General features: G+C 39.5%; 2 long non-coding RNA genes across 2 annotated transcripts; both read right to left on the minus strand.

Moving 5' to 3' along the window:
- Positions 1–7,976: 7,976 nt before the first annotated feature.
- LOC130684595 (uncharacterized) lies at positions 7,977–41,507 on the minus strand. The gene is made up of 3 exons (XR_008998928.1): positions 41,191–41,507; positions 13,453–13,612; positions 7,977–9,062 (listed from the first exon to the last, which is right to left on the minus strand). It is a non-coding gene; the product is annotated as an uncharacterized LOC130684595 (long non-coding RNA).
- Positions 41,508–111,605: 70,098 nt separating this feature from the next.
- Positions 111,606–115,894, minus strand: LOC130684596 (uncharacterized). Its single transcript, XR_008998929.1, has 3 exons — positions 115,682–115,894; positions 114,000–114,197; positions 111,606–111,711 (listed from the first exon to the last, which is right to left on the minus strand). It is a non-coding gene; the product is annotated as an uncharacterized LOC130684596 (long non-coding RNA).
- Positions 115,895–137,862: the final 21,968 nt, after the last annotated feature.

Here is a 137,862-nt window from a genome sequence, read left to right on the forward strand (position 1 = left end):
ATCTTGTGAGAAGTAGTCTATATTCGTTCTCTCCATTTGGTCTCCCATCATTAATGTGATTTGTTACAGATATTTGTGAATCGGGTCCTTCAGTTCTTGCTCTGGTTCTCCGATGGTCTGGGCTCCTGCTTCTGATTCTTCTTCTTTGCTGACCTCTGGTACGTGGGACTTGCATTAATCCTTCATTTGTGCTTCCTTCCGATCTCGATGGTGTTGCAAATGATGACTCAGGTGGTGGACTTTCCACTTGCCATGGACTATTTCCCAAAATTTCCTGGGAGAATCTTGTGAGAAGTAGTCTATATTCGTTCTCTCCATTTGGTCTCCCATCATTAATGTGATTTGTTACAGTTATTTGTAAATCGGGTACCAAATGGTTCCTGGTGGGAATAATCTGGCTCACGCCTCCCCACGGCTGGTTTCCTCTGGGCCCACTTCCCACATTCTCAGTTTGTTCTGGAGAGAGAAGACATTCCATTACAGAGTCATCACTCCTCTCAACATTGGAGGACTCTGTGTCTTTGTTTTCGCCTGAGTGCTGCGGTGGGCTTTCTTTCATGAACTGAGGTCTCTCCGGCACTTCTTCGTCCGTACTTTCGCCTGGAGAGCCCAGCAAGTTGTTATCCCTCGGAAGTCTGTAATCTTCCGCACTCAGGTTACTTACAAACTCATAGACATCTTCCTCCCGAACCAGTGGGCCCATCTGAGGTTTCTGCTGGTCCACAGAATCTTGTTCATTGTTGGGACCTGAATTTTCCATCTTGATGAACAACTGGAAAACTACTCGCCTCTTACAACAGAGTGTAAATGGAATTTAGAGCTTTTCTCTCTCTGCTTCAGTTGGGTATCAGGATGCGCCTCAGTCGGATCCTTTCCACCTCTCCTTCCACAGTGCCGCAGCTTCTCATGGGTCTGTGGTTGAGACCCACCTCCAGCCCAGGGCCTGTAGGTTCTGTTGCCTAGGTGCTCATTATTACCCAATAGTTTCTGGATTCCAGGTCAGAGGGTGTTATGTTATGCTCAGTGACAAATACCATATAATTGCACCCATCTGAGGGATATAAAAACAAGGCAAAATAGAAGGAACAAAACAGCAGCAAACTCACACACTGAGAAGTGACTTATGGCTACCAAGGGGGTGGGGCTGAGATGGGTGGGTGGGGATCGTGAAGGGGATGAAGAGGCACTAATTCGCAATCACGATAGGAGTTGGTCCCAGGGACGGCAGTACAGCGTGGAGAATATAGTCAGTGACACCATAACATCTTTCCACATCGATAGATAGTAACCGCAGAAGAGGGGGTGAAGATTTAATAATGTGGGTATCTGCTGAACCACTCTCTTGTATATTTGAAACCAACATAAGATTGTGTATCAATGATAGTTCAATTAAACGCCCCCCCACCAATAAAAACAGCAAATATTGCCAAGGCTTGTGTACCAAGCATTTCACCTCCTTTTACCCACATGAGCCTATTCTCAGGCTTTCAGGACGCTTCTCTGTCTCTGATATGCTCTAGTTATTACTATGTCAAATTACACACGACTGCCTTTTTTAAATGCCATGTCAAAGTCATGCTACTTAAGTGAAACAATTCTCTTTTTCAGACACCCAGGGAGGTCTAGCTTCTCTCCTCGTGAGTTCCTCAAATTGTGGACACTCACTAAGAAAGGCAGCAGTTGTTGATAGTTCTCCGGGACCAAAGCTGAATCTCTTTAGTTGGATCCTCTCCTTTTAGCCCCTAATGGCTTCATCATGCATTATACAAACCCTCAAGCTTCTGTTAAAAAAACAGAAAAAGAAACAAACAAACAAACAAAGCTCTGGCAGTTTTTTCTGTTCACCCGAAGAATTCTACTTTTCTCTTCTTGGAAAAAGGAAATCTCCTCTGAAACAGGAACATATGCAGCATTAAAACTCAAAGTTAATGGACTGTCATTCAGCACAGAAGTTTTGCATGTCCCAAGTGTAAAAATAACAATAACATGATTACATTTGTAGCGCTTAAAGTTTATAAAGAAGCTTTATGAAAGTGATCTTCTGTCCAAATTGGATGTTTTTCATGCTCCTATAGGACCTCTTCTTCATATTGTTATTACTCTTTTTTATTTTGGTTCCATTAATGTACAATTACATGAGCAACATTATGGTTACTAGACTCCCCCCATTATCAAGACCCCACAACATACCCCATTACAGTCACTGTCCATCAGCATAGTAAGGTGCTATAGAATCACTACTTGACTTCTCTGTGCTATATACTGCCTTCCCCATGCTATCCCCTACATTACACGTGCTAATCGCTATGTCCCCTTTGCCCCCCTTTTCCCTCCCTTCCCACCCATCCTCCCCAATCCCTTTCCCTTTGGTAACTACGAGTCCATTCTCGGGTTCTGTGAGTCTGCTGCTGTTTTGTTCCTACAGTTCTTCCTTTGTTCTCATACTCCACAGATGAGTGAAATCATTTGATACTTGTCTTTCTCTGCCTGGCTTATTTCACTCAGCAAAATTCTCTTTAGCTCCATCCATGTTGTTCTAAGTGTTACGAATTGTTTTCTTCTTATGGCTAAATAATATTCTATTGTGTATGTGTACCACATCTTCTTTATCCATTCATCTACTGATGGACACTTAGGTAGCTTCCATTTCTTGGCTATTGTAAATAGTGCTGCAATAAACATAGGGGTGCATATGTCTTTTTCAAACTGGGCTGCTGCATTCTTAGGGTGAATTCCTAGGAGTGGAATTCCTGGGTCAAGTGGTATTTCTATTTTTGGTTTTTTGAGGGGCCTCCATACTGCTTTCCACAATGGTTGAGCTAATTTGCATTCCCACCAGCAGTGTAGGAGGGTTCCCCTTTCTCCACATCCTCACCGACATTTGCTGTTGTTTGTCCTTTGGATGGCGGCCATCCTACGTGGTGGGAGGTGATATGTCACTGTGGTTTTAATTTGCATTTCTCTGATGATTAGCGATGTGGAGCATCCTTTCATATACCTGCTGGCCATCTGAATTTCTTCTTTGGAGAAGTGTCTGTTCAGGACTCTGCCCATTTTCTAATTGGGTTATTTGCCTCTTGTTTGTTGAGGTGCATGAGCTCTTTATATATTTTGGTTGCCAACCCTTTATTGGATATGTCATTTATGAATATATTCTCCCATACTGTTGGATGCCTTTTTGTTCTATTGATGGTGTTCTTTGCTGTACAGAACCTTTTCCGCTTGATACAGTCCCACCTGTTCATTTTTGCTTTTGTTTGCCTTGCCCGGGGAGATATGTTCATGAAGAAGTTGCTCATGTTTATGTCCAAGAGACTTTTGTCCATGACTTTCTCTAAGAATTTCATGGTTTCATGACTTACATTCAGGTCTTTGATCCATTTTGAATTTACTTTTGTGTATGGCGTTGGACAATGATCCAGTTTCACTCTGTTACATGCAGCTGTGCAGTTTTGCCAACACCAGCTGTTGAAGAGGCTGTCATTTCCCCCTTGTATATCCATGGCTCCTTTATCGTATATTAATTGACCATATGTGTTTGGGTTAATATCTGGACTCTATTCTGTTCCACTGGTCTGTGCATCTGCTCTTGTGCCAGTACCAAAATGTCTTGATTACTGTGGCCTTGTAGTAGAGCTTGAAGTTGGGAATCAAGATACCCCCGCTTTATTCTTCTTTCTCAGGATTGCTTTGGCTATTCGGGGTGTTTTGCCGCTCCATATGAACTTTACAACTATTGGTTCCAGTTTGTTGGAGAATGCTGTTGGTGTTTTGATAGGGATTGCATTGAATCCGTAGATTGCTTTAGGCAGGATGGCCATTCTAACAATATTGATTCTTCATAGCCAAGAGCATGGGATGAGTTTCCATTTGTTAGTGTCCTCTTTATATTCTCGTAGCACTGTCTTGGAGTTTTCTGGGTAGAGATCTTTCACTTCCTTGGTTAGATCTATTCCCAGGTATCTTATTCTTTTGGATGCTACTGTGAATGGAATTGTTATCCTGATTTCTCTTTCTGCTAGTTCGTCGTTAGTGTATAGGAAAGCAACAGATGCCTGTGTATTAATTTTGTACCCTTCAACTTTGTTGAATTCAGATGTTAGTTTTGGTCATTTTGGTGTGGAGTCTTTAGGGTTTTTTATGTACAATATCATGTCATCTGCAAATAGTGACAGTTTGACTTCTTCTTTACCAATCTGGATGCCTTGTATTTCTTTGTTTTGTCTGATTGTCATCGCCAGGACCTCCAGAACTGTGCTGAATTAACAGTGGGGAGAGTGGGCATCCCTGTCTTGTTCCCAATCTTAGGTGGAAAGCTTGTGGCTTCTCGCTGTTTAGTATGATGTTGGTTGTGGGTTTGTCATATATGGTCTTTATTATGTTGAGGTACTTGCCCTCTATACCCATTTTGTTGAGTTTTTATCATAAAGGGATGTTGAATTTCGTCGAATCCTTTTTCAGCATCTATGGACATGATCATGTGGTTTTTGTTCTTTTTGTTCATGTGGTGGATAATGATGATGGATTTTCGAATGTTCTACTATCCTTGCTTCCCCTGAGATGAATCCCACTTGATCATGGTGCATGATCCTCTTGATGTATTTTTGAATTTGGCTTGCTAATATTTTGTGGAGTATTTTTACATCTATGCTCATCAGGGATACTGGTCTGTAATTTTCTTTTTGGTGGGGTCTTTGCCTGCTTTTGGTATTAGAGCGATGCTGGCATCGTAAAATGTGTTTGGAATTATGCCCTCCTCTTCTATTTTTTGGAAAACTTTACGGAGAATGGGCATCATGTCTTCTCTACATGTCTGATGATAAAATTCAGCGGTGAATCCATTTGGTCCAGACGTTTTGTTCTTGGGTAGTTTGGGATTACCGATTCAATTTTGTTGTTGCTATTTGGTCTGTTTAGATTTTCTGTTTCTTCCTTGGTCACTTGTATTTTCATAGAAAGTTGTCCATTTCTTCTAGGTTATCCTGTACGTCACCATATAGATTTTCATAGTATTCTCTAATAATTCTTTGTACTTCTGCGGTGTCCGTACTGATTTTTCCTTTCTCATTTCTGGTTCTGTTTATGTGTACAGATTCTCTGTCCCTCTTAATGAGTCTGGCTTGGGGTTTATCTATTTTCTTTATTTTCTGAAAGACTCAGCTCTTGGTTTCATTGATTTGTTCTAGTGTTTTATTCTCAATTTTATTTATTTCTTCTCTGATCTTTATTATGTCCCTCCTTCTGCTGACTCTGGGCGTCAGTTCTTCTTCTTTTTCAGGTTTCAATTATAGTGACTTTAGACCATTCATTTGGGATTGTTCTTCCTTCTTTAGACCTGGATTGCTATATACATTCCTCTTAGAACTGCTTTTGCTGCATCCCACAGAAGTTGGGGCATTTGCTGTTGCTTTCATTTGTCTCCGTATATTGCTCGATGTCTGTTTTAATTTGGTTGTTAATCCATTGATTATTTAGGAGCATGTTGTTAAGCTCCATGTGTTTGTGAGGCTTTTGGTTTTCTTTGTACAATTTATTTCTAGTTTTATACCTTTATGATCTGAGATGTTGGCTGGTAGAGTTTCAATCTTTTTGAATTTACTGAGGCTCTTTTCGTGGCCTAGTACGTGGTCTGTTCTGTAAAATGTTCCATGTGTATTTGAGAACAATGTGTATCCTGCTACTTTCGGGTGTAGAGTTTTGGAGATGCACCATTGGGTCTAGCCTTTTCTTAATGCTTCGGGGACACTGATGCATATGAGATTGTCTCACAGTAATCCATCTCTGTTGGGAAATAATCAAGTTATTTCTCCCTTTTCTCCTTTTTGTTTATCCTTTACTTTCACGCTGACAGATGCCATCTATTGTTTACCCAGTTCTCCACCTTTGTGTTCTCCACTGCCTCCCTTTTGGTTTGCTCTCTCTAGTATGAACAACAAACCAACTCAGGAAGTACAACTGTATCAGAAAAAGATTAGTGACAATTTTATTAAAAAGAAATGACAACCATGTATTTGTATGTTTATGTCTAAAGGAAACACATCTAGATGTTAGCAGTTTTCTCTGCATTGTTGACTTGTTCATTTTCTCTCCTTTGTAGTATTATTGCCAAATTTCCGCCATGACCATGTGTTTATTTTATAATAAAAAAATCGTTTTATTTAATGTTTCACTATAGTTCATTGGTTTTGAGTCGTTGCTGTGCCATTACAGCATGGATGTCATCTTGCTTATATCAACCACCAGATGACCTTGGTTAAAACACCTCACTGAGCATCAATTTCTCCGTTTGTTAAATGCCTCCTGCACAGAACTGGGAGAATTAAATGAAATGCACTAAGTAGAGTGTCTGGCATGCAGAGAGTGACTTAAAAGTATCACTCCCGGGGAAAAAGATGGCAGCATGAGAAGTGAGGCAGAACCCTCATTCCAAAACCACATGTAACACAAATATACAGCAAATACAACTAATCCTGAAAGAGCGACCTGAAGACTGCAGAACAGAGCCTACATTTGGGGAATAGAGAAGAACTCATAGAAAACAGTAAAGGAGCAAAGCTGTTGTGTGGTGGGACCCAAGCCCTCCCCAACCCCAGCTCACTGGCGGGAGGAAGAGAAACGGAGCAGGCAGGGAGTAGAAGCCCAGGACTGCTGAACACCCAGCCCTGGAGATATGCTCTGGGAGCACAAACCCACAGTACACAGACAAGTGGGGCTGGAAATCAAAGACAGACACAATACTTGGAGAGACTGAAATTCCAGCTCCTTGTGGAGAACAGGTATGCACAACCGGCAGCTGTGGGACAAAAGAAAGGTGGGCACTTTGAAGGACTTCACTTCAGTGAGAGGGGTGCAATAGAGGCAAAGATTTACAAAGGGCTTGCTGCTCATGACAAAGGGCAGGTGGACAAAATAGTCCTGGCACACTCAGCCCGACCGGCTGGAAACTTTCAGGAGCTTCAAAAGCTTCATCCCTCTGGCTGGCAGCAAAGCCCGGAGGACCCCCACTGTGAAACAAAGCCTTCTGCTCCTTCCTCCCAGCAGGCATTAGCCCACACACCTGCTGGCTCAGCCAACATGCAACCCAGCTGGAGGCTGGCCCTGCCTATGGCAGCTACAGGCGCATAGTGCAGAGGCTTGTCCCTGTGCACTCAGCCCACTGGATCCGTCAGTGCAGGCAGGCACTGCAGCTGGGAAGTTGGAAACAGATCGCTCCTCACAGCGGGCACTGGTGCCATACGCTTCTAAACCCCGCCATTGCTCCAGGTGCTCAGCAGCTCAAGAGAGTAGAGCTTCTGGGCACCAGAGGATGCCGCCTACACAGAGTTATTTTTCCATAGGAATCACCAGAAAAGTGAAACAGCAAACAAATTTTGTACAAACAAAAATTCTGATGCCAGAAAGAGGGCTAAGTGAAACTGAAATCACCAATCTTCTTGATAAGGATTTCCAAATAAAAATCATAAACATGATCATGGAGCTACAGAAAAGTATTCAAGATCTCAGGGAGGACTTCAAGAAAGAGACAGAAAATTTGAAAAATAAAGTATCTGAAATGAAACAAACAGGGGAGGGGTTTAAAACTAGATTAGATGAGGTAGAGGAAAGGGTCAATGAAATAGAAATTACATAACAAGAAAAGAAAAGGAGCTGAGGCACAGAGAGAAAAAAGGATCTCTAGGGCTGGAAGAATCACAAGAGAACTGTGTGTGACAAATCCAAACAGAGCAATGTTTGTATTACAGGGGTACCAGAGGAAGGAGAGAAAGAGAGTTAGAAAGTCTCTTTGAGGAACTAATTGCTGAAAACTTCCCCAATCTTGAAATAAAATTATAGAGATGAAAAACAGATTAGTGATTTCTAGAGACTAGGGATGTTGGAAGGGAAAGGTGGGTTTAACTATACAGAAGCATGAGGGACATCTCTGTGGTGATGGAATAGTTCTGTATTTTTATTCCCCCAGTTTTACTGTGATACAATTGACATGTAACATTGTATGAGTTTAAGGTATACAACATAATGATTTGATACATGTATATATTGTAAAATGATTACCACAATGAGTTTAGTTAATATCCATCATCTCACATAGTTTCAATTATTTTTCCTTGTGATGAGAACTTTTAAGGTTTACTCTCCTAGCAATTTTCAAATACATGACATAATTATTAGCTGTAGTCACCATGCTGTAGGTTACAGCCTTAGAATATATTTAACTTATAACTGGGAGTTTGTACCTCTCTACTACTTTCACACATTTTGCACAACCCTTGCCCCCATTTTTGATAACCACCAATCTGTTCGTTCTAAGTTCAGGTTTTCTTATTAGATTCCGCACATAAGTGAGATCATACATAAATCTCTTTCTTTGTCTGACTTATTTCACTTGGCAGAAAACCTTCAAGGTCCATGAATGTTTCCACAAACAACACGATTTCCTTCTTTCTTATGTTTGAATATTCCATTATACATACATACACATACACACACACAAGTATACACAGGATACATACACATACAGCATTTTCTTGTCGATCTGTTGATAGACACTTAGGTTGTTTCCATGCCTTGGCTTTTGTAAATAATGCCGAATGACGTGGGAGTGAAGATAAGTCTCTGAGAGAGTAATTTCATTTCCTTCAGATACATACCTGGAAGTAGAATTGCTGGATCATGTGCTACTTTTAAGTTTTGGAGGAATCTCCATACTGTTTTCCGTAGCGGCTGTACCAACTTATATTCCCACAGTGCATAGGGGATCCCTTTTCTCCACTTCCTTGCCAGCAATTGATAACTCTTGTCATTTTCATAACAGCAATCCTAGTTGGTGTGAGGTCATATCTCATTGTGGTTTTGATTTGCATTTCCCTGATGGTTAGTGTTGTTGAGACCCTTTTCACGTACCTGTTGGCTGTTGGAATATCTTCTTCAGAAAAATATCTATTTAGGTCCTTTGCCCATTCTTTAACTAGATTATTTGGTTTTTTTTGCTGTTGAGGTATGTGACTTCCTTACATATGCTAGATATCAATATGTATCTTGATTGTAGTGGTGCTTGCATGAATCTACACATGGAATAAAATGACACAGAACTATATACATTTTGTACCAAGGTCAAATTCCTGGATTTAATATTGTACTACAACTATATAAGATGTAACCATTGGGTAAAACTGCAAGAGCCCACTTTTTAGTGTTCTGATCATCAATTTAGGAGTGTGTGTGTGTGTGTTTGTCTGTGTGTTGGGGGAATCCTTGCACCAACAAGCAATTCTCAGACACAAGCTAGGGATCCTAAAACTCAATTCAATTCTGAAACAATCTATCTGGGTTATTACAGATTCCACAGGTTAGGTTTCAGTCCTCTGAGACTACCCCCTCCATTTCAGAAGACAGCCACAAGAACAGGTTATTGCCTGTGCTTCTGAACAACCAGCCAGAGACTGGATGTTTCAACAACATCCCACCTCCTTGGACTTCAGATGCCACTCCAAAGTCCAGATTGCCACCTGTACTTTTGACCAAGTGGGTATAAATCAGAGGTCTTGGGGAGACCCCAAGATTCCCTCCTCAAATTGAATTAATGTGATAGTGTGGCTCATGGAAATCAGAGAAACATTTTTCTAGCTAGATTACTAGATTTTTTGATGAAACTTTATAACTTGGAAACAGCCACGGAAGAGACGCATAAGGCAACATATGCAGAAAGGGCACAGAGCTTCCATGCCCTCTCCAGGCACACCACTCTTCCTGAAGCTACGTGCATTCACCAACTGGAGGTTCTCTGAACCCAGACGTTTTGGGTTTTTACGGTGGCTTCATTATATAAGCACGATGAACGAACTCACTGGTCATTGGCAGTTGATTCAACCTGCAGCCCCTCTCCCCTCTCTGGCAGTCTGGGGAGTGACTGAAAGTTCCAAGTCTCTAATTGCACAGTTGGTTCCTCTTGCAACCAGTCCCCATCCTTTGGCTACCCAAGGACTATCCAAAACCTACTTCATTAACACAGCAAAACACACCTTTATTCTTTCATCACTCAGGAAATTCCGAGGGTTTTAGGAGTCCTGTGCCAGAAACAGGAACAAAGACCAAACATATATTTCTTATTATAAATCACATTATCACAGCTACATGGCAAGAAGTAGAAGCTATTCTGTCTGGAGGATGTACGAAAGCTGTGGCCTAGGGATCTGGGAAATCAGTATTCTTGTTCCATGCACACCACCAAACAGCTATAGGACTCTCAAAAAGTCCTTTAACAGTCCCAAGTCTCCGTTGACTCATGCATAAAATAGAGAGAGTAAAAATGTTTGCCATATCTATCTTGAAAGTGTTTTTGTGGAGACAAAATAAGAAATGTGAAATCCTTAGGAACTATAAAGCAGGGTTTGGTGAACTTCTCTGTAAAGGGCCACACTAAGCAGTTCAGGCTTTGTGGGCCGCTATGGTCTCTACTCAGTGATGTCAATGTGGCACAAAGCAGCCACAGATAACATGTAAAAGAATGGTTTGCTGCAATTAAACTTTCCTTACAAAAACACGCAGACCAAATTTGACCTACAGGCTACAGTTTGCTAACCCCTGCTACGAAGGCCTATACAAACCTTATTTTTATGTTTAGATCCTTTATCTCATGTGGATAGTAAAGCAGAACAAAATTTAACTTAGGAGAGCTGGCTTCCAGTTCTGTCCATGACACTAATGGCTGTGTTGTTTTGGCAAATTTGTTCATCTCACTGGCCTCCTGTGGGGGGAGTTAGGGGGCGAAGGCAGTGTTCCCAGCCCAGGGTGATTAACTGGTGAGACTGAAATGAGTCTAAGGAAAGGCTAGGTCGGGAGAAACCTGTTTATTGCACATGAAGAATACCGGCTCTGTTCTCCCCTCTGGCGGCCGCTCTCACTCCCCATCTCCCTGCAGTCCCCGCACAAGCTTGCCTCCCTAACCGCCCCTTCTGGGAGAAACTCCAGGGGCAGATCCCCAGGAAATGACAGGTGCCAGAACAATTATGCTACAGAGGGGAGGAGAGAACAGTCTCTCTCCATCCCTTGTCCCAGAAGCTGAGGGAGGAAACAACTATTGATATGTAAATGGCTAAGACCTGGTGAGAGATTCTGGAAATTAACAATTTTACCCCACACCTCCTTTTATTATAATCAGGAAAAGGTGAGCACTATCTCTTCCAAGGTCTGAAGTGTTTAAACCTATCCCCAGTTGCTTTGATAATTCTCATGAAATGTGCTTTCTCAGGTTATGAAACCTCAAAACCACTTCATCATTACAAACTCTTTATGAAAGGTTATGTTTATCACATAGATCATGGGCATGGATCTCTGGTCAATGAATATGAATATGTCTACTTTACTGGAGAAAAAGTCGATGCTGAAAGGAAACCTAGTTGAAAGAACATTAATGGTGCAGCAAATTTATTTTTGGCATTTCATAGTTTGTCGAGCTCCCACGTCAGGTTTCTTAAAAAATGAAATTTAACCAAGTAAATCTGAAGATTGTATTGGCTTTTTAAAATGATTCATGACTCAGGGAGCATCCCATCTAGCAAGTAGAGGGAGCTGCTTTGAGTTGCAGAACAGCAAAGGTTTGCAAAGGCAGAGAAGGAAGGAGTGGAAAAAGGAAATTATTAGCAAAGAATTCGTTGTTTTCAGCAAGTTGGCCCTCCTAGGATTGACTGGGAAATTCCATATCGACTGCTTAACGGTTACAGTCCCGGAGGGGGTTGAAACTGCAGTTACGTATTGTGCAGTGGGAGGCTTTAACATCAGCGACTCCATTTTGGGCCCATGGTTTTCTTTTTTAACAGGGTGCATAGTTTAACTGGAAAGTACTCGATTCCTTTAAAATGCAGTGCTTCGGTGCTTCTGAATTTCTTCAAGTTTCATTGAAATATGTCTTTTATTAATACGGCATGATTATTTGAAAGACATTCCAGTTAACATAAGCTATTATTTCAAAAAAGGGATTAAAATGTATTGAAAATTAATATATAATTTGCTAGAAAATCAAAAGACCTGTCATCAACTGTAAATTGCTTTAGATACATTAGTGGTGGTTACATGCTTACATGCTTAAAAATAGAAGAGACGATAAAATACATTAATTATAAATGTATTTGAATTTTTAATATGTATTTCATAAAATTCATGATCATTAAAATTTTGGGAATTTTTCTTGAAGACAAGAAGAATCTGGAATAGTGTGCTTCCTATCACTGCCAAAACTCAATAAACAGCTGATTAATGTTAAACATAATATTAAGAAAATGTGTATAAAGTAAGCCCAAAGTCAGCAGAAGCAAGGAAATAACAATCATTAGAGCAGAAATAAACAAAATAGAGAGTACAAAAAAAGACAAAACGGAATCTATCTTTTGAAAAGACAAACAAAATTGACAAACTCTTGGCTAAACTAAGACTCAAATAAAATCAGAAATGAAAGAGAACACATTACAAGTGATGCCACACAAATAAAAAGAATTTTGTAACTCCAGAGGGAAAATCCCGGCGTAAAATACCTTGAAATCGAAATCAGTCAAAGGGAGAAATAAAGTGGGAGAAACCCATTTATTCCTTTCAAGCAGTCATCCACTTCTGCTCTGCCATGTCTCTCATGACCCAGCTACAGAAAAAGAAAGAGCTCCACCCAACCTCTCCAGTCCAGATAAGCCCTCACTTGCCCCTGTAATTACCTATTGATACGGAGATGAACAACTTCTCTCTACCCCTTGGAACCATACTGATAATGGAGATGCACTGAGGCTAGGCAAGAGATTCTGGAAATGTTGTAATTTTGCCCACAGACTGTAAGACATTATTATGAAGAATTATATGCCAACAAACTGGTTAACCTAGAGGAAAAGAAACATACCACCTATCAAGACGGAATAATGAGGAACTACAAACCTTAACGGACCAATAATGAACAGAGACACTGAATCAAGAATCCAAAATCTCCCAGCAAAGAAATATCCAGGGCCAGGTGGTTTCATTACCAAATTGTACCAAACGTTTAAAGAGAAATTCATGCTAATACACCTCAAATTTTCAAACAATTAAAGAGGGAACAATTACAAACTCATTTTATAAGGTTTGCATTACCTGGATACCAAAGCCAGACAGAGACACTGTAAGCAAGGAAAACTACAAGCCTTATCCCAGATGAACATAAATGCAAAAGTCCTCAAGAAAACACTGGCAAACTCAACAGAGCAGCACATGAAAAGGATCATAAGGAAACGTACGCATTTGCATGAGGGTTTAGAATCACCAAATGTGAAGATAACTTCCAGCTTTATGAGTTTATAAAGCCAAGAACTGGACATACTACTTCTTGAACATATTAACTCCAAGGATTTTTTTAATGTTCTTTGTAGGCAGAGTACAGTAGAGAACACTGAACATATGCTAAGACATGAATGAAAAAAATAAAATGATACAGACCTTTTAATAGAGAACGAAGTTTTTTAGCAGGTTTTCAGAGATGAGGAAACTCGCAGGGCCAGAGTCCTGACTCAACTGTATTATTAAGCTGGTTAGCGGCACAGCTGAAACTCGAGGCTGGGATGCTTCATTTTATTCTAAGTTTCTTTCCACCTTGAACCTACATAAAGAGAGAAAAGTAACATAAGAACACTAAAAACAATATAGATAATACCTGAATGTGGAACTATAAGCAGGGCTTTCTTTAAAAACGCACAGACGTAGTCAACGGATGCTGCCTCAAAGAGGTGAAGAGAAAGGAAGTGAAGGACGGGAGATGCACATCATACTAGGTACTGGAAGGAAGAAATTTCCTCTACCCCTCGAGGTTCTTCTAGCCAGTCTAAGAACCAAACTGACATGAGACAGGGTAACAGGACAAAAAAAAAAAAAAACCACACAGAGTTTACTTACATATGTTCAGGGAAGCCAGAGACATGGATCCCAAAGACAATCAGGGACCATGAGGCATATATGTCCTGTCATCCTGAACCAAGGAGAAGGGGGTACTATGGGTCTGAGATTGCAAAGGAAGCGGGAAGTAATTCACAGGAATATGAAAAGAGTAAATGTTTGTAAAGAGAATACTTGATGGGCCACAGAGAGAAATGTTAACAGGCTTTGTCACACTCCTTCCTGTCTATCACCCCTCGTTCACAATATGATATAGCCATCTGTGGTGACGGCGCTCCTCCCAGAGCACTACCTCCATCTCAACACTTCTTAAGCAGTTGTTGTGGGGATATACAAGTATCTTCCTGAGTCTCCTGGGCCTTGATAGTTTTCAGCTCAGAATAATCTGCACGCCCAAGGGCCACAACTTGGGGTGGGTGGTCTGCCTTTGGTCCCTACGCAGGCACAGGGAATGCCTGGCAGCAGTCCTTTCAAAACAACAGGAATTAACTGTGGAAGAGTTTTATATCCTCTCTTGACTTGGGAACAAACTAAAAATTGTCTTGTCCATTCACATATTCATTCATTCAGCAAATGTTTCTTAGCACCTACCGAGCACAATTTCCAGTGCTGAGTCTTGTAAACATGATAAACAAGAAAGGCGTGCCTCTGGCCCTCCAGGAGCATAGGAGCCAATAAAGGAGGCAGATGTTTAGCTTAGCGACAGCAAAACTACAAGAGCTATTTTACAGAAAGTAGTGTGTGGGGAGAAACTTGCCTAGTCAAGGAGACTGGCTGAGAAAAGACGACTTGCCGAGAAGAGGGGCATTCATGTGACTCCGAGGGATTACTCAGAGCTACCATGCAAAGGAGGAGAAAAGAGAGTCCCAGATGAGGAATTCCTTCTCAGTTCCCGTCTCTCGACTTCTCTGCGTACTCAACAGAATTGGCACATCTTCCTGCTTGGACCTCATGACATCACCAGGCACCCTTTTCAGTCTTCTATGCAGGCTTAGCCTCTATTCAACATCTTGATGTTGCTCAGCCCTGCATCCTCTCCTATATCTACTTTCTCACATTTGGTGATTCTATCCAGATCACTAGTTTTGATCTCCAGGCCCGTCCTTAACCACTGACCTACCGACTAATGCATCCAACCACGTATTTCAACTTTCTGCCTGTAGATTTTTAGACATTTCAACATAACGTGGCTTGCCTGCGGTAGCCGTCCACCTCTCTTCCATCCTGTGTGTTGAGCATAGAAGCTCTCTTGGAACACACTACCGTCAGCAAGAGCAGCCAAGGTTGCGAAGGAGAGAAAAGAGCTATTTAACCTAAGTGACTATGGTTGAGTAAGTACTATTCAGCTTGGAGTACGCGTTAAAGGAGAAAAACAATATTCCAAACCAATGACGATCTTCTTGATTTTTCACCTTATTTGTTCTCTTAGTAATAATGATCTCTCTAAATCTTAGGTGGTTTTTATTTTATTCTTTATTCTTTCATGATCAGTTCAAATTTTTATAAAATGTAAACGATATCCAAACTCAACCATGAGTCATCTTTAATCATACGTACTCTTCATCAAGTTAGAGACTAGACTTGGTCTTGCACGGCTCCTCCACCCCACCTAGGTGGACATGTATAGCCAGTGATATCTTGCGGCGATCTGAATGAGTCATTATGAAAGCAAAAGACAACAAAAACGGTTTCTAACTTTTTTGAATCCCTAAGTATATGGCCTCTCCCTTCACTGAAAAGAATCCATTCTGAACCAAACCACATCCTTCTCTGACAGTTTTTTGTTGCAAATATGAAATACAGTAATGAAAGGTATGACTGGCTCAACTCTCAGACTGATTTATGATGACAGTTCTCTGATACAAGGTAAATGAAGAACTGAGTGGATTCTGTGAAGTGAAAATTCCCTATTATGTTCTTCCCCTGTGTTGATTAAGCACGTGTTAGGTAGTTTGCAGACTAGGACCTTTGAGACCTGTGTTGTGCAGAATGACTTATGGCTGTTAAATGTTATGCTTTTCTCAATGAAAGCCCTGATATAAATCCTGATTGAGAATCTTTGAGGTACAAAGGAAAATACCTCTTGGGCTCCCGGGAGGAGTCACGGACTAATCCTGAGGCACCTCTTAGATTTTACCAAAATTTTCGTTAAGAAAAATAATCTGCATTGGAGGTCTTCCAAAATTTATTAAATATGCTACAGACAATACTAGTCTCTTTAAACAGCCTAGCCCATTACACTACCACCCTACTCTATTATTCCCCCAAAAAGATATTTTCACTGAGTCCTATACATCGAAAAGAAACGGTCCACATTTGTAGCCTAATATTTAAGGTCTCTTGGAAACTGGATCATCTCATCCATGTCCATGGCTTAAACTAATACAAGTGCATGACTTCAAAACCTACAGCTTTTGACAAAACTTCACTTCTGATCTCTCTAATCAAAGAAACTACTCAATTTTATTTCTTAGTTACCTTGCAGGTGACTCAAAATCAACATGCCTAAAACACAACTTTTTTCCTTCAATAAAGTCATTCTTCCATTTATATCCTCTGCTTCTCTGAGTGAACACATGGTATCTCAGACCAGAATCCAAGAAGTTATCCTGGAGTTATTCTTTTCCCTTCCCTGTCATATTCAGTCCATCACTAAGTTCTTTGAGTTCTTCTCCCTGAACATGTTTACAGTCACTCCTACCTCCCCACTACCAACCCTGCTGCCCTACTGCAGGCCTCCATCATATCCCATCTGCACAATTTATAACAGCTTCATTACTAGTTGCTTTTCTTCTGGACATGTCCTCCCTTCCCCATCAGACAGTCATACGACTATGGGAACATGTGTCATGGGATTTATCTTTCTCATTCATAAATCTGATCACATCACTACCATTTTCAAGTTCTTTAATGGTTCCCTATCACTCCACATTACCTAAACTCCTTTGCACGGCTTACAAGACACTCTGCGATCTAGCAACCTGCCTCTTCTCCCGCCAGTCTTAACCTCTTTCCAAATGCTTTCTTTTTTATGTCCCTAAACATTTATTTTCCATTTCTCAGAAAATCCCTTCTCGCAGTCATATATCCAGCCTGTGCCCACTTGGGTTGCTCTGCACATGGAATCGTGACCCCTTCTTGCCCATGCATCAAAATCTAATTTATAATTCAAGTCTAAAGTCAGTAATATCTGCTATATAAACTATCCTTATAAGACTCCTGAGATTTTAGAATCTCTTGTCCCTCTACACAGTGAATATATTTAAAATATAATGACTGTCTCTCCTAATGAAATTTTTTCTCATATGCCTGTCTCCTACTCGCTTATACCTTCTTCAAAGTTATTTGTCTATAAATCTTTGTCCTTCTATCACTTAGGAGAGTGCCTGACACAGTCAGATGCAGTATTTTTAAGAAATTGACTTAGATGCGTTTCCATGATGTTGAGCATCTTCTCATGTGTCTGTTGGACATCTGTATGTCTTGTTTGGAAAAATGTCTATTCAGACCCTCTACCCATTTTTTAAGCAGATTGTTTTTCTGGTGTTGAATTGTACGAATTCTTTATACATCTTGGATATTAGCCCTTTATTGGACATATCATTTGTGAACATCTTCCCCCATTCAGTAGGTTGCCTTTTTGTTTTGTTGATGGTTTCCTTCACTGTGCAGGAGCTTTTTAGTTTGATGGAGTCCCACTTGTTTATTTTTACATTGGTTTCTTTTGCCTGAGAGATGTATCCGGAAAAAAATTGCTAAGGTTGATGTCCCAGATTTTACTGTCTGTGTTTTCTTTGAGAAGTTTGATGATTTCAGGTCCAATGTTTAGGTCTTTGATACATTTTGAGTTTATGGAATAAATAAGCCACAGCAATGAAAGGTACAGCCTAAGGAATATAGTCAGTACTATTGTAATAACTTGGTAGGGTGACAGATAGTAACTACACTTATTCCATGGTAAGCATTTTCTAATGTACATAAATGTTGAATCACTATGCTATCCACCGAAACTAATACTATGCCATCTACAAAAAAAAAAAAAAATTCAGTGAACAAACGAATGTATGAAAATATGCACAGGGTTAACGTGAAAAAATAAGGAATTACTGTTGCTTCATTAGCTTTCCAACGCTACCACCTATTAGTCCAAAAGCCGAAGATGATTTATAAATTGGACATCTGAATCCTACCACTCAGTTGAATTACTTGAAGCCATTTTACCACATTTCTTATAGAGGGGCAGGGACACAATGGGAAGAACAGACTGGGGATGCAAAGATGGGTTTGCCTTGATCAGCTCCAAAGCCCCTGTCAGTTCTGTCCTATGTGCGTCTCTGCCCACGACCGAGGCAAATGTGTGCTATTATTAAGGAATTACTTCATGTCCTTTATCAGGGAGACCAGAAGACCGAATTTCATAAGTGCTAAGAAAGCAAGAACTGAGTGAGGAAAATTACATTAAGCAAATCTGCATCCTTCTGTGAAAGAAAGAACCAACCGGGTTTGCAATGCTTCAGCTTCACAAAACCGGAATGCCCTTCTTTCTGACCTTATAGCGGAAACCTGCCCACTGCAGGACCTTGTTCAGTGCTGGAAGACAGGACAGTGCCAAAGGCCTGGGAGTAGGGCATATGCACAATACAGGCTTCCAAACTCACATAAGCAAGAGCAAAATGGGAATATGACATGAAATAAAGTCAACGGCAAAGTGACCCATACTCTTTGCTTCAACAGACTAGAAAGTCTCTATTACACAAGCTACTATTTTGTTAATATATTCATTCAACCTCCTAAAATTTTTCCTCAGATGTCACGCATAGAAGCAGATGCTGTTAAGAGTTACAAATGGCCTGAGACACCATCTCGTTGATGCTTCTCCTATCGTGATCCCTGCAACCCTGGGTTCTGATGTGACGCCTCTGGGACTAGCCAAGAAACAGAAGAATTCTATTTAAAAGCTAAACATAATCTGATCTAGTCTAACTCCCTTGATTTAGAGATGAGACATCTGAGGCACAGAAAAGCTAAGTGATTCATCAAGTTCATGGCAGATGTCTACGACCTGCCCAGCTCTTACAATGCCCATTAAAATGGGGACATTATACTTGGACATGTTTTAGAGCCCAACTGCCTCAATTCAAACCCTGCTGCTCTTATATGACTTTGAGCAATTCATTTACCCTTTCTGGGTATCTGAAAAGCAGGGTTCATACTGGTATATGCCTCATAGTATTGTTTTGAAGAATAAGTGGGTAATACATAGGTAGAGCCGAGCACATAGCAAGCACTCAAAGTACTACCTATTGTTACAGTTACTCTTTTTCAGTTTTATCAAACTCAAACCTTCAGGGCTAGGCACTGTATTAATTTCCTATGTTTGCTACAGCAGGTGACCATAAATTTCGTGTCGTAAAACAATACAAATTCATTATCTTAAAGTTATCAGGAACAAATGTCCAAAATGGGATTCCCTGAGCTAAAATCAAGGCGTCAGCAGGGCTGATATCTTTCTGGAGCTTATAGGGGAGCACCTTTCCTTTGACTTCTCCAGCTTCCAGAGGATCCCCATATTCCTTGGCCTGTGTCCCCTTCCTCCACCTTCAAAGCTGGCAGTGCAGCTTTATCCAACCTCTAATTCTGACTCTCTACCCTCTATCTTTTACCTCTCTCACTTAAAAAGGACCCTTGTGATTACAGTGGACTCACTCAGATCATTCAGGAGAATCTCCCCATCTCAAGAGCCTTACCTTAATCACACATGCAAAGGCCTCTTTCCATGTAAGGTGGTATATTCACAGGGTCTCGGGATTTCAACACGGACATCTTTGAAGGACTATTATTCTATGTGTCATAGCTAGATCATATATTTAATGCACAAAACAGCTGTGTGTAAGAGAGGAAGGAATGGTGTATGCTTTTAAATATTAGACTAAACAAACGGATACATCCCAGACCTGACTTGGTATGAGGCCACCGGCTTCGGATCCCTGCCCCATAGCATTGCATTGCTTGGTTAGACCAGGTCTCTGTGAAGCAAAGAAGCAAGGTGGTGACTGCCTGAGTCTATGCTACTTAAGAACCCTAGATAATTCAAGATAGTTATCTCATAATGAAATAAAATGGTAAGATTCCTCCCAAATTCACCCAGTCTGCTCCCTACATGTTTTAAATACCTGACATGGAAATGACCAGACTTTTTAGCTCCCTCTGTTGACTATTTCAAATTAAATTCTTTCACAGCCGGTAACAACAGGGAGTCATAACAACAGGTGCTTCGGTGTACACTCCTATTTGCCTTCTCTTTTTTAGCCATTACACCTGGTGAACTTGGAGATCCTGCAGGGATGGCATCTGTTGTCACCATCTCCCACGAAATGCAGGCCCACAGTTGTTGATCTGCAAGTGTCAGTGAAAACCCGAACCGTACTTGGCTCTGTTGTCTCATGGCTTTGCCACCACATGCTGAATCAAATCACAATTCACAGTTAGTAGCTGAAAGAAACAGAGAAATGGTCAATGCAAAGACATCTTCCTTGGCACTACTGGGAGGCAAATTACGAAACCTACCTAACTACCTCCTCTATTTCGTCTGATGGTTTCCATTGCCAACGTGGAAAGGGGAGTTTTAAAAGGAGCCCTAATGGATACTTCTGAGACCACAGCCCCGTCGCTAAAATGTAGATTTGTCTTCATAGGCAGGAGTGAGGTGCAAGTATGAAAAGAACACAGCGTGCTTGAAGCCATGACACAGAAGGAAGGATGAGCAAGAAGTAACAAGTTGGCAGGACAGAGAGAGAAAACAGAGGATGAAGTTATCGTCGATGCCCGTACAGTGAGTGTGTGGGAAAACGACTCGGGAATGAGGGTCAGAAGTTGTAGATGAAATAAGGAAAGGTCAGTCTTGGTCCACTTCTGGCTGCCAACTAGATGAAAGATGCTAATGGCAAGAGTCTAAAGCCCATCGAGTCATTACATTATCGAACTTTATGAGCCACTGCTTGTTCAACACATGGAAGAAACAACTACTGCCACATGTCGTATTTCTACAAACGAAGCCGACTCCTACCCATTGAGTCTCTTCCCTCTGAACCAGTTCTCATCCCACTAAAACTACATTGGTATGGTCAATAAAACCAAGTGGGTGGAGAAGATGCTGGTAGAAATGGGTGTTAAGGCAACTGTTTTTAACTCTCACACAGTGTATTCATTTCCTGTTATGGCGGTGATAAATCACCACTAACCGAGTGGTTTAAAGGAACACAATGTCACTATCTTACAGCTCTGGGGCCAGAAGTCTGAAGTGGGCCTGATGATGCTAGGATCCAAGTGTGGGTCAGGCTGCATTCCTCCTGGAGGCTCCAGAGGAGAACCTGTTTTCCTGCCCTCCTATTTCCCCGAGACCACCTGCGTTCTCTGACTTCTGGCCGCGTCTCTGCCTTCGGGACTCCAAAGCGCGTGACTGCAGCCTCTGCTTCTGTTGCCACACTTCCTTTGCCTAACTCACACTCCTGTGTCCCTCCATAAGGAACCTTGTGGGGACACGGGGCCCACCCTGAATCCAAGATAATCACCCCATCGCCAACTCCTCAATGTAATCACATCTGCAAAGCCCATTTTTCCAGGGAAGGTGGCATGTTCACGGGTTCTCAAGATTGGGAGGTGGATATCCTAGGGGACCATTATTCTGTGTAGCACAGAGTTGTCAAGGAAGACTTGATTCCAGAAGCTACAAACCCAAACATCCACAGAAGACAGGTGGGCAATATACATGAACAAAAGAGACCACAGGATGGTGGAAAGGAAGGTAAACAGAGAGTTTCCAAGGCCTTCAAATTTTAAAAACTGTATGTAATTAACATGTAGGCAAAACAAAAGATGTCTAATTCATGCTTACCTCTTTTCAACCGTTCTTTGAAACCAGGTATTTGCTCTGTTCTCAAAGAGCCTCTTTTACCAGAACAAAGGGAGGTGCTGTCTGCTAAATGGCCAGTGCACTCTGCTGCCAATTCCACACTGACATGAATATATAAAGGCTAAAAAGAAGAATGAGGTTTAGAGGCCTGTCTTAGCTGAGACACTCACCAAGGACTAATTGGAAGAAATCGGCCAGGAAGGAAGATGACATTTCAGGAAACACGGCATAAATAAAAAAACACAGGGACCTTCTTCCCAGCAGACTCACAAAGAATTCCCTGGCTTGGAGCTGGATGACATCTGTCTGAATAGTCTGTAAGGACTGATGGCCCATAAATTTTTGAAAATAGTAACTGTGACATTCTAGCAACAGGTTCCCAGGACACAGGCAAAGAGCATAGCAATACTATGTTTCTGTTAGACTTCATCTAAGAGGGTTTGGGGTGGGTGAATAAGTGAGAGCGGGTAGAGCACAACTTTGTGAAGGCATGCTGAGCATTTGGCCACAGGAAGCAGTGAATTCATCATCGTTTATGGAATTCCAGCTTTACCAACACTGAGGCCGGCATCAAAATCAGAATACACAGATTTTAGAGAGCTTTAGAGCAAGGGCTGTCAAGAAATGATCCCAGGAGATCAACAGCCCATGTTCACATATGCAGTCTTTAGTAGATGTGCAGCAGGGAGAACAAAAACGATGTCGTCAGAGGAAGACACCAGGGGCAACTCCTGTGTGAGGGGAGCGGCGGAATTCAATTATTTCACACGGGGAGGGGGACATGCCCTTCTATTTAAAAATCAAAGTAAACAGACACGTTCATGGACTTTTGGTAATGAAAGGGAAGTTCCTAAGCCTGTCTCCAAGTTGAGATAAAGAAAGATGAATTTACTTGCACAGAAAACATAACAGAAATACAAATGTGTGTGTGTGTGTGTGTGTGTGTGTGTGAGAGAGAGAGAGAGAGAGAGAGAGAGGAAGAAAGAGGGAAAAAAAGAAGACAGAATAACAGAGAAAGACAAAGAAAGAGAAACTACTTTGGTGAATGAATTTTACTCAGTAGCAGTGAAATTATAAATTACTTTTTCTGTTGTTCTGTGCCACTGACTTCCAACAAGTTTTGTCAATCATTTTCTTGCCTCTGCATGAAATCTCAAAAATGTAAAAAAGCTTTCCCATCATTCACACATGTAAGTGAATAGTCTCTTTTAATAAAAAATGCCCAGTTCAGTGGCTCTAATATCAATGCCTTAGTCTTCTGTAAATGTCAAACCTACCTCCCTGTCATCTTGCTCCTTGCGCTGACATAGCCGTGAGAGCTGCATTAGGGGAGGGGAGCTTGATCCACTTCTGGACTTTGTTCCCGCTCTTTTCTTTTCACTGGGCTGTCTCTGGTCTTTCAGGGCTCAAGATGAGGCAGAGAGGAGAGAGACATGGCAGAAACAATTTTACTTGACTGCTATGGTTGCCCCTGACAGTGGTGGCCACTGAAAGAACCCTGCCCTCTCACAGTCTTTCATGGGCACTTAAGTGGGGTCTTCAGAAATGCCTACTCCCGTGCATTTCCCACCTGACTGTTCCCTGGGGAGACAGCACCTCTGCCATCTCCAACAGGTTGCTCACGACTCGCCCATCAGCCCAAGCATCCAGCAGTCTATCCACACATATTCTCACTCACGGGGTCACCATGCCCTCCTGGAGATCCTCTGGGGCAGGATCTTTCCAGATGGCCCAGGACCAACGTACGTCTGGTCCACACCTACAAGAGCAGACCATTTTGACTGCAGCCCTGTGTTTTTGGTGTGCTGCCACACACCGCTCCCTTTAAATTCTTTCCTTTATAATTTCCAGATATAAATCAAGTTCTTAACTATTAGTAATTGCTGGTCAGGCTCTCTAGATGATTTCCTAAAACACTGTTCAGGAGATATGAGGTCAGAGTTACACAGCCGTCTGCTATACCCTTCTCTGCTTACCTATAATCTTGCATTCTCTGTACAGATGGTCTGGTAGATACTGTACTCAGTCTTTGGGATCCTGCCAAGAACTCCTGAGTAGAGGGAAAAGCCCCAGTTAATAACTTGTTGGATGATGATAGATGATAGATAGATGATACGTGATTGATAGATAGATAGATAGATAGACAGATAGATAGATAGATAGATGATAGATAGATAGATAGATAGATAGATAGATAGATAGATAGATAGACAGATAGATAAACAGACACATTCCAAGGACCTAAGTGCCTGGAATAATCTAATAATCCAACCAGGCACTATGCATCTACTAGCACTAATCTTGTGTATCTCATTTACAGTGAGGGAGTTTGGACGACTGCACGGACAATTGTCCTTCCTACCTCTTTTGAGCCTCCAAGATTTTAGTGTTTCTTCTTGGACCTCCCACTTCCACTGCCTCTAAATTCCCGATCCCTTATTCGAGCATATGCTTCCAGTGTCACTTTGAGGCTGAGAAAAGGATTATGACGGGACTAAAGCAGAAGACAGGAATATAACTGGTTTTCTCAGGACCCCAGCAGTTCCTGGCGCAGGTCTTGCTATGAGCTGTGCAGGGCAGTGTGCACGCCCGATTCTGGTCCTAGACAAGATGCCATGCATTGCATGGTAGGGCCAGCCGTGCTAGGCTGAGCTTCAGTTTCCTCTCTGCAAACTAAGATTTTATACCTTCCGATATTCCAGGACCTTGTAGGTTGACTCATTAAAGCTGCAGGAGAGTCACTCACACCACTCAGGCTCACCCAAGGCTCATTTGTACCCCAGAAAATCCACTTGCTAATTGACAGTGATTCAGATTCAGGTACATTTATTTCAAGCAAGCTACATGTCAGACATTGAGCTTGAGGACTTCTCACCCATCCTCTCATTTAGTCCTCCTGCCAATGGTCACAGGATGTCCCCAGAGGGAAGCCTATTTAGAAAAACGAATAAGGTTTAAAGAGTTTCTTGGAAATGTTGAGTCAAGGCAAAGAGAAAGAGATGATCTGGGAAGATGCTCTTGAATCTCTGCTCTGGAAGCTGATCTCAGTGAGGACACACAGAGTCTTCCCCATTAGCAGCACTGGACACTCATTGGCCAAACCCTTCTACTCACTTAGTATTGTATGCGGACACTTTGTGCCTCCCCAAAACAACTTGCCCTCTCACTTATAACCACGATGCCTCTGTAGAAGGAATCTAGGCACACAATATTTTCCTCAATATAAAATGTCCCCATCTCCTAAATAGATGTATACTCTTCCTTAAATCTGATGTAACTCACTTTCCACAATAGCAAACTCAGTAACTTGACCCCAGAGGAAATCCCTGGAGACTTTCTCCACCTATGCTGAGCATGTAGAAGGTAATCTATGTCCTTTCTGTGCCTCTAGATATGAAAATGTGGGAGGAGGAAAGAAGGGTATAGATGGAAGAGATTCAAACTTTAAAATCTGCAATCATGCCAAAGAACTGCCCCATAGCTGTATGTTTAGTATTTGTCATTTTCTAAAGCATTTCTGCAGTGCCACGCACTTGGTGTTTAGATGTGAATGTCACTGTATTCTCAAAGCACTCATTGTCCAGTGGGGGGCACAAACATATAGGGAAATAATTTCAATGCAGTGAACTAATGGTTGCTTAACATTTAAATGTGGTACCATCAGAGGACTGAGATTCGGAACACTGTGTCTCCATGGTCGGGGAAAGTCTCATAGCTCAGGCAACAAATGAGCAGTTATACATTAAGAACAGAAATTCATTGGACAGGAAAAGGAGGGGCAGTGGAGGAAGGAGTGAGGAGGAATGCTTAGGGGAGGACATTCCAAGCAGAAAGAACGGAGGCCGAAGACAGCATAGGAGTTTGAAGGAAATAGGAGATACTTGGTATGCTATCCTGATTTTCGTGAGTGGAAATGAGGCTGAGAGTCAGCATCAAGTCAAGACTGACACCTATTGCTAAGATGAGAAGTTTGAATGGCATTCAGTAACCAGTAGGTACAGAATTAAAGCAATGTAATATCATGAACATATATGTGTTTCTAAAAGACAGTTTTAATAGTATTATGATTTGTGGAAGCTAAGTTGTTTTGTAACTGCTAAGTAAAATTTATGAATGATAATATTTATTTTAAGGAAGCACATTCTTCTACCATAATATGTTTAAAATAGTTGTTCTGCAACATACTTTCCTTCTTTGCTCTGGTCTTTCCGGATATACCAACAACTCAATACATAGTACATAGCTCTGGTTTAGTGGGAAGATGGCTAAACCTAGAGACAGAAAACTTGGTTCTGAATCCCTATTCTTTCTCGTTCTAGCTCTGTGACCTTGTGTCAGTCATTTAACTTCTCTGAGATTCAATTTCCTCAACAGGGAAACAGCGACATTGATATCCACCTTCTGGTTTGTAGTGAGGGTTAAATTAAGGAATGAGGGAGGTAGCCCTTGGACCTACAAAGTCCTCCAGGACTCACCCCTAGGGATTCCAACTCATGAAATTTAGGATACAGCTAAATGATATTTAGCAGATCCCGCTGGTCCCGCACTGTCCAATCCCCTTTCCTTTCTGAATGAGAGAACTAGCGGTGGAGCTGGAAAGAAAGTCTAGATCCTAGAACTATGCACTTTTGTCATTCAAAACTGTTCCTCTGGAATGGCTTCAGATGGCCAAGACCTCACTCAAACTTAAAACTTACATGGAAGTCTGCTAATACGTATGCAATGAGATCCTGATTCCTTGATCTAAATGTGATTGGTTTGCCCTTAATAGGTTCATTTTCTCTTAATGAAAAAAAAAATCAGATTTCTTCTTTACTCACCACAAACTTTAGTTGACCCTGAAACACGACAGGGAATAAGGGCACTGACGTGAGATGCAGTAAAAAATCCTCATATAACTTTGACTCCCCCAAAACTGAACTACTAACCGCCTACTCTTGACCAGAAGCCTTACAACATAAACAGTCAACTCACACATATTTTGTAGTTCTCCTTCTATATTATATTCTTAAAATACATTAAAGAGAAGTTGGGAGACGATGTTGGTGTGAGTGGAACAGCGGAAATCTCCTCCCAAAACCACATATATCTATGAAAATATAACAAAGACAACCCTTCCTAGAATAAAGACCAGAGGACACAGGACAATATCCAGGCCACATCCGCACCTGAGAGAACCCAGCGCCTCGCGAAGGGGGTAAGGTAAGATACAAGCCCAGGCCCGGCGGGAGCCGAGCGCCCATCCCCCCAACTCCTGGCGGGAGAAGAATAGGCAGAGCGGGAGGGAGACGGAGCACAAGACTGCCAAACACCCAGCTCCAGCCATCTGGGCCAGAGTGCAGGGCCCTGGATACTAGGAAAACAGGGCAGCAAGAACAGTGAGTGGGCACCGGAGGCCGGACGCCGGAGGACATAAGAAAAGCGAGCGACCAATTTATTTTATTTTTTTGCTGTTTTGTTTTCACGAGCGCTTTTTGGAAGTCTTAAAGGGATAGGGCCCCCAATAGTAGGGAAACAGGGCAGCAAGAACTGTGAGCGGGCATCGGTGGCCTGGCACCAGAGGACACCAGAAAAGTGAGCGACCATTTTTTTTTTGTTTTTTTTTTTTGCTGTCTTGATTTGGCGAGCACTTTTTGGAAGTCTTAAAGGGATAGGGACCCCAATACTAGGGAAACAGGGCAGCAAAACCGGTGAGCAGATGGCTGAGGGTGGCGCCGGACAATAAAGAAAAACGAGTGGCCACCTTTTTTTTTTTAATTAAAAAAATTTTTTTCATTTTTTTTGTGGTCGTTGTTTTGTTTTGGCAGGTCTTTTTGGAAGTCTTAAAGGGGCACAGCGGGACACTTAATCCAGAGGTAGGGAATCCGGGATCTCTGGGCACCCTAAACCCTGGGCTGCAGGGAGCAGGGAGGCCCCTTACGGACATAAATAGCCTCCAGGCCGCTCCCCCTCCAACGCGACTCCACCACTTTGGAGCAGAGGCCCGAACCAGGCCACGCCCACAGCAACAGCGGAGATAAACTCCATAGCAGCCGGGCAGGAAGCAGAAACCCTGTCTGCGCGCAGCTGCCCAGCAAAAGCCACTAGAGGTCGCTGTTCTCCCAGGAGAGGAGAGCCACAAACCAACAAGAAGGGAAGTTCTTCCAGCTGTCACTCGTCCCAGCTCTGCAAACTGTTCCTATCATCATGAAAAGACAAAGCTACAGGCAGACAAAGATCACAGAGACAACACCAGAGAAGGAGACAGACCTAACCAGTCTTCCTGACAAAGAATTCAAAATAAGAATCATGAACATGCTGACGGAGATGCAGAGAAATACACAAGAGAAATGGGATGAAGTCCGGAGGGTGATCACAGATGCCAGAAAGGAGATCGCAGAAATGAAACAAACTCTGGAAGGGTTTATAAGCAGAATGGATAGGATGCAAGAGGCCATTGATGGAAGTGAAACCAGAGAAGAGGAACGCATAGAAGCTGACAGAGAGAGAGATAAAAGAATCTCGAGGAATGAAACAATGTTAAGAGAACTGTGTGACCAATTCAAAAGGAACAATATCCGTATCATAGGGGTTCCAGAAGAAGAAGAGAGAGGAAAAGAGATGGAAAGTATCTTGGAAGAAATAATTGCTGAAAACTTCCCCAAACTTGGAGAGGAAATAATCAAACAGACCACGGAAATACACAGAACCCCCAACAGAAAGGATCCAAGGAGGACAACACCAAGACACATAATAATTAAAATGGCAAAGATCAAGGACAAGGAAAGAGTTATAAAGGCAGCTAGAGAGAAAAAGGTCACCTATAAAGGAAAACCCATCAGGCTAACATCAGACTTCTTGACAGAAAACCTACAGGCCAGAGGAGAATGGCATGATATATTTAATACAATGAAACAGAAGGGCCTTGAACCAAGAATACTGTATCCAGCATGACAATCATTCAAATATGATGGTGGGATTAAACAATTCCCAGACAAACAAAAGCTGAGGGAATTTGCTTCCCACAAACCACCTCTACAGAACATCTTACAGGGACTGCTCTAGATGGGAGCACTCCTAGAAAGAGCACAGCACAAAACACCCAACATATGAAGAATCGAGGAGGAGGAATAAGAAGGGAGAGAAGAAAAGAATCTCCAGACAGTGTATATAACAGCTCAATAAGCGAGCTAAGTTAGGCAGTAAGATACTAAAGAGGCAACCTTGAACCTTTCATAACCATGAATTTAAAGCCTGCAATGGCAATAAGTACATATCTTTCAATAGTCACCCTAAATGTTAATGTGCTGAATGCACCAATCAAAAGACAAAGAGTAATAGAATGGATAAAAAAGCAAGACCCATCTATATGCTGCTTACAAGAGACTCACCTCAAACCTAAAGACATGTACAGACTAAAAGTCAAGGGATGGAAAAACATATTTCAGGCAAACAACAGCGAGAAGAAAGCAGGGGTTGCAGTACTAATATCAGACAAAATAGACTTCAAAACAAAGAAAGTAACAAGAGATAAAGAAGGACACTACATAATGATAAAGGGCTCAGTCCAACAAGAGGATATAACCATTCTAAATATATATGCACCCAACACAGGAGCACCAGCATATGTGAAACAAATACTAACAGAACTAAAGGGGGATATAGACTTCAATGCATTCATTCTAGGAGACTTCAACACACCACTCACCCCAAAGGATACATCCACCGGGCAGAAAATAAGTAAGGACACGGAAACTCTGAAAAACACAGTAGAGCAGATGGACCTAACAGACATCTATAGAACTCTACATCCAAAAGCAACAGGATATACATTCTTCTAAAGTGCACATGGAACATTCTCCAGAATAGACCACATACTAAGCCACAAAAAGAGCCTCAGAAAATTCCAAAAGATTGAAATCCTACCAACCAACTTTTCAGACCACAAAGGCATTAAACTAGAAATGAACTGTTCAAAGAAAGCAAAGAGGCTCACAAACACATGAAGGCTTAACAACACGCTCCTAAATAATCAATGGATCAATGACCAAATCAAAATGGAGATCCAGCAATATATGGAAACAAATGACAACAACAACACTAAGCCCCAACTTCTGTGGGACACAGCAAAAGCAGTCTTAAGAGGAAAGTATATAGCAATCCAAGCATATTTAAAAAAGGAAGAGCAATCCCAAATGAATGGTCTAATGTCACAATTATCGAAATTGGAAAAAGAAGAACAGATGAGGCCTAAGGTCAGCAGAAGGAGGGACATAATAAAGATCAGAGAAGAAATAAATAAAATTGAGAAGAATAAAACAATAGCAAAAATCAATGAAACCAAGAGTTGGTTCTTCGAGAAAATAAACAAAATAGATAAGCCTCTAGCCAGACTTATTAAGAAGAAAAGAGAGTCAACACAAATCAACAGTATCAGAAACGAGAAAGGAAAAATCAAGACGGACCCCACAGAAATACAAAGAATTATTAGAGAATACTATGAAAACCAATATGCTAACAAGCTGGGAAACCTAGGAGAAATGGACAACTTCCTAGAAAAATACAACCTTCCAAGACTGACCCAGAAAGAAACAGAAAATCTAAACAGACCAATTACCAGCAACGAAATTGAAGCGTTAATCAAAAAACTACCAAAGAACAAAACCCCTGGGCCAGATGGATTTACCTTGGAATATTATCAGACATACAGGGAAGACATAATACCCATTCTCCTTAAAGTTTTCCAAAAAATAGAGTAGGAGGGGATACTCCCAAACTCATTCTATGAAGCTAACATCACCCTAATACCAAAACCAGGCAAAGACCCCACCAAAAAAGAAAACTACAGACCAATATCCCTGATGAATGTAGATGCAAAAATACTCAACAAAATATTAGCAAACCAAATTCAAAAATACATCAAAAGGATCATACACCATGACCAAGCGGGATTCATCCCAGGGATGCAAGGATGGTACAACATTCGAAAGTCCATCAACATCATCTACCACATCAACAAAAAGAAAGACAAAAACCACATGATCATCTCCATAGATGCTGAAAAAGCATTTGACAAAGTTCAACATCCATTCATGATAAAAACTCTCAGCAAAATGGGAATAGAGGGCAAGTACCTCAACATAATAAAGGCCATCTATGATAAACCCACAGCCAACATTATATTGAACAGCAAGAAACTGAAAGCATTTCCTCTGAGATCGGGAACAAGACAGGGATGCCCACTCTCTCCTCTGTTATTTAACATAGTACTGGAAGTCCTAGCCATGGCAATCAGACAAAACAAAGAAATATAAGGAATCCAGATTGGTAAAGAAGAAGTTGAACTGTCACTATTTGCAGATGACATTATACTGTACATAAAAAACCGTAAAGACTCCACCCCAAAACTACTAGAACTGATATCGGAATACAGCAAAGTTGCAGGATATAAAATCAACACACAAAAATCTCTGGCTTTCCTATACAGTAACAATGAACCAACAGAAAGAGAAATCAGGAAAAGAACTCCATTCAAAATTGCATCAAAAAAAATAAAATACCTAGGAAGAAACCTAACCAAAGAAGTGAAAGACTTATACTCTGAAAACTACAAGGCACTCTTAAGAGAAATTAAAGGGGACACTAACAGATGGAAACTCATCCCGTGCTCGTGGCTAGGAATAATTAATATCGTCAAAATGGCCATCCTGCCCAAAGCAATATACAGATTTGATGCAATCCCTATGAAACTACCAGCAACATTCTTCAATGAACTGGAACAAATAATTCAAAAATTCATATGGAAACACCAAAGACCCCGAATAGCCAAAGCAATCCTGAGAAAGAAGAATAAAGTAGGGGAGATCTCACTCCCCAACTTCAAGCTCTACTATAAAGCCATAGTAATCAAGACAATTTGGTACTGGCACAAGAGCAGAGCCACAGACCAATGGAACAGACTACAGAATCCAGACATTAACCCAGACATATATGGTCAATTAATATTTGATAAAGGAGCCATGGACATACAATGGCGAAATGACAGTCTCTTCAACAGATGGTGCTGGCAAAACTGGACAGCCACATGTAGGAGAATGAAACTGGACCATTGTCTAACCCCATACACAAAAGTAACCTCAAAATGGATCATAGACCTGAATGTAAGTCATGAAACCATTAAACTCTTGGAAGAAAACATAGGCAAAAACCTCTTAGACATAAACATGAGAGACCTCTTCTTGAACATATCTCCCCGGGCAAGGAAAACAACAGCAAAAATGAATAAGTGGGACTATATTAAGCTAAAAAGCTTCTTTACAGCAAAAGACACCATCAATAGAACAAAAAGGAATCCTACAGTATGGGAGAATATATTTGAGAATGACACATCCGATAAAGGCTTGACGTCCAGAATATATAAAGAGCTCACATGCCTCAACAAACAAAAAACAAATAACCCAATTAAAAAATGGGCAGAGGAACTGAACAGACAGTTCTCCAAAAAAGAAATACAGATGGCCATCAGACACACAAAAAGATGCTCCACATCACTAATTATCAGAGAAATGTAAATTAAAACTACAATGAGGTATCACCTCACACCAGTAAGGATGGCTGCCATCCAAAAGACAAACAACAACAAACGCCGGCAAGGCTGTGGAGAAAGGGGAAGCCTCCTACACTGCTGGTGGGAATGTAAGTTAGTTCAACCATTGTGGAAAGCAGTATGGAGGTACAACAAAATGCTCAAAACAGACCTACCATTTGACCCAGGAATTGCACTCCTAGGAATTTACCCTAAGAATGCAGCAATCAAGTATGAGAAAGATCAGTGCTCCCCTATGTTTATCGCAGCACTATTTACAATAGCCAAGAATTGGAAGCAACCTAAATGTCCATCGATAGATGAATGGATAAAGAAGATGTGGTACATATACACAATGGAATACTACTCAGCCATAACAAAAGGGAAATCCAACCATTTGCACAACATGAATGGAGCTGGAGGGTATTATGTTCAGTGAAACAAGCCAAGTGGAGAAAGAGAAATACCAAATGACTTCACTTATCTGTGGAATATAAGAACAAAGGAAAAACTGAAGGAACAAAACAGCAGCAGAATCACAGAAATCAAGAATGGACTAACAGGTACCAAAGGGAAAGGGACTGGGGAGGATGGGTGGGTAGGGAGGGATAAGGGAGGGGGGAGAAGTAGGGGGTATTAAGATTAGCATGTATGGGGGGGTAGGAGAAAAGGGAGGGCTGTGCAACACAGAGAAGGCAAGTAGTGATTCTACAATATTTTGCTATGCTGATGGACAGTGATTGTAAAGGGGTTTATAGGGGGGACCTGGTATAGGGGAGAGCCTAGTAAACATAATATTCGTCATGTAAGTGTAGATTAGTGATACCAAAAAAAGAAAGGGCAGTTCCTGTGTGGTAACCTCCAATGAGTTCTACACAAGGGTATAAAGGGCATATAAAAGTGTAGGCAAAGGGTCTGTTTGTGTTTATACAGAGGATCAAAGCCTAATTGGGCTACCGCGAAAATGAACTAAGATACAATATGAAAAAGAACTTCCAAAATCAGCACTCTCTGGAAGACTCATGCCAGAAGATGATCATCAAAAAACCCCAACAAAGATCCACGCACTGCTACAGCTGTAGATGCACTCATCCCACCAGTTCCTGGACTTGCCATGGGTATGAAGAAGGAGATATCTAATCTGGCCTGTGCATACAGTAAAACAACAAATTTGACTGGATCTATACTGTTGGAACTCGATCAAGAATTAGGAGAAGTGCAAATTGTAGAGCTCCAAAATCTTACAACTACAGACTATTTACTGTTAAAAGAACATAAGGGATGTGAACATTCCCCAGGAATGGGTTGTTTTAACTTGTCTGATTTCTCTCAGACTGTTCAAGTTCAGTTGGACAATATCTACCATATCATAGAAAGTTTTCACAAATACCTAAGGTGCCTAACTGGTTTTCTCGGTTTCACTGGAGATGGCTGGTAATTACAGGTATGCTTTGGTTATGTAACTATACTCCTATTATGTTAATGTGTTTGCGCAATTTAAGTAGTAGCTTAAAACCTATACATGCTGAAGTTACTCTACAAGAAGATATGTCAAAGAAATAATCAATCTTCCCATGTTTTCTGCCGCCTACTACTTCTATAGCTTTTCTTCTTCCTTCCTAATTACAACCCTTAAATAGAATTCATGCCTCATATCAAATTTACCGAGTATCATAATTCTTCCAAGTGGTAAAGATACCTCAAGACAAATGCTGGGCATAGAAGCTACAGGGCATAAATATGCAAAGAAATAAAAAGCTAACCTTTTCAAACAATAAGGCTTCTCTCTCACTTACCAACTTTACATTTCCCTGTATGGCCCCGGAAGATGACTGGTTAGCCAGAGATGGGTAAGATTCCTCAAGGGAAGAACAACCTAAGACAGGCACAGTTGCAAGGGGGTCATCAGGTGAGAAATTGGGGATCAACAGAGGTGAGGCTTAGAACTCACCCCCCCTGTTCTGAGAGAAATCTTCTGCATACGTGGATGTTTTATTGCCCTTGTCTAGCTTGGATTAACACATAGTCTACAGGCACACACCTGATCATCTACATTCGCTCTCTTACAACACTAAACTATGTTTTCTACCTTTATCTTGTATCTACCTACCACTTCAGCATTTTATTAAAAATAATAATAATAAAGAGAGAAATGTGGTATCCACATATAAATCAAGTATAAAAATCAAATGAGTATTCATATTTGAACTGACTGTTTATAGTTCATAATGCATGAGCAAAACCATAGGTTTCTGAGATGGCTGCCCTTGTACTGTTCACCATGTAAGAACTTATTCACTATGTAAGTATTTGTTCTCCATGTAAGAACTTGTTTGTTATGCCTCAGAAGATTGGAGACCGACGAAAATTAGGCTTGGGGTGGATTAATGATTGTGCATTGAGCATTGACTCCCCTATACAGAATTTTATTGTTCTTAACAACCATTTGATCAATAAATATGAGAGATGCCCTCACAAACAAACAAACAAAAAAAAAGTACACACTTGCAATGGTAAAATAATAAGTAACCGGGATGTAATGAATATAGTCAAGATATTGTAACAGCTTGGTATGGTGATAGCTGGTACCTAGAATTGTCATGTATATAAATGTTGATTCACTATGTTGTACACCTGAAACTAATGTAATGTAATACTGTGTGTCAACTACCCTTCAATAAAAAATAATTATCTACAAAAAAAAAAATACATTAAAGAAACATTTTCGAACTGTTACAAAACCCCCAAATTTTTGTGATACCTTGATTGAAAAAAATCTGCATATTAAATGGAACCACACAGTTCAAACCTGTGTCGTTCAAGGGCCAAATTTGTACTATCAGTGGATAAACAGTTCCACTGCCACCCACCGATTAAAGATTGATACACTAAAAATCAAGAAAAACTAATGATTTAATTATAATTCCACTAAAGAAAATATGTGGATTTATGTCTTAACCATATGTACTTTGTTATGGAGTTTTGAGTAGTAAGAGTAGACAAATCTGTCAGATATAATTAGAAAAAAAAATTTTTCTTAAATGAAGTTTCATATATTAAAAACAGACTTTGTACTTTTCATTTAAGATTCCAAAACAGAATTACATAGAATCAACGAATTTAAGTAAGACCATTCAGGCAGCAAAGAGGAAATTTGTTAGAACTGTAATAAAAATACAGAATAAGAGGTTCCATTTCAGAGAAAAATGATCCCAGAGTAGAACTGTCCTCAAGGACCTGGTGGAATTGAAAAATGGATCATCTGGAGTTGATTCTCCATACTAAGCCTCAGATATTCATTATTAATAAATACCTTCAATAACAAAGAGTAAATTAAAGTTGAGGATACACAGAAACTTTGCACATAAAGCAAACATCAAAAGACAACAGAAACAAATCCACAAAGACTTCTGGTATTGATATTAAATGAGATTATAAATCAACTGTACTTTAAATGTTGAAATAATAAAGACAAACTTGAAAGTAGGTCAATCATGGGAAAATATAGAAAGTAACCTAATATATTTGAAAAAGAACGAAATAGAATGTCTAGAAATTTTGAACATAATAACCATAAAGGGAAATTCAGTGATGGTGCTTGACAGCAGATTAGACAGAGCTTGTGAGAGAATTGCTGAAAAGGAGAATTCCTTATGAGAATGAGAAAGAATGAAGCTCAGAAGGACATAAAATTGAAAAGATAGGAAAGCAAGTTCAAAAAACAGGGAGAACTGAGTGAGGATGTCTAATATATATTTAATCACAGCTGTAGAAGGTAAGCAAAGAGTATGGGGGCAAAAGCAATATTTGAAGAAACTGCTGAGAACTTTCCAAAACGAATGAAAGACCCAACCTACAGATTCAAGTCCGAGAAATCCAGGGGAAGACAGACGAAAGGAAATCCACTTTACGGTAAAACTACAGAAGCCTGAGAACAATCCTAAGATGTTAAAAAGCCGGAGAAAAGAAGAGATACCTTTCAAAGAGGCAATAGTTAACCTGTGAGAAAACTTCTTAACAGTAGCAACAGAATTTACAAGACAATGTAAGAATATCTAAAAGTGGCTGAAAGGAAATGGTTAACCTAGAATTCTAAACTCAGAAAAACACATTTCAAGATTGATGACAAAATGCATTTTCAGGCAAACAAAACAAGTATTTATCCCCTCATGTAAAAGATACATAAAGCATGCATGTCAAATAGTAGGAAGTGTCTCAGATAAAAGGAGTAAAGAATATAGAGTGGTAATTATGCAAGTTTTTCTCATTTCCCTGCCCTCTGCCTTCTATTATTACTGTTAAGAAATTGCTCTTAGTTTGAAGTCAACTGTCTTTGTTCTCTGCATGAATTTAAGAAGTCTCTATCCATTACTCTACAGTTTCTTCATAATGTTACCGAGTAAGGGTTTCTGTTTATTCTATTTACTCTACATCTCGCTTCTTGAATTTGTGGATTAGTGTGTTTGAGTCATTTCCAAGCAAACATCTTCTTGAATATTTCCTCTGAAAATATTCAGAACACACTGCTATGTGTTCCATCATCAGAAAAAGTAAATGAATCTAGAATATATGAAGACCTCTTAAAATTGCATAATAAGAAAAATAACCCAATAAGAAAATGACAAATAATTTGAATAGCCCCTTCACCAGTGAAGGTGTATGAATAGTCAGTATGTACATGAAAAGATCATCAATAGTCATTAGGGAAATCAAAATTAAAATGTCAAACAAATACCACTACCCATTCATCAAAATGGCTAAAATTAAAAAGACTAGCCATATAAAGTGTTGGTAAGACTACAGAGCAACTAGAACTCTCACAGCTGGTGTGAATGTAAAATCTTACTTTTTGGAAACATCAGAAAACACTTTGGAAAACAGCTTGAGAGTTTCTTTCAAATTAAAAATAAACCTACCAGATGATACAGGCATTTCACTTCTTGATATGTATCTAAAATAAATAGAAGTGTATATCTATATAAACTTGTGTGAATATTTGAGCAGCTTTATTTAGAACACCCAAAACAAATCAATCCAAATGCCCAGAATAGGTAATGAATGAACAAAATATGGCATGCTCATACAATAGAATATAACTCAGTAATATCAGAAAAAAAATACTTATACACATAACAATGTGGATAAATCTCAAAACTATTATGTAGAATGTAATAAGTCAAATGAAAAAAAGTATAAAATACTATATGATTGCATTTCTAAATAATTCTAGAAAATGTAAGTTAATCAATAGAGACAGAAATCAGATTAGTGGTTGCCTGGAAATGGAGGTGGAGGAAGAGATGGATTACAAAGGGGTGTGAGGATGCTCCTTGGGGTGATAGCAATATCTAACATCTTCATTGTAATGATGGCTTTATGGGTATGCATATGTGTCAAAATACATCATTAACATATTACGTTTATTTACCTCAAAGATTTTTTTATAAACTGTTATCAAAGATAAAGGGATTGGGACGAACAAATGATGGAATGACTTGGTCACCCTATGTTACTCATCCCTGGAAACTTTAAATTTTACAAAGTACGCATGAAAGTATTTCAGGCATTTTGGAAACACCTACTTTCTGAAGACTGAACTGATTGACATCTCTTTTCCTTTCACCTCTGTGATTTGGCATCTTTGGCTTTTACTATTTCAGATGACCCACTTCTGTATAGTAAATAGAGTACTCCCATGAATGGTCATTTTTTAAAAGACCAGCTACTTTATGATTCCATTGTGCCTCCTAGTTATACAATTGTGAGTGACAATACCAGTCTTTTTTTAAAGCAAAGACAATGGGTTAGCTGCTTAGACATTCACAATTATTTCTTTTTGTCGTTGTTTTTTACATATTACTACTCTAATAAAATGGAAAAAAACAATTGTGATGCTTGTTAATGTAGCGGATCAATAAACTGGAAAGGCCACTTATATATTCAAGTAAATAAGCTTGTATTTGTTTTCTCTTTTTAATAAAAAGAATGTGTTAATTTGGAAAAGGAGTCATGTAAAACAGTTTTGGTGCTTCTTTTGAGTGTCTTCATTTTAGTAAGACAATAAACATAATTAAATGTCTTAAATATTAAAGTTTGTAGTTATTTTATTAAATGTTCATTTGCTCATATACATAATATTCAAAAACCAGTTGTAGCCTTTGTTTAAATGTGTAATACTGTCATATAGTAGTGATGTGTTATACTGTAAATTTTAAAAAGAAATCAGATTGTAATGTTCTTAAAGCATATGTGCACAAATTACACGGTTCAAATGTCTTCACAATGGCAGAGAAATTGTAAATAAACATACCATAAATGTAAATGCAAAAATAAAATCTGAACGCCTTATTCTCTCTTTCAGCACCTTTTGGAACTCCAAATACATGTTAGAACTTCCCATTCTTTCTTCCATGCCTCTTAATCTCTTCTCCATATTCTCCATCTTTTTGTCCCTATGTGTTGGCATTCCTAGTAATTTCTCCTCAGCTATCTTCCAGTTTACTAATCCTTTCTTAGATTTTTGTCTAATTTACTTCTATATCTACTCTTTGAGTCTTCATTTTGGTCAATGCCATTTTAATTTACAGAATTTCTCATTGGTTGTTTGACATCAGTTAGGTCACTCTTTATGGTTTCCTTTTTGCTGAAGGTACTTTCAAGCCTTCCTTTCATTTATGGAAGCATAAGAACATAAGTGTTTTATAGTGTCTACTAATTTTATATTTAAATTTTGCAGATCTGTATATTTTTATTTCTAGGTGTTCACTCATGGTGACTTATATATTCAGGGTGTGCTCTATCTTTGACTAGCACTGCTCAATGTTCTTGAAAACATACTTGTCATAATTTGAAGCCTAGAATGAAGTTCTCTTTCTCCATAAGTTTGCAGTTGTGTCTGCAACAATAAATACTTATCAGTCTTAAGTAACTTAATTCACAGCTAGCAATAACTTTGTTTTCACCTTGAGGATTTCAGAACTAATCAGGCAATATGAAACTGGCCTGAAAATATATGCAAAGGCAGGTCTGAGGCCACTAGTTTTCAGAAAATATCCCACATGCTCTGCTCAGTTACAAGGTGAGCCTTAGGACTTAAGAGTTAGGTGAAGCTTGGCTTACTTCAAAGTCACTCTTATTCTGTTTATATAGCTAATTGGGACTAGTTTCATGTAGGGTGAGTCTTCTATTAGACTCCGTATCTGGGTTCTAGAATTTGATTTCTGTTACTTCTACCCTTTGGTAATGTCTACACCAAAATTCAAGTTGGCAAGTTCCCTCCAGGCAAAAACAGCTTTGGTTAAGTACATCTTTGTGGGTTTTCAGTGTTCCTTCCGGTTTAACCAGGTAACTTTTTGTTATCTCATCAACTTTTTGATGATTTTAATTATATTTTCATAAAATAATTTCTCCAGCAATTTTTCTCATGGTGTGAGTATGTAATATGCATGCAATGCAGTGGAGGGGAGGGACCTAGGATGAAAAACTAGCCCATCACTATAGGAAACTTAAGTCTGCACATTGAACAAATTTAAAAAAACATAACACACACACACACACACATAGAATTTATATTGGTTGGATCATTTTGGGTATAGATCAAGTCATCTGTATAATTTTGTATATGATTTATCATGAAGACTCTTATAAAAACTGGAATAACCATTTGATCTTTTTTTTTTTTTGTCAAGCATACAACATTTGACCATTTATGGACTAAGAGTGAAACTGCAGAAAAGAAACATCCAAGCAAATTAATTCCTTATACAGTCATCTACAAATCCTATCCCCATAGTAAACAAGTCCTCCCCTGCATTTCTTCCTTTGCAGTTCATTTTTCCCCTGGTCACGAATTTTCAAAGCAATACCTTAGGCATTTATTTTGCAGTTAAATCAATTGCTTCATTATTAACCCAACTTTCACTCTCTGTACATTCGGAGAATTTTTAAAACACACTGATGAACAGAAAAATAAATCATAGTTGCAGAGTTATTTACAATAAAACAGACTGCTTCTGAAATGTCAATAATGTAATGTACAAACAAGCATGTTTTAAATTCTTAGCTTTGATAAAATGATCACAAATCATTACCAGTAGTAACAACAATGCTATTTTTAACTTATTTTCCTGAGTCAAACTAAAGAACAAACTCAAAATTAAATCAGTTCTCTTTGGCCAATAGCCACATTATATAACAAATATTGCCAATGACTAGAATTGAATATTTAAAAAATTCTCACATATACATACAAGTATAGCGTTGGTTGCTATAACTGAATTGGTAAGTCATATCACCTCAAGTCACATAAAATTTCTTGTTTACCTTTCTTACTAGTCTCTACTACCCTCTCTCTCTAACCATGGTTATGAAAAACAATAAAAGGATAAATAATTCTCTTTCATGTTCCCTTGTAGCTAAATATTTTGATTTATGCTGGATTTCTCCAAGTGGTCCTAAGAAAGCTCAAAGTGATATGAGGTATTGCTAAAATTATACGTAATCGGCGAATTCAAGTTGGCAGCATGAGAGGTGAGACAGAGAAGTCCTCCCAAAACCACAAATAGTACAAAAATATCGTTAATTAATACAACTAACCCTAAAACAGCAAAAAGAAACAAGGCTGAACCAGACTGCCTACAGACCTCACGAAACAGGGTAATATACAAAAGCCTTGGTCCTGCGGGACCCGAGCCCTTCCCCCACCCCAGCTCAGCTGCGTGAGGAAGAGATACCGTACGGGTGAGGGGGTGGAGGCCTGGGACTGCGGAACTCCCGGCCCCGGAGACCTGCTTTGCGAGCAGAAACCTACCTTGTGTGGTGCTCTGGAGGATGGGGAGCTCAGACAGGCGGAGTGCTTGAGAGACTGACATTCCGGCCGTTTGTGGAGGACGGGATCCTCGTCCAGCCGCTCTGTGATGGAGGAAAGGCAGGCGGTCTGAGAGGCTTCCGAGCAGCAGCGAGAGGACTGCTGAAGGGGCGGGGCTTACACGGAGCTTGGTGCGCGGGGGAGGGGAGAGCTGGACAAGGCTGGCTGAGCGAGCTCTGCCAGGCAGATTGGGAACTTTGAGGCGCTTCAGGCGCTCCATCCCCCTGGCTGGCTGCTCAGCCCCGAGGCCCCCACTGTGACATGCAGCCTATGGAGCCTTCCTCCTGCCCTGCCAGCACCAGTTCACAAACGGTTCACAAACCGGCTGTCACTGCGCTGCCATCAGGCCAGCCAGAGGAAGGCCCCACCTACAACACCTAGAGCCAAAAAGCACAGAGGATAACACCTGTGTGCTTGGCCCACTGGCCCTGAAACTGGAGACAGGCGCCGCAGACGGGAATCAGAAAACAGATCTTTCCTCCCCCCAGGCACCAGCTCTGCTCCCCTGCGTCCCCCAACCTCACTCTATGGCCTGAGCAACACCCGAGCTTGGAGCTTCTGGGCATTAGTGGGCACCACACAGAAATATGAAATGTCACAAGGACATGGTTCAGACCAAAATCTCAGAAAACCCAAAAAAAGGACCAAATGAACCTGAACTCACCAATCTACCTGAAAGAGAGTTCAAAAGAAAAATCATAAACAAGCTCATGGAGGTACAGAAAAATATTCAAGAACTCAGAAACGAATTTAAGTCGGAGAGTCAATCATTAAGAAATTCCGTATTTGAAATGAAACATACAATGGAGGGATTTAAATGCAGATTAGACGCAGAAGAGACAGTAAATGGAATAGAAAGTAGAGAAGAGGAATACAAAGAAGCTGAGGCACAGAGAGAAAGAAAGAATCTCTAAGAATGAAAGAATATTGAGAGAACTGTGTGACCAGTCCAAACAGAACAATATTCGCATTATAGATAGTGTCATTGAGGAGGCAATTGCTGAAAACTTCCCCAGTCTGGGAAAGGAGACAGTGTCTCAAGCCATGGAGGTGCACAGATCTCCCAACACAAGGGACCCAAGGAAGACAACATCAAGACATGTAATAATTAAAATGGCAAAAATCAAGGATAAAGACAGACTGTTAAAATCAGCTAGAGAAAAAAGATCTCATACAAAGGAAAAGCCATCAGGCTATCATCAGACTTCTCAACAGAAACCTTAAAGGCCAGAAGGGACTGGCATGATATCTTTAATGCAATGAAGCTGAGAAGGGCCTCGAACCAAGAATATTCTACCCAGCAAGGTTATCATTTAAATCTGAAGGAGGGATTAAACAATTTTCAGATAAGAAAAAGTTGAAAGAATTTTCCTAATACAAACCACTTCTACGGTGCATTTTGGAAGGACTCCTATAGATGGAAGTATTCCTAAGGCTAAATAGATGTCACCCAAGGGATAGACATAGAGTACAGAATATGATTCATAACATACAAAGAATGGAGGAGAAAGAAAAAGGAGGAAAAAAACCCTCTAGGTTATGTTTGTAATAGCACACACAGTGAGTTAAATTAGACTGTCAGATAGGTAGGGAATTACTCTTCAACATTGGGTAACCACAAATCTAAAGCCTGCAGGGGCGATAAGTACATATCTTTCAATAATCACCCTAAATGTAAATGGCCTGAATGCACCAATCAAAAGACACAGAGTAATAGAATGGATAAAAAAGCAAGACCCATCTATATGCTGCTTACAAGAGACTCACCTCAAACCCAAAGACATGCACAGATTAAAAGTCAAGGGATGGAGAAAGATATTTCATGCAAACAACAGAGAGAAAAAAGCAGGCGTTGCAATACTAGTATCAGACAAAATAGACTTCAAAATAAAGAAAGTAACAAGAGATAAAGAAGGACATTACTTAATGATAAAGGGCTCAGTCCAACAAGAGGATATAACCATTATAAATATATATGCAACCAATACAGGAGCACCAATATATGTGAAACAAATACTAACAGAACTAAAGGAGGAAATAGAGTGCAATGCATTCATTCTGGGAGACTTTAACACACCACTCACTCCAAAGGACAGATCCACCAGACAGAAAATAAGTAAGGACACAGAGGAACTGAACAACACACTAGAACAGATGGACCTAATAGACATCTATAGAGCTCTACACCCAAAAGCAACAGGATACACATTCTTCTCATGTGCACATGGAACATTCTCCAGAATAGACCGCACACTAGGCCACAAAAAGAACCTCAGTAAATTCCAAAAGTTTGAAATCCTACCAACCAACTTTTCAGACAACACAGGTATAAAACTAGAAATAAACTGAACAAAGAAAGCAAAGAGGCTCACAAACACATGGAGGCTTAACAACATGCTCCTAAATAATCAATGGATCAATGACCAAATTAAAATGGAGATCCAGCAATATATGGAAACAAATGACAACAACAATACAAAGCCCCAACTTCTGTGGGACGCCGCAAAAGCAGTCTTAAGAGGAAAGTATATAGCAATCCAGGCATATTTAAAGAAGGAAGAACAATCCCAAATGAATAGTGTAATGTCACAATTATTGAAATTGGAAAAAGAAGAACAAATGAGGCCTAAGGTCAGCAGACAGCGGGACATAATAAAGATCAGAGAAGAAATAAATAAAATTGAGAAGAATAAAACAATAGAAAAAATCAATGAAACCAAGAGCTGCTTCTTCGAGAAAATAAACAAAATAGATAAGCCTCTAGCCAGACTTATTAAGAGAAAAAGAGAGTCAACACACATCAACAGAATCAGAAACGAGAAAGGAAAAATCACGACGGACCCCACAGAAATACAAAGAATTATTAGAGAATACTATGAAAACCTATATGCTAACAAGCTGGAAAACCTAGGAGAAATGGACAACTTCCTAGAAAAACACAACCTTCCAAGACTGACACAGAAAGAAACAGAAAATCTAAACAGACCAATTACCAGCAACGATATTGAATCGGTAATCAAAAACTACCCAAGAACAATACCCCCGGGCGAGATGGATTTTCCTGGGAATTTTATCAGACATACAGAAAAGACATAACACCTATTCTCCTTAAAGGTTTCCAGAAAATAGAAGAGGAGGGAATACTCCCAAACTCATTCTATGAAGCCAACATCACCCTAATACCAAAACCAGGCAAAGACCCCACCAAAAAAGAAAACTACAGTCCAATATCCCTGATGAACGTAGATGCAAAAATACTCAACAAAATATTAGCAAACTGAATTCAAAAATACATCAAGAGGATCATACACCATGACCAAGTGGGATTCACCCCAGGGATGCAAGGATGGTACAACATTCGAAAATCCATCAACATCATCCACCACATCAACAAAAAGAAGGACAAAAACCACATGATCATCTCCATAGACGCTGAAAAAGCATTCGATGAAATTCAACATCCCTTTATGATAAAAACTCTCAGCAAAATGGGAATAGAGGGCAAGTACCTCAACATAATAAAGGCCATATAAGATAAACCCACAGTTAACATCATACTGAACTGCAAGAGACTGAAAGCTTTTCCTCTGAGATCGGGAACAAGACAGGGATGCCCACTCTCCCCACTGTTATTCAACATAGTACTGGAGGTCCTAGCCACCGCAATCAGACTAAACAAAGAAATACAAGGAATCCAGATTGGTAAAGAAGAAGTCAAACTGTCACTATTTGCAGATGACATAATATTGTACATAAGAAACCCTAAAGACTCCACTGCAAAACTACTAGAACTAATATCGGAATACAGCAAAGTTGCAGGATACAAAATTAACACACAGAAATCTGTAGCTTTCCTATACACTAACAATGAACGAATAGAAAGAGAAATCAGGAAAACAATTCCATTCACAATAGCATCAAAAAGAATAAAATACCTAGGAATAAACCTAACCAAGGAAGTGAAAGACCTATACCCTGAAAACTACAAGACACTCTTAAGAGAAATTAAAGAGGTCACTAACAAATGGAAACTCATCCCATGCTCCTGGCTAGGAAGAATTAATATTGTCAAAATGGCCATCCTGCCCAAAGCAATATACAGATTCGATGCAATCCCTATCAAATTACCAACAGCATTCTTCAATGAACTGGAACAAATAGTTCAAAAATTCATATGGGACTGCCAAAGCCCCCGAATAGCCAAAGCAATCCCGAGAAGGAAGAATAACGTGGGGGGGGGGTCTCGCTCCCTAACTTCAAGCTCTACTACAAAGCCACATTAATCAAGCCAATTTGGTACTGGCACAAGAACAGACCCACAGACCAGTGGAACAGAGTAGAGACTCCAGAAATTAACCCAAACATATATGGCCAATTAATATATGATAAAGGAGCCATGGACATGCAATGGGGAAATGACAGTCTCTTCAACAGATGGTGCTGGCAAAACTGGACAGCTACATGTAAAAGAATGAAACTGGATCACTGTCTAACCCCATAAACAAAAGTAAACTCCAAATGGATCAAAGACCTGAATGTAAGTCATGAAACCATAAAACTCTTAGAAAAAAACATAGGCAAAAATCTCATGGACATAAACATGAGTGACTTCTTCACGAACATATCTCCCCAGGCAAGGGCAACAAAAGCAAAAATGAACAAGTGGGACTATATCAAGCTAAAAAGCTTCTGTACAGCAAAGGACACCATCAATAGACATAAAGATATCCTACAGTTTGGGAGAACATATTCATAAATGGCAGATCCGATAAAGGATTGACATCCAAAATATATAAAGAGCTCACATGCCTCAATGAACAAAAAGCAAATAATCCAATTTTAAAAATGGGCAGAGGAGCTGAATAGGCAGTTCTCTGAAGAAGAAGTCCAGATGGCCAACAGGCACATGAAAAGATGCGCCACATCGCTAATCATCAGAGAAATGCCAATGAAAACCACAATGAGGTATCACCTCACACCAGTAAGGATCGCCATCATCGAAAAGACAAACAGCAAGAAACGTTGGCAAGGTTGTGGAGAAAGGGGAACCCTCCTACAGTGTGCAACCATTGTGGAAAGCAGTATGGAGGTTCCTCAGAATGCTCAAAATAGAAATACCATTTGACCCACTTCTAGGAATTTACCCTAAGAATGCAGCAGCCCAGTTTGAAAAAGACAGATGCACCCCTATGTTTATCGCAACACTATTTACAATAGCCAAGATATGGAAGCAACCTAAGTGTCCATCAGTAGATGAATGGATAAAGAAGATGTGGTACATATACACAATGGAATATTACTCAGCCATAAGAAAAAAAGCAGATCCTACCATTCCCAACAACATGGATGGAGCTAGAGGGTATTATGCTCAGTGAAATAAGCCAGGCGGAGAAAGACAAGTACCAAGTGATTTCACTCACATGTGGAGTATAAGAACAAAAGAAAACTGAAGGAACAAAACAGCAGCAGAATCACAGAAAGAACCCAAGAATGGACAAATATTTACCAAAGGGAAAGGGACAGGGGAGGATGGGTGGGAAGGGAGGGATAAGGGTGGGAGAAAAGAAAGAGGGCATTACGATTACCATGTATAGTGCATGGGGGGCACGGGGGGGGCTGTGCAACACAGAGAGGACAAGTAGTGATTTTACAGCATCTTACTACCCAGATGAACAGTGACTGTGAAGGGGTAGGTGGGGGGGACGTGGTGAAGGGGGGACCCTAGTAAACATAATGTTCATCATGTAATTGTAGATTAATGATACCAAAATTAAATAAATTAAAATAAATTAAATAAATAAATAAAAAAGACAGAGTCACTGATTGGATAAAAAAACAAGACCCGTCTATTGCCTTTCTGAACAGGATTCTCCACTCTGCCAAATTCAGTTTCTCCAGGGTGCTGAGCTGGGCTAGCCTGTTCACAGATTGTGGGCCACCTTCATGCAAATGTGCTTTCATTCCATTATTGTTCACAGAGGTACCGTGTCACCCCTCTATGAGGAAAAGTGCCTCTCTGATAATGTTTTCTTGCAGGGGCTCTTCAAGCTGCATACCTTTCTCAAGGGGGTGATGTGATGATTAAATGAAGTGGCATCCACATGAAACAGTCCATCAGGGAGCAGTCATTTAAAACTGCCACTGTGCTGACCTGGGTTTGTTCACCAGCTACACAGGCAGGGCCAAACACAGTACCCTCTTTAAGGAGACAGCATGCACATGAGCAGACGTTCAGAGTGATCTGCACACACTCACTGCTCAGTTCAAGTTTAAGCCATTTTCACTGCCCTTGTTGAGAAACTGTGCAGGGAAAGGTCCTTCTCATACTTTTTAACAAAGTTCAGCTTTAACAGTCTTGGTATTTGCAATTCTACATATGTACTGAGTTTAATTTTTGTGTGTGTGTATAATATGGGGCAATTGGTTTATAGGAGCGTTCAGCCACTAACAAGACAATAAAGAGATCTGGACTCTAGTTCTGACTCTGTATCTAAACTAGCTGCATGACTTTAGCAAGTCGCTTAATTTCTCTGAGCCTGTTTCCAAAAAGGAATAAGATGAAGTTCCTTTTAGGGCTCATAGTCCGTGGTTTGCTGCTCTTTGAATAAATCTGAGTAAAGAAGAAAAGTATGTGGTCCTATGCTATAACATTTCCAACTCGAGTGTGTTGAAGTACAGAAAGTCTCTCTTGAGAAACTGTTCTAAGAATGATCACTAGGCAAAATGTTCCTCTGAGTCATGCTGAGGAGGCCAGGGAAAACCGTCAGTCAAGTCCAGAGCACTGCTCACCTCCGTGAGCGTGGAGAAGTGATAGAAACAGGCATGGGATAGCCAGGGAAGAGCTGCTGGCCCTGCCCTTAGCCTGGGATAAATATTGGCTGCCGCCAGCCTCTCCCTTGGCTGAGTAAGAAGTGTTGCCACCATCACTCAGCAGTTTTGCAAAGATGGAGAACCATATGGTTCTGTCTCTCAGGAAAGGCAACACCTTCCTGTAACTCAGGAAGGTCTCCCTGGAGAAGTTTAAATTTCACTGTAGTATAGCTTTGTGTGTGTCATCTTGGCCCACTTTTAAGGCCCTGCTAGAGGCCAGCCAGTTCCCCTCCTTGTATAGTGGGGTTCACACCTCCAATCACCTCCCATATGGGGCTCTTATACTCCAGGCCACTCTACAACCACCCGCATCACTCCAGGACCAGGTACCACACAACTAGGGGCAGCCCATATGCCACGAGAGCCCACTGAACTTCTCAAATTAGCCAATGTTACCCTGCCTCGTCCATTCTTTCCCACAGAAGCCATAATAAAGGTACTTATCTGTGGTTCCCCTCCCCCCCTCATGACAAACCCCAGGACTTCCCTGCATGGCCCCACATGGTATTCTGTGTGCTCCCCAGGGAACTGTGAGTATAACAAAACTGTAAAACTCTTCCCAGTTCCTCCCTCTAACCTCACCATTCTTTCCCCAGGTGACATGATTAAAGCAATCATATCTGCTTAAACATGAAAGAGAATAGGTTTTCTGAAGCTTGGATAGTTGTCCAATGACTAACACATAGGGGTATATTTGGTCAGCCCCTGGCCTCAAGATGGGACTAATTCTGTACCAGAATTTGTGCTCTAGAACTTCCGTGAGGGGTTATATTGGGGATAGTCTCACATCCAGGCTAGAAGGAGAGGAGGGGCCAGGGATAGGGGGATGGGCGGCAAGGAGGAGATGAGGAGGGACCAAGAATCGCCCAGGGAAAGCTGGAACCACAGCGGGCTTGCCTTGCAAAAGCTGGACTCCTTGCCGGACATTTCTGATGCAGGAGGCAGGCACTACGCAAGACAGAGGCAGAGAGAGATGCCCCAGCTTCTCCCTTTTCCCCCACCTCCATCTCCATCTCCATCTCCCGCCGATGCCTCCCACTGGCAGGACCTAGGCAAGCACAGGCACATGAGAGTCAGAACCACAGCCTGTACAAGTTGTGCCCACGATTCAGAGCAGAGAAGGGCAGGGGAGTGGAGGAACAGACTGGAGGGCAAAAAGGCTAGGCTGTTGGGCAGCCTCTTGAAAAGAATCAGTTTGCAACAGGAACCCTGTAACCATGACAACAACCGAGCAGCAGCTGTGTCCTCAGCCTAGGTACATACATCTTCCTCACTTTGTACCTCCATGTGTGCCAGGCCTGCTTCTCCCATTCGTAACCTGCCTGGACTATACAGTCCCGTGGCATGAGCCTGGGAATCACAGAACCCTGGCAGTCTGTTGGGGACTGCACAGACCGTGTAGTCCGGTCTCCCATGTTAGAGAGGAGAAAAGGGAAGCCTAGAGGGGGGCCAGACTGACCCAAGCTGCTGAGGGGCAGAGCCCAGCGGCTTTTCCAGTCTGGTGTTCTTTCCTCTACACACTGATCTGCGGAAGGGATTTAAAAGTCTTTCTCTAATCACACAGGCAGTGCCCTGGGGAATGAGTATATTTTAAAACGCAAAACAACAATCCAGACTTTTGAAGAACAAAATGGTTGGTTTAAATCAGGTGGAAAAGCCATTTACCAAATGGGTGTAATAAAAAAAGTCCAAGTCTAACCTAAAGGGTTTTTGTCTTCCCAATCATTTGGGTTCACTAACTCTAAACTTCTAAAGAAGGGTTACCAGAATTTTAACAAAAGAATATTAACAGGGTCAACAGAATTATTCTGTGGTAAAATAAAAGAAGTGATTCTGCTTGAACAGGAAAAAAAATGTTTTTTTCTTGTCTCCCCAATACAGGTTTCCTCCACTCACTGAAAGTTCAATTTCTACCACTTTGCTTTTAATGAAAAACCTACAGTAGTACCTGCTTTTGCTAATGAAAGAAATCCAAAGAGGACTTTCACTTTTACAAAACGGTAATTGCTTCTTGCCTTTGTTACATTATTTCAGCTTACAAAAGGTTTCATAGGAACACTCTACTTTGGGGTAGCAAGAAAACCTGTATGTTTCTTTTTCCGAGCTTGAGCTCACTGGTTCTCATGGAAGGTTATTAGCCTCAATCTTTTTCATAATCTCACTGTTCTTTTTCAGACACTAGTAGCAAACTGAAGATCACTTTGAAAGATAATTGACTTTTGCATAGTAATGTGGTCATATTTTGAGGAGTGTCTTGCCTGAGGGTTTCAGCCCTGGGCAAGTTCACTGCGGATTCAGTGAGACCATTCCGAGAAATGACAATGGGACTTCTTGGGGTAAAAGTGTTATACCTGGCTTTAGTGTCCCGGTGGTAGGTCAGGCACTAGAATCATGTCTGCATCCAGCCATCTGCAGGTCCGTAATCCACCTCCATCTCTGCCTCAGCCGGGAGCACTGGGCAGAGCTCTTTATATAGTGACTCAGTAAATAGTAGCTTATTGCCCACGGCTGTGCAAGCAGTAGCCTAGCAGCAGACCAATTACATCATCAAGTAGTTTAGGTTCAGATAAGGAGGATCTGGCCATAGGAACTTCCATTTTCCCCACAAGGGTCATTAAAAGAAAAACCTGCACACCACCAAACACTAGAGTCTTGTGATCCTAGTGGCCAGATTATCAACACTTCCAAGCCTCTCTCTTCCTCAAGGAGCTTCTTATTCCCCACCAAACCAAAACCAGAAATCTCAGACTGCTGAATAACAGACCTTATTTGTCATTATTCCCAGCCTAGCTGCTGCTCCTTAAAATAAGGAGAGTGGTGTAGTATGTACCAGCATCTGTTTTCATCAGATATGGTAAGACACACAGACATGGAAATGATTTCCATGGAGAAGTTTACACTCACAGATCCTTAGAAACAGGAGGCATGGCATAGCACAGAGTGGGGGCCACACCGGGAAGCACCAGGGTCAGTAGGGAAGCAGAGGAAACAGGGAGAAAACATACGTAATGTAATGCAGGATAAGCAGATTTAGGATTGGCTAGTTGGAGTAATTCCAGCAGCCTCTGGACTGTAGAAATGGACTACAAGCCTATGGACTTGTCTCATACCTGGCCCTGGTGTGATCAGGGCAGGTGGATAGTGGCTCAGAGTATAAAAGCTCTCATAAAAGAGCAGTTGGGGGTATGGTCTCTGCTTTGATTGGTTTATATTGCTTGCAGACAAGACATTTACTCTCTCTAGGAACTGGCTAGCCCTGGAAAGGACAGTCTCTCCAGGCCAGCAAGGAGCCAGATATCAAAGCATCAGAATAAAAAGACACGTTTAACACAGATAATCTCAACCCTTCTCCTCAGAAGGTGATTCCCTTCTCTCTCCTCGCACCAAGTGCTTAGCCAGTCTCCTTGCCTTTACTGTGCAATCCCTCATAGTGGAATGCTGTTTCCTTTCCCTCCCACCTACTTTAATCCTACTCACCTTCAATTCTATTCTTTAAGAGATATTCCAGGACCACTCTTGTCCTCACTGATCTCTTCCACATCTGAATCCCTGCAATCCACACTTAAGCAGACAAGTTCGTTGGGAATAGCTATTGGTAAGGTGACAACTTTGACCAGAATACTTGTGAGAAAACAGAAAAGAAAAGCAGATTGCTGACCAAACATACATAAATCTCTGAAGGGGAACCAATATCCAGCACTGTCTTTTTTCTGAATAGCACCCCAATTTTGTTTGGAGGCACCAATTGCCTAGCCCCTGAGGATTAGTTGTAGTTGGCTGTATCAACAACAGTAATCCTGTTTCTCACTTGCCCCGCCTCCTTGCAATTAGACATGGACATGTGACATAATTCTGCTGTAGGAGATATACGTGAAAGTGGACTGATAGAGGAGCATAGATATCTAATCCTTCCCTCATTTTCATGATGGATGGACCTTCTGCAGCCATCTTGCAACCATGAGGCAACAAATAGGAGCATGACAACCAATTTGCTAAGAATGTCAGCACAGAAAGATAGAAAGTCCCTGGATCCCTGATGGCATAATTGAGAGGGGAAGCCCCCATCAGTAGCCACCTACCCCTGGAGTGCCAGCTATAAATAAATAAATAAACTGTGTTGCTTTAAAGCTACTAATGGCATTCCTAACTACTATCACTTCATTTTTCCAGTAAAACACCAGAAATTTTGTCTGTGAAATTATTCTTCTGTTCACTCAAATGTGAATAAAAGAAAGAAGACAAATTTTTTGTCCTTATTCCTATATTATCAAAACAAAACACACAGGATTGAAACTTTTTCATCAGTTTAACAATTTTTTGATGAGGTTATTTGCCATTATGATAGAAAAATCTAGTAGCTGCCTCCAAACTGATTATTTGTAACATGAGTCGTTATTTGGGTGAGCATATTTTGTTTTCCAACTGCATTTTGTTTAATAAGTAGGATAGCCATTTACATAAATACTGCTATTGTAAAGTATTTTGATGATTAAAAATCTAGGTTCCTTGACTTATCACACATAATCCATTATAGTATATAATTTGGATGGACTGGGGTGATAATAAAAGTCTCTTTTTGTGTCAGATCAAGACAAAAAAAAAACAAAAACAAAAAAGTCAACAGATTACAGAACAAAAATTTAGTCTGTCTGACTTAATCTTAAACTCCAGGTAATTCTTCTTTACCCACCTCAAACAAATAAATCAGGAGTGAGTAGGAAATAATTAGATCATTGTGTCATATGAAATAGTTGCTTCACAGAGTTAACGGCTCAAAATAATATAACTGATTTCTCAAGGTATTGTTTACAGTATTTGAAGTTTCAGCAAACAAGCTGAGTACAAGCTGATTCCAAACCTAACCATCCATACTTTATATTCTGTAATATACATGCTCAAGTATCCAAATAGACTAATGAAACCCAAAAGAATAATAAACACTGTATGATTATTTCACAGTCTGCTCAGGTTTTCATATAATCTTTAACTGAATCAATCACAAAGTTGTTGATAAAATAAACTAACCAATTCAAGCATTCAGCTTCACAGTTTCTTTTCATTGCAGTGACAAGTCACTAAAGTATTTCTCCAATATAAAGTGCTTCCTCTATAGAATGACCCAATAGGAGCCATAGAGAAAGGCTAAGTAGGTGGCAGTGCATAGACTTCGGGAGAGACAGACCAGGGTCTGGTCCATTCTTTCCCACTATCCACTGTGGATCCTTGAGCAAGTCATTTAGCATTACTAAACTCCCATTTCCTCTATTGTTGAATGAGGATAACACCTACCATTCAAGATTGTTGTGAGGATTATTTTGTAAACAGACTGGTTGTCCATTCAATTTACCAGTAAAGTAAGTACATTAAAAAAAAAAATGACTGTTTTTATCATAAACAATTGCAGCCCATGCTGGATGAATTGCCCTAACTGGCACAGAGCAACATTGACTCTGGACTTCAGCATGAAGTGATTGTTCTGGTGTATGTGTTCTTCACAATTCCCACTGATAAAAGCAGTTAGCTTTTTTCTGAGGACAGCATTGTATGTTCACAGTCTTGCCCCAGGTGAGTCACCTCTGCTCTCACTCAAATAGAGTCCACAGGTCCTTGAGCATCGTTACTTTCTAGAGAGCATCATGCTGACCCACTATACTGATGACATCCTATTAATTGGCCCTGACTAGTGACAGTTAACTAAGAGACAGAAGACCTCTAGCACTGAAGTCAGAACTGTTGTTAAATGCCCTCTGCTTCTACTAGAGAAAGAGCTTCGTGACGTTAGACCATTTTCTTAAACTCACAGAGTTTCAACTTTCTTTTTTCTAAAATAGGAGGAATAGTAACTACCTGAAATAATTACTAAGAGAATGAAAGGAGATAATATCTATGAATATACTTAGTTAAAAGCCTACCACATAGTAGATACAAAAAACTACTTAAGTAAATGGAAGCTACTTATACTGATTTTTATTTTAAAGCTTTGAAGAGTCTTAACAGATCTATTCCAGTGTGTGTGTGTGTGTGTGTGTGTTTTACTTCTAAAGGTTTTCTGTATTTTAACTTCATATTTTCCTCCCAGGTTTTACTAAGTTAAAAGCAAAACTTGTTTAAGAACTTCAAACTGATGACAAACATGGGCCCAATTATAACCTTCAGGCATTGTTCAATGTTAATCTTAAATCATTTTTATGTAAATTGAAACTTCTTTGAATATCCAATCAGGTTACATCCATAGAAGACAAACCAATGTTTTTAAATAGATTTTGAATGTCAAAGAGATTTCGCTGCCTAGGGCACCAGCTACATAAAATTAACAAACCCTCCTCTGACATGTTGAAGAAGAATGATTTTAAACTCTCAATAATTCCTTCATGCACTTGCAAAATTTTCAGAATATCGGAAAATTAGTTTTGTAGTTCAAATATAAACTTTCACATTTAAAAACAAAAGATATTCTGTTTTCCAGGACCAATATTCTAAAGTCACATGATTTCTGCAAAGATAGACCTCTAATCACTATTTCAAAGGTTAATGAAAGCAGGTTGTTTACTCTCCAGGCCCAGCCTAGGTGGCATCAAGGCACGACAAGATATATAAATAACTTATGCCAAATTAACACCTCTGTATAAGAACCTCTTCCTAGGATTTTCTTAATCATTTTTTTATTTCTACAACACAAGGGGGAAAAAAAAGAACAAAGTCAGTATTTTAATGAATTTGTACATGCTTAAAGGAAACCTACACTGGGTGTTTCTGGAGGCAGGAAACAGTAGTATTCAATTTAAATCAATTATTTGCTTGTGACAGTTGAGCATGTAGAGAAAAAAAAAATTATCTCCATTTCAATAATGGCTTCAGGGTGTGGGGATATTTGAAAAAATAATATTAAACATATTTAAGTGGAACAAAATGATACTATCAGTTCCCTGGATGAGGAGGCAATATGCTCCTTTGGTTTGGTAATTTTGAGTTATGACTTGTGAAATGCATATTTAAACAGTGGTGTTGAAAACTTTTTTCATTCCACAAACCTAAGGACACACTCCCAAAACTTGAAAGCTATCAGAATATTCAGAATGACAGAGTTCTTCCTGCAATTCTGATGAGCACCCTGTTTAAGATGGCCTATTTTCCCACCCTAATCACCACTGGGAATCACCAATCAAAATCCCCAAAATATAATGCACACATTAAAAAAATCTGCCGCAAGAATTACAGATTTTAAAAAATCTTGCAATCATGTCTTCAGATATACAAAGTGCCAGATGGGAAAGTTCAGAGACCTGGCCCCTGGTTGCAGAGCTCTAATTGTTCAATGTTCTTCTATTTAATAGAACCAGAATCTTCCTGGTTCCATCCTTCCAGTAGAGTATCTCGGTTTACACATTATTCTGCATTAAGGAGTCTCCAATTCTTGAATATAACACACTTTTAGGAGAAGGAATGTGGGTTCTAGAGCCAAAGAGCTCAAGATTCATATTTCAATTATTAGGTCTGTTAGCTTGGGCATGTGACTGAATTTGAAATTCAGTTATCTAATATGTATAATTGGGATTATAATTACCTACTCTGCAAGACTGTGTAGGGGAGAAAAAAAAATTCTCCCTCTATTCTTCTGAGTTATTAGCTAAGTTCCTGTGGATAAAGTAGAGGTTCCTATGGCCAGGATCCTCACCTGAACCTAAACTACTTTATGATGTAACTGGCCTGCTGCTAGGCTACTGCTTCCACACCCATGGGCAATAAGCTATTATTGACTGAGTCACTATATAAAGAGTTCTGCCCAGTGCTCTGGATGGAGGCAGAGACTAAGGAGGATTACTGACCTGCAGACTGTTGGAAGCAGACGCAATTCTAGTGCTCAACCTATTGCCAGGAGAACAAGCCAGGTAATAAAACCTTTCACCCCAGGAATGTTCCATTGCCATTTCTTTTGGTCTCATTGAATCCATAGTGAACTTGTATGGGGCTGAAACCCATTGGCAAGACAGTCCCCTATAATAAAAGATTAATAGAAGAAAAACAACAAGTTTAATGCTGATGGACAATGACTGTTATGGGGTATGTGGTGGGGACTTGATAATAATGTAGTAACCACAATGTTGCTCATGTGAAACCTGAGCGTAAGATTGTATATCAATGATACTTCAAAAAAAAAAAACAAGTTTATTGACATTTATATTCCTCATATATACATGGGAGATACCCAGGGAAAAATGAGTAACTCTCCTATTTGGCTTAGAACTCCAGCTTGAATACCATCTTCATCAAAAGATAAAAGAAAGAAAAGTGTGGAAGAGGAGGCCAGTTGTGGGAAGGTGGCCAGGAAAATCAGAGTAAGCAAGAGTAAAGTTTGTTATGCAAATTTAAGAGAGTCCATACTTCATAAGCCATCTCCATAGTGATCAGTTTCCAGAGATATAGAGTCATCCCTCTTTTCTTGATAGAGACACCCATGCAAGTAGAGATTTTCTTTATAAATTTAAATGTCCCATACAAAATGATAACTTCTCTGTATTCAAAGCTTCTCCTGTATCTGCTCTTTCTCAAAATAATCCTTATACCAAACCAGCATATTTTGGGGTGGTATATTCTGCTACCCTTCATTTGCAAAGAGTTAGATGAGATAATATCTAGGAAACATATAGCACAAACAACTTTGACTATTCTCTATCTGCTATAATTTCTATGTTGCTCATTCCCTTTCCCCAACCCAATGCTCTGATTGGGCCACTCTTATCTTCTGGCATGTCTGAGTTATAATACACTTCACAAGTTCAACAGTATACAAAGAGTGCCTATGGCTTATGAAGACCTTTACGCCAGGACCTTTTCATCCTAGACACAGAAGTTGGCAATCTTCTCCTGTCAAGTCAGATATATTTTAAGTGTTGGGGGCAACAGTCTCTGTTGCATATATTTTTTTATTTTTAATTACCCTGTGGCAAAGATAAAACTTACCAGATAATTGATATGTTATTCAGGCTGTTGGAATAGGGCCAACATTTGTTAATCAGGAATGTCTCAGAGAAGGGAAGGAGACGTAAGGTATCTGGGGGAGTCATTCATGAGTTTGATGAAATTCTTCAGGAAGGATACCATAGGGAAAATGAAAGTTCCTATGGCCAGGATCCTCACCTGACCCTAAACTACTTATGTAATTGGTCTACCACTAAGCTAATGCTTACACACCCGTTGGCAGTGAGCCGTTATTGGCAGTGTTACTATATAAAGACTTCCGCCCAGTGTTCTGCCCAGAGGCAGAAATGGAGACAGATTGCAAATGCCCCAGAGGCAGACATGAATCCAGCATTCGACCTGCCACCATGAGAACAAAGTTTGATATAAAGGGAGGCAATCCCCCGCAGGCAAGACAAATGTAGATAAGTCTACCTCAGAATATGCCAGGATAGAGTGATCATCTGCAATTAGCCTCAGAAAGCAAAAGATGGAGAGTATTTTTAACAGTTGATCTTTCAGGAGCACAGGACTCAGGTGAATTTCCTTCATCATTAACACCTTAAAAATGTAAAAACCATTCCTAGATAGTGGGGCTTGCCACTGACCTTTGAAGAAGTCAGCAGAGTCTGGAAGGAGGGCCTTATGTGCTCTAAAAGGGACTTACACCAAGTCCTGTTGCAACATGGGACAATAGTAAGGGGGCCGATAACCTTTGTCAGGTGTCAGATAGACTATATTGGGCCTTTGCCCATGTCAGAAGGCTGTCGGTATGCCATGACTTGTTTAGACACAACTACTGGCCTATTGGTTGCTTTTCCTGCATTGTCATGCAGATCAGCAAACCACCAAAAGGGGCTTAGAGCATCTCTTTGCAGCCTATGACTGGCCACAAGGGATTGAGAATGATCAAGGCACCCACTTTACTGGACATGTGTTACAAGAATGGGTGCAGCAATTAGGAATAAAGTGGAAGTTTCATGCACCATATATCCCTACTGGGGCAGGAATGCTGGAGAGGTACAATGGTTTGTTGAAATCTGACCTAAAGTCAGACACCAATAGTGTACAGGGCTGGTCAGTTCGCTTATGAACAGTGCTATGGTGTTTGAATGAGAAGTCCCAAAAAAGGAGCCTCAAGCCCTGTGGACATGCTAACACACATTGCTGCCTCTCCTATACAACTGTATGTGCAAACCAAAGAGGAGTTATTGAACCAGGCTATGGCCAGCAGAGCAGCATCCTGCTGCCAGCCCCAACTGCATTAAAACCTGGAGACTCTGTTCAGTGGATGTAGCCCTGGACATTTCAACACATAGACCAGTGATGGCTGGCCCTTCTGGCACCTTGGGGACAAGGCCTGGAAGCTGACTTCCTGTGTGTTCCTTGAGTAACAGTAAAGTGGCCCCCAAAGATCACAGTACTGTACCCAAAACATCTTGGATGTATAGCACCTTAGAGGGAAGTTCTGTTTTATCTTTATGGCCAGCGCATGTTCTTCCCATAGCCCTATATACTGACCCATCTATACCTCCCACAGGGAGAGGGGTGAAGGTCTGGTATACAAGACCAGAACAAGATCTCATTCCTGCCACTGTCCTACCACAGGAACACTCTCTTGCTTGCATGCTACCTGATGGACAAGATTTGCCTATGCTGGTGTCATTACAACATGTACCTTATCACCCTTACGTTCATTTTCTTCTACAGTCCCTATGGCCTGGACCCACCCCCTGGCTGCAGCTGCTGCATGATGATTGTTCTGAACTCCCTACCCATTCAGCTACTTACTGCGTGTGGAATGGGCAAGCTATGGAGTTAATCTGCCTAGGACTTTGAACCTAGCTGAATCGTCCACCTTGAGGACTATCATGATTTTATTGCTGTTGCTATTGTAAGTCATTAGTCTGGTTACAATGTTCCAGTTGTCTCACACAGGGGCAATTGTGGAAGATGGGGAACAAGTAGGTTGTAAGGAGAGATTTGTGGAGGGGTGGGCTGTGGATAAAATTACAATATTTCCAAAATCTCTCACCTGGCTTTACTGCATTTCCATATCAATAGGTGTTTCCAACCTGGAGTGAGAAACTATCTATCTCTATATCAATAAGTAATTACAAGGGCCAGTTAGGGCATATCTGTACTGGAGAGGTTGCATGGGATCCCTTTTTGTAGCTGGGTTGTGAGAGACATGGGCAAGCAGAAGTGGACAACTGCTTGTACGTAATAAATGGGTTTCTCCCACTTTATTTCTCCCTTTGACTGATTTCAGCTTCAAAGGTAATTTGCCCCAGGCTGGGAACATATCCCTCACCCTTTCCACCCCTGGAGTTAAAACCATCTCACTTCATCTTCACAAAATCTTCTGAGGTAAGTACCATTTCAATCCCCATTTTATAGAAAAGAAGCCTTGATATACTCAAGGTAACAAAATGTGCTCAAGATCACCTGACTAGGAAAAGAGCAGGGCTGGGCTTCAACTCAGGTGTCTTTAATTCCAATACTTATCTCTTAACCACTAAGTAGTTATGTCCCCTTCTAAATTATTATCATCATGATTTGGCCAGCCAATTGTCTTTATTCCCTGGCATTCTTTTGCTATGTAGACTTAGCCCAAACATGACTGGGTTGCTTTTGGGGAATCTTTTTTTTCCCCAATGTAACAGCTGCAAACCTTAAATTTGAAAACAGAGTTCTCTATTTCTTTAAACAAGCAAGAATTTCATACATAACACATTCACTCAGTTACTAAATTCAGAGAGCAGCATGTGAGAAAGTCCCAAAATGCTCTGTAATTTGTGTCAAAATATCTTGGATTCAGAGCTAGATTTAAGAAAGTTTAAGATATTTATGAGTATTGTATATAGAAAAACATTGCCCTCAACAGGTTATAAAATGTTATCAGTGTTTCTGATTCTAATCATAAGTTTCTTAGAAGAACTGAATCCATCAGAGCTGAGCTGCTATGCTTGGCACAGTACCAATCAAAGCAGTCTTGGCTAAGGAAGAACTGGATGCAATTATTTCTGAGCTTTTTTCTGATATCTACCAAGGAAGGGGGCTGCCCTGTGAGTAATGGCCAAAGCATAGCTGTGCAGAGCCTCCAGGGAGCTAAGTGAGCATCTCCTCTGTAAAGCTTCTATGTAAAATGGCACACCCAAGCTGAACACAAGAAGAGAACTACATGCAGGGGAGGTACAAACAAAAAGGCAATGTTAAGACATATTTTTTGCCAGGAATCTAGTGTGTTCAGCACACCACCAGCCCTGGCCTGCCCCGACCTCAGACCACTGACCCCAGGCCCTGGGCAGGTGAGGCTGGCACTGCTCTGGGTCTGCATGGGGTCTGGCCTCCTTCCACCCCGAGCCCGCTACCCCCCCTCCTTCCCCAGGGCTGAGCATTTCTCCACAAGCCTCTGTGAAGACTGTTAATCTGAAGGAATGGGGAGGCATAGGAGTTTCACAGAGAATTGACATAAGCCAACTCCCTGTGCGAGATAAAGTGTTTCGGGGAACAAGAGCAGCAGCAGGCAGACTCCAGGAAATACTGCCATAATCCCGGTGAATGGTGATGGTGGCCTGGACCAGGGTCATGAAAGCAAAGATGGGAAGAGGAGTGTGTCCCTGCGGCTGGCAGCAATCAGCCGGCCTGCCTTCTGACGGACCCCAGCAGGGCTCTCTCTGCCTCCCAGGGGCAGGACGGCCTTTCATCCTCTCCTACCAGACCCATTCTGTGAGCTAATATCAGAAGATTCAAGCAGAAGGCCAAAGTGAGTAATATAAGATGCAAGTTAGTAAGTACTGAGCTAACGGAGACACGGCACAGAGGAAGAGAAGGCTGCCAGTTCAAGGGTCTTAGTTGCAAGCAGCAGAAATAAATCCAGGTTGATTTTGACCAGAAAGAAATTTATGATATTGGGAAGATCACAAATCCACAGTATGGATGGAGAGCCAGGTTATGAAACACAACATCAATGCCCACTACCACAGGGCACAACTCATCAGAGTGGGCATTCCCACCATCACCAGCTTGCACCACCACCCCCTCTAATACGGCACCCTGCACCCCACCCCAGCCCTGCTGCCTCTACTGCTCTAGGGCTCAGTCTAGTGGGGGCTTCCAGTCCCTACGTCTCTGAGCCTCTGACATTCCCAGTCAGTGTGAGTCACCTGACCAGGCCCCACTGCAGGGGAATCTAGGAAAGCAAGAGTTTGTGGTGTTTTCATCTCTCATTAGGTGAGACAACCTCTGCATCCCACTATGGCTAATAAGGTTGGGGGAATACCAAACATACAGGGACTGCAGATGCTAAGCAGACCCCCCAAAAATCACAAGTGTCCATAAGAAAATATGTATCAGATCAAGACCAGTTAATGTCCTATGATTATAAAATTACCAGGCCGATATCTTTCTGTGCCTGTAATCAACAGTAGCAGAAGGAAAATCTAAAAGAATTATAAATTATAAATCTACTGCAATTATTATTGTTTTAGTAATTTAGCTTCCTGAAAAGAAGTAATTAGCATTTGACTATTGATTCGAATATTACTGACATAAAACTTTTATTTTAAAAATGTTTGCATGACATAGACATATCTATATACACATATAGATATATAAATATCTCTCTACATAAATAAACATACATACATGGAGAGAGAGAGAATACTAGAATCCTGACAGTATCCCTTAAACCCACTTTGATCCAGGTTTAACTAGAGTAAAACTCTTGGAATATTCAGGTATTCAAAAAAATATATTACCTTTGGGTTTCAATTTGAGATGAGTTTCTGTCACTTGTACCCAAGAGATTCTAGAATAAAAAATAAATGTATTTAAGTATTATTGGCACTTAACATCTGGTGATTCTATTAGCTTGAACTACAGTAAATGGACTTACATGAGAGATGACATAAATGGACTTACAGCACAAATTGATTTACATGAGGAAATGAATATAAGTAAATGGATAATAAAAACTGAAAAATTATACATTCATTTTTATATCCCTCATATCTAGGGCTATGATAAATTTTATACATAAAATTTTTCCATTGTTTTAAAAGTTTCATTTTTCATAATGTGTGTAGGTGGGACACAAGCATCATTAAGGAAAAGAAGAAAGAGGTCCTGCTGTATTTTGAAAAATCATTTTTAAGTTCAAGCAAGACACACTCTATTCATTCCTGGAGAGGAACTTGTTTTGACATACATTTAATGTCAATGTGTGAAAGAATAGATTTTAAAACTTAAGCTTTTTATAATATTTGTAGGGAAAAAGTGAGTAAGGAAGATTACATTTGTGATTTAAATATAGTAATAGCATAAAATTAAGGTTCAACTAAGCAGTTGAGTCTAGCACTGATTGATTCCCTTTTATCCTCAGTACACACGCACACACACACACACACACAGAGCAAAACAGCTGTTCTGCTGTAAGAGTTCTAGGACACTAGAGCAAACTTGAATAATGTATAAAATGTGTGTAGGAATTTTATGAGTGGACACTCCCCACTAATCATTAAAAGATGAATAAGGACATTCATCTACATTCCTATAACTCCACTAAAATAATTTAGTAAAGGATTAGATTAAAAGATCAAACCATAAGGATAAATAGAACTGGCAAGAAGACAACAAAAATAAAACTTTGGAAGAATGAGAAAGTCAAAACCTAAGCCAGCAGTGCAGAAGTGTAAGCAAATTCATTCCTTCTACAGGTTCCTCGACAGACCTCTGCACTGCAGGCATCGGGGACCCTGTGGTGGTATGAGTGGTATGGGTGGGTGAAAAATTGGGTGTCACGGAAAGTCTGAATACAGAATAGTTAGAAGCCTATATCCATTCCCCACTGGCCTAGGACTGAAGGGTTCCTCTTGGGAGATACTGATTCAGGGAAGCTCTGGATTTGGGGACCTCAGGCACCCCTCTGGCCAGCAAGGCTGTGCTGAAACACAGGGAGAGTGAGAAGCTACACCCCAGACAGACCTTCTGGCCCTCTTGTCCAAGCTCCCTAAATACTGTGGTTGATTCAGGGTGCAGCTTTCAGGCTACCTTTACTCTCTTCTGTTCATATGTTTTGAATTCTTTACAATGTACATTAGGAAATAATTCACCTAAATTCAAAATTTAGGTGAATTATTTCCATCTTATAATTCTAAATCCAGCCACACTAAAAAAGTAAAAGAGGATCTGTTTTAAAATAAAATAAAGGATCTATCTATAAAGTAGAGGATACAATATATGAGAGAAATGAGTGGAATTTTCACGCTGAATCTTCAGTAAAAGAAGATGTCAGGGCTCAGAGAATAAGTCCAGACTGGAACAAAAGAAAGGAGGGCTCCCCGAGCAATGGACACCTCCAGCTAGGCTGATTTATCCGTCAGGCTGAACAGGTGCAGTGCCTAGGGCCCTTGATACTTTCAGGGACTAACAAAAATGCTTTCTTTTTAATTTCCCTTAAAATAAGAAAATTTTAATAACAGTGAATATATAATAATCCAGCCTGTATTATATTCATTGTTATGCCGATGCAGCTGTAAAATATAATTTTTATTATTTTTTATGGAGGAAGGGGCTTACAAAGGCAAAACTTCCTACGAAAGTCATAATGTAGTCCTAACCTCCAGAAAAAAAGAATTTGGATAGCTTTATTTGAACATATGGAAAGGTGATTTAGACTTCAGTCAGAATTTGGCAGAATGGATTAGTGGTAAGTACATAGGCAAAATTAAGCAAAGAAAAATCAAGACAATACATAGTAAAGGGAAAACAACAAAGTCTCCCATTATGGAAATGGGAGAAGGGGATATGTGCCTGGTTATAAGGCAACCAACTTCTCATCTTTTGTAGTAAGAAGGAACTAGAAAAACAATTGAAAAATTAGGAAATGGTATTAGAGAACTGTTATAGAAATGTGAAGGTAAATTAAAAAGATGAAAGATGTTGCCTTCGGGAGGAACCATGAAGAGGAATATTGGAACAAGGTGCTGACTTGCCTTTTTATATGATTTTTGGACTTTATGAAGAACATATGTTACAATAACGAAATTTAAAATTAAACTCTAAGCATCACTGAGTGTTAGTAGACTTGAAGAATTTTCTGTTTTCCTAAGTATGTATTAAGGTTGTAAAAGTTTGAGAAGTGCAAAAATGACTCAATTGGAAGTCAGAACATTTAGAAACTACGAAAGATATGCTCATGGGACATTAATGAGACTGAGTAGACTCTGAGGCCACAGTGAAATTCTAACATGATGGAGATGAACAGAATATTTCAAAAAGAGAAGAATAGTTGAAAATGAGGAAAGTGAAGTGTTAAATCTAATCAAACAGAAGTGCCAGGAATACTCAACACATTATAATCATCATGGAAGAATATAAAATAGGTTATAAATATGAGCTCTCCATGACAAGACACTGGGGGAAGAGCTAATCCATAGAATAAATACCGTAATATTTTATTAATGACCATTATGGTCTGCTGAAATGGCATATGTTAGTTAGGATATTAGTATGTAAAAAGCCTTAAAAGATATTCGAAAATCTATTCCTAGAAAATTATCCCCCTGAAAAACTCACAATGTGTCTGTATGATTTCTTTTAGATCCATAACATGTCCAACAGCAGCATGTCCATGCCACAGAGCTGCATATCCATCCATGGATGGTCGGGCTGTGTGATTTTTAAAAAGAAAATGGAAAAGATCCTCTTACCAAAACAAAATCGAAGAAAATAGTTCTCTCAGACATGAATCAAAAACTCGTATGTGTGTAAAATAGAGTGTTTAAAGAAGTCCATGTCACTTTATGAAAGTTGGGAGAGAAAATTGCACTGATCATAGCATATTGTAGAAAACCCAAATCCAGAAAAACAAAGAGCATGACGCAAGTGTCTGTGCACGGTGAGGTGCTAGCCAGTGCTCTTCAGATGGCTCTCCCTACCACTCCAGACAGTCTGGGACTTCCCAGGGACTGGCATGAGTTTAGAGGCCAAGAAGACCCCCAGATGCTGCCTGAAATATTAAAAAACAGTTTTCCCTAATAAGCTTTTTAAGCCAGAGAGTGAAAGCAAGCACACATGTGTTTTCTCGGGTGACACCCTCTTACTTGAGAATCTGGGTATTGGATAAATAATAATTAGGGCTATCATTTATTATGTGCTTATTATGGGCCAAGCTCATGTTTTACGTCCTTCTCTAATTCAGCAACTACTTACTGACTTCTAGGTGCCAGGCATTGGAGCCATAGCTGTGAACAAAACAGACACTACACCTATCTTTCCAGATTGTCTCAATTTACAGAATGAAACCTTACACAATGATGGGAGGAGTTGGCACAGCAAAGTCCGCACTGAGAAGGGGAGGTGCAGAGAAAGGCCACTGGTCAGCCCTCCTGAAGTACTCACGTGACGGGAAACTCAGCAGTTGCAGGGAAATCGGGGGACAGCACATCCAGCTGTCAGGAATGCAGAAGGGAACCAGCGAGGGAGCTGTGGAAGGCCCTGCGTCTGACGGCGGGCTTGAGGCGGCTCTTTATCAACAAGGCAGATTGAGAGAAGAAAAAGAGCTGGATGGTGGCAAAAGAGAGGCGAGCAAGGACGAGCTAGAACCCGCCAGCGCCTCTGCATCTTCCTCTCAGGGCACCTGTCCACTACGTTCAGGGAACAAAGGCCGCTGCTTCCGTTGCCCCTTCCAGATCTTGCGCAGCCATCTCTCGGGGCCAACGCTAACATACACCATGAGGGAAATGCAGTTCCAACTCAGGCCAGCTGGCGCCATACAAACCCAGCACTACCCCACCCCTGGTCAAACTGCACTCATATGCACCTCTTTTAACCATATTTAACTTCCAACAGCAAAATCTTGCTTCCACCTAACATGATACAGCTATTTCCTGGGACAACCCAGAACACCCTAAACCCTCTCCCCAAGAGAACGTGAAGTGCTACTTTATCTGCAGTATGCCCATTCCTTTTCTTGCTAAATCACACTTCCCTTTTCACATCCAGAGAGAGAAACTAGTTACACATTTTATATTCGCTACTAGGAGAATGGGCCACTGTAAGAAAAGAAAAAGAGAAAAGTAGTATATAATTTGGAAGGCAGGTGCTCAAAATAAGAACCAATCTTACACTTGCAATGAGTGGCTTCTGATGGAAGGACACCTGGTGACTGGGTTTCTGGATGGTGGCTGGTAACGTATCAGGATCCCTAACGGCCGCGGTGGGCGTGCACGGGTCCCGGGTGGGGCGGTGGCTCTGGCCCCGCCCCCGGACGTCCTCGCGGCGCCACCTCCAGCCCCAGCCCCGGGAGGCGGCAACGGAGTTTGATGGAGCTGCGGCGGCACTAAAGCGCTGGAAGAGACTTCTGTGCTCTGACCTACAAGGTTTCTTTCGAGAACATGATCCAAATGAAATTACCATGGATGTGTAGCTTATGTTGATTTTTAAAATTGGAAATAACTTAAACCCAACACTAAAGGGCTTGTTTTAGTACATTATTGTACCTCCAAAAGACAAAATCATATTGTAACCATTGAAAACGATTTTAAAAATATATTGAATGACATAGAAAGATTTCCATCATTAAGTAGGAATAAAAGCAGATGCCTAAATAGTATGCATGGTATGAATGTATTTTTGTAAAATTGTATCTGCAAAGGAAAATAAGTTTGAAAACACCAGCAAGGTACTTACATTAACCTGCATAATAACAAGAAGCTATTAATAATAAACAAATCTGATTTACAGAAAGGGATTGTTTTTTCGCACCCCTTACCTCCACCCCTACCCTACCTAAGCTGTGCACACCCACTCTTCAGATCAATTTTTTTTTTGAAATTTTTTTTCAACTAATTAATTAATTTTGTTGTCATTAATCTACAATTACCTGAAGAATATTATGTTTACTAGGGTCCCCCCTTCACCAAATCCCCCCCCACAAACCCCATCACAGTACTGTCCATCAGCATAGTAAGATGCTGTAGAATCACTACTTGTCTTCTCTGTGTTGCACAGCCCTCCTCATGCCCCCCCCACATTATGCATGCTAATCATAATGACCCCAGAAAGGAATTTATTGTGAGGAAAAAATAAAAGAATAAACAAACTGGGGAAAACATTTGCAAAACATAACAGATACTCTACTATATAACCAATTGTTTCAGATCATTAAGAAAAAGATTAAAAATCCAATAGCAAAATGAAGACATTTAGACAAGGAAATAAAACTGATTTTTAAATGTGTGAAGTGTTCAATCTTACTCATAGTAAGAAAAAAACAAATTGAAAGCAAATCCAAGTACTATTTTTTAATCTATAGGCTTGGCAATTATTAGAAAGTTAAGAATGATACCTTAATAAAAAAAATGAATGTTATAAAAAAAAAGAAAGAAAGTTAACACATTGGGTTGGCAAGAGTATAAGAAAACAGACACTGAAAAATGGCTGGTGGGAGTAAAAATGGCTAAAACCTCCATGAAGGGAAATAGACAAATCAAAATTTTAAATGCATATGCCTTGACCCAGCAATTTTACTTAAAGGAATTTATCCCACAGTTCCATTCAATCGTGCGGTAGCGACATATATGTCAGAAAATGCACTGTACATTTTTCATAACAAGAAAAAAACCAGAAACAACTTAGGGACTGTTTAAATTATACCACAGCCATGCAGTGGAATGTTCTGTGACAGTTAAAAATGGTAAGGCTTCGGGAGCCAAGATGGCAGCATGAGTACAGCAGCGGAAATCTCCTCCCAAAACCATATATATTTTTGAAAATACAAATACAACTATTCCTAAAAGAGAGACCAGAAGACACAGGACAACAGCCAGACCACATCCACACCCACAAGAACCCAGCACCTCTGGAAGGGGGTAAGATACAAGCCCCGGCCCGGTGGGACCTGAGTGCCCCTCACCCCAGCTCCCCGAGGGAGGAGAGGAGTCGGAGCGGGGAGGGAGAGGGAGCCCAGGACTGCTAATCACCCAGCCCCAGCCATCAGACACAGTGCGTGGTGTGCTGGATACAAAATAACCATCTCTATACTGTCCAAATATTTCATTTTTGTTTTATATTTCCATATGCCTTGAAATGGAAGAAGTTTGAAACTTTTTCTTATTTTTGTGGGTTTGAAAACTAGAGACTCTACTAAAGTCCAGGGCCTCCTATATCTTGACACAGTGTTGGGGCCCAGTCACTTCTAAAAATTAAATTCCTATACATGCCATTACACATTTTCATTGCTTTGAAAATAGTTACTTCCACCGTCACAAATACACACACACACGCACATTCTGTTTCACTTTGTGAAGACTGCAGTCTTATTAATATCTTTAAGCATTTCAGAGTTATCTAAACTCTAGATTTAAAATTTTTTCACCTGTCCAAGAGAGAGGGAGAAAAAGAGAAAGAGGGTGGGTGATGGAAAGAGAGAGGAATTAGTTTAAACTTAAAATGTAATGTTCAAAATAGAAATTTTAAATGTAATATAGAGTCTTTAGAAAAGACCTGGGTAGAAGATATTTCCATAAGCAAAAGAATTTTTATTTTCTGCCACTAAAACAAATCCACTATGTTAATAAAAGTCAATCATTTGACAAAACTGATGTTATGAGGTTTTTTTTTAAATCAGTATAATATCTCAGCAAGTATGAAAACCAAAATATCAGACCATTAAGTTTGTTCTATATTTGTTCAAAGAGCTAAATGGTTGGTATCCTATTAAATATTTTCCTATTTTTCTTCCTCTTCTGCTTATCATACTTTGTTGAATTGATTCAAAGACGAAAAGCAATCACCTTCTATAACTTCAGCTCTGTTTTAAAATATCTCCACTGGCCTTTCCTTCAACTCTCCCACAGAAAGACAAACCACATTGTCTAAAAGTCATGAAGTGTGGGCAGCTGTGGATGTTTCCTTTTTGCTGAGAGCAATCTGCCCAATAACCCTGTGCCCTTCAAAAATGATTTGCCACAAAAGTTGAAGTTCTCTAAATAACCCTCACGATAATTTTCAGATAAGTTGTTCCATGTTTCTGCTAGATGTCTCAGAAAATCTAGAATCATTTGACTCTGTCATTGATGAAATCACTGATAACAATAACCACTTCTATTCATTGAGCACTTACTCTCCTCTAGGTGCAGTGGTAAGCATTTTATATGTGTAATGTTATCATATCTTCCCCATAACCCACTAAGAGTCAATACATTTCAGTTGTGAGTGGCAAAAATCCAGCTCAAAAAGTTTTAAGTAAAAATAAAGGAGGAATAAGTTCATGTACCTGGAAGTCTTGGAATACAGCTGGCCAAAGACATGGATGGATCCGTAGTCTCCAACAATGTCATCAGGACATAGTTTTTCTCTCAGCTCTCCTCTCTAAATTTTTTTATTTTCAAGCTCTCTGTATGTTATTACAACATGAATTAGCACCATGCATATATCCTATCAACATAACAAACTGCTATAGACTGACTTGTGTCCCTCTTAAATTCGTATGTTGAAGCTTTAACCCCCATGCAACTGTGTTTAGAGATAGGGCCCTTTGGAGGTAATTAAGATTAAATGTAGTCATAAGGGTGGAGACCTAGCCCAATGAGATTGGTGTCCTTCTAAGAACAGACACCAGAGAGCGTTCTCTGTCATAGAAGCGAACAAAGATAAGGCAGCCACCTACAAGCCAGGAGAAGGCCTCACCAGAAACTGACTATACTGACACCTTGATCTTAGACTTCTCAGCCTCCAAAACTGTAAGAAATAAACTTCTGTTGTTTAAGCCCCCAGTTTGTGATATTTTGTCATGGCAGCCCAGCTGACTGATACACAACCCTTAGAGGCGCTTCCCCAATAACCCCAAAATTGCCAGAAAAGCCCCAGAATTGATTCTGATTGGCCTTGTTCAGGTCACATGTCCACCACTGAACCAATCACTGTGGTGAGGACTATCTCTATCCGGCCTCAGTCATCTTCCAACCATTTCAGGTGGTATGTGAGATCAGTCTTTCTTGAACTATTTGCACCAAAGTTAAGATGTTATTCCTAAAGGGAAATTATTACCAAAAGGAGAAAGTGATGCAAACAAAAACCAAACCAGGAGCAAGTAACTTCAGAAACACTATGGAGAAGGTACTGTTACAGCTTCCATTTTCCGTAAGAGGAAACAGGCTGAGCAAGGTTAAGTGACTTCCTGAAAAACTCGTGACTGGGACATGGGTAGGATCCAGAATCCCAAGGCTGAACTCTGAGCCACTGCACTATTCAACCTTCTTGATGAAAACCTAAAGAAATGGTGTTTAATGCTATTTGAACCCCCTTGTGGCCAGGCTGCTCCACTTCCCTTTATCACAGAGAAATTTAGCAGAATCTTAAAAAGTATGCCCCTTTCTCCATGGTTTTTATAAAAATGATAAAAATGAAACCTTCCAATCAAAACAAAAACAATAAATGATGACTTTTCTGGATTGGATCAGTTGTCCCACATCTCCAGCAATACATTTGGGATGTAATTGTACCCTGATGACAATCTTAACAGGAACATCTTTTCCCAAGCAGTTCATTTCAGGGTCCTTTAATCAGGCCTCTCTTTATCCATGAATGTATGAAAACATTTTTTATTTCATAGTATTTCTGTTGGCTTTCTATCCACCAAAAGAAATAGTATTTCCTTTTATCTATCATAAGCTTGCCTCACTAGAGCACGCTCTCTCTTGTGTTCAGGATTTGGTGGAAGAGTCTTTATTAGTATCCAGATTAGACTGCTCACCTTACAGGTTGGCTGCGAGTTTACCTCCCAGTGGACCTCTCCTCTTTCCAGGCTGGAAGTTGGACAGCTAAGCTTATCCTCATGACGCATCCCTCCCACGACATCTTTCCTGAAAATCTGCACTTGGTGTTTGGTGTATGGTTCATAATCATTCAAGAGAAAAGGTGCGCCAAGACAAGGCTCCAACAGAGGGAGGAACTAGGCCAATTTAGTGTCTCCAGTGCACCCCAATTAGGAACAGAAACCCTGGGGGTGGGTGGCAGGGACAATGGAAAACCAGGGAGGAGGTTAGTACGCAGCAGGCAGTTGAGCAGATCCTCATCCTTTGGATTTATAATTAAAAAGCCAGATGCCACAGCAGAGATGTGAGTCAAGGGTGTTCATGAATACTCTTCAGATTGTTTAATTACGAACACTGTCAAGGTTTATTACAATCTTGCTGCAAAGGCAAAAGTCTCTGGTAAGGTGACCAAAAATATATTCTTTATAGAAAAATGTATGGTGAGATACAAAAAGAAAAGAATGCTTGTTAAAAGTCACTAGACTGTTGAATGTCAGTCAGCAGGGTGGATAAGGTGACTGGTTTCCCAGAACAAGGCTTTGTTACATTAACTTTTTTTTGTTACATTAACTTTTACCAGAATGTCACTTAAGCACTTAAGCGGGAATGTGAATTTCTTCCCAGAAAGGAGGTTGCATATTATGTCTTGTAAAAAATATTCCTTCCCACACCAGGCTTGGGGTAGCCTCTTTTATAGCAGTCACAGTGCTTGAAGGAAATGTCCATGAGAATTCACGTGACAACATTAAGAATCGGAAACAGTCCAGCAGAGCGGTTCTACATGTAGGTTTTGCAACCTGACAGACCTGGATTTTCAACCTTAAGCCTTGGTTTAATCACGTGTAAAATGAGGGTGATAATAACTACCTGTTGGCAAGGAAATACTAATACACATTATTTCACTCTTGCTATTTTCTCTGCACCTTTTTACAATTGATCATTTTTATAGTCAATAATAAACAGCATTGATTGTTACTATAAAATTTCTTTGTAGCCAGGACCTATGATTCTAGTAGCTGGAACCATGGCTCCTACCAAGGCACTGAGGGAACTGAAAATTTTAGAAAATATCTGGGCACCAGAATCTTAGGAAACATTGAGCACTGAGTTTCCCACACTAAAGGAATCAGGCAGTCGTAGTTCAAATCCAATTCTGTGTGAAGTTTTCACACACACAAAAATAATTTGTGAGTAGAACTGAATGCCATGGTAATCCACTAAATGAAATAGAAATAGAACCAAAGGAAATATTTCTAATGCGTTGTTGCTGAGAGGCTTTGGTTCAGATATCTTTTTGTCTTCCAAGTGAGCTGTTACCATTCCTGGTGCCCTCTGACAAACATCAACAGTCCAGGTCAACATAAGACCTGATACCACAAAACTCCTAGAAGAAAACACGAGGAAGAAACCCTGTGACATTGGTCATAGCAATGATTTTCTGGATACGATACCGAAAGTACAAGCAAGAAATGCAAAATTAAACAAGTGGTACTATACCAAACTAAAAGGCTTCTAAACAGCAAAATGAACCAAATCGAAAGGCAGTCTATGGTATGGGAGAAAATATTTGCAAACCATGTACCCAATAAGGGGTTAATATCCAAAATGCCAAAGAACTCATACAACTTAACAGCAAAAGGATACAAATAGTCTGATTTAAAAATGGGCAAAAGACTTAAGTAGATACTTTTCCAAAGAAGACATACAAATGGCCAACAGGTAATGAAAAAATGCTCAACATCACTAATCCTCTGGGAAATGCAAATTAAAACCAGCGAGATAACATCTCACACCTGTTAGAATGCCTATTATGAAAAAGACATGAGACAATGTTGTTGAAGAAAGGGAGAAAAAGGAATCTTTGTGCACTGTTGATTGGAATGTAAATTGGTACAGCCACTATGGGAGACAGTATGGAGGCTCCCCCACAAAATTAAAAATAAAACCACTGTATTATCTAGCAATTCCATTTCTGGGCATATATCCAAAGGAAATGAAATCACTCTCTCACAGACATATCTGCACCCTCACATTCATTCAGCATTATTCACAATAGCCAAAACATGGACACATCTAAGTCTCCACTCATGTATGAGATGAATGAAAATGTGGAATATACATAATGGAATATTATTCAGCCATGAAAAGGACATTCAGCTGTTTGCAACACCATGGATGGATCTTGAGCCATGAAAAGGACATTCTGCTGTTTGCAACACCATGGATGGATCTTGAGGGCATTATGCTAAGTGAATAAGTCAGACAGAGAAAAACAAATACTATATGTCTTCACTTGTATGTGGAATCTAAAGAAGCCAAATTCATAAAAATAGAGAGTACAATGGTTGTTGGCAGGGGCAGAGACATGAGGGAAATGCGGAGATACTTGCCAATGGATTCAAACTTCCAGTTATAAGATGAATAAATTCCAAGCAATCTAATGTACACCATGGTGACTATATTAACAATAGTGTATTATATACTTGAAAGTTGCTAAGAAAATATATCTTAAATATTCTTACTACCAAAGAAAAAAAAGGTAATTATGTGAGGTGAAGGAGGGGTTAACTACCTTATTGTAGTAATCGTTTCATAATACATATGAGTATCAATTCATCACCTTGTAGGCCTTAAACTTACACAATGTTATATGTCAATTACATCTTAATAAATCTGTGAGGGAAGATCACTCTTGTTATGTTCAGACAACTTTGCAAGGTGGGTGGTAGGCTAAGAAGATAAGCACCGACGGCTCTTAGGAGGCTACTGCCTCCTAGTCCAGGAAAGAGGTAATGGAAGCTCAGCCGCAGTGGGGTAAGTCAGCTTTCAACATTTGTGTCTGAGGCATCTACTAGACTCCTGAGCGGAGATGCGGAGATGTGTGCCAGGCAGATGGGTGTATGTGTCAGGATTCAGCAGAGAGATTAGGGTTGGAAATATAAATTGAGAAGTAAGACTTTTCCACATTTAAAGGCAAGAGGTGGACTGAGATCCCCAAGTAAGTGAACAAGACAGAAGAGGACTGAGGACCATGGGGGGAGCCCAGGACACTCCAGGAATAGGACAGAGGAGAAGAGGAGCCAGAAAACCAACCAAGAAGTGACCGGCGAGGGAGGCAGTCTAGAAGAGGATAGCATCAAGCATGCAGAGGAGGGAGCCCTTGCCTGATTCAAATGTGAGGGGTCAAAAAGATGATGACCGAGCATTGACAATTGGATTTACCAACTTGGCAGTCATTCCACACTAAATGAAAATTAAAAGCCCCCTGAGACTCCCCTCTCCTCCAGGGTATTTGCTTATTAATGCAACTGAGTTACTAATTAGTGACAATGTGGGTATTTACTGAGGGTCTCTAGTGTGGATCAGGCAACATGCTGAGATTCAAAGGTTCGGACGTAAAAGCACAGGTCTCTGACTCCACAGACCTGGTCATGCGCTGACTGCAAATAGCCAGTTGCAGTGCAGAGTGACGCAGAAGCCACAGTGTGGACCCATGAAGCCTAGTAGAAAAAGGACATCCATACTCTGGAGTCAAATTAGCCTGGGTTTGAATGTGAGCTCCATTCATTGCTGGCTGGGAGACCCCAGGCAAAACTTACCTTCCTGAGGTCAGTCCTCACATGAAAAATAACATCACCTCAGAGCATTCTCCAGAGCATTCTAGAGATGATGAAATGAGATAATGCGTTTAAAACACCCAGGAAGACGCCTAACACAAAGGATATGTTCAATATATGTGGTCATTCCTGTTAGAGAACATACCCCATGCACTATGGAAGCCCAGAGGAAGGGGACCCACCCTTGACAGCCTTGTAACCCTGCCTGGGAAGAAGTGAAAATGTCACAGAGGATATAATACCTGAGGTAGGTCATGAAGGATGACTAAGAGTTTGCAAGGTGAAGGAGAACAAGACGCACTAGAAATTTCTTGAGCAGAGGGTACCCTTTTGAATCCTTCCCAATCTAGCCTCTAAAACAGCTTTTGACAGTCACCCTGGGATTCAGAAAGACCACCCACCTCAGAGATCAAGAGAGTTGGGAGAGCACAGGCCTGCCTTCCACACCCTCTTGACCATGCAGCGAACACACCCAATGGCCAAAGAGAAGGAGGAGGTTGAAGCAGGTAGTCTTTGAAAAGAGAGAGATAAAGAGCTACAGCCTCCACCCTGAACAACAGCAGGGGGCACTATTAATGCTGTACTCTATGTCCATGGCACCCCCTTATGTCAGTACAAGGAATGGCCCCTGGGGTGAGCAGTACAGTGGCCACTGACTGCACTGCCAGGTGCGGAGCACTGTGCCTGTGGAATACAGGGAGCTACATCTGGACTGGGACGAGGTACACTGGATATGCATACAGGTATGCAAAACTGGAATGTTCTGGATTTCACTACGTTGAGGGTAAATTTTCAGTAAGATCATACTTCAAAAACGCTTAAAAACCATCTTCTCTGACTGCCTCAGACATTTTCACTTCCAGCTCTGCTGAGGTGGCCGCTCTTGGGCTCTTTCTCCACTTTCCCTTGGGTGCAGTCACTGCTTCATTTAAAAATTGGACTAAGCTGGGAGAGTAAAGCTACATCAGAAGAATAAACCACTTCTGGTATGGCTTCTAGCATTAGTGATGGGAAATTTTTGAACAGGGTCTCTTCCCAGTATAACCCAGGGTACCTCAGCTGACACACCTGAAGTTACCTGCTTGCAGGCCTTAACCCTCTGACAAAGAGGGTCTTAACCTGCCCCTCAGCCTAACTAGGCTTTAGGCCTGCTGCTTTCTGATTATAGATCCCCCAATAACCATCCTCTTCTTACAGCACTAACTTCAGAAAATTTGCCGCTGTAAATTCTTTCTCTGTGTTTTTGAGATTGTAAGTCTTCTACAACCTAGGACCTGGAAGCCAGCCCTTTTGAGATGTAATCATCAAGAAAGGTAAGTCCCCTGTCTCCCACGCTCTGCGTGGATAAGTAGGGTCCACCAATTAACAAACACAGATGGCCTAATCACATTGACCTCCCTCCTTCCTAACATCTCTGGTTCTTTTCCACTAGCTCTCTTGAATCTTTAAAGTCCTCTGGGCTTCTGTTTCATGGGAGTTGAGTTCTCTCACTCCTCTACTGCATAGTCTGGATCGCTATTGCAATAGTTCTGAATAAAGTCTTCCTTGCCCGTTTAACTCCATCCAGGGCAGTTTTTCGTTGACAATGCCTTCTCTTTTAAGTAGGCTTTCTTCTCTGGAGGCTCTGGGCATTGCCCCACCTGTTCACAGCAGGCCATGAAAAGTCTCAGTCATAACAAAGTTTCCCAGCTGCTACTTTGCAACCTAACTAACAGCAACAGCCTAAGAGATGTGCTCGAGTTTCTTTTTCATGAGCAGACAAACTGGAGAACAGAGGCCAAATTGCATTATGTCACATGAGGATGCATTCTTCCTTTATTTCTATCCACCCAAAATTTCCCAGTTACCCAAAGCTCAATTCTGTGCAGGCAGAGAAATAAATTTCCATTTCTACTTTCTTACATCCCATTCAAAACAAACCATTTTCTGCCAGCCCAGATCTGGCAGAGAGACAGCATGAAAGAGAGGAAAGAGCACCACGTTGCGGTCCTGATTCTGCTGCTAACAAGCTGGTTTAACCTTAGGAAAACCCTCATCCTTCTCTGGATATTCTTTTCTCAGAGTAGTGAAAAAGTAGAATGAGACCAAGGATTCTCAAAGATTGTGTTCCCACTGATTACCAGGTCAAATAACCAGACTCCCACTGCCAGAGAGGGACCACAGCCAGCTCTCTCTGAGGAGGACACATCTATATATATATATATATATACATACAGATAGCTACAGACACCCTGCTGCTCTATTCATCATTTTCTATGTGTTTAAACATTACAGTGGTAGAGCTGAGAATAAATTTTTATTGCTATCATTTCTAAGCAGAAGAAAAACAGTAATTCCATTAGTGGTTCAAATTTGTAATAATTTCATTGGCACATACGTTATTGCTAGAGTAAATCTAAAACATAAAAATATTTTTTTAATAGTAGTAGTATGTGTAGTAATGGGAAGGGAGTAATTAAGAGAAATAAGAGATCTGAAATGAATAATCTCTTGCTAGAGATACACTCATCCATGAACCTGGGGTTTGGAGTACTGGAGTAAATTATGTCACAGGGAGAAAAGAAATATTCACACTCTTCCCTCCTCCCACAATTCCGCTGTGGGCCCTGCATTCCTCCCCGAACTCCCCACCCACCTCTCACTTCTGGGCTTTTTTGAAGAGAATGGTGAGGAATCAGAAAGCAAGCCTAGATATCCACATGAAAAGGGAAAAGTAATTAAGAGTCTGAGGAGAGGAGAGAAAATGGGTTTGGAAGAATAGAGTTGAGAGAAAATGAGAACTTCTGGAAGCAGCTCTGTCCATGAGGAGTATTTTGAGAGAGGCAATGATTGGGACAAATATTTTAAGTTCTGCTATACATTAAGAATTTTCTTTGCACATCATTAGGTTGAGTAAATTTTTTTAAATTATGCCTTTGTCGTTGATATGGGCTTCCTTTAAATCATCCCTGTATACAACCTGTGCTCTACATAATTAAGAAGCCCAAGAATACCTTGTTTTGTTCAGATCACAGATTTTTTTTTTAATCCCGAGAAGCACAATCCTGTAGTCTGTAATTTACATTAAATATTTTCACACTGACTGCCTGCCAGTCCCAGTCTACACTCCTAGAGTGGTCCATTGTCGTAAGAGGAACACCACCCCACAAGGGGTAGCTAGTGTTTAAAAGGCCATACTTCAGAGGTGGCCTCTACAACCGTCTCAACTATCTTTATCAACACCAAGTAGTGATGATGAGCTATGGTTTTTCACCAGTGTGAACATTCTTCAAGACATGTGGTCTGGCTAAAAGCATTACAAAGGCTCTTCCTGCTTTTGCACAAGAAGGGTAAACAAACCTAGCACGTGCAGCAGTCTATGCTCTGAAATGTTCCCTAGGCTTAATGCCAGAGAGAAGAGCTACTGATTCAAGGGCTCCCTGATAACAGTATCCAACTATACGGAGTTAGCAGAATCTAACTTCTAGAATATTGTTGCATTTTCCTCTCATGCATCTTTCATACCAGGAATGGTGACAAAGATTCTTTGCTTGACCAAACTCTAGTCAGGCTCTTCTGAGCCCTTTTCAACTAAGCACCATCCTTGGGCATGACAAGAGCCCAATTTCAGCAAGAATCCTGCTAAGTCAGTTTAGCCAGAACCACCCATCATCCCCATCGGCTCACTCTCTACATCTGATTGGGTTCTTCAGCCTCCACCATCCCCCAGGTGATGTCTAATCTTCCTGGCCTGCTTTCAGCAAGAATCCTGTCAGGTCAATTTAACCAGAATCCCTCTCTTACCCTTGATGTTTCCTCTTAATAATTTTCCGTCCACTGACACATATCCCCTCCCCACCACCATACACACATACATGCTGCTCCTTGGTAAAAATTTCCACTTTTCCTTGCTACATTTAGGAGTTGAGCCCAATTTCTTTCTCCTATAGCAAAACCTCATTGCATTAGCCCATATACCTATCTCAGTAGTCCTGAATAAAGCTGCCTTACTGCTTTGATAAGTGTCATGGATAATTTTTTCTTTAACTATAGTCAGAGGATCTCAAAGATCGTATTTTGGGGACTGCTTGCTGTTATATATGAGTATGTGGCAGGATTTGGCCTGAAACTTGCTTCCATCTTAATCTAGTAGGAAGTTGTAAGCAGGAGCATACAACCCAAACCAGCTTCAAATCATTAAAAATCACAATGCTTGCAAAAAAGAGCCCAAGTTTGTATATAAGTGAATTAGTTTGGGTCACTCCACAACACAGACCTTAGTGTTGATACAGATAGAGGGTCAGAATCTCAAAGATCTCTCCAGCTACAACATTCTTGTTTCACAGTTTACCTAAACTGTGCACAGCATCTACCTCCCATGCCTGGAAGCAGTTATATAATCATGAAAGCACTCTGTGTCCTTCAATCTTCATTTTGGTATTGATCTTTTCCATCAATAGTAGATAAAGAAACCGACCAGGTTTTTCCAAAGCCAGCGATCCCTATTTTCAAAGGTGCTATTAAGTAGTGATGGCATAATTGATGTTAGCAATCACTGGAACTCAACAACAAGGCCCGGAGAGAGTGAGGTGGATTTGTTCTCTAGCTCCCTGTTTGAGGAGGCTTCCCCTTGAGTCACGCCACCTGAGGGGACTTACTGTTTGCAGAATGAAGCTGCTCTACTCCCTTCCTCTCTTGACTGGATTGAAAGGCTCTTACTGATCTCTCCTGCTGCTCTTTCAAAGAAGGGTCCTTTTTCCTGCCACTAGGGGAGAAAACCAGCTGGAGACCAGGAAATGGGATTTTAAACTCCCTTTGGGTACCTGGCACTGACAGGTAGAGGTGCCTACACATACTACTGGCTATGTTCCCATGGAAACATAAAGCAGTTTGGACATGCAGTGTTAGCATTAACCAGTGCTGTTCCATGGTCAAACTTTCTCTTAAAAAGGAGTCCCAAATTCAGCTCAAACCAGTATTTTATTGAATGTGTACTATGGGCCAAGCACTATGCTGCTGTGAATACAGAGATGAATAAAATAGACATAGTCTTTTGCCCATCCAGCAGACTGGAGTATGTTCCAAAAGATCCAAGTTACAGTAAGAATATAAACCAAGCTGATTTAACCATTCCTCAAGCTATAAAATGTGAAACTTAAAAGATGAGTAGAAGTAATGGAGAGAGAAAACTATGCATTCATGCATATACATACATTGAAGATACATATTTAAAAAATTTTTTTTCACTGCTAGGGATGATAAGTGGTCAAACACGTTTGAAGATGACTGCCCCAGAGCAAATTGTCTCCAAACTTTACTTCACATTGGAGTCCCCCAAGGGCTTATCAAAAGGACAGATTCCAAATGCAAATTAAAACCACAATGAGACACCACCTCACAGCAGTTAGGATGGCTAACATCCAAAAGACTAGGAACAACAAATGCTGACGAGGATGCAGAAAGGGGGACCTTCCTACACTGTTGGGTGGGAATGTAAATTAGTTCAACCATTGTGGAAAGCAATATGGAAGTTCCTCAAAAAACTGAAAATAGAAATACCATTTGAACCAGGAATTCCACTCCTACAAATTGACCCAAAGAAAACAAGATCCCAGATTCATATGTACCCCTATGTTTTCTGCAGCACTATTTACAATAGCCAAGATATGGAAGCAACCTAAGTGTCCATCAGTAGATAAATGGATAAAGAAGATATGGTACATATACACAATGGAATACTATTCAGCCATAAAAAGAAAACAAATCCTACCATTTGCAACAACATGGATTGAGCTAGAAGGTATTATGCTCAGTGAAACAAGCCAGGAGGAGAAAGACAAGTACCAAATGATCTCACTCATTTCTGGAGTATAAGAACAAAGCAATACTGAAGGCACAAAACAGCAGCAGACTCACAGACTCCAAGAAGAGACTAGCCATTACCAAAAGGGATGGGTAGGGGAGGGAGAATAGGGAGGGAGGGAGAAGGGGATTAAGGGGTATTATGATTGGCACACGTGGTGTGTGTGGGGTCACAGGGTAGACAATGTAGCACAGAGAAGACAAGTAGTGACTCTGTGGCATCTTACTATGCTGACGGACAGTGACTGTGGTGGGGTGTGAGGAGAACTCAATGATATGGGGGAATGTAGTGACCATAATGTTGCTCATGTGAAACTTTCATAAGATTGTATATCAATGATACCTTAATACAAAAAAAAGAAAAGGACACATTCCCAATCCTTGCCCCTAATCATTACATTTGGTTGATTTGGGATGAGTTCCAGGAAACTGTTTAGAAAATGCCCCAGGTGATTTTGATGAGTCCTGCTCTGCAGACCAGTTCCCTAGAAAGCAATTCCATTTCCTCTGCCCTAAGTCCCAAGGGAGGTCCTTGTCTGAGGCTAGCCCACATTTCAATTCAGGGTGGGCAGTAAGTTTTGTTTCTGTGTTTTTGTGGCATTTGGTTATTTCGCTTATTGGTTATCCAAAGTGGACTCAGTGACCTCTCCAGCTCCTTGTAATTGAATAGTTCTAGTTTGTGACACTAAGGACCTACTTTAAGCAGATAACCCCCTACCTAGACTTCCTTTACCCCAGATCCCAGCCTATAGCTGCAGTTTAATGAGCGTATCTCTCAATGATTTGTCGTGGTCCTTTCCAATAGGGTGACCAATTGTCCTAGCTGGCCAAGGACATTGAGGTTTATGGGAACTCAGACTTGCGGTGAAACATTCAGGAAAAGTCCAGGTAGACCAGGATGAGCTAGCCATTCTGGAAGGAAGCTTGGTTTACAATAAACAGCTGTACGTTTGAAGTGCTGGAATGGCAGGTCAGGGCCCAGAAAAGTTAGTTAATCCTAGCAGGGCTGGTTTCTTCAGCCCAGCTATTTCTAAGCCTTCTTTCTTTTTATCCATGTAACTTCCACATAGATCCATGGAAACAGGAACAAGAACAAGGCTTTTAACTAGAATTTGAAACCCTTGTCACTTTTAGCTGCTGGCTGCCTACAGAGACTTGGAAATGCCAAGTTCTACATGACGCTCATGCTGTTTTTGGGGGAGAGAATAATTAATTACCCAGAGTTCTCAGTCATAAGTGTTGTCAGTTAACCCAATCAGACCCACCTGTCTCTGGCTCCAGATAATTAGGGGTAATGTGTCTACAGTCCTGTGGCTTGAGGGGTTGTAACACATCCAAAAATGACAGGCCTCCTGCAGAAAACTGCTCTGTTTCTTGTAATCTGTATTAAAACAAGAATTAGGAAGAGCCTGTATGTGAAATCCCTTTGGCTCCAAATTGAGTCCTGTCCCTGTGACCCCAGGCTTGCTAGATTGCATAGAGGGAGTGTGTTACTTCCTGCTCAGGAAGAAATAAGCCAATAATCATTGAGAGCCCTCTGGATGTTAGGCCTGCCATAGCTATTTTAAAGCCAACCTCCCTTCATCCTCAAGTCATTCCTAGAAAGAAGGCATCTACAATTTCCTTTGACAAATGAGGAACTCAGTGCACAGAGACTTCAGGTAGCATAGTCCAGGTTACTCAGCTAGTAGGTATGGAGCAGAGCCCAGGCCAGCAGAAATGGACTGTGCTCTGAGCAGCAGTTTCTCTCCCCAGAGCTCCTGCTCCTCTCCCACATTTGGTTTGAGTAACATGGAACAGGCAAGAAAGAAGCTTTTTAAAACCTGCATATCTCTGCAAGAGAAGCTCCCAGATCTCCCACTTCCTCTGAGCAGCACCTGATTCTTGCACAGCTGGACAGTCAGCAGACACACTCTCAACTCTGTCTCCCAAGAAGCAGCCCATTTTGTCCCCACTGCTTTCTGCCTCTGGGAGGGACTCCACGCTGCCTTTGTCACAGGGTGATCTTCCCCTTGTGGATCCCTGTCTCCTCCTCGCCCTCCCAGCAGCTTTCCTAGATGCTTCAGCTGCTAAAATGATTCCTCTTCACCTCACGTTGTTCACTTAGAGGACCTCCACCATTATGCCCCTGCTTTTAAGAAAGCTTAAGGGAAAATGGCTAGATTAATGTATGGAGAAGCTGGTTGGCCTGTCTACCTCTAGTTCCCAGGCCATGCATTGTTCATTGGGCCCAAGAGTTTAGTCAGGAATTAATCTGTGCATCCCGGAGGCATCGGCTTTTCAGTAAGTAGAGCTTCTATTCAGCAGCTCTGTAACTTATGGTTCACTAACACTCTCTCCAGGGAGCTCTTCCTGTTCCAGCCAGAGGCCAAAGTCTGATACCAACTAAGAAACCTGGAAAAAGTCACCATTTCTACTTCATATGTCTCATATCCCTCTTCCCCAAAAGCTGAGGCATAATGCAAATGGCATTTCCAGGAGGAGCTCTGAGTATCTGGTTACTGCCCTCTGGTAAGTAGGAAAATTTAATCATACTGTGGTTACAATCAATTAAAATGTATGCACAAGCTCTTTATTCTAACAGTCTACTTTCTGTCCAGGTTGGGTCTCAGGCATTATAACCAGGTGGCTAGCAGAAATTTTCAGATTCTTATATTGTGAAGGCCACGGAAAAGAAAGACAGGAAAAATCCCTACTGGCAAAACAGAGGAAAAACAAGTATTTTACATCTCTTTGTTATGGACAGTTTACTCTCTCTGATAACATATTAAGGCTGGAACCAAGATGTCAAGCTTAATCTAACTCTTAAAACACATTGTTCAAATTTCTAAGAAGCAACCTGGCTTCCTCTCCTCAAACACCAGGTAAAAACAGTTTCATCAGATTACAAGTCTGCTATAAATTATCTGCTGCTCATTTTAACTTAGGTCTATTTTTATTTGAGCTGGTTGTGTGAGCAGAAGATGCCCCAAAGCATATTTCACCTGAAGATTGTTTCCTCAGATACATCATGTCTCTTGGAGAGCAATGTCTTATTTCAGACAACATCCCATTCAGAGCAAAGAACCATTTCCCTAAACCTGCCCCCAAATCACCTACCATAAGCCCGAATCCTACAAGTCCATTCTAAATCGTTTCATTTCCTTGCCCCTGCTATCTTTCTGCATGGCATTCATTCTCTCATTACAAATTAATACACCCAATTCTGTTTGGAAATGGGTGGCTATCAATTGGAGGGGATTGACAGAGTGATGAGCAAACGGGTTCCAGGACCACCTCGGCTGCGGAATAACGAAATTCTTGGATAAATCACTCCCTTTCTCTGGGCCAACTTTCTCACTTGAAAAATAGAATAGCAGATGTGATTTAAACAGTCATAAATAATCTTTGAGCAAGAATAAAAATCATTTTATTTTTATAAATAGTTGAATTTTTCTTTTATGAGTACTCATTCATTTTCAGAAATAACAAAACTAAATTTAAAACCATCTGGAAAATGAGGCCTGATCTAGCAGTCTCTTTCTATCATTTCAGGTTCAAAATGTCACTTTCTGAAGGAGCATCATTATCATCAGTCCCCATGCAGGCCTAAGACCACCAGACGCCTAACAGTCTGGCAGTTTCCGGGGAGGCTTATGCTCAACTCTTATCCCACAAGTCTGTCTTGTGCAGGAACAACCCGAATGTCTAGATGCACAGATGTGATAAAGACGTTACTCCTCAGATTTGTGGTATCACAGGTGATCCTACAGAGACAATCTTGTTTCCTCCCCATCAGACCCTGTGAGCAGCCCCGGCCGGCCGACAGCACAGACCTCCAGCAGTGGTTAAGGTGACAAAACAGTCCCCTCTCTCCACTCACTGCCCAGCTCACTCAGGGCTCACAGGAAAACTCAAGGGTGTCTGCCATGCCATGCAGTGGGGACATGGCTGTCCCCTTCCTTGTATCGCTTGCTCTTGTAAGAATAGAAATAAGTTAGCATAAGAGTAGCCATTTTAAGGGCCTAGAAGCTGTTTTCTGAGGTTGTGCCTTAAAAAGAAAAACTGGAGCTGGGTAAGGCCTAGAAAAACAAGATAATCAATCATGAACACAGGAATAAGGCAGCGGTGACCCTTGGTCAGCTAACCTTGGTCAGTAAATCCTACATACCAAGCTTATCGTGCGGAACCGCCCTGACAATTGAGGGATGGTCTTATCCTGCTCTTGCCTAACCCCAGGATGTATGATGTATGTCTTGCAAGAATAATGTATAGCTATGGGAAATTATATGAGTTAAGTGCTTTGAAAATGCTATATAAACCCTTAGTTCTAAGTGCTCGGGGTCCTTGTTGAAACCCGCTGTGTCGGGCAGACACTTGGACCCCAGCTAGCTGGAATAACAATAAACCTCTTGCTTGTTGCATCGATCTGCCGTGGCCCTCGTCTCCTCACTGGGGGGAAGCGCAGACCGGAATAAGGCCGTTGGGTCTTACACTCTCAGCTGTGCCTCTGCACAGTCCTCCCCGTTCAGCACTTGCAGGGATCCAGATGAGAAGCAAGCACCAGCCCATGGCTCCAACTTCTGGGAGATTCTCCTGGGCCCCATCCCAGGCCCAGCAGCCACCTTCTCTCAAAAAAAGAAAGAAAGGCAAAAAACTAGAAGCATCGGGTTAAGACATGACCTCTGCTTACTGCAGAAAGCTCCTCCCTTCCTCCCAGCGCTCTTTATATCTTCTCCCGCAGGACAAGAAGACAGGCCAGCTGGGTCCCCTCGATCATGTCTACCTCCTGCTCCCCATCTGGGATGAGCCCCAGGACACTGAGGTAGCACCCTAGGGTCTCACAGAACCCAACTTGAAAAAACAGTTTTCCCTCCTCCTCTAACTAATGTTCATGTCATAACATAAAATGAGCCCTGAGCCTTCCCGAAATGACACTGCTTAGTGCCAGACTTTCTTCTTGGGGCCTGTTAGGGGAGAGGAAATCCTGGGGCAAAATACCCCTAAAAGCCAAAATCAGTCAAAGGGAGAAATAAAGTTTAAAACCCGTTTATTGCTTACAAAACTGCAGTCTGGCCAATCTCTCTCTCCGGCTCCAGCAGCCACCACCCTGGCCTCCCCCAACTTCTCAGGTACAGATAAGCCCTCTGTTGCCCAGGTAATCACCCACTGATATGGAATTGAACTTCTCCACCCCTGAGGAAAGATGCAAATGCGCTGAAGCCATACTTTTGCCATCTGAACACCTATTAATATGCAGATATACTAAAGCCAGGCGAGATACTCTGGAAATGTTATAATTTTACCCACAGGGCCAGAGGCAGGAACTAGCTTCCCGGGGCTTGATCTACACTCTCCTCTGTGTAGGAGCCTCATCTGGAACTTGGCGCTGAGGCCAGGGTCTGAGGAGTGCGGTGTGTGCTCATTTGTGTGTGTATGTGTGTGATTGCAGAGGCTTCCCCCACCACGATGTTATGTGAAGCTCAAGTTATGGAAGTGTTTCATCCTTTTATGCTCTGGAGAGACGAAAATAACAGCACCATTGGCAAGAGAAAGGAATGGGTGGCTCTGCTTTCCTTCCACCTGCAGAATTGAAAACATAGTAGCGTTCACCGGGTGAAATCCACTAGCACCCTTATGGTTTACAGGGGAGGGAAGTGGGCCAGGCCAGGGGAGGAAGCAGGTCTCAGACACCGAGAGGGAGAGAGCAAGGGACTGATTCATCACGCCGGGAGGAAGTCTGGCCAAACACAAAGTGAAACCTGGGAAAAGTAATGGGTTAAGTGTAAGCATTTTCTCTAAGGATTGACCTCAGGGGAAAAGAACGCCGATGCTTAAACTGAAGCCCCAGTACTGTTCAGGGCAGCACTGCTTTTAACAGGGAGAATCTGAGAAACCTAGATGACCAAAAACATGGGGCAGGATAAATAAATTATAGCACATCCATCTGACAGAACATTATACACGTCTTTAAAGATATGAAGGGAAAATATTTAATAAGATCAGATAATGCTCACTGTAATTGTTAAGTGAAAGACCAAGCCACAAAGCAGTATGTAACATTATTTGCTTCTATTTTTGTTAAGGAAAAAAATATACTGGCACAGAAAAATCCAAAAGGAAGTATCTTAGGTCTTTACCACCCCCCACCACTACTCTGAGAGGTAAAATTACATATGATTTTTGTCTACTTTTTAAAAATCTGCATATGTTTAAACTTTATCAACAGACAGTATTTTGTAATACATGGAAGGAAAACAAGATGTTTTTTAAAAGCCAAAAGGAAATGAAAAATAGTAACTGGCCTTCAAGAGCCATGTCAAAATGTTGACATTTGTTCAAACATGCACCTGAGAATTTTCAATGGCAGAAAGACAAGCACAAAGCAATGGGTTCAGGGAGCTTGCTGTGCGCTTTAGGGGGCTAAGAAGAGCTAAGGCGCTGAGTCTAAAGAGAGGGCGACAGAGACTTGGGGGGAGAAAATGGCAGTGTGGGAGATGTGGGAGGACCGGACCGGAGATGGAGAATCAGGCATGGCAAAGAAAGAAAGGAGAAGAGTCAGAGGAAATCCTGCAGAGCAAGAAATAGCAAAATTTGATAACAGCTTCAGCATGTGGATGGGTGCAAATAAGAATGATGTCCAAAACGACCTCATCTGCTCTGGACGACCCCGGGACACATCAGGCTGTGGGAGGAGGTTGTAACTTTAAGTTACACTGAGAATTTTCAATGGCAGAAAGACAAGGACAAAAAGGGAGGAACTTGCATCCAGTGTAACTTTATCATCCTACACTTAGCAAAGGTACAGCTTTCTACAAATAGAAATACCCTAAACAAGCTAGACAAATTCAAAGATAAAAACAAGCAGAGGAGTCATCTCATTATACATTTTAGAAAAACTTTGAAAGGAAATAGGGCTGTGATGAGAGCAGACAGAAAGGAATGAGAATTGTGAGTCGGACCAATGGGCACTGAAATATTTTTAAGCTTGGAAACAAAAACATGTTTATCACATGCTGAATTTCAGTAAATGCTGACATAATACTTGGTATCATCACTCAGACACAAGTTTTAGCTCTTCCAATACAATAAGAGGTCCTTCTAAAGTTTCTCTTAGTATTCTCCTTCCAAAGTGCCTCATACATTATTGCAGTGTCTTAGTAAGTGCTCTACAAATATCTGTCCAATAAATAAATACAGTTAATAATTCTATTTTACCTTTCCTAAATGCCACGTTTATTGATAATACTTGTCTTTTCTTATCTCTCCAGCCTTTGCCACCGTAAATAGGAAAGGACAAGACGTGATTCACCACAAACTGGATCTTTACTCCCATGAGGTGAATTCACTTGGATTCATAGACTGTCATGAGTAGAAGGAATTTAGAAATCATCAAATCCAGTGGTTTGCAAGCAACTTTGGGTGGGGAGTGGCTCAACTCAACTTCAATCAGAGCAACTCAGCTTTTTCCTGTTTTATATATTGGGCTTTCTAATAAAATTTAATTTGTGCAAAGTTTTTGAAACTAAGCAAAATCTGAAAACCATTGAATCTGAAGCTCTCTCCTTTCACAAGGTAAGGAGATAGCAGCTGAAAGATGCAAAGCTGTGGCTAAAAACTATTTCTTCTGATGCTTTTACCAAAGTTCTTCCTAACATCAAACAGCCCTTAATTTGGGGTATTTTTCAAGTCATGTCACTGTAGAGTTGCCAGATAAATCACCCAATGCCCGTTAAAATTGAATATCAGATAAACCACAACAATTTCTCAGTATGTCTCAAATACAGCTGCAATTGTACAGCTGTCTGGACACCAGGGCCCACAAGTGCATCTTGTAAGTTGCTGCAGCACCTAAGCTTTCAGTGTATTGCTATTAAGAAACTATCCTTTAACTTGCAGTTTGAATGGTAAAAATTCCAGACCATAAATCATACTCTCCAGTGTGCTATTATGGACAGTCAAAATCAAGCAGCCATTGCCAGAACAATCCTGACCATTCATTAGGGTAAAATGAAGGCTTTCCCATTGAAAATGGAAGACATAATTGGCCCATGTTACCTTAAAAGTAATGCTCTGCACACATCCACAATTTAGCGGATCAAGAGGATGTGCCCACTCGGGACTGACGAAAACATGTGTCTGTGTAAGAGAGTTGTAACATCTGTGCTGTTGACTTTTGGGGCCAAGTGGACAATCAAACCGTAAATCATCAATTGCTTCCTTGTCTTAGGCATCACCTTACATTTCCTTCCAGGTAAGCTAGTATCTCCTCACTTCTGGTTCCATCCCATAATAAGCTCTATTACAAACTGCAGTTGCCTAGCTCACTTCTGGACATAAAGACGAGTAAAGTAAGGCTCCCTCCTTGACGTGAAACACACACATATAGCGTGTATGTATGCTGGGTATTATAATGAAGGTCAATAAGCATAAGCCACTATGAGAACAGGAGGGACACGTGAGGCAGAAGCAAATTGCGAGTTAGAGATGAGAGGATGAGGTGGCATCGCAAAGACAGAACAGCATGACCAAAGGCTAAGAGGCATGAAATACCATAATGTGTTCAACGAACTAGGAGTTCTTTGTGTTGCTCCAGTGCAAAGTTCAAGAGGAAGAAAAAAATGACAAGGAGGATAAAAATGTGAGCTGACTTCATACCATAAAATAGAAAACTAGAAAGAAAAGCTTTAGGCAGGAAAGCAACATGGTTAAATGTAGGTTTTGGATACAGCTGTCTGGAGGCAGTGTGGAAAGGCACACAGGAAGGGCAAGGGAAAAAGTGCAAAGCCCAGTATCCAAGAGTAGTGCATGGTCCTTATGGAAGATAGACAGCCTCACCCAGAGTAACAAGGCAGGGAAAGAGAAGCTGGACTTGAGAAATAGTAAGGAGGTCAAACAGGCAAGATGTAGCACACAAATATACATGAACTGTTAGGGAAAGAACAGTGTGGTGCCCAGTTTCCTGGCTTGGGTGACTTGGTGGGTAATAGTCTGCCTAACTAGACATGCAGTTTCTCTGTTGACTCTCAGATGACACCCTGTGTCCACGCCTCCGTTATCACGGATTGAGCATCATTATTATTTGTGCACTCATTAGTGCAGTGGCAGTCTACTCCTCTAGAGTGAAAGCTCAGTGGGGCAGAACCATGTCTGGTTTTGCTCATCTTTGTATGGCCAACACCAGCACAGCGAGTGGCACAGAGCACTGAATAAAAGTTGTTCAAAAATATATACAATGAGAAAGGAATATTAGGAAGAATTTGGGGACATGGTGAGTCTGAAATGACTGCGCAAAAATCCAAGTGTAGATAAGCAGGAGGCAGCTGGACAGGAGTCTGAAACGTGGGAAGAGATTAGATTTACAGATAAAGATTTGAGAGTTACCAGCACATAATAAAAGCATGACAGTGAACATCCGGAGCGGACCCTAATGAAGTTTAACTCTTAAAGGGATTTACTTCCCCTTCCTTCTTGCTTCCTAGAAGTACTCTGTCACTGTCCCCTGGGCTGTTCACAGAGCTGGCATATGATACAACTCAGGGACACCTTTCTTTCTATCTTGTGTTCCAGGGCGACCCACCTATGCCTTTAAGACCTTTCCAAGGAACATCATATGCCTGTATCTTTCCCACTTTGTCAACCGAGTTCTCCAGAGTTCTTTAAACAGCCCCTGAATTTCGTGAAATCCTCTTCTGTGAAATCCTCCAAAGCTAGACCACAGAATGGCAACTATCCTGGATATCCTGGCTATAAACCACACATTGCCACCCTGCTTAATCAAAGTGTAGAAATCTTATACTCTTTCCCAGTTATTTTTCCAATTAGAACCTTTGTCATCTACCTTTAAGACTAAATTAGGCCTGTCTTACTGTAAACACACATTATCTATTTCCATTTGGTTTATTGCTTTTATTCTGTTGTGTGTTCAGCCATAGCAGGGGTCTGTGTGCTTTGACCTGGTGTATATCCTGAAGAAAGCACAGGTCATGTCAGGTACGGTGAGAGAACACCCTGAATTTCTGAGCATTCTTCTGTTTAACTCATTCACCCTATGACCAAGTGATACGTCAAACTATGCATTTTGGCTCAGAAAATGTGGTTTGGGCAAGGATGCTTGGTAGATTTCCTGGTACTTATAATTTGGCACTTAATATATGCTTTTTAGAAATAACATTCAAAAGAGGAAATTGGGTTTCTAAATTTCTAGCTTTGTCTAAAAGCCACAGGGCTTAACTAACAAGGTTACAAAAATAGTAATTAGAAAAGATAATGTCTAAAGTTGATATGTTTACGTCTATGTACCAATATAACAGCTTTTTAGTGATGGGTCAGTTAGGAATAAATTTACCTGCAAACCACAGGAAGACATTTTCTCCCATAACAAGTTTTGAGACAGGCAGTCCTCGACTAGCATAGCAGCCGCCCAGGGAGACCCAACGAGGTCCAGGCTTCTCCTGCTTGTCCTGGCATCCTTACACTGGCTTTGTCCTCACACCCGTCATCTCTAGGACACAGACAAAGATGGTTCCTCCATCTCCAACTTTCATGTCCCCAAGATATGGGGAGAGAGTGGGGAGAAAAAGAGGAAAGAAATTTGTTATTTTTTTCAGGGAAGAAAGCCTTCCCCGGTGATTTTCATCTACATCTCACTGACCATCTCCAGTAACAAGGGGACAGAGATCAAGCTTATAGCTTTTATAGCTTCTATGATAGAGAGCAAGGCAAGAGATGGGAGAAATAAAGATTGGGAGCTTCTAATAATAAACCTAAGTCACGTTAGTATAGCTACATATTTATTAAAATCTTGTGAGCATACCTTAAGCTAATTTGCTTAGGCTGATGGTGATTTCTATTTGCATGATTTTTGGAGTGATCTTAAGGCAAATTTTTCTACTCTATATGAGCAATATTAACCTCCTTTCTTATATCGTGTACTTTGTCAGTGAGCTAGGAAAAGGACTGGAAATATTTCTGGATGTTAGTTCTGGAAATTGGGTGAAAAATATATTTTTAGCCATGTTACTTTTGAAATTCGTTCCTGGAATTCTGTCCAGTGGTGGCAAGAATATCTTTGGTTGGCAAGCAACAGTACCAAAGATTTTACCTATCTTCTCACATGTTTGCCCTTCTTGGTACATTACATAAATCGGGACTGGTGCAGATTAAGTGAGAGAATTCGTTTTGCACGAAGCCTTTTTCACAAAGGAGTTTGTCTCCATCTGGTGGAAAACCTTATCTTTGCAATGTTAGCAGTAGTTCTCAGGCCGGGCTGTACTTAAGGATCACCAGCGGTGCTGGAAATGTCCCAACACCCAGCTCCTGCCCAGACCAGTTCAGTCAGGTCTGGGATCAAATCATCACTTTGTACACTTTAAATATCTTACAATTTTATTTGTCAACTGTTCCTCAATAAAGCTAAAAATAAGAATAGAAGAATCTGGGTAAAGATCATACAAGTATTCCATGTAAGATTCTTATTCTTTTTTGTCATCTTAAAGTTACTTACAAGTTCCAGAAAACATTTTTTCAAACTTACTCTGCTGAGATATGCTTTTTTCTCAGTTTTCTATCTTTTTTTCTTCCCAACTTATTTCAGATTTATTTAACATGCACTTGTCAAGCACAGAATTGATCATCTTGAGAGGAAAATAGATCAGAGACATATATATATTATAGAAGTTCTTATACATGCAGCATGGAAGATACATCTTATTTACTACTTTTTACTGGCTCTAGAAGACATTCAAATAAAGAAGAATAGATTCAAACTAGTCACTATCCTTTAAAATGTTTCTCAAATTAATTCCCATTGATAAAGGCTCAGTTTTCACCATAATACATGCATTACGGGTTTAAGATTTAGTTATTAAAATGGAGGCTAGTTCTGCTTTGGGCAATATTGGACTAGATGGTTCTGATCAACTCTCATTGAATATGACTTTAGAAATTATACTATATATATATAATTAAAAGAGTAAAAAGGCAAGTCAGAGAATGAGAAATAATATTTACAAGACATATAAATGACAAAAAGGCTCACATCCAGAATGTGCAGAACTCCTGCAAATAAATAGCAAAGACCAACAACACAATTTAAAAATGAGTGAGGGATTTTGCAAAAAGGAGGTAGTCAAATAGCCAATAAAATATGAAAGGCTTTCAACCTCTATTGTAATCAAAGAAATGCAATTAAAACCATACAAGACCAAGCAATTGTTGAGCAACTCCCAACTCCCATATCCTGCTGGCAAGACTACTTTGGTACAACCATTTTGGGAAATTGTTTGCTGGTATCTTCTAAAAATGAAAAGAAATACATCCTATAACTTAGCAATTTTAATTCCTAGGTACACCCCACAGATATGCATAGGTGTTTATGGTATGCCAGCATTATTTGTAACCTAAACCTAAGTGTCCATCAATAGTAGAATGCATAAATTGTTGTACACAATGGAATACTATAGAGCAATTAAAAGAGGAAATCTATAGCTATACAGAACATGAATAAATCTCACAAATATAATATAAGTGGTGTCAGACACAACAAATGCATACATTTTTTGTATCCTATGCTGTTAGAAATCAAGATAGTGGTTACCTTTCGGTAATACAGAGAGGCAGTGACTAGGATGGGGCAAGGAGTAATGACAGAATTATTTTATTGATCTATAACATAGGATACATCAGTTTCAGGGGAGTGAAGTTTTGCTGAGTTATCATTAAATATATATGTTCACTTCATGATCATTCACTGATACCTGTTTGTATCACAAAATTCACATTTTGTTTTTTAAAAACAAGGATATACAAAAATAATTTTGTGAGAATCAAGTCTTCCTTGTGTTTTTCACCTTAAGTGGTGAAGTTTTAATTGATGAGATGTAACTTGCAGTACTCCTCAAGGGTTACTGTACATGATTCATCTGCAGATCTTGTTAAAAGGCAGCTTTTATCCAGGAGTTCGGGTGGGGTCCAAGATACTGTATTTCTAGCAAGCTTCCAAGTGATGCCCACATTGCCAGTCCAGCTAGGATTGGGAGCAGCTTTTCCCAAACTATGTTCCTCATATACTGTTTTGCAAATCATTTATAGATATTATTAATACTATTAAAACTTTAAAAAAATGGACTTTAAAAACAAAATGAAGCCCTTTTAGTCCCTTCAATTTATAATTTATTCATACAAATAAGTGTGCTATAGGACACAGTGGCACTCTAGTGCAGGGTGGGAGAGGGGAGTGGACATGACGGACGTCCCTGCCCCAGGGGTATGTGCTGTGGGAGAGGCGGCTCCTCCACATCCGCCATCTGACCCAGGTTGCACCAGGTCCAGACCCCTGTTGGACTTGGAAATTCCATCGGACGGGCCGCCCTACCTCAGCCCACCACAGCAAGGAGAGCAGTTCCAGGGCTGGTCCAGAAATATGTGTGAACAGAAATCAATCCCCCTGCATGGGATACCCTTTGCGGATGTTGAAGCTGGACTGGGTGGTCTTTCTTTTCCCCCTTCCCCTCCCCTCCCTCCTCTCCCTTCCCTTCCTTCCTTCCTTCTCTGTTGCTCCAGAATATCCTGTATATACAACATGAAAAAATGGTCACAATAAAAATGCTAATCATTACAATGGAAACAAGTGTGCTATACACTTATTTAATAAAAATAAAATTAATTAAATAAAAAGTTAATAAAAATTTTAATTTTAGTAAATAAAAATACTAAGTGCTCAAAATGTAGCTATGGGCCAGGCATTGTGACACTACATTTACTCCTGAAGAGTATGCCAAAAAGTGGCAGGAAACATCACTTGATGACCACAGATATTTAGCACCTTGCTGGGTAAGTACCACTTAGCAACTGGTGCAACTCCGCTGGATTATCTATTGCAGTGGCCAGCAGTTTCCTGTATAGGGCCAAATGGGAACTATTTTAGGCCTTCTAGACCGTAGGGTCTCTGTCACAACCATCGAATCCTGTGGTTGTTGCATGAATGCATCTGTAGATTATACAAACACGAAGAGCCTAGCTGTGGTCTAACAAATAGACCACCGGTCTAATGGATTATCAGTCAACAACAATGCATCTTGCCTTTAAAAATTTCCACAAATTTATTATCTGAGAAAACATTTTAAATCTCTCATGTCTTTCCTATTAGTAATTTCAAAAATTCATCTTAGGTTTGACCAACAATTCATGTTCATACTTCTCTTTCAGTGATTTTTGGTGTTTTGAGTGGTTATTCATTGCCAATGAGTTTTAAAGTAGTCATCTAAGGATGAAGAGGGTCACAAAATGAATGTCACATGGGGATGATAATACAGGGGGACTAAGTTTGATATAAAATTGCATTCTTGAACACTGCACTGCTAGACCACCAGCCTAACTATACTACAGTTGCATGGGACTAGCAAACATCAATTATCAGGTTGCTGAATTGGTATACAAACTGCACATAAATTATGTCATTTGAAGTTAGATTGTATATAGAACCTAATCATGTTGAGTCCATACCGTGAGGCCCATTTGTTATTTTACATTGCAAAGGTGCATATATATTACATATATATGTAATATATGTATATATAAAATAAAAGGGTTTTGAAGAATCAAATTAGCTAGTAAAATTCCAGGCTAGTGCCTAGTCTGGTGATTCTTTTTTACTAAAGGATTTTGCCAAAGCAGATATACTGATAGCCTCTATCTATGCTTTACAAAATATGTGGAGAGGGAGGCAAATGGCCTTTATCATTCTTATTTTGTCTCTATCTGTGGCTTTAATTTGCCTTCCATGATAACCAATGCCCTAGAGTATCTTTTTATATGTATATTGACCATTGCCTATTATATTCTTTAGTGAAGCACCTATTCAAGTCTTTTACCAGATTTTTTACCATGTTGGTTGTATTCTCATTACAATTTTAAGAGTTTTTTACATATTCTTATATGTAAGTCCTTAATGTATGTATTGCAATATTTTCTCCCAGTCAGTGGCTTGTATGCCATGTTTTTTCTCAAGGCTTGTAAGATTATGTTGATTTCCTTAATAGCTGCTTTAATATTTTTCAGAATGCAACATTTGCACCATGTCAATGTTTGTTTTCCCTGATTGCTGTTTTTTTCTTATCATTGGACTCCTCTTCCTGTTTCTTTCCATATGTAGTGAATTTTGACTGTATGTCACACATTACAAAAAATATGTTTTAGAAAATCTGTATCATATCTTTCTTGGGAGAATGGACTTTTGTTCTAGTAGACATTTTGATTACTTACTGCTTACTTTCAACTTACATATTCTTGGTTTTATGCTATCTTAGTATGAATCTGTGGAAAGCCCAAGGTGTTTCTCAAGCCATTCTAATGTGGCAAACTCTGTCTCCTTTGCAAGTCTTGTTGAGGCTTGATTTCATTTCATGCTCAGGGATGTGGACATTTGTTTGCAGTGTGAGTGCTGAAACAAGAATGCAGTATCATCTTGTTCAAGCACAGCTAGGAACACGCATGTTGGATAACTCAAATTTTTTGCCACTCTGTGCATGTCTGAGAAAAAGGGTCTAGAGTACTGACTTTGGAGTTACAAATAAATTTTAGCAAGTAAGCACATTTGCAAATACAGAATCTATAGATAATGAGTATCAACATGTATATATTTTTAGCATGATGCAATCAGGTAGCTTAATAAAAACATGTTGCACTTTAAAGAAGTTAAGTTTAAATTAACTACTTTGATGGAAATTTTCCCTAAATATGTTATACCTGTTTCCTAAACAAGATAATCAAAGATAACCTTTCTTCCTGATACAGGGGCATCATTATAAAGTAAACAGTGCTAAAATCCAATGACTTTTATAGCTTTAGGTATATAAATTAGATACAGATTAATTATATAGATAAACTGTAGATTTACATATTAAAAATTTAGATATATAAACTAGATAAAGATTTAAAAGCCCAGTTAGCAACAACTCTGGGGGCCTCTCCTTTGTTTTTTGCCCCTTCCTAGTATTTTTTTAAACCAAAGGTCAATATACCTTAGATGTATGATCTTGAAGAAATAAACTTCATGGGCCTCAGCTTTCTCATCTTTAAAATAAAGAAAATGTATTTTTAAGACATCTCTAGGTCTAAAGTTCTATGTCTGTAGGTCTAAAATTCTATCTCTTGTAGCTATCAGTGTTTTTGGGCTTTTAAACGATATCTTCTCTGCCTTTCTTCTGCTTCTGATGTTCTGTGTCTGGGAAAAATAAGAAAGTCTGTTTTATTATTTTAAAAAATCCAATTAAAAACTTGAAATATTTTCTAAATTATGTGCATACATATACTGGCATAGGACAGCTGTCCACACTCATCCCCTGGATTTTAGCTATAATCCAACAGATATGCACAATCTGTTGTATCTCCTAACACATACAATAAAAAGAATTCTTAAGACTCTGGTAAATATAGTAAGCCAAATCATCTGACCTTTGACATCTATGTATATACAAAAGAAACAAATACAACAGCATCTTTCCTCACTGAACCTATGTCTGGGATAATAAGGAAATACATCCAGGTTGAAAAGAAGTTATTATAAAAAATTGGACAAACGAATTTATTATGATTTATTTATTCAATTAAAATTTTACTATGTATAAAGTTTATACAGCGGGATTTAATACATAGTAATATATACAATTATCTTTAGAAAGTCAGGATGCAAGTTACAATGATTATGAATATAAAATGTTCTGCAGAAGTGATTTATTTAGCCATTTTACTTTGAAGTCATTGTTGGAGAATCTGATGATCACTTTCCTTCACTTGATGGCCCATCAAAATATGAAATTAACAAGTTATTTGACAATATTTTCAAAAAAGAGAAAAAAATGAAAACTTATTTATAATGAATAAGATATATTCACGAGCTTACTAACTGAATAATAGATACATTATAATACATTTTGTCCTCTTGGACTGTAGGTGCACTAATATAAAATGCATGCTAAACAGGTGAATTCTACCAAACATTTAGAGTTAATACCTATCCTCAAACTATTCCAGAAAAACTTAAGAGAAACGAAGGCTTCCAAATTTATTTGATATGGCCAGAATTACCCTCATACTAAAACCAGACAAAAAAACTCCAAAAAAAAAATTACACACCAATATCCCTGGATGACCATAGATGCAACCATCCTCAACAAAATATTATCAAATGGAATTCAACAATATATTAAAAGGATAATTCACCACTCTCAAGTGGAATCTATTCCAGGAATGCAAGGATGGTTCAATATCTACAAATTAATCACCCACGTTAACATAATGAAAGACAAAAATCATATAATCATAGCAATACATGAAGAAAAACCATTTGGCAAAATCCAACATCCATTCATGATAAAAACTATCATCAAAGAGGATGTAGGAGGAACGTGCCTCAACATAATAAAGGTTATTCAAACTCAATGGAAAAAAGATCAAAGTTTTCCCTCTAAGATCAGGAAAAAAATAAGGATATTCAGTCTCACCATTTTATTCAACATAGTACTGCATGGAAGTCCTAGCTATAGCAATTGGTCAAGAAAAGAAATGAAGGCATCCAAATCAGGAGAAGAAAGTAAAACTGTCCATTTGCAGATAATGTGATCTTATATGTAGAAAATCCTAAAGACTCCACCAGAGACTATTAGAATAAAAGAATTCTGTAGAGTTGCAGGATACAAAATGAAGATACAAAATCTTTTGTTTCCATACATTAACTATTAGGAAGAGAAATTATTTAAAAATCAAATTTATACTAGCATTAGAAAGGACAAAGTACTTAGGAAAAATTTTAACTAAGGATATGAAAGATCTTTACACTGAAAACTATAAAACACTGGCAAAAGAAATTGGAAAAGCCACAAATAAATGAAAAGCTATTCAGTGTTCATGGATTGGAAGAATATTGTTTAAATTTCTATGCCACCCAAAGCAATCTACAGATTCAATGCAATCCCTATCAAAACACCAATAGATGGGAGGGGTAAAAAGATGGTAGCAGGAGAAATAAGGGAGAAACCTCCTCCCAAAACTATGTATAACACAAAAATACAGCAAATAAACTAATCCTGAAAAAGTGAACCAAAGACTGCCTATATCTGGTGAAAGAGAAGACATCATAGAAATTGATAAAGCAGCAAAGCCATGATCTGGTGGAATCCAAGACCTCTGCCCACCCCTGCTCACAGGGGGAAAAGAAATGGAGCAGGGAGGGAGTAGAAGCCTAGAACCACTAAATACCCACCCCTAGAGATCTGCTCCAGGAGCACGAACCCACATCACATGGTGCACTGAATATTAGGTGGGTTGGAAAGCAAAGACAGAATACTTAGAGAGACTGAGAGTCCTGCCACTTGTGGAGTGCAGGTACCCACAACTGGCTGCTCCAGGACAAAAGAAAGGTGGGCACTTTGGAAGACTTCTCCACAGTGAGTGGGATGCAAAAGGGGCAAGGGTTACACAGAACTTGCTGCTCAGGAGAAAGGACAGGTGGACAAAATCATCCTGGCACACTCAGTACAGCAGGTTGGAAACTTCCAGGAGCTTTGGACACCTCATCCCCTGGCTGGCAATGCAGCACTGAGGGCCCCCACTGTGATACGCAGCCTGCTGCTCATTCCTCCCAGTAAGCACAGGTCCACAGATTGGCTGCCCCTTCCATCATGCCAGGGTGGCCCGGCCTATGGCAGCTATGTAACAAAAAGGCTCCAACCTGAGCACTTGGCCCACTGGACCTGGCAGTAGAGGCAGGTACTGCAGCCAGAAAGCAGGAAAGAGCTCTTTCCTCCTGGCAGGCAGCAGCACCAAACACCTAGGACCCCACCACCGCTCCAGCTGCTGGGCAACTCTGGAGAGCAGAGCTTCAGGGCACTAGAGGGCAATGCCTACACAAAGTTATTATTCCTTATTGTTCAGTAGGAATGTGGAAAGGCAAAAGAACTTGTTCAAATGAAATTATTCAACCAGAAAGAGGGCTCAGTGAAACTGAAATCACCAATCTTCTTCATAAAGATTTCAAAATAAAAATAATAAAAATGCTCATGGAGCTTCAGAACAATATTCAAGATCTCAGTGACAACTTCAAGAAAAAGAGAGAAACTTTGAAAAAATACAGTATGTGAAATGAAATATACAATGGAGGGATTTAAAAGTAGAGTAGATGAGGTATAGGGGACAATAAATGGAATGGAAATTGAGAACAGAAAAAGAAGCTGAGGCACAGAGAGATAAAAGGATCTCTAGGAATGAAATACTATTAAGAGAACTGTGTGATCAATTTAAAAGGAAAAATATTCACATTATAGGGTCCAAGAAGAAGAAGAGAGAGCAAAAAGGATATAAAGTCTCTTTGATGAAATAATTGCTGAAAACTTCCCCAATCTGGGGAAGAAAACAGTCTTGCAGGTCATGAAAGTGCAGAGATCTCCCAACACAAGAGATGCTAGGAAGACAACACTAAGACATATAATAAATAAAATGGCAAAGAACAAGGACAAGGAGAGAATATTAAAAGTAGCCAGAGACAGAAAAAAAGGTCACCTATAAAGGAAAGCCCATCAGGCTATGATCAGACTCTCAGCAGAAACCTTACAGGCCAGAAGAGAGTGGCATGATATGTTTAATGCGATGAAACAGACGCGCCTCCAACCAAGAATACACTACCCAGCAAGATTATCATTTAACTTTGAAGCAGGGAGTAAACAATTTCCACATAAGCAGAAATTGAAGGAATTTACTTCCCACAAAATGTCTCTACAGTGTATTTTAAAGGGACTGCTCTAGATGAAAGTGCTGCTAAGGCTAAATAACTGTCACCAGGGTAAATAAAACCACAGTAAAGAAAGTAGACCAAGGAATTACTAAGCAAATGCAAAATTAAATCAGCTACCCAAAAAGTCAGTCAAGGGATACATAAAGAGTACAGAATATGACACCTAACATGTAAAGAGTGGAGGAGGAAGAAAAAGAAGGGAGAAAAAAAAATAATCCTCAGATTGTGTTTATAATAGCATAATAAGCAAGTTAAGTTAGACTGTTAGATAGTAAAGAAGCTACCCTTGAACCTTTAGTAACCATGAATCAAATGTCTGCAATGGCAATAAGTACATTTCTACTGACAATCACCCTAAATGTAAATAGACTGAATGCACCAGAGAGTCACTGAATGGATAAAAAAGCAAAATCCATCTATACACTGCCTACAAGAGACTCACTTCAAACCAAAAACATACACAGACTAAAAGTGAAGGGATTGAAAAAGATATTTCATGCAAATAATAGGAAGAAAAAAGCAAGAGTGGCAGTACCTGTATCATATAAAATATATTTCAAAAGAAAGAAAGTCACAAGAGACAAAGAAGGACATTAAATAATGATAAAGGGGTCAGCCCAACCAAAGGATATAACCATTATAAATATCTATGCACTCAAGACAGGAACACTGAAATATGTGAAACAAATACTAGCAGAACTAAAAGGGGAAATAGAATGCAATACATTCATTTTAGGAGCCTTCAACACACCACTCACTCCAAAGAAGGGATCAACCAGACAGAAAATAAGTAAGGAGACAAAGGCACTGAACAACACTTTAGAATAGATGGACCTTACAGACATCTACAGAACACTCTACCAAAAAGCAGCAGGATACACATTTTTCTCAAGTGCGCATGGAACATTTTCAAGAGATCATATACTAGGGCACAGAAAGAGCCTCAGTAAATTCAGAAGGATAGAAATTGGGCTAACCAGCTTCTCAGATCACAAAGGTATGAAACTAGAAATAAATTATGCAAAGAAAACAAAAAGCCCACAAACATATGCTACTAAATAATCAATGGAGGCTTAACAACATGCTCCTAAATAATCAATGGATCAATGAACAAATAAAAACACACCAAGTAATATATTGGAGACAAGCGAAAACAAAAACTTAACACCCCAAAACCTGTGAGACACAGAGAAGGCAGTTCTAAGAGGAAAGTATATTGCAGTACAGGCTTATCTCAAGAAAGAAGAACAATCCCAAATGAACAGTCTAAACACACAATTAATGAAACTATAAAAAGAACAAATGAGGCCCAAAGTCAGTAGAAGGAGGGACATAACAAAGATCAGAGCAGAAATAAATAAAATTGAGAATCATAAAACAATAGAAAGAATCAATGAAACCAGGAGCTGGTTCTTTGAGAAAATAAACAAAATGGATAAGCCCCTAGCCAGACTTATCAAGAAAAAAAGAGAGTCTACACACATAAACAGAATCAGAAATGAGAGAGGAAAAATCACTATAGACACTACAGAAATATGAAGAACTATTTGAGAATACTATGAAAAATTATATGCCAACAAATTGGATAACCTAGAAGAAATGGACAACTTTCTAGAAAAATATAACCTTCCAAGACTAACCCAGGAAGAAACAGAAAATCTGAATAGACCAATTACCAGCAATGAAATTGAATTGGTAATCAAAAACTACCTAAGAACAACACACCTGGAACAGATGGCTTCACCACTGAATTTTATCAAACATTTACTGAAGCCCTGCTACCCATCCTTCTCTTAGTTTTCCAAAAAGTAAAAGAAGAGGGAATACTTCCAAACTCATGCTATGAGGCCAATACCACTCTAATACCAAAGCCAGGCAGACACCACAAAAAAAGAAAATTATAGACTGATATCCTTGATGAATACAGAAGCAGAAATACTCAACAAAATAGTAGCAAACCAAATTAAAAAATACATAAAAAAGATTATACACCATGGCCAAGTGGGATTTTTTCCAGGGATGCAAGGATGGTACAATATTTGAAAATCCATCAACATCATACACCACATAAACAAAAAGAAGGACAAAAACCACATAATCATCTCCATAGATGCTGAAAAAGCATTTGACAAAATTCAACATCCATTCATGGTAAAAACTCTTAACAAAAAGGGTATAGAGGGCAAGTACCTCAACATAATAAAGGCCATATATGACAAATTCACAGCTGACATCATACTTTATAGCAATGAGCTGAAACCTTTTCTAAGACCAGGAACAAGACAAGGATACCCACCCTCCCCATTTTCATTCAACATAGTTCTGGAGGTCCTAGCCACAGCAATCAGACAACACAAAGAAATAAAAGGCATCCAGATTGGTAAGGAAGAAGTTAAACTGTCACTGTTAGCAGATGACATGATATCGTACATAAAAATCCCTTAAGAATCCACACCAAAACTACTAGAACTAATATCGGAATTCAGCAAAGTTGCAGGATACAAAATTAATACACAGAAATCTGTTGCATTCCTGTATACTAATGATGAACTGCCAGAAAGAGAAATCAGGAAAACATTCCCTTTACAATTGCAACAAAATAAACCTAACCAAGGAGGTGAAAGACCTATACCCTGAAAACTACAAGACACTCGTGAGAGAAATTAAAGACAACAGTAAGTGGAAATAATTCCCATGCTCATGGATAGGAAGAATTAATATTGTCAAAATGGCCATCCTGCCTAAAGCAATCTACAGATTCAATGCAATCCCTAACAAAATCCCAACAGCATTCTTCAACGAACTAGAACAAGTAGTTCTAAAATATATATGGAACCACAAAACACCCAGAATAGCCAAAGCAATCCTGAGAAGAATAAAGCTGGGGGGGATTATGCTCCCCAACTTCAAGCTCTACTACAAAGCCACAGTAGTCAAGACAATTTGGTACTGGCACAAGACAGATCCATAAAGCAATGGAACAGAATAGAGAGCCCAGATATAAACCCAAACATATACGGCCAATTAATATAGGACAAAGGAGCCATGGATATACAATGGGGATATGACAGCCTCTTCAACAACTGGTATAGGCAAAACTGGACAGCTGCACGCAAGAGAATGAAACTGGATCATTGTCTAACCCCAAACACAATAGTAAACTAGAAATGGATCAAAGGTCTGAATGTAAGTCATGAAACCATAAAACTCTTAGAAGAAAACACAGGCAAAAATCTCTTGAATATAAACACAAGCAACTTTTTCCTGAACACATCTCATTGGGCAAGGGAAACAAAAGCAAAAATGAACAAATGGGACTACATCAAAGTAAAAAGCTTTTGTACAGCAAAGGACACCATCCATAGAACAATAAGGCATCCTGTAGTATGGGAGAATATATTCACAAACAATTTATCCAATAAGGGGTTAATATCCAAAATATATAAAGAGCTCACATGCCTCAACACCCAAAAAGCAAATAACCTGATAAAAATTGGGCAGAGGATATGAACAGACACTTCTCCAAAGAAGAAATTCAATGGCCAACAGGCACATGAAAAGAAGCCTCACATTGCTAATCATCAGGGAAATGCAAATTAAAAGCACAATGAAATATCACCTCACACCAGGATGGCCAACATCCAAAAGACAAGAAACAACAAATGCTGGTGAGGATGCAGAGAAAAGGGAACCCTCCTACGCTGCTGGTGGGAATGTAAATTAAACTATTGTGGAAAGCAATATGGAGGTTCCTCAAAAACCTCAAAATAGAAATACCTTTTGAACCAGGATTTCCACTCCTAGGAATTTACCCAAAGAAAACAACTTCTCAGATTCAAAAAGACATATGTACCCCTATGTTTATTGCAGCACTATTTACAATAGCCAAGTTATGGAAGCAACCTAAGTGTCCTTCAGTAGGTGAATAGATAAAGAAGGCCTGGTACACATATGCAATGGAATATTATTCAGCCATAAGAAGAAAACAAATCCTACCATTTGCAAAAACATGGATGGAGCTAGCATATATTATGCTCAGTGAAATAAGGCAGGAGGAGAAAGACAAATACCAAATAATTGCTCTCATTTGTGGAGTATCAAAACAAAGCAGAGCTGAAGGAAGAAAACAGCAGCAGACTCATGGATTCCAAAAAGGAACTAGTGGTTACCAAAGGGAAGGGGTTGGGGAGGATTGGTGGGGAGGAACAAGAGGATTAAAGGTCACTATAATTCCCAATCACAATATAGGCAGGTCACAGGGAAGGCAGTATAGCACAGAGAAGACAAGTAGTGACTCTATAGCATCTTACTACACTGATGGACAGTGTATGGGGTGTGGTTAGGGATTTGATAATATGGATGAATGTTGTAACCACAATGTTGTTCATGTGAAACCTTCATTAAGATTGTATACCAATGATACCTTAATAAAAAAAATACCAATAGTATTTTGTACAGAACTCGAACAAATAATCCTAAAATTTGTATGCAACCACAGAAAACCCTGAGCAGCCAAAGGAACCTTGAGAAAGAATTTAAAAAACTGGAAGCATCACAATCCCAGGGTTCAAACTATACTACAAAACTATAGTAATCAAAACAGTATGATACTAACACAAAAACAGACATACAGTTCAATGGCACAGACTAGAGAACCCAAAAATAAACCCACACTTATATGGTCGATTAATCTATGATAAAAGAGGCAAGAATATAAAATGGGGGAGAAACAGTCTCTTCAATAAACAGTCCTGGGAAAACTGGACAGCTACATGCAAAAAAAGAAATTGGGCCACTTTCTTATACAATATACAAAAATAATCCCAAAATGGATTGCAGACAAATGCAAGTCCTGAAACCATAAAACTCCTTAAAGAAAACATAGGCAAATAAACACTTGAACATCAGTCTTAGCAGTATGTTTCTGGATCTTTCTCAAGGAAGGCATTTTTGAATCAAGAGAAACAAATAAGCAAATTGGACTACAATAAAACAAAAAAGCTTCTGCATAGCAAAGAGAATCATCAACAAAACAAAAAGGCAACCTACTGAAGAGAAGAATGTATTTGCAAATGATATATATATATATATATATATATACATATATATATATATATATATCCAGTAAGAGGTTAGTATCCAAAGTACATCAAGAACTCATACAACTTAATGCCAAATTAACAATCTGATTAAAAAATGGGCAGTGGAACTGAATAGACATTTCCCGAAAGAATAGATATATAAATGGGCAACAGACATCTGAAAAGATGCTCAACATTACTAATCAACATGGAAATGCAATCAAAACCACAGTGAGATACGACCTCATACCAGTCAGAATGGCTAGTATGAAAAAGACAAATAACAAAAATTGGCAAGGAGTTGGAGAAAAAGGAACCATCATGCACTGTTGGTGGGAGTGTAAACTGGTGCAGCCACTATGGAAAACAGTATGGAGGTTCCTCAAAAAATTAAAAATTGAAATGTTGTACAACCCAATAATTCTACCTCTGAGTATTTACATGAAGAAAATAAAAACACTAATTTAAAAGGATATATGCAACACTATGTTACTGCAGCATTATGCACAACGGGCAAGATATGAAAACAACCTAAGTGTCCATAGATAGATGGATGGGTAAAGATGTATAAAGTCAAAAGATGAATGGATAAAGAAAACAGTGGATTACTCAGCTATAGAAAGAAGAATGAAATTGTGCCATTTGTGACCATATAAATCGAGATAGCGGGTATTATGCTACATGAAAGAAGTCAGAGGAAGTCAAATACCATATGATTTCACTTATATGTAGAATCTAAAAAACAAAACTAACAAATGGAAACAGACTCATGAATACAAAGAACAGACTGGTCATTGCCAGTGTGGAAGAGAGTCAGAGATGGGCAAAATAGATGAAGGAGATTAAGAAGTACAAACTTTCAGTTATAAAATAAGCATGCCTAAAATAATAGATTTTTTAAATCTTTCAACACTAGTTCTAAAATCAAAATAATCTATACTTTGGATTAAATATAGGACATGCATAGTATTGAAATATTTAAAGTCAAGTGCATCAAATAATTTTTAAGAAATGGTTTTCACAACAAGTACAGTAGTCCCCCACCTTATCCTCAGGGGATACACTCCAAGACCCCAGTGCATGCCTGAAACCACATTAGCATGTACTAGCATAGTAGCAAATATTACATGTGCTTTGTTTTTTTCCTATCCAGGCATACCCATCATAAAGTATTTAATTTATAAAGTAGGCACTGTAAGAGATTAACAACAAAAATAAAACAATTTTAATAATGAACTTAAAAACTTTATGATATGGTCTCCTTCAATCTTATTGTACTGTACTCAAGCCCTTCTTCTTGTGATGATCTGAGATGATAAAATGCCTACGTGATGAGTTGAAGTGAGATGGATGACGCAGGCATTGTAATGAAGTGTTAGGCTACTAATGACCTCTGATGATGTCAGAAGGAAGACTGTCTATTTCTCAACCTCAGTTGACCACAGGTAACTGAAACCGGGGAAAAGGCAGGACTACAGTAATAGCATACAAAGTAAAAAGTGCACTATCTTGCAACTGAGAAAATAAATAATTTCAGCCAACGGAGGAGATTATATACTTAACAGACAAATGGCAAAAAATGACCAAGAGAACAGCACTTCCTACAGCTTATCCCAGTTGATCCTAATTCTTTACCACTTGTTTTTAAATGTCTATCTTGTATCTGATAGCTACTGTTGCAAAAGGATTCTCCTGACTTTTCTTGGCCATTTCCAGTTTAAGGCTTTTCCTCTAATTACTTTTCATCTTTACTTTCATCTACTAGACAAATGTGAGCATGATAGAAAATTAGAATTTTCCCTCTAACGGCACAGCCTGTTCTGAGTGTGAAGAATAGGTCATAAGGAGTCAGGGTAACAAACTACAGTCTTTTCTTAATAGAATCTGGAAGGCTCAGTTGAAAGGCAGGAGGACATGACCAAATGTTAATTCTGTATTTTTACTAGGCACACTTAGGCCCAGATTTGTATAACTCTTGTGATAAATATTAACAAAAAAAAATTGAGGTTAGAGGTAAACAAATTACTAAATAGTAATAGTTCTACTGATGGAATTAAAATTCCTCTCATGAATTCACAGACATAAAGGCATATGACACTTGTATAAATTCATGCATTTATATTTAATTACCATACATTTAACTGATACCAAAAGTGTGTAACATTTAAAGCATTTTAAGAAATTTGATATAAAGAATAAAAAAAAACACTACAAAATTCAAATTGCTATGAATAGTTCAAAACTGAAAAGAAAATGAACAGTTCTGCCTTCAAGAAAAGTGAAATAATAGCTTACCATTTGCCCAGATATATTCATAGGGGATGAAATTTCATATATGTATAATTTCTGTTTGGCCCGCTTTGGTTGAGACACATTTTCTTTACTTCTACATTTGAGAGTTTTGAAGAACTCATTGTTTCAATTATCTTCTTTGCTGTGAAAAAAAAAAATACATTAGTAAAATCCTGAAATACATAACTTTTGAACTGCAAAGGTTTGAAATCCTTAATAAAGAAAAAATATACCAAACTGAAAAGAAAAGCACTGCAATTTACAAATGGTGAAAGGACATGAATAAATAATTCATAGAGAAAAAACTAAATACCTAATAAACATATGAAATAATGACCAACCACAAAAACAAAAAAGCAAGTAAATACAATATCACTTGACTAATGTTCAGTATATTGAAAAGGTTTGGTAAATTATAGGAAAACCAATAAAACTCAGGTGTCTTTAATGACTTGAAAGAGGTTTATGTTACGTGAAACAAAAAAGTACGATACATACATAGTGGACTACACAGCATTAAAAACAAGGTGGTAGGCTTAGTTCGATATTCACATGCACAGATGTCTACAATGAATATCAAGTGAAAAGAGTTCGTAATTGTGAGCCTTTTACTTACAGTTAAAACACGCACCAAATTGTTAGAAGCCAAACTGTTAACAGTTTGATTACCATATTATGGGAACTGGAATAGGAATTTTTAAATTTTGTACTTTGTACATTGGTTTTCAGGTTTTCAACAGAAACATATTGATTTTACTAGAAAACATATTTCCACTTGGGAAAACTCCTAGATAGAAAAACAATATATATATATGGAACCAATTATATATATATTTTAATAAAATAAAGATTTAAGGAAATACACTAAATTGAAGGTCTACTTGTCAAGGGTTAAGCTGAGCCTGAGAGCTGAGCAGCCAGATGTCAGAACAGCCAATTGAAAGAGCAAACGAAAACGAAGGTAACACTCAAGCCTCTAACCACTTACTACAATAAATAAGCAGAAGGCTAAACCTGAGAAGGAGCTAACTCCCACCTCCCTGCCTTTCACATTTCCCCTCGGAATGGTGTGGTCTAGGTCAAGACGATCAGCTAGCACAGAAGTCAGGGGCATCTCCTGAGGGAGCCCGGAATAAAAGGCTCTTACAGTTTTATAGACCTTGGGGCTAGAGGCCAGGGGTAATGGCTAGGAATGGAAAAGTAGAATCAGAGTGGAGAAAAGTGTCTTCAAGGTTTCCTCCCCTTCTCCATTACCCTAGCAGAGGTGCCGGAGGAAGTTCTCTGCTGAAGGCCCCAATAAAGAGGCTCCAAACGAAGGCACCGAGGCTAGGAATGCAGGTGTGAGTAAGAGCGTGGCCAGCCAGGGGGCCTGAGTCCTTCACTGCAACTCCCTTCAGCAATGCACTGGTTGTGTACCAAGTTTGTTGTGGGGAGGATTCCCCCATGGAGCCTAACAGATAAAGCCTTTATAATTGCTTATGGTCAGCCTAAAATGAAATAAAATAATCACACATAGGATTGTGACCTAGAGCCACCAAACTCTTCACTACTTTATGCCAGCCATTATATTAAGAGCTTAGGATGTGAATTACGCAGATGTTTTGCACTCGTGGAGCTTATATTTTAGCGAAAAAGATAATAACAAACAAAAATTATAGTAAATAATTCAAGTTGCATTTTGAAAAGGTCACTCTGGCTGCCATGAACTGAATGGATATGAGACAGGCAAGAGGGAAAAGTTGAGAGAACAGTGATACTGAGTAATAGATTTAACAGTGGTTATCAGAGCAGCAGAATTTTAAGTACTAATTTCTATTTTCTTCTTTTTTCCCCGATTCTAACTGGTCAACACTAGACATGTATTGTAGTTATAATCCAAAATAGAAATATATTCCTAGAAATAAGTTAAAAAAAATATCTATGCCAGATGTATAGGTAGGGAAGCTACTAAAGAACTGAGTCAACTAAGTAAGGGAGTCAACGACCATATGGGTCCCTCCCACTCCTTGAAAACATATTTCCTTTTCATATGTGATAGTCAATATAATTTTAAAAAAATACCTAAGAAGCTAAAATAACAAGTCCCACCTCCAAATCTAGACAGTTAGCCATTTGTTGTTTGTCCCACCAGATATTTTCTAAGTTTATACAAACTATACTTTCAAAAAAGTATGTATATTTCAAGAGGTATATACTAATGGGTCTGATAAGTCTGATAAGTCTGAAGTTCCCAAACTGTGTACTAAGACATGTCAGAGCAAACTCATAATTCTAAGACATATTATAGCAAACTCAATATTCTAAATTTTCAAGGAGAACAGTGAAAATAGCTCAAGTAGCTCACAGTTTCAAAATGGTATCACATTATATTCCTTTTGATGATGACATAGCTTTGCAACCTGGATTTCCAGAAGCTGAATTTTCAGTGGTTGTTTGGCCTTAAGTACTAATGAATGGGTTATTAGATGTTTCACAGTGGAAAAAATTCCTGAGACATTAAGGGCATTGTGAACCAAGTAAGTTTGGGAACCTCTGTGGTTAAGTTTTTTTTTGTATAATTAATCTATAATTACACGAGGAACATTATGTTTACTAGGCTCCCCCCTTCACCATGCTCCCCCCACAACCCCCATTACAGTCACTGTCCATCAGCATAGTAAGATGCTGTAGAATCACTACTTGTCTTCTCTACACAGAGTATTTTTATACGACCTATTGACCCAATTCAACTGTCTCCCCCTTTTCATCCCTTTCCCTCTCCATTGTCCTCACCTCTGGTCTCCAATTTATCCTATCCTATTGCTACCACTCAGATAATCTCATGAAAACCAATTCCCCCATCTGCCCCCTCCCCCCAATAATCTCTCCACATTCTACGTACCAGATACATACTGCTACCTTGAATTACCTGCATTCCCTACACTTCCTGGTGCTCTACTTGTGTTCAGACTGTTCCCTCTGGAAGATATGCATGTGTATTTGTATACATATATATGTATGTTTATGTATATGTGTATATAGAGAGTGTATATATCTTAATATACATTAATACATAGGTATTAATATGATTACATTTTAAGGAAAAGAGCATTAAGCAACTAAACTATAAACTATATAAGCTGTGTAAGATATATTATCTATGAATAGGTCATATTTATGCATAGAAAAACACTAGAATAATACATAATACTAATAGTAATTACCTCTAGAGGGTGTAATCCTGCCAAACATTTCAATACCCAAGTTAAATCCCGTCTCTTCTATAAAATCTTCCATGGCTCCCTAGTCAGAATAGCTCTCTTCCCTCCAATATTACCAAAGTACTTTGCTTGTATTTCTATAACTACATTAAGCTGCCTCTTCTGGATCAATTACTTAAATATAGGTCCTTCTTCTCCACTACACAGTGAACACCTAGCCTTATTATCTTTTCATATTTCCTCTCATGATAATTGATACAGAACAATGTCTATTTGAAATAGATTAATCACTGTTGAGTTTATACATCAATCAGTTATTAGAAAACACCCTATGCCTAACATAAAAGGTCATTTAATTAATTTTCTGCTAACCTTTTGACTGAAGAATTGTTAGAGAATGTTGTAAGAAGTCTCCAAATTTCTGTAGCATTCCCTCTTTTTTCTAAGTGGCCAAGTTTATGCTAACTGTGGATACCTGACTCCATAAAGAGTATGTTTTCTTAGATGATGTATGTGTGGAAACCTAAAAAATACACAATTTTTGTTACTGTTGATGAGGCACATTAGAAGAAAATAGTTGTAGCCACGCCTGAATTACAGAGGCCAGACCCAGGTTATGAATTCTCAGGCAGAAACTTGGGTTTAAATATATGAGAAGAGGGATGAAAGTGCCAGAGATTGGCAAAATTGGTGTGACAGACAGAGTGCTAAGTCAGAAGTGAACACAACAAAAGGAGCCTGCAACTGGCCAACTGCTAAATTAGATGAACAGGAAACAGAAGATAAGTGAGTTATGATTGGACAAAACTGGATTTCTGGATAACTACTAATCAAATTGGACACCTTTATTTTTATATTTACTTTATAAGTAAATATTGAAATGGTCAGTTTTGGACAAATTAAAAGACAAATCTTCTGTTCCTTTTTGAGAGGAGAATTGCTATGCTCAGAAACAGGGGACTTCAAATTAGTTCTGGGTGTAGCATTCTTCTTATTTTCATATTTCACCAAGCCCTAAAGATAATCAATTTCAGCACTGGTTAATTTGTTGACAATATTTCCTTTCTCTGTACTTACAAAAAAAAAGAATTGTTCCTCCCCAAGGGGCAATTTTGACCCCAGGCATAATGGGCAATGTCTGGACATACTTTTGGTTGTCATTTCTGCGGGAAAGGAGGGTTTCATTGGCAGCTAGTGGGTGAAGGCCAGGAATGCTACTAAAGCCCCACAATGCACAGGATATCCTTCCAAACCAAAAAGTATCTAGTTCAAAATGTCAATCGTTCTAAAGCTGAGAAACCATAAGTGAAGGTATGAAATTTTTTCCCCAACCGTACTGAGATATTATTGGCATATAACATGCATAAGTTTAAGATATATGTGATGATTTAATACACATACAGCAAAATGATTGAAAGTATGAATTTTTCACACAGAATATAATGAAATTATATGAGCTAAATGAAAAATAGAAGGTGTAACATCTTTTATTTGAATTTCATCTCTAACATACATCACAGTAATATACGTATCTTTCCCTAACTCTCAAATCATGCAGAGCATCTATGTTTAAGACCTCTGAAATTTGGTAGCATTGAAAACAAAATAAAACAAAAACAAAAATCTTCAGTAGAAACACAGGTAAACTGTGGAAGTAAAATATAAACTATTTTCCCTACTAAATACAGGCAGGACATCTTATTCCTCTTTTATACCCATAACCTCACTTAGGACAAAACCTTCTGTACTATACTAACTGAATTGAACTGGTACAAATCCTCATTAAACCAAAGATTACACGCATACATGGGGAAAAAAAAGCAAGAAGAGAAGCAAAGAAAGAATAACAACTGAACCCCAGAATTCAAGTTACAAAGTAAATGCTATAAGAGTTATAAGAAGTTGCCTCTAAAAGGGGGAACACAGATGCTAATCATGGGAAGCAAATGAAAAAAGACTTAACTCCATCACACTTGTAGTATTCAGTAAACAGCTCTTTGAGTCTTCACTGGATTAGAATATAGCACCATATAAATGATTTTCATGAGGATCTTAACACTCAGTTAATTATGGCAGTAAAGAGCTAGCAAAATCAGCTAAAATGTTTAAGTTTCTACATGACTTATCTGCAACAATCTATATATCTTTTCTGAAATATACATGGTGAGTATATGCCAACAATAAACTAAATAAAATAATTGTATTTTAACCCTGGAGTATACAATCAGTTTTTCCTTTCCTCTTGAAAAAAAATGAATCAATGAAAAGTCAATTTAACATAGATGATGATGATATTAAAATACTTAGTATTTTAATGGTATCTAATATGTATTAAATATAAATTGAATAAATACATATTAAAGATTAACTAAGGCTCTACAAAACAGTCTCTGAAGGTGTTCTAGGTGTAGCAGGAAATATGCTAAATAATATTCGTTTAGCAAATTTATTACCTGACAGAGAGCCTCAGGTGTATGGTTAAATACTATTTCTGCTCTTCCACCAGCTTGAAAATATACTACTCTATAAAGGAGTAAAAACAAGAAGTTGGAGAAAAAGTTATTATGCTAGAGAGTTTATAATTAATTTTGAACTTAAAATACTTTTAAAATAAATATTATCATTTATTATGTATCTACCACATGTGTAGCAAAAGCTAATAAGCATTTTAAACATACAACTAATCTTTTTTTTCCCAAAGTAGGAAACTTCAGGATCAGAAAGTTTATGACATGTCAAAACTGCATGACTCAGATATAGGTTTGGTGACCCTACAACCAGGAAGCTACAATGAGAAGTAAATAGTCTTTAGCCTACTACTACACAGAGGCCCTAATTTTAATATACTGGCTGTTAAAAACAAATAATTTTTTTTCTAAAACCTGCTATGACCACACAAACCTAAGATTTTAGTTAAATGAGATTATACTCAAGCAAATTAGCTCTAGTTTCTCTAATTTCTTTATAACCCTTTTCTTCTCCATTGGAAGGAAAGTGACTAAGTTTGAACAAGATGAGTATATTAAAACAGCTCTCTAGTATGACCCACCATCCCTTGATCTATCATAGCTTCACTGAAGCAAGGGATAAACTATGTATTTTTATATCCATAAACTTTCTGTTTGAGGACTATAAACTACATTGATATTCCAAAAGAGTATGAAATATGCCTTAAATTGTGATTTTAGTCTCTAAACCGTTTATAATCAGGAGGGCAATGTAACAGTATTTATATATATTGTAACTGAGCTTCATCATTATAAGGGTTGCTTTTTAAAATCACCTATCAGTTAAGTATTTACCTCCTCCATTTCATTACCCTTCCTCTTCCGGGCCTTGGAAATCTTAACAGCTACTGGTGTGGTACAGCCAGGGTGCTTCACTGTCATTTCTTTTGGCCGTAAAGGTGTAAATTGAATCTCTAACTCAGGTTTTGGGAATCAAGTAGTTTGATTACTTTCTGTTGACACCTCGCAAGATTCAAGAAGTACAGATCCATCCTACAACAGAATTTAAAAAGAAAACAAATCTTATCTACAGAATATTAATTTATAAATCACAAAGAATTCTCCAAGATACCTATTAAAGATAATGAATTATAAAAGATAAAAATTTGCCAGAGCAAGAACAGAAAGATTGAGTTACATCTACCCTCTCCAAGTTTACACATGTTAAGGGGAAACTTAAGAGATTAGTAGTTCCCAAACTAAGGATCATAAGAACTACCTAAAGAATGTGTTTTAAAGAGTCTTGGACCCTACTACAAATTACTAAATCAGAAATTTCCAAGGGAAGAGTAGAATTTTTAGTAACCACTCTAATTATGGTATAGTAAACTTTGCTGTAAATTCTCTGCTACTCTCACCTTGAGAGATGGAGTCTCATTCCCATTTCCCAAATCCGGGCCGGTCAGAACAACTTCTAGGTCCAAGAGAATGTGGTGGGAGTAACGTCAGGGTTTTCCTGAGGCTCAGTCACAAGAAGCCGTGTAACTTCTGCCCTGTATTAGTCTCCAAGGCCAATACCAATTATTTGGTATTTCTACCAAAAGCTATCAGAAAAGGCCAAGGTAAAAGGAATGGCTTGTGTTCTTTCCCCAGATTAAAATGTCCTTCTATTCCTGTTCTGTTTGGTAAATTTCTATTCACCTTCCAGACCTACTTTGGTGTTACCCTCTCTAATCCACGCCCACAGCCACGGAGGTGAAATTCATAACCTCCTCAGTGTTTCTTCTCAGCATTCTCTTTGAAACATTTAGCCCGTACGGAAAACTCAAATAAGGCAGTCATTTAATTCAGGTATCTGTCTTATTAGATTCTTTACTTCTGGAGGATGGTGATCATGTCTTATTCATGCTTGTATCCTCAGTGTTGGCAATATTCCCAACACTAAATGTTAAATGTTCCTCATGTTTAAAAAAACAAAATTTGAAAAGTAATTTTATCTTTAAACCTTTAAGTGACATAGAACTTTTATCTATTCCATACAAACCTAAGAATCCCTATATTAACCAAAGTGATTCACAGAACCCTAGGCCCAGGGCAAGTTAAGGAAACTCACTGTGAGCTACGAAATTTGGTGACAAAGTTATTAAATGGCCACAATTTCAAAAAAAAAAAAATACTATTTAACAGCATCTTTAATAAAGGGACCTCTTAGAGGGCAAATATTCATCCATTTTATCTTTTGTGGTATTTTCTATTTCTGACAACCAAGTTTATTTATATTAACAAACCTGCTGTTTGAGATCAATGTCATTTTGAGAGAAAATTAACATCATTTAGGAACCTAATCTCCCAAAAGAATTTCAACTCTCCTCAAAAGCCTTTAGTTTTCCTTCCCACAACTCAGAGCACATGTAGTTATCTGTACAGCAAGGTACCGACAAGGTACTACAGGTAACTGATTAAATCATACTTGCAAATGTTATTTCATAATTAAAGGTCACTGGTAAGGAAAGTAAAAAAGTGGAACCAATGCCCACCTCTACTTCATTCCTAGAAATTTCAAAACTTGTTGACTGAGACTCGGTTTCAGTTCCACCAGGATCCACTGGAGTCATATTTCTGGGCTTGACATCCATGGTTTGTTTTTCCTAAAGTAAGGAAACATTACAGCAACAATCCACTGTATCTGAAAATATATTAAAATACTTCATCCAAAGAATATGAAATCAAGGTTTGGGTGGATTAAATAGTGAAAGTAATTAAAGACTTCTTCAAAACCCCCTAACCCTTCTTCCTCTTCTGTTTCATCCTCAGAGTCAGGAAAGAAAGACTGGGAGTCTTTTCATTCTCTTCTGGGTCTGATCTAAAAAGAAATCTGAAAGATTACTTTCAAACTCTCAAGTTACTTTCACTGCAACTCTGAGTTAGATTTGGCAAGAACTGCTATTCCTACTTGTCCATCTAGAAAAACTAGAGAAATCTTTGGAATGCAACTATATAGCATTAGTGTAGAAAACATCATATTGATAATGAAAACTTTTTTCTTGCCACACACTCTTCATCCCACTTTACAGCCAAAGTGTATGTTCTAGACCCAAATCCTATTTAAGGGATCTGTAGAAAAATATCAGATAACATTTTCAACTTCATAAATTTCAATATGGGCCTTCTCACCACTGCCATCGAAATACAAAGTCAGATTCATCTCTTATGTCATCTACCCATTGTTGCCAAACAAGAAAGATTTTATTTAATTCATGAGGAAAGTAATACACTGACTTCCACTGTGGTAAAAATTGTGCTGTTTCACAAATGCTCTCAATTAATTTTCACAACTCTGTTAGGCAGACATTATTGATTTAGATAAAGTTCAGAAATGTTAAGTAATTTTTCCAAAGGTCCCAAAACCAGAGTGACAGCAGTGATATCTAGTTTTTCCAATTTTCTAGCCTTTGCCATTTTACTACATGCTACCACCTCTTTTTGAGCAGTCTTTCTCTTAGAATCAGGAAGCCTTTTGATGTGAGAGACAGGTAGGTCCATGTACATGCACGCATGCACGCGCACACACACACACACACACATTTATATTCCTATTGCCTGAACACTATTTAAAGCAGCATATTTTTAAGTATAGATCATTTAATTCTGGAAAGATTAGCTTCAGATGTATCCTGATTCAATGTAACTGGGAAGGCGTTATCTGTGAAATGGAATCCTCCCTTCATATAGGGTGCCCAGCCCTAATGTAGTATTACAAAAGTAACTATTGAATGACTCACCATTGTGCTTATTTTCAGAATAATTCATCTTCATTCAGTAAACTTAGGGTGAGTCCAAGTATTTAAATATCACCAAAAGTTCAAGTTGAATCACATTTCCACATTTTAAAGGTAGATTAAGGACTACATCACAAATTGCTTATTTTCAATTACTCTACATGGGATCTACAACCAAAATATTGGAGAGAGTCCTACTTCTCATTTAGTCATTGACAAATCAATCATAATGATAAACTCAGAAAATGCAAAATTCATGAGAAATATCCAAATAATTTTTCAAACTCTGATTCCCTTCCAATTGACTGAAACTTAAGCTTTAATCCTTAGAGTAAATCAATTAAATAATTTTGAAAAATTCCATATGTTCAATTAAAAAAGACAGAAAGACTGGGATTCTACTGACTGTTCCAGAAGCTTCTGATGTGATCTTTTTGAATTGTTCCATTTCATTATCCTTCTGTATGTTACTGGAGGTCAGGGCTTTCAACTGTACTTCTAAAGCTGCGACCAGCTGATCCCGTTCTTCTCGCCACTTTTGAGGTTACTGTCTTTCTCTGCCAGCTGTGCTGTAAGTATCTCCTAACCACAAAATAGGAAAATGTTAAAGTAAACCTTAGAATCTTAATTAATCTTAGAATTAAAAATTTTTATTATAAATAAAATAAATACAACTGTGAACAAGGTGTGTAACAAATTACATAGTCATGTCTAGATAAAATATTCACAAATTACATAGTCAAATATAGGTAACACATAATGCCTTTATTTGTAATGTCCACATTCTGTATTTATCCTTATCTGACTTCATCCAAAAATCAACTTATTAGAGTCCTCAGATTAAAGATGGTAGTGTGAGAGGTAAGACAAAGGCCACCTCACAAAACCACATACAATAGGAAAATATAGTTAATACAACAAATCCTAAGAGAACAATAGGAAAGAAGGCTGAGGCAGACTGCATACACCTGGAGAAAAGAACAGAACTCATGGAACAGGGTAACGTACCAAAGCCGTGATCCAGCAGGACCCAAGCCCTTCCCCACCACAGCTCACTGGTGGGAGGAAGAGAAACAGAGAAAGGAGGGGGTGGAAGCCTAGGACTGCTAAACACCCAGTCCTGGAGATCTGCTCTGGGAGCATGAGCCTACACTGCAGGGTGCTCTGGAGATTAGTGGGGTTGGAAAGCTAAGACACATGGAATACTTGCAGAGACTGAGATTCCAGCTGCTTGTAGAAAAGAGGGACCCACACCCAGATGCTCTGGGACAAAAGAAAGGCAGACAGTCTGAGAGACACTTACTAACAGAGAGAGGGCTGCGAAAGAGGCAAGGATTGCACAGAGCTTGCTGCTCAGGACAAAGGGCAGTGGACAATATTGTCTGGGTGCACTCTGCCCAGCAGGTTGGGAACATTGAGGAGCTTCAGGCGCTCCATCCCCATAACTGGCTACACAGCTCCAAGGCCCCCCACAATGATACGCAGCCTGCTGCACCTTCCTCTGGGCCGGCACCAGCATGTAAACTGGCAGTCCTTGCCCTGGCATCAGGCCAGTGAGTGAGAAACCCCACCTACACTAGCTACAAACACATAGAGAGCTATATGCTTGTGCACTTGGCCCATTGGTTATGGTGGTGGAGACAGGAACAGCAGCCAGGAAGCAAGAAACAGCTCTTTCCTAACCCTAGGCAACAGCGTTGCACCCCCGTGACCCCAAACATTGCTCCAGGGGCTGAGCAGCTCCACAAAGTAGAGCTTCTGGGCACTAGAGAGTGGCACATAAAAATATGAAATGTCAAATGAACCTGGTTCAAACCAAAATCTCACCAACACCAGAAAAAGCACCAAGTGAAACAGAAATCATCAATCTTCTGGAAAGAAAGTCAAAATAAAATTCATAAACGTGCTCTTGCACGTACAGAAAAAAAATTCAAGAACTCAGGGTAGAATTAAGGAGTGAGATTCAATTATTAAAGAATACAATACATGAAATGAAAAATACAATGGAGGGATTTAAAAGCAGATTAGATATAGTAGAGGAGACAGTAAATGAAACAGAAATTAGAGAAGAGGAATACAAAGAAGCTGAGGCACAGAGAGAAAAAGGATCTCTAGGAATGAAAAGAATATTGAGAGAACTGTGTAACCAATCCAAATGGAACAATATTCTCATTATAGGGGTACCAGAAGAAGTAGAGAGAGAAAAAGGGAAAGAAAGTGTCTTTGAGGAGGTAATTGCTGAAAAATTCCCCAGTCTGGTGAAGGAGATAGTCTCTCAGGCCATGGAGGTGCACAGATCTCTCAACACAAGGGACCCAAGAAAGACAACACAAAGACATATAGTAATTAAAATGGCAAAGATCAAGGATCAGGACAGACTACTAAAAGTAGTCAGAGAGAGAAATAAGATCACATACAAAGGAAAGCCCCCATCAGGCTAACATCAGTCTTCTCAGCAGAAACCTTACAGAACAGAAGGGAGCGGCATGATGTATTTAATGAAATGAAGCTGAAGAGCCTGGAACCAAGACTACTTGATCTGGCAAGATTATCATTTAAATTTAAAAGAGGGATTAAATGATTTCTAGATAAGCAAAAGCTGAGAGAATTTACTTCCCAAAAACCATCTCTACAGTTTATTTTGGAGTGACTGCTATAAATGGAAGTGTTCCTAAGGCTAAATAGCTGTCACCAGAGGAAATAAAACTACAGTAAAGAGAGTAGAACAATTAATTTAAAGCAGATTCAAAATCAAATCAACTACCCCCAAAGTCAGTCAAGGGATAGACAAAGAGTACAGAATATGATACTTAATATATAAAGAATGGAGGAGGAAGAAAAAGGAGGGGGAAAAAAGAAACTTTAGGTTGTGTTTGTAATAGCATACAAATTGAGTTAAATTAGACTGTTAGATAGTAAGGAAGTTACCCTTGAACCTTTGGTAACCACTAATCTAAAGCCAGCAATGGCAATAAGTACACACTTATCGATAATCACACTAAATGTAAATGGTCTGAATGCACCAATTAAAAGAGATAAAGTCACTGAATGGATAAAAAAAAGAAGACCTGTCTATATGCTCACTCAAAGGATAGTTCAACCAGACAGAAAATAAGGAGACAAAGGCACTGAACAACACAGAACAGTTGGACCTAACAGACATCTACAAAACACTCCACCCAAAAGCAGCAGGATACACATTCTTCTCAAGTGCATATGGAACATTTTCAAGAATAGATCATATACAAGGCCACAAAAAGAGCCTCAGTAAATTCAAAAAGACTGAAATTGTACCAACCACCTTCTCAGACCACAAAGGTTTGAAACTAGAAATAACTTACTCAAAGGAAACAAAAAAGCCCACAAACACAGGGAGGCTTAACAACATGCTCCGTTAAATAATCAATAGATCAATGACCAAATAAAAACAGAGATCAAGAATATATGGAGACAAATGACAATAATAATTCAACACCGCAAAATCTGTGGGACACCACAAAGGTCATGCTATACTGCAATACAGGCCTACCTCAGGAAAGAAGAACAATCCCATATGGACAGTCTAAACTCACAATTAATGGAATTAGAAAAAGAACAAATAAGGCCCAATGTTAGTAGAAGGAGGGACATTATAAAGATTAGAGCAGAAATAAATAAAATCAAGAAGAATGAAACAATAGAAAGAGTCAATGAAAGCAGGAACTGGTTCTTTGAGAAAATAAACAAAATAAATAAACCCCTAGCCAGACTTATCAAGAAAAAAAGAGAGTCTATACACATAAACAGAATAAAAAATGAGAAAGTAAAAATCACTATGGACACCACCGAAACACAAATAACTATTAAAGAATACTATGAAAAATTATATGCTAAGAAACTGGATAACCTAGTAGAAATGGATAACTTTCTAGAAAAATACAACCTTCCAAGGCTGACCCAGGAAGAAACAAAAAAATCTGAACAGACCAATTGCCAGCAATGAAACTGATTTGGTAATAAAAACTACCTAACAAAAGCCCTAGACCAGAAGGCTTCAATGCTGAATTTTATCAAACATTTACTGAAGACCTAGTGCCCATTCTCCTTTTAGTTTTCCAAAACGTAGAAGAGGAGGGAGTACTCCCAAACTCATTCTATGAGGCCAGCATCACTCTAATACCAAAACCAGACAAAGACATCACACAAAAGAGAAAATTACAGACCAATATCCCTGATGAACATAGATGCAAAAATATTCAACAAAATATTAGCAAACCAAACTCAAAAATATGTCAAAAAGATCATCCATCATGATCAGGGAGAATTTATTCCAGGGATGCAAGGATGGTACAGTATTCAAAAATTCATCAACATCATATACTACATCAACAAAAAGAACAAAAACCATAAATCATCTCCATAGATGCTGAAAAAGCATTTGACATAATTCAACATCCATTCATGATAAAAACTCTCAACAAAATGGGTATAGAGGACAAGTACCTCAACATAATAAAGGCCATACATGACAAATCCACAGCCAACATCACACTTACCAGCGAGAAGCTGAGAGCTTTTTAAGATTGGGAAAAGGCAAAGATGCCCACCCTCCCCACTTTTATTCAACATAATTCAGGAGGTCCTAGCCATGACAATCAGACAACATAAAGAAATAAAAGGCATCCAGATTGGTAAGGAAGAAATTAAAGTATCACTGTTTGCAGATGACATGATAATGTATATTAAAAAAACCCTAAAGAATTCCCTCCAAAACTAACAGATCTAATATCTGAATTCAGCAAAGTTAAAGGATACAAAATTAATGCACAGAAATCTGTTGCATTCCTGTATACTAACAATGAACTAGAGGAAAGAGAAATCAGGAAAACAATTCCATTCACAATTGCATCAAAAAGAATGAAATACCTAGGAATAAACCTAACCAAGGAAGTGAAAGACCTATACTCTGAGAACTATAAGACACTATGAGAGAAATTAAAGAAGACACCAAAAAATATAAATACATCCCATGCTCATGGAAAGGAAGAATTAATGTTATCAAAACGGCCATCCTCCCTAAAGCAATATACAGATTCAATGCAATCCCTATCAAAATACCTACAGCATTCTTCAACGAACTGGAACAAATAGTTCTAAAATTCATATGGAACCACAAAAGACCCCAAATAGCCAAAGCAATCCTGAGAAGGAAGAATAAAGCAGGGGGATCTCACTTGCCAACTTCAAGCTCTACTACAAAGCCACAGTAATTAACACAATTTGGTACTGGCTACTGGCACAAGATCAGACCCACAGACCAGTGGAGCAGAACTGAGAGTCCAGATATTAACCCAAACATATATGGCCAATTAATATGCAATAAAGGAGCCATGGATATACAATGGGGAAATGACAGCCTCTTCAACAGCTGGTGTTGGCAAAACTGGATAGCTACATGTAAGAGAATGAAACTGGATCATTGTCTAACCCCATACACAAAAGTAAATTCAAAATGGATCAAAGACCTGAACGTAAGTCATGAAACCATAAAACTCTTAGAAAAAAACACAGGCAAAAATCTCTTGGACATAAACATGAACAACTTCTTCATGAACATATCACCCCAGGCAGAGCAAACAAAAGTAAAAATGAACAAGTGGGACTATATCAAGCTGAAAAGCTTCTGTACAGCAAAAGACACCACCAATAGAACAAAAAGGCATCCTACATTATGGGAGAATATATTCATAAATGACAGATCCAATAAAGGGTTGACATCCAAAATATATAACGAGCTCACACACCTCAACAAACAAAAAGCAAATAGTCCAATAAAAAAATGGTCAGAGGAGCTGAACAGACAGTTCTCCAAAGAAGAAATTCAGATGGCCAACAGGCACATGAAAAAGATGCTCCACATTGCTAGTCATCAGAGAAATGCAAATTAAAACCACAATGAGATATCACCTCACACCAGTAAGGATCACCACCATCCAAAAGACAAACAACAACAAATGTTGGTGAGGTTATGGAGTAAGGGGAACCCTCCTACACTGCTGGTGGGAATATAAATTAGTTCATTCATTGTGGAAAGCAGTATGGAGGTTCCTCAAAAAGCTCAAAATAGAAATACCATTTGAACCAGGAATATTCCACTCCTAGGAATTTACCCTAAGAATGCAGCAGCCCAATTTGAAAAAGACATATGCACCCCTATGTTTATTGCAGCAGTGTTTACAATAGCCAAGAAATGGAAGCAACCTAAGTGTCCATCAATAGATGAATGGATAAAGAAGATGTGGTACATACACACAATGGCATATTATTCAGCCATAAGAAGAAAACAAATCCTACAATTTGCAACAACATGGATGGAGCTAGAGGGTATTATGCTCAGTGAAATAAGCCAGGCAGAGAAAGACAAGTATCAAATGATTTCACTCATCTGTGGAGTATAAGAACAAAGAAAAAACTGAAGGAGCAAAACAGCAGAAGACTCACAGAACCCAAGAATGGACTCAGAGTTACCAAAGGGAAAGGGACTGGGGAGGATGGGTGGGAAGGGAGGGATAATCAAGGTGGGGAAAGGAAAGGGGGCATTATGACTAGCATGTATAATGTGGGGGTGTACGGGGAAGGCTGTACAACACAGAGAACACAAGTAGTGAGTCTACAGCATCTTACTACCCTGATAGACAGTGACTGCAATGGGGCTTGTGGGGGGTAGTTGGTGATGGGGGAAGTCTGGTAAACCTAATGTTCCTCATGTAATTGTAGATTAATGATACCAAAAAAATAGCATAAATTAACAAGCAACATTTATATATACATGATCCCATTTATAAAAATTAAAAAATACAAATATATACAGTAATTGTTTATAAACACAGATGGACTATCAAGAGTGGTCATATTTTTAAAAAAGAAAGGAATGTGTTTGGGAAGAGGGTTTTCACCTTTATCTTCATTTCTTAAAAAATATTTCCTAATAATGCATTACAGTAAAACGTTTTTAATTGGAAAAAGAAGCAATTATTTAATAACTGAGTAACTGGAACCATGTGAACGGAAGTCAGTTACACCAAGCTTGATAATAATTACTGATGATCATGGTGCTCAGAAACAGTATCTTAAACTTGGAAGTTACATGCCTAGAAAGCAAACAATCCAAGTCTTCTGAGTGATAAACAATTGCTTTTCCAAATTATGCAGCACTGCTTTTAACTTGCTGATTTGACTAAAAATTTTCCTATTTCCTAATTATAGTGTAGGTCAGCTTTGCCAGCTTACATTTCTAATCTAATCTACCCTTGAAATATTTGTCACCTGGCTTAGCAACATATTTAACTGATGAAGAATTCAAATCAAGAATAAGGAAATCCTACATACTAATAAAAAATAAAATAAAAGGACAGCAAGTAAAGAGAAGAGAAGAACAAAAGGATTTCACAGAGTGGAACTAGAATAGACAAATAGCCAATAAAAACATAAATAGATGCTGCATTTCATTAGTAATCAGAAGAATGCTATTTCAAGTCACAATGAGATAGCCCTCTTCACATCCTCTGACCCAGTAAGTCCACCCCTTGGAATATGAACTCTTGCACAAGTGTACCACAGGCATGTGTAATAAAGAAGCACTATAAGATAAAAAAAAATCTAAGTAGTCAACAGGAGAATGGATAAATTTCAGTATACACAATGGAGTATTATACAGCAGTGAAATTGATTACAACTAAATATAAATGAATCTTGGGAATATGATATGAAAAATAAAAATCTCAGAAGAATACAATATACTGATTGGAGATAAATGACAAACATGCTTTACCTTATATTTTTAAAATTAAGAAAAAGTTACACAAAACATTCAGTAGAGTAACTGCTGTGGGACTAGCCCCACAAGCAGTTGTATCAATTTTTTCAGACTATACCCATTTAAGTATTTTTTTGTAACTAAGTCAAAGTAATAAAAAATAATTCCTTGAAACTATTTCAAATTTTAGAAAAAGTCTAAATACAATATAAAATCAAGAAGCCATAAGAGAAAAATAAATTCAAATTAATGAAAATCAAAATTTGCTCTAAGGCAAAAAGATCTATAATCAAAGTCAAGAAAATTGGCAATGCGGGAAGAGAGTTATGCAATTTATATCCTTAAAAGGCTAATTTCCTGAATATGTAATAAGGTCCTATTAAGCAAAAAAAAAAACAAACCCACAACCCAAACTAAAAAGGCAAAGGATAAGAGTATAAAGTTCACAGGAAGAAAAATACAAATGGTTTTTAAACAAAAAGATAACTAGAGAAATACAAATTAGACTTATAGTGAAATATACTATCTGTCAAATTAGCAAATATCAAAAAAGTATGATAAAATACTAGTTTGTGGATAAGGGTACAGAAAAATCTTTTAACAATCATACACTACTTTGGCATGTAAACTGGCATAACATCTAAGGAGAATAAATATCAAAATCACAAATGCACAAGCTATAGACCCCAAAATTCTACTTACAGCAATTTATATCAAAGAATGACTTGTAAATGTGCAAAATGACATTGCTGCATAATTTCAATCAGCAGAAGACTGGAAACTACCTGAACTGTCCAATAGGGGGTGAATTAAACTAATGGCAATGCATTTTATAGTCATCGAATAGCTCATTTTGGAGTCTCCTTTTATCCTGATGTGAAATAACAGCCAAGACATACTATAAACAAGGTTCACAACAGTGCTCACAGGGTGTTTTCATTTTTTAATAGGAAAAAAGAGAAAGGATAGAGAGGACAAAGAAGTAAAGAGAAAATAATTGGTAACATTTGATGCCTTGGAGGGAAACTTGATTGCTGAAAGGCGTGGGAGTTTTTTTCCTCACTATACATACTTTTGTATATTTTAAATTTGGAATCATGTGATTTTATTTCCTATTTAAAAATTAAACTATAATAAAAACTTGTTCAAACTGCACAGCATAATTTCCTAAATACTATCTGCAAACAAAAGTTTGCTTTTTAATTTTTGGGGAAAGTTGAACCTGGCAGTCCTTAAAAGAAAGAAAAGATTCTAACCCTACAAGAGGAGGCACATATTTTTCTTAATGTTGGAAAGTCTTCAGTTTTTTTACAGTGGCTAAATTTTCTTTTGTGAAGTAGCTTCTCATTTTAAGAAAAATAATGGAGTTGACAAACGTTCTGTTCAGTCCTAAAATTAGTATCTAAACTTGATACATAAGGAAAATACTTTTTGTTGTTTAAATTGGCCACACAATTTTTCAAATAACCTACCTCTTTCTGTACTTGTTCAATCTGCTTTTTGGCATCAGCCAATTTCTTTCTGAGCTCACCATAATCTTCCTTCCTCTGAAGATCTGCTTTCAGATTCTGGGTAATAGCAGAGCTTGCAGAGAGCTCCTCTTTCAATCTAGAAAATCACTTTTCTATATTAAGACACCAAATCACTCAGGATCACATGTGTAAACTAGTAACAATCTACAAAATTGTTATCTTTTCACAAATTCAGAATGTCTACACCATGAATGAATCCTTCAGAGAGGACTTAGTATGTTTTTATAAACAGATCTTTGTTTTGCATCTATCTTTTGGTTCCAAAGGTTTACATGCACGAAGTTCTTTACTTATCATACATGTTACACTTTAACAGATTAAGTTATGCCCACCTAAATTATTTAAGTTACTCAGGAAAATCAATGACATGCTTTTGCATATTTTGGAACATTTTAATTAACATTTATCTTACTTTTCTGTTTCTTGACAATTGGTTTCTTCTTCCTTTAATTGAAGTGAATGTTTTGCATCTTGCAAATTATTTATTAATTGTGCGATTTCTTCTTTCAGTTTAACTTCCCTGTTACTTAAATCTTTGGTGCTTTTGATAGAATCCTGAAGATTTGCTTGAAATTCCTTCAGATTTCTTTCTAGCTTTAAAACGATTGATTCCTTTTCCAAAATTTCGTGTTCTAACTTGGCGGAATGACACAGTCACCTTTCTGAGTTTCTAAGATCGTCTCAAGTTCCTTTATTTTCACCTTATAGCAAGAAACATCTTGGCTAAGTTCTGAAAGTGCTCTCTTTCCTTCAACTACATGCTGCCTTTGAACCTCAAGACTAATGTTTTTTTCTTGCAGCTCTTCTTCCAGCTGCTGTATAAGACTTCCTTTTTCTTTTAGTAGGTCACCTTGATTTTTCTTCTCCCTCTCTTCTGTTTCTGGTCTACTGTTTTCATCCTTACAGCCTTTTACTTCTGCCTGTAATTCTCCAATCTGTTGTTTCTTGGATCTTGCGACATTTTTTTGGAGGAGGCCTTTACAATCTCCTTACATTCTTCCCAAATAGCTTCAATACTAGAGTGGAAAGCACTCTCCCTACTGAGTTCCTGAATATGATAGTCTTGAACCTGCTTATTTACCAAATAATCATAATCCAAAAGATGTAACCATGTATTTGGCAAGTTATCCTCCTGAGAACCACCTGACAGATCCCTGAGATTGAGTAAATCTGTTTGAGATCTAAGAAACGGAATCAAGCGTATGCAGTTCATCTATTTTTTGCTTCATTAATTTCATTTGTGAAACATTATTTGTGGTGATGTTTCTTCTAGCAGTTTTTGTCGCCTTTGACAATTTCATGATCTCCTCCCCCTGGTCTTGATTTATACCTCTCTGCACAGGTAATTCAGAAATTACATTATCATAATTTGACTGCATATATTGGACCTCTATACTTAAAGCCACAATCTTTTTTTCAGAAAAAGAAACTTCCTGCTGCAAACTAACAATCTTTTTATTTGTTGCTGCTTTTTCTTCATTTTCATTTATAAGTTCACTCTCAGCAATGAGTAAACATGTTTTTGACTCTTCATTAGTTTCTTGTAAAACTCTGTCTTTCTTTTCTTCTGAGATGCTCTGTTGCATTTCTTCACTTTTCATCTGGTCTTCAGTGATAGCTGGACTAACATGTATAGGTCCATTAAAAATAAAATTATTATTAATTTGGCGATCCTTAGTAGAACCAAAAAGCTACCATACATGCCAATTGTCAAACATATGATAGCAAACTTTCAGTGAAAAACCGACATAAAGTAAAAAAGAAAAAACAGGTTGCAAAACACATAAGCCCATTTAAAATGATAGCTCCGTAAGTTAATGCAGAGTTAGCAGGAGCAGTACACCAAAGTGACGGTAGCTGCCTCTGAGTAGGATTACCAGTTATTTTTACTTTCTTTTCATAACTCAATATCATGTGAATTTTCTACCACAAATCTTTATTATCATTATAATATGGGGCAGAGGGTCAAGGAGATCATATTCATTGAGACACCCCAAGGCAAGCATCCCAAATCCTAAAGAACAGTTTAAAAGTATAATTATTACAGATCTACTAAATTAGTGATTTGAAAACTGAGTATCTTAAAATTTTCATAGGTGAAATTAGGGAAAAAATGGTTGAAATTCTGGTAAGTCTAACGTAGCCTTACCCTTCACTGGCTGCATTAACTGTCAATAGACTGCTTAACCCTATAAATACTTCCTCAAATGTAAAATGGAAATAAAATCACCTATCTCAAAGTTATTGTGAAGATCAAAATGATAAATAAGTTTAGAAAATTGGGCACGAGATGTAGTTAGGCATTATTAGGACCTAAAAAAACTTAAAGAAGAGTTCAGCTATTAAAACTAAATAAAATTTTGCCTTTTTCAGGCTCAGTATATACATTTCTAGAATAAGGTATTTTTACCCTCCCTACAGGATAGTGTTAAGAGTCCCAACTGGCTAATATATATGTTAAAACATTTTGTAAATGTTATACAAATATAAGAATATAGTTGGTATAGATTAAGCTATGCCCGGAATAGATGCACTACTAAAACTTAATAATGTTCATTTTGACAAAGGAACTCACCTCATAACTGGGTTATTTGTGGAATAAGCCAGTCTTCACTGGTTCAGACTCCTGTTCTACCTTCCAATGTAATTCTCTACTTAGGATGCTATTTTTACACCTATGACTTCATCATGGAAAAGACTAATCAAGAAAACTACACAATGATGTTAAGAGTCCTGGATTTTTTTCATAACTTAGAAATGTTAAAAAAAAAAAAAAAAAAGGAAGAAGAATCCTCTTGCCTTTTGAAAAGACAAGTTATAAAAATGTCTGAACCTTTCATCAAGAGAGAGAAATTAAGAACTCAGCAAGTTAAAAACGACAACAAATTGCTTGTACTTTCCTACACTGAATGAATGGCTTCTCATTTCCATGACTGTGCATTATGATTCCTATATCTGGAAGAACACAGTATCTTTTTTGTCCTTCACATCTACGACCTAACCTCTTCCCATACTTTCAATTGGCTAAGTTTTAATCACCCTTTAAGGCTCAACTTAATCATTTTCATCTCCAGAAAGTATCCCCTAAACTCCCTCCTATTCTCAGCTTCTTGCATGTACTGACTACCACTGCATTATTACATTATAATTATGTCAAAGTGGTTTCTCTCTTACTGGGGAGTTCTTAAGGGAACTAGTTTTTATTAATTCATGTAACTCCTAGAATCTAGCACAGTACCTGGCAACATGGCAGACACTCAATGAAATGACTGAAATAAACGATTTCACACTTCTCATCCTTACTCTCTACCTTATTACAAGGGTGGTTCTCCCAGTTCAGGTACAAAAAAGTCAGACAGACTGAATAACACATCTAATAAATGCCCAAAGAGAGATCTGCTACCAGAAATTAAACAAAGCTTAACTAAAAAAAAAAGAAAGAAAAAAAAACCCAAAGGATAAGCCACTTTTCTAGAATGTTTATTATTTACCCCTGTAGTATCAAAAGCCATCTAATGTTGAGATGGTTCGGAGAATCATCAGAATGGTATATTGCAGCTTGACTGTCAAGCTACAAAAAAGAAAGGTCAACAGTCATTTTTTTACAAGATACCATTCTTGCTTCTTCTGGTTCAGAGAAAAGACACAAAATCACCTCTAAACAAAGCAAAGAGGATTGGTTATCAGTTTACTCAAACTCTTATGTTATTGCCATGTGTCTTACCATTTCTACTTCAAAAAATGATTTAAAGGAGTTTACAATAAAAACAAGGAAACCAGAAACCATTGTTTAAAACAAGGATTAAATGATGCATTGATCATCCTAAACCAAATAAATACGAAATTACTTAGATCTGCATTTATGAAACCCTTAAAGGCTTTACATGCCACAGTACATAATGTAATCTAAAAAAAATCCTTGCTATTAAGTATATTAAAACCATGTGAAAATTGACACAAGTGCATAAAAGAAACAAGCCTCTAAAGAAAAAAATCTAATTCCACTGAATTTCATTTATAATTCTATATAGATATGGACAGATAGATAGCTTTATGATCTGTGGACACCTAAGCACATCTAAGTTCCCTTCACCCCAGAGGCCCCCTTCCAATCAGCTGAAGCTTAACCTTCGAAAACTACATTTTCTCCTCCCTCTTATGTTAAAGCACTGTCAGCATAGTTTGTGGGTTATGTTCAGACATCAAATGCCCTCCTGTAAATTCTCAAGAATCCAGATTTGCACAATAGTAAATTGAATTTCACACCAGAATAACCCAGCATGCTTAGTAAATTAATCTTAAATTATATAATCTATTTTAAATTATCTTATTTTGAACAAAAATAGACTTTGTAATATAATTTGTAATGCAAAGTTAAATTCTTACACTGCTTTTAAATGTACTTTCCATATAAAACTTTAGTTTCTGAAATGTGTTGACAGTATCCTCTTTTTGATCAATTATACCTATCAACTCTTGAATTATTTGATTCTACATAATTATTTTCTTGAGAAAGAAGAAAAATAGCAATGTTTATTAAATATATTTTAAGATAACTAAAATGTAAATGTGATGCAGTTTTAGAATTCCTTCAAATTTTAAGACTAAGCAAAAATGCCAGCAGCAAAACACTTTGCATTGTGTTGACCTTACCTTTGTTCAAAAAATAACATGTTTTCGTAAGAACTTGTTCGTTATGCTTCAGAAGATGGGAGACGGATGAAAATTAGGCTTGGGGTGGATTAATGATTGTGCATTGAGCATTAAATCCCCTATACAGAATTTTATTGTTGTTAACAACCATTTGATCAATAAATATGAGAGATGCCCTCACAAAAAAAAAAAAAAAGTACACACTTCCAATTGTAAAATAAATAAGTAACCAGAATGTAATGTATAGCATAAGGAATATAGTCAAAATATTGTAACAACTTGGTATGGTGATAGCTGGTACCTAGAATTATCATGTATATAAATGTTGAATCACTGTGTTGTACACCTGAAACTAATGTAATACTGTGTGTCAACTACCCTTCAATAAAAAATAATTATCTACAAAAAAAAAACCAAAAAAAAACATGTTTTATATAAACAAAGGAAAGAGAAGTAACATAGCATACTGGGTAAGTGGACTCTGGAATCACACTGTCTTGCTTTGAATCCTAGCTACTCTACCTTCCAGCTGTGACCATGAGCAAGTTATGTACATCTCTGTAAAAATAAAAAATAACAACATATATTACAAAGCTGTTGAGATTTAAATGAGTTAATATATGTAAATCACTTAAAAGAGTACACAGTAAGTGTTCTATAAACATAAATATATATGAAGTAAATAAAAGAGCTACCAAACTAACTTGGTGATTTTCACTTTTAATTTAGGAGGCAGATTACAGGCTACTCAATTTCTGATTTACATAGTTTAATATAACTGAATTTTTACAACTAGCACCTACTATTTGAATAACTAGAAAAAATAAAGGAAACAATTAGGAATTATCTAAAGAATAGCTGTAGAGTCCTCTGCTAAGTACATTATTTGGGTTACTTCTTTAAATATTGGATAATAGATATAAGATCTTGAATTATTTATATCTGATCATATTTTAAAATATTTAGCTCTTTAGAAGAATAAATATAAGTTAAAATAAGAAGATTCATGCCAGAGAAGGTCAGGAAAAATATTAAGCTTAGAGGGCTAAATTCATTTCACCCCTATGTATATTTGCAGTTTTATATTTAGAACTGTATCAATGTCAAATTCATCTACAAACATTTGGAATAATTATCTGATCAAAGGTACAATGTGTTGACAGTATCCTCTTTTTGATCAATTGGGACATGGAAAGTGCAGGGCAGAATCCCAGTTCTGCCACTTACCAACCACAGGATCTTTGCTCAGTTTACCTAACCTCTCTGACTCATGTTTTCTCAGCCAAAAAATGAGAATAATACTTATTATATTATTTTGCTAGAGCTGCCATAACAAAATACCACAGACTCTGTGGTGCCTTAAACAACAAAAATCTATTTTCTCACAGTTCTGGAGACTAATAGTCCAAGACCAAGGAGCCAGCAGGTTTGGTTTCTTCTGAGACCTCGCTCCTTGGCTCGCAGATGGCCACCTACTCACGATATCCTCACACAGTTATCCCTTGTTGTGTGTTACCTGTGCCCTGATCTCCTCTTCTTATAAGGACAGTAAGTCATACTAGATTAGAGCTCACCCGCATGAGCTCACTTTTCTTCAGTTACCTCTGTAAAAGCCCTATCTCCAAATACAGTCTCATTCTGAGAGTGAGAATAAGAGTTTCAACTTGTGAATCTGGGAGAGAACACAATGTAGGCATTTACTTTTTAGAGTGACTGTAAGATTAGGAAAATATAAATAACTTGTCTAGAATTAGGAAGACTCTATGTTCTAATACCTCTGTTATAGATTAGTAAAGCCAGTGTAATTTGGGTAGCTATTACCTTTTCCTACCTATATAAACTGGTAGAAACATGCATATATTCCAAATGCTGATGTGACAAGAAAGGGTCCAGTTTTAATTCTCAGACCAGTACTATTTAAATTCAACTACCTAAAGTTATCTTTCATTTCATTAAAGGACATCTAAGGAGACAAATAGAAAATAAATATCCTTACTAAGAGAAAATACTTAAACCTACCTAAACTTTAAGTCACCACATATACAACTTAATGGGACTTTAGAAACTTTCTCAAACACTTACTTTGCAGGTGAGAAAGGTAAAATGACTTGTCCAAGGTCACACACAGAGTTAGTTTCTGGCAGAGCAAGTGCTGTTTCAGAGCTGCCATGCCAATGGGTTTCAGCCCCAGACAAGTTCACTGTGGGTTCAATGAGACCAAAGAAATGACAATGGAACATTCTTGGGGTGAAAGGGTTTATGCCCAACTTTATTCCCATGGTGGCAGGTCAATCACTAGAATCCCGCTGACTCAGAGCAATTCTGTGTGCAGCAAGCCAGCCTCTGCTTCTGGGCACCTCTGCCCATGCAGTCGTCTCAGTCTCTGTCCTTGGCACTGCCACCACTCCAGTCTCTGCTCTTCTGCAGCCATGCATCCTTGCAGCTGTGCGGCAGCCATGCCACCATGTTGTGCAGAGCACTTTATATAGAGTCAAAAACAATGTATTGCCCAGATGTGTGTAGTGAGTGAGCCGACCAGGAAAAGGTGATGATCCTGGTCACAGGAACCTTCACTTTACCTACAGTAGCTCACTACTGTTCTTTGCCCTGTTTCCATTGCCTCCTGTGGTTTGCCCAAGATCACAGGTTTATCTGCTTTAAAAATAACACTTCATGTAGGAAGAGTTTCACATGTAGCTGCCTTCCTAATTGGCTTATTTAACCAACACCAAATTTAAGCTAAAACCAATACTTTAAAATCTATGATCTAATTTTGCAAAATAATTTTTAAGTCCTTATGAGTAATTGCAGACAAGAATCTCACACGTCAAATAATATACATTTTCCTAGTTGAATGTGGAGAAAATAGATGTTTCTATGGCCAGGAACCTCACCTGACCCTAAAGTTCTTGATGATGTAATTGGCCTCCTGCTAGGTTAATGTTTTCACACCTGTTAGCAATGGGCCATTATTGACTGAGTCACTAGACAAACAGCTCCGCCTAGTGGAGAGATGAAGGAGAATTACAGACCTGCAGACTACCTTTGGTTTCACAGTCCCGTCTTCCAGATGCATAGTTTTGGATTATGATCGTGTGGGGAGGCAATTCCCCGAGTTCTACCCTTAACATGCTGTGTGACTGCGGGCAAGTCACCAGCCTTGTCTGAGCTCCACCCCCACCCTCGGCTTCCCTGCTGCCCCTGCCGGCGGTGCTGGAGATCATGGAATAGATGATGCTGAACACAGCCACAGTAGGGAAGAGGTTCTGGAAGTAGCGGAAGGCACGGCCAAAGTACCAGGTGTTGTGGCTGGTGTAGATGAAGCTGAGGCAGAAGGCAGCAACACCGAGGTTGGCCAGGCCAGGTGACGTTGAAGTAGCTGGTGACCATGTGCATTCTCTGATGGGCAAGGATGATTCAGATGAGTGCAGCAAAGCCTGTCGTGGGCCCCAGCATCAGGGCCAGGCAGGCTGTGGCCCCCAGCGCCAGCGGCCAAGCAGGCCTGGAGAAGGTCATGATGGCCATGACATTGCTCTCAAGGCGAGATGTCAGTGTCAGTCAGTCCCAGCAGCACAGGTCCCCATGGCTGCCTGTAGGTCTGGGTCAAGGGGCCTGGCTCCTCGGCTCCTCCTGGGCCCTGGTATCCTGTTCCGATATGCTATAGAAGAGAAATTCTCTTTGGTGCATGATTACGTGGGGGAGGGAGGAATAGGTGTGGAGCTCAGCACATCAGGGAAGCTGGAGATCACTGCTAATCTCAAGCAAAGATGAGTTAGGCTCAGCAGAAAGTGGGGCCAGAGCCATTGGCATGTCAGATTCCATGTCCTGGCCTGACTTTTGAAGTATTCTGGAAATCTCGAATACAAGACCCAATTTCCAAGCAGGAAATATCCTTGTAAACCATCTGTCAACCCCTCCACTGCAGAAATGGGAGAACAGATTCCAACAAGGGACACAGTCAGCCCAGGTTAATCAGCAAGCTTGTGACAATCCAGGACGCATACCCAGGTCTCTCCTGATGCTCGCTATTCAGGAAACGTTTGGATCCAACAAGCACACAGAAGCAGTCTGGGATCCCACGGGTCAACTGTGCAGAAGGCTGTCCTGCAGGCTTTGGGGGCTGGCTGGGCTGGGGCCTGGACTGTGCTCACGGGTCTGCCAGCTGCCAGCCCCGGGAGGTGCTGCCGTCCTGAGTGGGCAGGTGAGGGCCTCGGTCAAGGGGCTGCCTGCCACTTGCCCCATCCCTGCTTGGACAGCCTGGACTTGTCTCTTGAGGAAAGATTTATGACGAGCTGCCCAAGCAGGAAGAGACCCAGAAGGATAGGGGGTGGAGGGGTTGCTACATGGAGGGCACGGTCCATGGCAGGTTCAACATTCAGCCTGGGCCAGGAGCTGCATCTGAAAAGTGATTAGGAGCATGCTCTTGGGAGCCAGACTGGGTTTGAGTCCATTTGATGCCTCCTGGCAAGTCTCTTGTGGATAAAATAAAAGTTCCTGTGGCCAGGATTCTCACCCGGCCCTGGTTGGCTAGCTCACTACACATGTGTGGTCAATGTGTCGTTATTGACTCTATATAAAGAGCTCTGCCCTGGGTGACACGTTACTGACTCTATATAAAGAGCTCCGCTCTGGGTGACATGGTGGCATGGCTGCAGGAGAGCAGAGCAGAGGCTGGAGTGGTGGCAGCACTGAGGACAGAGGCCCAGAGGATGGCTAAGCCAGCTGAGAGGCCCAGAGGCACAGACCGGCTTGCTGCATGCAGACTTGCTCTGAGGGGATGGGATTCTAGTGATTGACCTGCTACTGCAGGAATAAAGTTGGGTGTAACCCTTTCACCCAGAGAACATTTTACTGTCATTTTTTTTGGTCACATTGAATCCATAGCAAACTTGCCCGGGCAGGAAACCCATTGGCAAGACATCTCTTAACTTTTCTGAACTTTAGTTTCCTCATCTGAAGAAAATTGGGAAGATAAGGTATACATCTCACCGTATATTTGTGAGTTTTAAATGAGATACTGTATGTGAAGTCGATTTCACACAAGGGCTGGCACACAAATCGAGAGAGGGGATTGTAGCACCATGGGAGGCCCCCAGGGAGCTCAGAGCCCTGCAGAAGGGAGAAGACGTAACTCAGAGCATTTCCAACAAGTCTCTGGTGTGGCTGATGCTGCTGGTCTGGGGACCTCACTTTGAGAACCGCTCTCTTAGGACGAGGACAGGGCTCACTGCCTCTTCTGTGAGCCCCAGACAGGCCTGAGTTTGAAGCACTGAGGGGCCAGTCTGGTTTGTCCACAGGAGTCCGTGGTCATTGGCATGTGCACGCTTGCTGGCCAGCAGGTCAAAAGGGTTACTCAGCAGCCTTGCTGCTCTGGGCTGAATGGCTGAGTCCATTGCCAGACAATTGTCTTGAAGGTTAGTCCTGTTAAAGGAGAAAAAAATTATAAATTCCTTTTTCTCCTGTGGACCCGTGAAGACTCCAGTTTGCTCGCTGAGGTTTGTGGGAAGCCCCCTCTGCCCCTAAGTGGAGGGGGCAAGACTGCGCATTGGTTCTGTCCGGATGGGCTGGCTGATGGCGCGGGTTGGGTACCCCCGGCAAGCAACTCTGATTCCGACTTTCAGGTGCAGGATGTTTATTAAGGAGTGCTCTGGGACCAGCACCTGGGGAAGGAAGGGAACGGAAGCAGGAGTGGGCGGCAGAGGAAGTTGAGCTGTGACATGTTAGCAGCCTTGGACAACCCCACGGGTTGGGCGGCTCTGCACTGGAATGGCCCTTTAGAGTTACCCTGTGCTGGGCAACTTCCACGTTGATCACTGGATGCAGGCTGCCCCAAGAAGAGGCATGACCTTGGACTAGGAAGCTCTCTGCGGCTGAGACAATGGCTGAAGGGGGTGCAGCGCAACACTTCTGCCGGCAGCACTCCCAGCAGCTGGAAGGGGCTCTTAGAAACACAGGGCAGCGTCTGCTGAGGCGAAAAGCAGCTTCCCCGGCTACACGGGCTGGCTGTGCACGAATGCTCCTCCTAATCTGTGCTCTCTTGCTCCCTAGGCTGGTGGCTTGAACGCCAGAATTGGGAAAGGAATTGTTTTCCACGGAGTTTGGAGGAAGAAGGTGGAGACAGCTCCAGGGACGCAGGAAGAGGGTGGGAGAGAAAGGGGGCTTCAGGAGGCCCTGTGGACTGGGTGCCCCTTAAATAGGATGAGAGCAGCCTTTTGAGGTCACTTGACTGGGTCTCTGGCCTAGAGACTGTGCTGGCCTTGGGCCACTTGGTCATGGCTTCAATGGGTCACATGCAGCATCATGGAACATTCGTGCTGGGAAGTGCTGTGTTTCACGTAGTCACCACAAGGTTCACCTGGACTGGGCAACACGGGGACAAGGACGACACAGACAGCATTTAATTCTCCTAAATGAATCTGGTTTGAAGGCTCAGACTTCATTCTGAGACTATCTCCGCCCTGCTTTTTGGGCTAAAATGTCCTTTCTTTCATGAAATGATGATGATGGTAGGGGGTAGGATGGTTTTCCTTTTTCTCTAAAATTCCTTACTCTCTAGAATAAAATGTTGCTGACCCCTTGTAGTCCCCTCAGATTTTGGTGGGATTTTTTGGTCCATGAAATTCAAAGACTCAGGAGTTCCATGTAGTTCCTCACTCGGAGAAGAGGCTGGGAGCCCCAGGAGGGGAAGGCCTCCCAGGCCCCCTTGCTGGCGAGGCGGGTGCACAGCCCTGCTCACTCCCTCTGTCCTGCATGGCCTTCACTGGCCTGTCTCCTCTCTGTCTAGGCCCCTTAAGACCGCCTTCCTGGTACCTCCCTCTCACATGGATGTGGGGGCTCCTCAGGGCCTGGGTTGTGTCTTGTTTATGTCCAAAATCTAGGAGAGTGGCCAACACATCACAGACGCCCTAGAGGTGTTGGCTGAATGAAAATGATGAACAAAATTTAAAACATGACTCATG

The sequence above is a fragment of the Manis pentadactyla genome, chromosome 8 (genome assembly GCF_030020395.1).
Source record: "Manis pentadactyla isolate mManPen7 chromosome 8, mManPen7.hap1, whole genome shotgun sequence".
NCBI classification, from domain to species: Eukaryota; Metazoa; Chordata; class Mammalia; order Pholidota; family Manidae; genus Manis; species Manis pentadactyla.